This window comes from Phaethon aethereus, assembly GCF_964289735.1.
Source record: "Phaethon aethereus genome assembly, chromosome: 14".
In the NCBI taxonomy this organism is placed as follows: domain Eukaryota; kingdom Metazoa; phylum Chordata; class Aves; order Phaethontiformes; family Phaethontidae; genus Phaethon; species Phaethon aethereus.
In genome coordinates this window covers 17922170-18065906 of record NC_138590.1, presented here as the reverse complement: position 1 = coordinate 18065906, position 143737 = coordinate 17922170, and the positions used below count along the sequence as shown (strand labels likewise).

Sequence of the window (143737 nt, the reverse complement as noted above, 5' to 3'; positions counted from 1 at the left end):
GTTGGCTTCAGAAAGAAAAAACCAGGACTTATCTCCCCCCTCCCTGAGTTACACGCAACTCTCCAAGCAGTTCGTGTCGGGTCTGAGGCGGTGGACAGGGGCTTTGCTCCGAGAGAGCTTCCCCTCGCTGCTGCACGCGCGCTCCGCAGGGACGGGGACACGGACGGGGACCCCCCCGGGATGCTCAGCATTGCTGCAGCCCGAGGACCACCAGCTTCCCCCCGCTCTGTGCGTGCAGTGCTCTTCGCTTAACGATGAAAGCAGCGTGAAGACGTTACCGCAATAATTTTACGACTTCTCAAGTTTAATTTGATGGCGCGGTGGCACTCCAGCCCCGCAGGCAGGCGATCACACCGCAGAGCGTGCCGGAGCCATGGCCGCTCCTCCACATGCCACCGGCTTGTCCCCAGGTGTCCGTCCTGGTGGCTCACCACCCGGCAAGCCACCGGGTGGGAGCTAGGCTGGACCCGGCAAAGTAAATCCATGAGTAAATAAAACCCTCAGAACAAGCAGCGCTCAGCCTGCCGCGGGTAGCGTTTGCCCCGGCGCGCTCCAGCTCGCCCAGCCGCCGCCGGGACGGACGGGAGCAGGAGCGAGCCAGAGGGGTGCAGGGCTCTGTGGGGAGGAGCGCCTGCCGTGGGAGCAGCACGTGGGAATTGCTCTTTTCCGCAGGAATACGAGGCCCCAGCGAGGTCCTGGCAAAGGTCCCGAGGGACACCCCGCCGGCGCGTGCTCCAGCCTGGCACTGCCGCCGCCGGGCAGACATCCCAGCGCCCGGGAAAGCATTTCTGGGAAGTGTGGTGCCACCGGGCTGGTTTGAGGCTGCCACGGGGATCACACCGAGTGCCTGCAGAGCGGCTTCGTTCCCTTGGGATAGTCTGGGAGCAGCTGAAGAAACCGTCCCGCCGGCCGCTGCGCACGCGGAGGGGCAGCTCCGCCGCGGCTCCCGGCTTCGGCGCTTCTATCGAGCGCCACGTGAACCATTATTTCGGCAAACGATGCAGCAAACCGCAGGGGAAGGGTGGGCAGAGGCTGAAATTCGCAGGCTCTTGTTAGGTACAGGCTGCTTAGCTGCACGGCAGTTACTTACCCATGTGGTTTATGCAGAGAAATCATGCGAATAAATATAAAGCAGCACTTGCTGTAGAGGTATAACCCACCCGACGGGGAAGGAGCACCCCGTTTCGGCCGCCCGCAGCTGGGCCCCCCCGGGAGCTGCCGCATCCCCCGGCTCGGAGTCACGCAGCTCGAGACGCGCTTTGAGATCTTTTTCGGATGAAAGGCGCGGACAGCTCGAGCCAGAGGGACGTGGGTGCTTTCAGAAAGAGGTTGAACTTCTGGAGGTAATTGCAGGCGCTCAGCGTGTTGGAGCAGCAGGCACAGATGGAGGCTGGGAATAATGCAGTAATCGCCCAAGCCTGAGCAGAAGGGGTTTCTATTTAGCGCAATGCTTAAACGGTAAATTCCCCAGAATAACCTGCGGTACCTCTCTCTCTCTGGCTTTCCTAACGCAGACGTGAACCGCGATGTGAAATGCCTTTAAAACACAAACACGGCCTAACACATGCGCTAACGGTTCCTACGCCGCTCCTGCCGAGAGAAAAACAATAAAACGTGGCCGGATGGCATCAACAACCATCAAAAAGCAAAACTGTGGCAAAGCTGCGGGATTAAAGAGCATCTCCTTATGCAGCTCCCACCTGCGGGCGCAGAAGACTTGCAGCTGAGCATCCTACCAGTGCCAGCATCCGCCTTTACCTGAAATTAAAAGGGGTTTTAGCCTTATAAGAGTATCCTACGGGCACAACTATACTGAATATCTTATAGGAAAAATTATATTTGTAGAACTTAAGGTTGAAAAATCCAATTTTACATGGGAAGAGAGGCCTTGACTCATGTCCTTTACAGTCCCAACGTGTGGCATCAGCCGTCGCCCAGGCTCAGCTTTGGGGCACGCACGGCATGGTGGGGTCCCTGCACCCCTGTGGCAGGAGCTCATCCTGGACAGGGATCCTCTGAACTCTACTTCCGAAGAAATATGGTTTTGGAGGGCTACCAAGAAGCTGGGGTATGCGTTGGTGGTTTGAATAGCGGCTTTTTGCAAACAGTTTTGCTTTTTGCTGGTATTCCTGCATACTGGGAGACCTGCTGGGCACTCGGGACCAGGGAGGATGATGGAGGCTGAGGGTTTCCCCACCTTCCCCCCTCGGGCCAGGCACCGCCTGCACAGCGATACCCCTGCGTCCTGCACAAATCGGTGTTTTATTCTACAGCGGATGAAGAACCACTGTTCTCACAGCTGTCTGACGTGAAAATTCTTCCTTGGGAGTTTCCTTGGAGTGGGGAAGGGAAAAAGCCACCCAAATCCCGGCAGAACACCCAGTCTCCCGCGTAGCCTCCACCATCCAGGCAGGACCCCTCTCCCCAAACTCCCTTTTCTCCCCGGGGTGCCAGCACCCACTCGCACGCTGCACGCTGGTGGTTTTTAACCAAAGGCCGCTGCAAACTAGACTGAGATCAGCAGCTCGTTTTATGTTAGACGCTAAACCGACATCAGATGATCACTTCAACTTAATTATATAATTATATATATATAATTAAGCCCTCATATTCCTGTCATCTGCAACTGTCAACGGCAGTCTGAGTGGAGCTGCTGCTCCTCTGGAAGAGCCGTCACTCATCGCTGCTAGCTTCCGAGAGGTGTCAAAATAGGGGTAATTTTGCCTGCAATGCCGGCTAACGGCTGTAAGCAAGCGATGGTGCTTCCCTTCAGAGCTCTGCGGCGGAGCAGGGGCCGCGGGGACGGAGAGGTCCCGCACGCCGGCAGCGTGGGACGCCGCCGCGGCGCAGCGCAGGGAGCACGGCAGCCTCGGTTCCCATCACGGTGTCCCCGCGTCCCAGCGGTGGCAGCGGCATTGCACCCCCGGCGAGCGAAATCACCTCCTCGCCTCGTGCGAGCAAGCTGATTAAAACATATGTATTTAAGTGTGGTGTTAGGAAAAGTTACATACAAATCGGCACGTGCTTTTCCCTACTGGATCAGAAAACGAAGGGTGAGGACAGACATGCAGCTTCATTCACTGTTCACCCAGCAGATGCAATTCCCTGAGCACGGCGTCCGCTCCGGCACGCGCGGAGAGCTGGACAGGCTCCCTCTCTGTCGGAGGAGACAGCGAGGGGACCACGTCCCCTCCCAGCTCCTCCGCTCACCAGGCCTGATCCTGCTCCCTCGCTGCATCTTCCATGGCTGAACCGAACATGCGGCATGGTCCCCCCTCTCCTGGGAGAGCCGACAGCCCTGGGCAGTCTCTGCATAAACCCCGGCTTTCTCCTTCCACTTCGGCGGCCTCCCCTCCCGGCCGAGCATTTAATACTCCTACTGCTGTAACTACCCTTTTATCATTAGCTGATTTTCACAAGCACCGTGTACAGCTTGCAAGGTTTCATTTAGGATTACTCTGCTGCCTGTCAGAAATCCTGCCATCTTTGTGGTTTCCAAGCAAGTCATTACCATTGCGCCAACAACGACCCACCAGATGATGGGCAGGTGGAAAAGAATACCTGTTCAATTAAAGCAATGATTAATTTTTGCAGAGGTATAATGACTTATACGGAGGGTTTCCCTCGCCCTTGGCCAGTGCTGCTCGCGTGCACCCACCACCCGAGCTTTTCTTTCTCATCCAGCCATGCTTTAACAAATTCCGGATTACTCACCCTGGGAGGCAGCCGTGACTCATTGCGTCCTCCAAACCCGCGCCCTCCTCACCCCGCCTCGCCAGGAGCCCACTGACCTCTCAGTCCTGCCTGCAGCCGACGCACCTTTTGGCTGGCCCTTATCAACACGGTTTGATTCGTTTGGGTGAGCCTGGCACGGCACGCAGGAAAATAAAAGGCAAACTGGAGAGAAAGAGTCACCACGGCGCACTCGGCAAGTGGCACCGCGCTCCCCGGGACGCGCCAAGCGGTGCTAGCGGGGACCAGTAAGGGAGGCAACCTAAAACTGCTCTGAGTAGAGACAGCTTGATGCTGACCTTCATCCTTTATCTGCTCCATCCTCAGAAGGGGATTTGGGATGGGGAGGCTGGAGGAGGGCAGGCTCACAGCACCGCTGAGCCTGGGACGGCCGCGGCGTGACACTGCTGAAGGTGAAGGCACCGGGACAGAGATCCCGAGTGCCGGAGGTTCTGAGCATCCCTGGCAGCTCGGGTTATCGCCGCCCCGGAGCAGGTCGCACTCTGCGTGCTGCTAGAGCATGAGCAGCCAGCCCTGCCCCAAGCCACCCTGTGTCCCCGGCGTGCTGAGCCGCTCGCTCGGCCGGGCCACCTGAGGCTGGCCCAGACGACAGCCAGGCATCACCACGGGGAGAGAAGAGATACCCCCAAATTTGGGCAGAAAATGCAGAAGCCAGTTGGAGCATAGCGGCTCAGATCTGCATCACGAACACAGCTTTTTGCATCCGTGTGCTTTAGCAAGGGAAAGCTGGTGACCACGTTAACTTTCCTGGGTAACTAAAGGGCAAAATCGCTGCTCTCTGTGTTGGCCCGAAATAGATGCTCATCTGCCCTTTCTTACCCCCGAGTTTGACTTTCGGCTGTTTTGTCTTCACAGAGCGATCCAGGGAACAGCTGCAAAGGACGGTCTGTTCCTCGAAAAGAATCCACTGCGCTCACACCAACTCCATTCACCAAAGTTCTGGAGATCGTTGCACAACCCCCTCCGCTCCTACAAACCGGCGGTTAAAGATTTTAAAGCCTGCTGCCACCTATGGATGGAAAGCAGCGAGAGCAGGACACCGCCGGGGGGCACGGCCGGCTGGAAGGCAGGCTTGGCCTCTGAATAAAAGCCGTTGGTAACGGGGACATGCCAGCAGCCCCGGGCAAGGCAAACTCAGCCAGGTGCAGGACGCAGAGGGCTGGCGGAGGGTCTTGGGAAGTCGCTTCCCGTCATGTCAATACCTGTAGGACAAGAAAGGAAATAAACCATTTTGGGGGCTTGCTGGATTAATCGGATTACAGTATTTTTGTTGACGGACGGTAGCTTGGCCTCCCCTTTACCTAATTGTTCTGATTTAATTAAAACCTTTAAAAACAATTGTACGTGTTTGCATTCAGATTGCTAAGGTGATAATTTCTGCAATAAAACCCTACCAGAATACCTAAAAGAGACATTTGTGGGGCCACAGAAACGACAGGGTGGCATGTTGCACCCTCAGTGGAGGAAACAAGGTTATCTATAACAAAGAGGACATGTGTTTTGTATAGCATCATACCTAGCAGACCTTCTCGTTCATGGGGGAGGCTGCTTGGTCCATGGCAGGGTAAGGGGAGAGGTCAGGCAGTATTTGCTGCAGGCGTGGGACAGGAACTCTGGCCACGTGCAGCCACACGTGGACCGAGACAGCTCCCACCCCGCGAGCATCCCGCCTGCGAGCCGGACCGTGCGGGGAGCCGTGCTGGCCTCCCCAGCGGGACCCACCTTAAATCGGGCAAAGAGAAGAGGAGAGGGAGGCTGATGCAGGCAAATGACTGCGGTTCAGTCTTCTGTGAGACGCTGTTGTACAGACCGTATTTAATGCTTATACACATTGTCTTCATCCTTTTTTTGCTCTGGTTGTCTGCATGGATGCTCTGAAAGAGGAAAGCTGACTGAAAACAGTCACGGTCTAATCCGCTGGTCTCAAGCATCCACCACAACCTCTACATTACACTTTAGAAAAAGATTTAATACTTTCAACATGGGGTTAAAGATGTCCTAGTATTTTATTCCTTTTTGTAATTTCATCAGCTTCAGCTTCTTGAAAAACCTGTTTTCCTTTTATCCTGAGTCATTTCACATGAAGAAACTATTGTTCTAAACCGTGACTCATCAGTTTGCATCACCACTTTCCAAACCCCTGGGGGGCACGCGGGCTTGGAAGCAGGCAAGGGCAGCCAGCCTTTATTTATCAATAAATAGGCACTTCATCGCTGCATTGACTCATCACTATTTAAGCCTCATTTTGTTCCTACTTCCCAACTGTGAACCCAGAGCGATTGTTCTGTTTGCTTTTGTAATTGTCTTTTATGAAGAGTGTTCACACGAACCATCTCTCACTGACTGTCTGCTGTTTAAATACAAATACAAAAACTTGTAAGGAAAGACAAGTATCTAAATGCTAGTGCTGAAATACTTGGAAATATCAAATTTCCAGATACCAGCCTGCCATAAGGTAGAAAATAGAATTGCTTGTTCCTGAGACATACCTCATATACCAGAATTCATGGGGGAAAGCAGGCCACCATCCGAATTACCCACTTCATTGAAGCTCTTACACACATGGTAACTGTATCTCATTACTTTTGAAATCCAAGTCGAAGTATTTTATACCTTGGAAGCTGTCCAGGCTGAAGTCCCTTTCGGAGCTAGACTCCCCCCCCACACCACCCAGAGGTACAGCACCTCTGCCCAGCAAACGCAGCGCCGGCAGCACGCAAGGCGTGAGCGAATTCTGCAGGAGCAAAACCGAGCCTTTAGGGTTTAAAGGCGCAAAATGGAAGGCTTGATCCTTCTTTTCTTATGCACCTAGACCTCGGTAATTTCCCTTGTGTACTTCTGCTACTGACTACGCATCGATAAAAAGAAGAAACTAAGGAGTTTGGATGGAGTATTTCCTCTAAATCCCACAGCTGTCGAGACGGAACGATACTCGGCATCTTACCCTAAATATATGACGCAGCATTTTCTTGTGGGACATAAATCACGGCTCGACTCTCGCACAGCCGGAGTGCCGACTGGAGTCGGAGGGAGAGGTGTTTGCGGAGAGCCTGCTGCCAGCTCGGGCAGCGCGCGCCAGCACGCTCTTGCCATGGCTCGGTTGGGTTGAGATCCATCTCAAGGGCAGGAGGTTTACACAAGGCACAGAGCAGCCTTAATGCTAACGGTCATGTCTGAGGCAGAGAAAACAGCAAGAACATCGCTTTAAAACCAGTGGGAAGGATAAAAACAATGTCCAGATCTATGACTGTGATGATTTCTGTTCAGCACCCCGAAAGCGGGCTGCACACCATGGTGAGCTTAACATGGGGCATAAATTCCTGGTTTTCTCTAACAGCATTGATCAAATACATAATTTAATTTTTCTCACCTTCCTACTCTTCTGTGGCAATCCTTTCTTTGTTTACCTTCAGACAGATGACAGGAAAACCACCCGAAAGTCTTCTCTAGCCAAAATTTCTGCAGCAGTCACCAACACTTCACTGCTGACAGAGCTGCCCAGCATAGCTGTATACGGGGCACGACTGTACCTTCATGGGGGAAATGAGCTGAATTTGGGGCTTGGGGGGTTTCTTTGCCTCTTGAGCAGCAGTAACACGCCAGCCTGGGCTCCTGATTGAAACCTCCTCGTCAAGCACAGGTTGACTCCTCAGCTTCTCACTGAGGACCTTTCCTGTACTGTAGAAGGCTTATGGGGTGATGCTGCTCCTTCCACTTCACCCAGTTTTTTAGTCTTCGCACAAAAACGAACAACCTTCACAAAGACCAGGACTAGGAACAGATTATTCCCTAGGGAGATACAGACAGGGAGCAGGCACAGGCTTGCAACCCATGCCCTGTAGGCTACGTTACACAGGAGGGATGAAGGCACATGCTGTTCCAGGAGGTTTGGGGACGGTGTGTGTGAACGGAGGGCCACCGCCTGTTTTTGAAAGGACTGTCTGCTCAGGCACTTGCTGCAATGAGGCGGGATTGCCTCTTCTGAGAGATGAGAAAACCAGGAATGAAGCAAATCCGGGATCCCACTGGTCTTTTTTTCCCCCTCCGCGTTTTTGCTCTCCTCTCTCCTTGCATGACTTTTCCACCCCATCCCCAGGACAGGCTCCGGTTTTCCTCCCTCCTGCCTGCACAGGCAGGCAGGCAGCCGCGCGTCCCAACGCGCCGCACCCCAGCGCAGGGCCCGCTCCCCGCCTCTGGCAACGGGTGCTGGGTGCCAAGGAGGCTGCCTGAGCCTCCCCACGGCCGCGAGCCACACGGGATACGGCCGCCGGACGTGGAGCCGCTGCCCGAGGGCCGCCCCCCAGTCCGGGGGCAGGAATTGAGCATCGAGGGTGAGGAGCGTCGCCGGCCGTCGCACCTGGGGTGCGGGCTCGGCGCCGGAGCTGCTGCAGAGCAGAGGTGCAGGGACGGCGCCAGCGGGTGCGGGCGGGCCACAGCTCCCGCAGAGGGGCGGCCGCGGGGAGGCACGGCCGGCTCCGTCCCCGCCCCAGCCTGGTACCTTGCGGGTCACCATCGGCACCACCTAACGCGTGCAAGAGCAAAGTATACATGACCCACTTCTCCCACATCCTTTGGTCCCTTCTCTTGCAGTCTTGAGATACACTTTTTTTTTTTTTTTTAATTTTACAGAAAGGATCCGAGTCTCAGCCTCACATCTGTTTTTAAGGATAATTTATTCCAAATCTGGACTGTACAAAAGAGAACATGCTGCTTTTTTTGGTGTTGCTTTTTTCTAGATGCTGTCTTTGTGAAGTGCACTTATGTCCACAAGGTGTGTAAGATATTATTACAGAAACTCACAGCACCTTCCCTCTTACCTGGTAACACACTGGGTGGTTTCTCTGCTTTATTGCTTGACCTACTTCCCTTTCAACAAACACCTTCCAGCAGCGCGGTGTTCTGCAGTAAGTTCAAATTCACTTTGTATTCCCAGAGAGGTGCAAGTCCAGTGATAGCTGACCAGGTCAGCCAAGGACTCCACCAGCACCACGGCCGTGGCGCAGATTTCATAATTTCATGTTTACGGAGACATAAATAGACTCCATCCCACAGTCACATGCGTGAGGATCTGTTACACATTCTTTGCTGCAAACAGACTTGCAGCAGCTCTGTGAACTTCAACTAACCACGGTGACTGTAACTTTTTTGGGTTTTCCTTGTTTCTCCCAAAATAACAGCAGCACAGCAAATAACAGGCGTAAATCTTTTACTGACTCTCTTGCCTTCTGCCTGACAATGGCTCTGAAAATACAAGCAGAATTTCTTCTTTGGTAGAAGGGCCCCTTACAGCTTTCTTCCCTGGGAATTTAAATATCAAACTCTTGACGAAGAAAAGGTCTCCCCAAAAGAGCCTGGGAAGGAGAAAAAAAAAAAGTCATATTGTTTTTTAAACTTCGGAGGCAATTCAAATTACAGATTAGGAAACAAAAGGGTATTACACAAGTGGTAATAGCAGATTGCAGGACTAGAGGGGGGAGTGGAAGAAAAAAAAAGGACTAAAAATCAGAAGAAGTTATCTTCACAGACAAATTTTCAGGTACAAACATCAAATCAACGTGTCGTCTTTGGAGGATGTTCATCTGAGCTCTTCAGAGCCAGCTGGCACAGAGCAGCGAGCAGGAGCAAGCGGATGGGACACGCTTTCTGAAAAACACCCGAGTAAACATCTCATTTTGTAGGAACACCCAAACTTCTTTACACCAATGCTAAAAGTGTCTCAGATGCCAGTAACAAAGCATAAGCTCTAAAAAAAGGCAAACTACATTATTAGCTCTGCCTCCTGTTCTGCCTCAACGTTGTTTCTCCAGGCAGCGCCCAGAACTCCAGCTGCTTTCCCTACTGTAGCTCCACATCTGCATTTCCTCCACACTATCCCCTGTAGTTATTTATTCACCAGTAAAGCAAAAGTTTTTAATTTTCACCGCTGCAAACTCCACCTGAATTGTTTAGCCTTTAAAACCTACTATGAGCAGACTTGCACTAAATGTCCCCTGCAATTTCATGCTAATGCATCTCAGTAACAGTATTTTGAACAGGATTTATTTTAAGCCTCTTGAGTCTATATAAGCATACATATATATTTAGCCTTTAAAACCTACTATGAGCAGACTTGCACTAAATGTCCCCTGCAATTTCATGCTAATGCATCTCAGTAACAGTATTTTGAACAGGATTTATTTTAAGCCTCTTGAGTCTATATAAGCATACATATATATTTATATACTGTATATATTCCAGACATATACACACACAGAGAGCAAGGAAAAGAAGAGTTAAGTGGCACATACAGGAATCTTCCTTTTACTGTTCCAATTTATTTGAACCTAAATCAAAATCCCGGTCTAAGCAAGCAGGAGAGAAAACTGCATTTGGCACTGGGGCTGGAACCAGCAGTCTATGCTGAACTCAAAACCCAGCTCCAAGTGCCAACAGGCACGAGAGAGCTTAAAATATGGTTTTAAGTTTTGCAGTTCGTGCTTATCTCTGGTCAGAAGTCAAGTGCGTTGAACAAGTGACCTCACCTTCGTCCTTGGGGAACAGTCGACCAAGGATCAGCCGTTTTCAGCGACTTAGCAAAACCGAGCTTAATTGTAGGATTTCAAAACAACCTGATGAACGCTGGCGTTACCATAGCGTGCACAGACTGAAATCCAGCTCCTATCACCAGCTAATTTCTCTCTCCCTGCTTTGCTTTCACAAGCGCCAGCGTTTCCAAATACCAGCCCCAGGGTCAGCCCACAAACAAGCCGTGGCAGAGCAGCAGTAGGGAACCCTGCTCGTAAGCGTTCTCCCTCGCCTCGCTGGCAAGAGGACATTTTTCAACCCATTTAATTTTTCCCTTCCTCCATTGCAGAGCTGGGAACTCGGTCAAGTATTTCCTAGAGATGTTCGCCCAAGCCGCAGGGCAGCCCCTGCGCCACGGTCCCCAGCGTGACCCCCTCCTCCAGCCTGCTCGCCCCCCGCTTTCCTGCCGCTAGCGAAGCTTTTAGGTTTCGACAAACCTTTAACAAAGATCTTAAACTCCAACTTAAAACAAATTCCAGCCTTCCCCTCAAGAGCCATGCTCTCACTGAAAAGCAGCCTCCTTCGCTCAGAAACCCCATGTGCTACAGAAGCTGAACCACTTCAGATGCTCTCGGCAGGGCAAGATCAGGTTCCCCTCGTCCGCTCGGCTTCCCCATCTCCCCGCGCTATTGCGAGCGCCAGCCCGATCCCTCCCCAGCCCAGCAGCTGGGCGCAGTACAGCCCTTGTCAACAAACTCGCTGTAGCCACTCCTGGGTTTGGGTACTCGAGTATCAGGAAATTGCCAAGATCGGGTCTCCAACAGCTCATCTCCGCCCGCAGCCACTGCTGGGGGTTTGCTCCAGCTCGTGCTGCTCCTGGGAGTTGATCAAACCACTGGTGAAGCACCACCGTTGTGGGGGCAAAAATCTAACCAAACAATATACACTTAGTAGTCTGTGCTAAAACCAGGCATTTGGACCCAATACTGAAAGTGTGCCTTTAAATTCTCCTTTTACAAGGAGAGCGTTTATTGTCATTGCACATTTAGGAAAGAGAATCAGAAATTACAAGTAGATCCAAGCTTTGCACCCACTCTACACATTGCAAGTTTTTGTGCTGTTCTTTTAACTTGTCATCTACTAAGTATTGTCATAGTTGGGTGCGACACAGTTGACAGCGAATGGTACACGCTTACAGCAGCTTCTTTTGCTACGAATGCAGAGGAGGTGACACTAAATGCCCTTGATTTACACGTGGCTTGTGCAGCATCTTCAGTAGCTTGCAAGCGATGAAGGCTTCTGTCATCACTCTAGGACATGTGCAAACAGTGCCCAGGCTAAGGGAGGCATCGCTCCATTCCATGTTGCTGGGGGCTGCTTCTTATTCAGGCAGCGACCAAGTACAACCTCACCCCTCTGGACCTCACCTTCACCACAGGTTAAGCAAGGACAAGAGCCCTCTGCCTCACAAGGATGTTGAGGCAGCATTAGCAAGTAGAAAGCTTTGAGGTCCTGGGATGAAAGGCAGCAAAGGCTCTAAACTATTACTATCAATTTCCTGCTGTGATGGGACACATGCCATAAGAAATGGGTTCACAACTAAAACAAGGGATAAGAATTTTTTTTCATGATTATTTTACCATAACTGCTCACCACTGAACATATTTCTAATTCTAGGTCAAAAACAGTCAAGTAAGAAATAATTTGAAAAATGTAAACCAAGACCACCCTGTACTTAGGATTGGAAAATAGTTCTCTATCACAGTAGGTTAATGCGCTTTCCCATGGGCTGTGACAAACAGGGCTGAGTGGCCTGGGTTTGATAAGCACCTAAACTCAGCAGCAATCCCTACTCAATCCCTACTCAGTCCCTCCACAAATCCCAGCGGGCAGCTGGGTTCTAAGGCAGTGTCATTTGCCTGCAAGATCAAATCCTTCCACCTCATTTTAAAATTGCAACAGAGGAAATGTTTGGGGTTTTTTTCCATGCTCAGTTTTCCACGTAGAGGATTTGCTTCCATGCATACATGAATAGAATCCCTAGCAAAGACAAAGGCTGAATTATGATTATATTCAGCTAAAAAAAAAATTCACTACTAGACCACATACTACACACACTTTTTTCCTGGTTTTGATAATTTGACAAGAATTACCTGTTTCAAACTCCTTTTCCTCAAATTCCAAGTCAGAATTTTATTTTCTATTCCTGTTACTTGAATTTCAACCATGGGATGGGATAACATAACAACAAATACCACACTAAGAACATGTTTAAGAACACTTTCATCTTTAGCTTTTCTTCTGCAGTTTATTATATAAATTATGCTTTTAAACATTTAGAGCACTCACATTTCAAAACATAAAACATTTAGTTCCACACTGACAAACTAATGCAAAAAGTGGTTTATCTAAGTGCAAGTTACATATCCCCACTGACAGCCAGTGGATGAGGCTGCTTTTAATGTAACTCCTAAATTCATAACTAACAATTATGTCTGAGCATGTTCTAGTCGACAGAAATACTGGACTTTGGCTGGTAACAACCAAATACTCTGACAGCACAAACAAGAGAAGAACAAGTCAACTTCAAGCAGACCTGTGAATTCACTGGGATTGGAGACCACCACTAATTTTTCTGACCTGACTTTAGTTATAAATAAATGGATGCTGAATGTTCTAGTTGACATTCAATTCCAATTATTAAAGTAGAGTAAATCTCACATGCATGCAGGTATTTATTCCAGTGAATGCCATAGGTCATCTTTGGCACATCACAGACAGTACCTGAACATGGAATACAGAAATATTAATGAATCTTGATCTGGCAAGAGGATAAATAAGAAAACTCAAAGATCCTTCCCATCTCCAACGCCAGTAATTCTTGCTGAAAAATTTATTAAACTAGGACTGGAATAGAGCAACGCCTGTCAATTACACAATACTAAAACCCAAGTTTAATTAAATCCAAGCAAAATAAAATCTTGTTCAAGTCATAGATGCTAGCGCATGGGGTCACTGCAGAGAAATACAGGCCACTTCGTCAGAAGTAGTTACTGGTATTTTAGAAATCTGCACTCATTTCTCTTAAAGAACAGTTGTGATGTAAAAAACAAAGTGAGCCACTTAATAAATAACATCTTTATTAACGCATTTTCTTTTTCACATTCTTTGAAGTGATGTTTAATTGAAATCTGCATAGTCAAGAGTGGAAAAAAAAAATATGTAAGTCAGACCCAACTGTGAACACTGCTCTTTTTTTTTTTTTTTTTTTTTTGAAGTGAAGCAAGACTGGTCACAATCATAGAAACAAGCAACCTCCAGAAATAAGTGATCAGGGAGATGTGGAGGGGGTGCAGATGAAAACCACCAGAAAACAAACTCTGATCAGTCTATTTGTCTATTAATGAAGTCTTCACACAAAGACACACAACAGCCATTCACATTCATGTGCACAACAGAACATAAACTACAGAAGAAAGGTTCCTCCCCTACTGAATGAAAGGAAACAGAGCGAGATTATTAACTGAGTGTTGATCAGGTATTCCCACAACAGAGCCATTACAATACCCAGGTGGATAAACACAAGGTCCAGACATCTTCATGCCCTTATTACAACCACATTTAAACTAGCATCCTACAGCAGGAAACAGGAAATCTGAGTATGTCCATAATACTAAGAATTACTCTTAACACACACTTTTAACACAGTATCACCTCCCTTCTTTTTTAATTCTTAATGCTATCATCCCTTTACTTACTGCTAATGTTATTCACAGTTGGTTGGAAGAGCAGGTGAAGAGGACCTCTCTGTGCCCACGTCATGGCTCAGCCTGTGGAAGTGGTCTGCAGCAGAACACCTCCACCTCCAGCTTCATTTCCATAAGTGCAGGCAACACAATCCCAAACCTCCCATATCAACACCACAATGTGACTGCAAGTAGTGTTTTTAGTATTTACACCATCTACTGATTTAGCCGTTGTTCTCTTCATTATAGCCATCATCAGAAAAATCTAGAGAAAAAAAAAGAGGTATGTCCCCTACATAACAGCTGTAGGTAGTAAAGACTCACATACTGTCCACAACCTTGTGAGAGGCCATTTCTTACCCTCTAGTTTTGATTTATGCAACACAGAAACACTACTCTACAGCTCAGTGCTAGTTTAAATGCAGAATTCTTTTATGTTGGTCATTTGGAAAAGCTATCCGATACCATCACTCAACTTCACCATGCATAAACTAGGCTTAACACTTTGCATATGATTGTGCAGTAACAAACTTCAATTACAATTTACATTAGTTAGGTTCTGAATTATTCATCTTACTCAGATGCACAATCTAGGACTGCAGGGAACTGATCATCAGTATTCAATCATACAAGTTCAGATCTGGGCAAGGAGTAAGTCCATTTATTCGCTATGAGCCTACAGGCTTTAAATATGAGATTCAAGCCCAGCAGGTCAATTATGAAATCAAACCCGTCAGAAACACATTTGCTGCCATGGATATTGAAAACATAAGGCCTAAAGTATCTTGGAGAATATCTACAACAGTGAGTAAAAGGGATTCAGTGAAAACACTTGCAGCAGTTCATATTCTTACAAGGGGGAAAACAAACTACACAGCGAAACTCAAAAAGCCACCACAGTGAAACGGTGACCCCAAGGCTGAAACCCTACCTGCATTTGACAGATTAGAGTAAACCATCCCCAGCACATGGAAACACCGACACAGCTCCATGGCAGTGTCAGCCAGCATCACCAAGACGTTGACAGACACATCTGCTGCAACACCCTTTCTTCGAAAAATAACCTTTCTCCTCGGGGAACTAATGCACTCAAAGATGGGAAAAAACAGTCAGAAGTCTGGAAACAAGGACTGCAGATCACCACATTTTTACCCCAGAAATAAGCCATCTGGGCAGCCAGCAGCTGCCACACTGGCTAGGTTTCAGGGCAAAAAACACAGAAAACAATCCATCCGGTCCTAGTTCAAAACACCAAAAATAAAATCGGCCGATTGGGTGTGTGTTGATAAATTTTCCACAAGCAGCAACATTTCTTTTCCTGGCAATTTCACAGGCAAAAATCTTCTGGGAGACCCCAAATCTAATTAAATTAGGAACAGAATATTTAGTGCAATGGTATTCTTAAATTCTTCAGAAAGTATTTCTTGTGTCACTTCAGGGGTTTAATTCAAGAGACCAGTAGAGTAAGACCACTTTTGACATTAGTTCAAGATTGACATTGGCACAGCTGATTTACATTATCTGTACTTTTTAAAGGTGGTGGTTATAAGGGCATCAGATTAAATTTTTCTTTTACTAATGCAAAATCCTGAAATAAATGCAATTTGGTAGTCTGAAAAAAGCACCTTACTCTAAGATACAATGAAACTACTTTGTGGCCTTCTGTGTTTCAGGAAAATATCACACATATTCAGATCACCAGGCAGCCTCACTACTTAAGACACATTAAAATGAAACATTTTCTATTAAAGTTGCCAAAAACTGGATTTAAATTTATTGCATGACGTTGCATAAGAAAGTCTGTTATTGAAAACCGTAAGGCATCATGCAATTATCCATCAGCTAATTATTTATTATTCCTTGAAAGACGGTTATATACTCTAAAGTTATAAAACCAGTTTCAAAAAAGTACATAAAAAAATTTAACATAAGCATTAAATATTTTTCACACGTTCATTGTTTTTAGCTGTTAAAAAGTGCATTCAAACATACTGTGCTGGAAAGTTGCTCTGACCAAAAACGGTGCCGGAGACTTGTTAAATTAAAGGCTGCAAAAGAATGTTGCACGGGATTAGAAAGCTCACAGGTTGTGGTACTTAAACTTACAAACTTGCTTGAAGTAATAGTTCAATCTTCACACTTACAATTTAGCACACATGATGTAATTAGCTAAAAATGTGTATTTTTATAACTAAACAGTCAAATGAATTCAAGTTACGTACACCGAGTGATCAAATAAGGAGCAGACTTAATATTCAGACATGGGACAGAATGTACAGATGCGATTTTGGCATTAATCAATGTACTGTGCCATCCAGCGGAAGCCTTCTCCATAGCCTTGTCTCTTTAGCACGCTGCACATAAACACTTCTAAAGGCCTTGCGTTCAATTCTTTCAATGGTATACTGCCCTGCAGAGAGACACAAGTATTGCAAGTTACAGTACTGTTATAAAAAGACAGCCACTGTACATGGGCATTTGTTTCTATGGAATGCCATTATTTGTGTCAGATACTGGAATTTTAGAAAATAAATTAATCTAAAAGATGTACGTGTTACTAAGATTAGGCTCACTTAAGAAATACAGGAAGCATTTTCATGTGCATCCACGTTTGAGGAGGGTGAAGTACATGAAAGCAGAATGCAACAGCAAGTACTTGCACAGAGAATTTGAGAGTTTGTGTGGTTTTCAGGTGCAGTTCCCTGCTCTGTTTCCAACAACTTTACAACCAGGTAAGAAAAGCATTTGCTACCAATTGTAGGACTGACCATCGCAAGAGTGCAAGTTGCTTGCTTGGCAAATCAACACAGTGCAATAAAGCTGTTGCTCAGCTGGAGATTCGCAATGGTATTCATACTTCATAGACTACATGCAGTGTTGTAAAAACCATGGCAAGATAAAAAAGTCAGTAGTAACTGTTGATAGCCCATTACACCGATTCTAAAACTAACCTGTGCAATTCTCTTTCATGTGGAAAAGAAGGTGGTCAAGATTTGTTCCTGCTCAGCCTAAACCCTGACTGGCACTGAACTTTAAGGGAAGCATCTAAGAGTAAATACTCTTGGAGGAAAAGAGGAATTACAAGACCAGGTGCCCTCCTCAGCAGAGCACACTGCTGGTCATCTAATGGGAGCTGGGACAGAAGCCACACTGGAATGGCTTTGTCAGCTGCACAGAGGTGTCTTTCCAAGGGCAAAGGACAACAGTGCAACTGCATTCTAGCGCCCTGTTTCCAAATGTCTCCTACAAGTAGTACACTGTATTTACTTTAGTAAGAGTGGAAGTATCACAAAGATCCATAATCTAAATCTTCCTTGTTGTTACCAATGCCAGCAGGAACTTTTTTCTTCCTCACAACCTACAAACTCAGACTTCCACAATGGTATAGATCTATTGCTAAGCTTTAGGTAAACATGTTAAGTAACAAATTGTACTATGTTTGCACTTTAAATGAGAAAAGTCACTTACTGAAAGACGTCAAGTTTTCTCTTATAGTTCTCACTAGAACTAAAGCCTCTGAAAACTTGCTCATTCTTCTAAAGTACTGCATTGGAAAGTTGAAGTACTAAAAATTAGCCCAATTACAGTTTAGTCTTCTCTGAAAAAATGTGGCATTAAATATGATGTAAAAAAGTTGTAGTAGAGATGCATCTAATGCACACCCACAGACACCAGAATTCGTTTCATATGTAGTTATGTCGTAAGTACTTTCATAAATTAAAACCCATTTATTTTGTGTAGCTGGAGTGAACTGCACTCAACACGTAAATATAAGGCAAACAAACTCTCGAACAAACAAAAAAACCCCCACATACACAAAAAAGGAAGTATTACCTTTCCTGTTGTCTGGCCATACAGACCAAACATCTCTCGTAACCTCTCTTCACTAATGGCTTCAGGTCTGTCAATCTTGTTACCAAGAATTAGGATAGGCACATTAGCAATAGTTTCATCTGTCATTAGTGACTACAAAGGAAAAGAGAAAGGAGGGGAGATTAATTTAGAATACAGAAGGTCAAATCGCCACTACTCATGTCCAGGTGGCAGCAGAGATCTGTTGGACACCGAGAATTTGAGCTTATTTCTTAGAAGTTAAAGTTAAAACTTCCAAAAACCTATTTGAACTTACATCAAGTTCTTCTTTTGATTCAAGCAATCTTTCATGATCTGCACAGTCCACCAAGAACACAATGCCATTAATGGCAGGCAGATAGTTTTTCCACACTCTGCGAGCTACAAGGAAGATGTGAATTAAAAACAAAAGAAAATTATCCCAAAATTCAGAGATGCACATTACTAATTAAGAAGCAACAGGTTTTAGTGTCTGTTTTGGTTTTTTGATTTTTTTTTTTTTTTTTTTAAGTCTTAGCTTATGCTGCCAGTCTTCAGGATGCAATTTCATGTTTTACAGAGCTTGAAATAATGGAGAAGTATCATTCCCTTTACCTCACCACTTTATCTACCCCACATGCACACTGATGTACTGAAACTTTTTGTGTTTCCCCAATAATTATGTCAACAAAGGTAAGTATGAATCATAAAGGCCTTAAAGGTAAATGTAAGCAATTCAAAGTACAGAATCCTCTTCAAAATACACATATCTGTCAAAAATTTCTGTTCCACTGCAGCTCTTGCCAAACTGTATTTGGGATTTGTGATAGAGAGTGAGACGAACCACAGAGCAGTGAATGTTTTATATACTGTCAAAGAGAGCATGGGAAGTCAATCCCTGCAGCATGGTCATATTTCTGATCAAAAACAAATGGACTGTAGACAAGTCTAACTCAATTCAGCGAAGTGAGTCAACGTATTCTCTTACCTTGAGCATGTCCACCCAGATCAAAGGTAGTGAAAGTCATGCCAGCAATTGTCAGCTCTTCTGAAGCTAGAAATACACAGAATTATGTTCTCTGTGAAGATTATGCAGTGCACTGGAACAGTCTAACCTTCTATCACGTAGATTTTACTTTCTCTTGGGTCTTTTCAGTATTTTGTTATTCAAGAAACAAATCAGAGCAAATATTTTCTCTCAAAGTCAATGACACATTTGTTTAACAATAAAATTCTATTAACCATTAAAACACATGCAAAACATCTACAATACTAAGGACAGCAGAGAATATTCGTACATTATTTATCCCTACACATTACACAAACAACAGTTGGCTCTGGCATCAGGTTTGCCAAAGATGGCATTTCATGTACAATACTGTTCAAGGTTTCTCCTCTTCAAATCCTTTCCCAATTTATCACTTCCTTACTGCACTTCACCAATCCACTTTTTTAACCCACACTGAACTTTTTCTCGTGAGGCTACCACGATAACAATTACACAGCAACCTCTGAGCAAAAAAAAATCAAGAGGGTCTACATAAATGCTAATTTTCCAGCTGCACAGAGAAGCTGCTCTCAAACACTGCAAGCCCCAGTTTCCCCACAGCTTCCGTAATCCAAATTCTCAGGTCCATCATTCTGCCCGTTACTCAGCTCTTAATTTCAGATATAACACACTGAACTATCCTACACATTTATTTTTTTTAATATTACTTGAACTATCTACAGATTGCAATCCCAGAAATTCCTTATACTGTTGGTCTTATGATGTATAAGCAGATGCTGCTTTTCCTGCAACACTTTAAATACTCTCTAGCTATGGAACCAGCAATATTAACTTACTGGGGTGTAATGTGGGGACATGTTGTCCCAGTCTATCATCTTTGAGCATGTGCAGCAGCGTAGTTTTTCCAGCATTGTCCAGTCCAAGAAACACTAGTTTGCCCGATTTCTTGTACAGTCCTAGAACAAAGAAGGACCTAGTGAATAGTCAGTTAAATTAGTGGGAGTTAATTTCTAGCACTAGAGATGATTGTGCTCCCAGGAACAAAGTGTTACAGTCATGGTACAAAATACAGACCAGCCAAGCTCCATGCACATTTTATCAATGTCCTTTATCCATGCTCTCCTACTCACACAAACTACATTCACACTTGCTCATGTGCCTGTTGCACTACTATGTGCAGCTTACAGGATATTTAGCAGGACAGGGAGAGGAACACAACTGATATAAACATGTCATTCGTAAGTGCATTTACATTATCTTAGGAAAACCACACAAAACAGGCCTAAATTTTGCTTATTCTGCCCCAGCAAAAGGACAGTTTTGCTCACAGGTAGTGGAGAAGGGTGTGTGTGCAGGTAACAGCAGGCTCCAAAATATGGACCATCCCAGACCTGAACAGAGGGTGTTTTTTTCAGCTACCTCCAATTATGATAAAAAACGAGGCAAAAGGAAGTTCAGACCTCAACGGATCTATTACAGAAAAATTAGTTTCAATGTCAATAGTCATAATTAGCCTATGTATGAATTCTTTTATGTTGATTCATATGTTATTTTGGCAAAAGGTAACATTCACCCATACCCCTAGCTAAATTGTATGGATATATCCTGAATGGCGCCGTCAGGGCAATTCTGACACACTTGCTGTCATGTGATAATGCTTTCAGTAACAGGAATAAGAAATTTTATTTTCACTGATTGTCATCTGTATAAAAATGCCTTTTCCCCTTTTTTCCTCTACTTGTAACCCCAGTAAATGCAACAGTTGCTATGAAGGAGAGGAAGGATGTGCAAAAACATGAACACCATATTTTCTGAAGTTTGAGGTTATCAGAGGGGGTTTCTCTTAGACTTGCCAACACTACATCCTATGCCAGGATTATTTTTCACTGCTTCAAACTGATCAGCATTCAGAGTAAAACATTTTCAAGACAAATCACATTCTGTAGTAGAAAAACTACTGAAGCAAGAGACTCTTAGCTCTGTCTTTTTTAAGGAGAAAATCTTCCCTTATTCCCTCTTCAAAGAGCTGTGTCTGGACACGACACACTGCACATCTCCTTAGGAACCACTACTGACCGCACAGCCTTCATCAGTGCTGAAAAGGGCAGAACACCTACAACATGGGGTGAGGGGAACAAAAAGAAGTATAAGCTGAAATTACATTTGTTTAAAAGCCAAACTGGGCTACGTTCCTAACAGAATTCTCTCTTCCTTCTGCAAAAGGACTGCAAAACACAGCCAAATATTTTAATGTGGGAGTCTAAGTCACCAGGACCTTTTACTATATAACATCACAGTATTACAGTACTTTACAATATGCTGAAGAAAAGTTTATCTTACCACCACTGTGATGATACAGAAACATTTTGTCAAATACGCAATCAGATTTTATTGTTAAAGCTCAACATCACTGCAGTCCCTACACTTAACTGCACCTTCTCCCGCAAGCACAACTGAAACTCCCGGTCTGCAAACTACGCACCTACGTCCTGTGCTGCAGCTCGGGGCCACAGGCAGGTGGCTGGTAGCCGTCCAAAGGGTGCACTGACAGCTGCCCTGGGTGTCTCTACATGAGGCGGCTAGCAGGCAGAGTGAGACACCAACATCAGTTTCATCAGGAGCCCCCATTTTTTCTTCTTATCTAATGTGTTATCCTCATACGTGTTTTAGCCAGTGGGATTTTAATTGATGCTGTTGCACAGGTGGCTGCTCAAACAGCCTTGTTGATGCCACAGCATTACAGAGGCATATGTGCCTCTGCCTGGCTGACCTTTACACTGCCGCTGTTTGCTCACCTCTCCCTCAGCCTTTAAGTTAATCTCTGGGATTGCATTCTTGCAGGACATGTTTTGTAACTTGCAGGAATGAACATTCTCTCATATTCCCTGTCCTATTTCATTAGTGATCTTTATTACTACAGGAACTGTAGAGTATCTTCACTACTCTTCCAAATACAACTCTTACTTCCCAAACTCACCTTCTCACATGCCCAAATATACATTAACTATTAAACTACAGAATGGAGGAGAAAGTATTAATGTTTACAGAGAAAGAAGGAGTGAGCAAACATTTTCATATATTAACTTATGTCTCAGGAGAAACTCCAGTCCACACTTACCTTACGAATTAAACAAAACTCTACTAAACCACAGTAAATAATATTTTTGCCACACTCAGCCTGGACATCCAAGAGCCTTTGCTCCCAGATTAGGTGCTGCTGCTTCCTCTGAAAGATTTCACGCTTCCAAAGTGTCTTTCATAGAAACACAAGACAAACAAGCAGCAATACTTCAGCTATTAGCTACACTGAGACCAGAAGGGGTTTTTTTTTGTACATACATATATATATAAAAAAAGATTCTTTGTGCATTCTGAAAAGGTAAGTGTGCAAAGACATACTTCATAAAGTGATCGTATCAGCCTGCTAACAGGCCAGCACAGGGAACTGCAGTGAGCTTCCCAAATGTTATAATCAGCCTTCTTTGACTGTAAATGTAAATGAGAATGAAAAGAGAAAGTGTTTCTTCTGGAATAAGAGGGACATATTAAAAGTAATTCTTCCTACTTCAAGCTCCAATATCTTTCACCAGAATTAGACTTTGCATGCACAGGAATGGGAAAGCGGGCTAGCATGCAGTAATCACTGCTCAGCTAAGTAAGAGGAGATAAGAAAGATTAGTCAACTTAGTTAAAATTTCACTGGCTAGTATTTTGATAGTAGGCCAAGGGTCCGACACTCAGCAAAAAAGTTTAAACTTTCAACTGATAAAAGGCAGGTGCCACAGCTTGCCATGATTCCTTAGTCTCAAAACGCTTTTTATCCACTTAAGAAAATCCTTCAAATTTGTAAATTGTGCCTTTTACCTGTGATCTGCAACTTCTGTTCCTTTTTTTAGTATCCTAACATTCCTTTTCCTCTTGTCCCCCCCCCCCCTTCTTTTAATTCCTGTTTTGCATAAGCTAGTATTTCACCTTGGATTGGTATGGATTGCGGATTCCTTTGGCCAAGAAATACTTTTGTGAGGCTCTTGCAACAGATACCAATGAGCTTTCACACTGATTTCAGTGACACCAGTCACAGAATAGTGCACTGCTGAACATGAGCAAAGGGTTCAATATCCAGCACTAATTTTTTGTAGTCAGTCCCTCATATTTGGATTCTCAAGTGATATCTTCATGTGTAAAAGAACTGAACTGAAATAATTGAGTTCAGTTCTTTACAGCAGAGAAGAATCAGGAGAAACTCCATGAAAGTCAGCTGAATTACACCAACTTAAATGTAGTATGACTGGAAAAATCAAACCTATTATGTTCATGAAAGAAAATCTAATTTTTTCAAGAGGTTAAAGGATTAATGTAAGATTGAATGGAGAGCACGTTCTGGAAATACTCAGTATTGATAAGTGAAACTTTTGTTTGAGTGTTACTGAATATACACCAACATAAAAATTATTATTTAACCAGTGGCTATGTTTGAAGATAACAGAGGTGAACAGACATTTTATAGGAGACTAGCAAAAAGGAAGAACTTCAAGCAATAAAAACTTACCTAAAAACTGTAAAACGCTACTGAAACCACTGTAAATCCAATCAAATATGAAGGACATATCTGAATCTTATAGTCTGAAATAAACAGAAAATGTAATGCATTTAAGACCTGTCAGAACAGCACATTAAACATTAAGCTATTTATAGGTTACAAAAATAATTAAAAGTCCTGGGTGAAAAATAAAACAATTTATTTTTGGTAAACTGTATCATGGACCAATTAAGTGACACACACAACATGTTAAAAAATTCATGTAGAAATGAAAAACAAAATCCAGACCTTGTGATTCAACAGCAGAGACCTTTTCCTCCCCTTGGCAAATACCAGGTGGACAGAAGTCTTTGCAACAAGTAAAAATAATTTTATCTTAAGTACAGTTTGTTAGAGGTGTGTGATGTTCCCGTGAAGATTTCAAATGGATCTTCACATAAACTTTTAAACTGGGAAAAAGTGGCACTTTTTAAGAGGGCAATAAAGGGATGTCAGTGCAGAACCAGTGCTGCAGCTGCCCTTGGGAGCTGTTGGGGTTTGAAGCAGAGACAATAAGAGGTGAAGAAGTTCTGTGAAGTTGAATCCAGAGAAGTTTGATACCAAGTAAATCCCTATTGTCTGCACAGAACCTGTCTGGCTTGTAATGGGAAACAACTACTTAGCACAAAGCATTGGAATTGCCATTCAAAGACCATCACTTCCTGTACAAAGATCATGAACTCCAGCCTTCGAAGGCTGCCGCAATTTAAACCTTAAATGCAAACCTTATGTTTAAAAAAGGACTCTAGAACACAATGTTTCCTACTGAGTTCCTTCTGCTTAGATTCAAGAACAGCAGGTAGAGCTGAGAGCAGCCAGGATAACTACAATCAACACTCTAGTTGTGCCATACAAATGTCAGCTGACTTCAGATGACCATCACAGGCAGGACACCCCTTGCTACCAGGATGAAGCTCTGCGACTCCACAAATACCCCTTCTTTGTGGTATGGTTAAAAAAATACAAGGTTGCTATGCTCAACCCTGGGAAAGAAGCAAGTGGCCAGGATGGATTGCACAGACTGATGAATTCAGTTGTTTCTGCCCCAGGAAAAAAACCCCTCTGCCACTGTAGGCAGGGCTGCTTCCGAAGAAGTGGCCACGGCAGAGGTGTTGGGGGAGCTTTGCACACCTTGAGTGCCCAGGAGCACAGGTAGCACAGAGGAAGAACTGCCGCTACTGCCAAAGCAACGATTTGGGGCACAAGAATAAAGCCATCACTAGGCTCACTGCACAGCCATGAGCAATTCATTTCCTAGCTTTCATCTTAATTTCCTCATTAACTAAAGTGAGGATAATCACACTGAAAGCACTAGTTTGACATAGTGAATTAGTATCTAGTGTGAAAACCTCTTGAAAGACTAAAGGGCAACATCCTTAGAAGCGTTTAACCAGCTAATTCCTACTGGAGTGCATAACCCCTGCCCACATCAGGGGATCTTGGAGCATGACCATCCTCGGGAAACTGGACTGTGCTGCTAAGTGCAGCTGGCAGAGGCACCCACACTGCTGGAGGCTGTCTTGCCACACTCCTTTCAATGCTGCAGTGGCACCTTGGGTGGTCACAAAATGACTTTAGGGCAGCTCTCACCCTGGAGCACAGGACACAGTAGTCAAAACACAAGTCAGAACCAAATCAAAATCCAGGCATCTGTCATAGCAATTACACTCACAGCAATGAACACAACAACAGGTATATCACAGAAAGATGATATAGCAAGAGGAGGAAAAAAATATTCTAATTACATTTGCTTACACTGGAACAAATATCTTTTTAGCCCGTATTTGCCTCCCTGGTTGAAGACAACAAAGTGCTAGGAGTCCTTGGTTTCTCCACGGCTAATCCTGAAACCCTTACCCATGTCCTATGTTACTCTGATCTGCTGCAACAGGCACAAATTTTAAGAATACAAATCAAATATGCTTGTCAATGCATAAACACCCAGTTACACAACGTCATGACTGAAACTGTCCCTTGCATGGCTAAAAAGCAAAGGTCAAGAATAAGCAAACATGGCAGAACAGACACGTCAGCAGATTTATTTATTGCTTGAGCAAAATACCAATCGAGAAAAGCCTCTATGGGGCTTAGAAAAACGATCGACTCAAATAACCTGCAAATCAGGGCAAACGGTGTGATGTAAGAGAAGTGCTCAGATTACTGAGGTGAGAATAACTTCACAGCGCTTAGTTGTGTTAACCTTTTCCATCTATTAAACTTATGGATAAAACAACAAAATATCTTCATGCATTACAGAAGAGACTTTAAGGGGCAAGATTCAAATTATTAAAGTGAGAACAGGGTTACTGTGCAAACACAGCTGAAGCGGCATTAATATAGGTTAAACTTCCATCACCACAAAAAAAGTGGTTTTAGAAACAGAGCTATGCAAACACACCCAGAACAACCTCCGTATCAGCTGGCAGCGCTTAAAGGGAAACACTTAAAATGGGGAAAAAATGGACAGCTAATTGTAAAGGCAAACTGGTAATATTTGAATAGAGATAGTAAATCTATTCTTATCACACAGGATAAGTAACTGCATAATTCACAAGAGTGTCAAATCAAAGCATTAAAAAGCCATAGTGGCTCTGCATTGGCAGCAAGAGTTGTTAATGCTGCTGAGACATCCAAGTTGTGGAGGTATATTAAATTAAGGGGAGAACTGAGGCTGTTCCATATACACAGACTCAAACTCTCAGGCCCATGTTAAAAAAAGTAAGGCAGAACAATGAAAACTCTGGCAATGACTGTTCACAAGCCACAAGGAAGACAAAAATAGTATTTTAAGGTTATTTTAAGAGTTCCCTTTAAAATAATCAGCTACAAGCAAACATAAGCTTTTAATGAAAAATTGTACTGGACACAAGACAACCTTTTGAGACCAACTATTTTTACAGACATTACCAACTTGTGTCTCCTTAACAAAAACATGAAAGTTAATTTTCTAGCATCACGAAAGACGGCTATCACTTCAAAATGTCTCCACAACCCTGGCTAACCTTATTTCACCAGCAAAGTATCATTTGGTAACTCCCATAAGCCACTCTATAGACCAAGGAGATGGGTTTGCTTACTGGAAACCACTTCTGACCATGGGGATGTGGAATTCCCACCCAGCGGTTTTGGCAACACCTTGAGCCAGTCTCCTGAAGGCAATGTCGCTGACAGTATGGGCCAACAAGCAAATTCACTCACGCTTATTCCTGTTTTTCAGAATATAAAAGAAAATTTTTTTCCCCTACTCTCAACCTGCATTTTTCTAGCTAAAAATTCATCATTTCACTTCTGAACTACTTAAGATAGAATAGCACTTACTTCCAAAGTCTGTGAAACTTAAGAGAGGATATCAGGCTTTTAAAGACAGTTTTAAATCCCTTTATGGAATAATTAGGAAACAGAAACCAGCAACACCCAAGCAGAACAGCTCTTGCAGTAACTGGAAACACACTGTACCATGCCTGGGTGGGTACGTCAGCAGGAGCTAGGAGAGAAACCTCTGTCCAATCTAACGACACCAACCCTGCACCCCAGCCGCAGTTAAGTCCGAAAACACAACTTTCAGGCGAGACCTTAAAGTCTATTGTTAAGGGTATATTTGCAGTTTTTCAAGTAGGACCAAAACATGATCACTTAAGTTATAATTTCACATATGATCATTTCAACATCGTGAAATGTTACCACCGACAACAAATATGAAAATCCCTAAGAAACTTAGTGAACAAACTGGTATCTGCCTTCTACAGTCCAGTATACTCTATGATATGAAACTGTACTTTGATGTAGAATTTTAAAGGTTGAGGAAAGAGTTTGAAAATGAGATAGTGACATAGATTTTCTTTGGGTATTTTAATCATTTTTTTGATAGCAAGTCATCTTTGAGATTTCAGAGGGAGTAATCATCATACTAATTGGGTTGAAAACTGGAAAGATTATATATTGTACAGCAGATTACTTGAATTTAGTTATATCACAACTTTTACTCTAAGACAGCCTGTTTGAATTTAGCAAAGGCCTTAAGCACATCTGAAACAGCAAAGCGAACAGTTTATCTGCGAAGAGGGCACCGCAACATGCACACTAGTTCCGCAGGGCACCTGATGCAGCAGTTCAGCTGCAGCCTGGCCGACGGAAACCGGTTCTTGGATTCCATTATCAAAGTAGGCCCTATTGCAGCAATGTCCTTATTGATAAACAAAAAAAAAAAGGCATGCCTTTAACAACATTACACTGGAGCACGAGTATAACATTATTCTTGATCTTAAAAGCTATCCTTTCTGAAGAAATAATAATACTCAGTCTAAGTCTCGTCCGATCAGTACAGGTGACAGCAGCACAGGGAGGCTGCAGAGCACCTGTAGGTTATGGGGCAATACTTACAACGCGCTCCTCAGCGTCACAGCGAGGCAGAGACAGGAGTACAAGGGCACTGCCGAACCCCCATGAAAGGCTCACGTACCGGGCAGTGGCACACGGGCCGGCGCCCCCTGCCCCGGAGGCCGCCGAGCCCCGAGGCCTCTCCCCGGGGCAAGCGGGAGGGAGCGTCCACCCCTTGGCCCCACCTCACAGGGGCGCTGCCCACGGACCCACGCAGGCCGCGGCCTCGCCGAGCACGCAGGGACCCCCGGCCAGGCCCAGCCGCGGCCCAGAGGCCGCTCCCGGCGGGAGACAATGGCGACCCGGCGCCCTGCGGGGCTCGCCCAGCCCCGCCGAGGGCGAGGCCGCGGCCCCAGGCAGGCCAATGCGGACAGCACCCCTCACCACCCGCCCCCCGCACTCACCCGCCGCCGCCGAGCCTGAGGTGCGGGCACTCCGCCGGCAACAACACGGAACCCCGCGGCTGCGCCCCGCTCCGCCCCCCGAGCGGCTCCTTCCGGGCTGGCTGCGCCGCACACACCGTAGCTAGGCTGGGCTCAGAGCTAAACTGAGCGCTGAGCCCGTCCTGCGGGGCCTTCCCGGCGCCGCCTCTCCCCCGGGGGCCCACCCGCAGCCCGACCTGCCCCTGCCCCTGCCCCTGCCCCCTTAAGGCGCCAGGCTCCGCCCACTGCCGCAGCGCGCCGCTCCCGGAAGTGCCACGTGTACGCAATGCGCCTGCGCACGCCGCCGGGTAGTTCCGGTGCGGGGCCATCCCACCCCTCCTCCCCCGAGCTGGGCCGAGCGCCGCCAGACGGGCGGCACTGCCGAGTCGAGCCCAGCTGAGCCGAGGTCAGCCCAGCCCGCCGCCATGGCCCAGCCCGCCAGGTCCCCCACCGGCTACCCCAGCCAGAACGGCGCTGGCCAGCTGCCCTACAGCAACGGTGAGCACGGCGTCGGGCCGCCTCGGTAGCGGTGGAGAACCGCGGGGAGGGGGCCTTGGGGGATGGAACCCTGGGGGACGGGATGGCTCCCGCCCCGCGGCGCTTCCCTCGGCCCAGGGCCGCCCTGTGCCCGTCCTCCCTGGTGCCGTGGGGGCAGCGGGGCAGGCCGCAGCCCGTGGGCAGAGCGGTGCGGAGGAGGTGTTCCGGGTGACGGGAGCGGCGAGCCGGCGGCCGCGGGCGCTCCCGGTGCCTTAGCTGCTAGGCTCGCTGAGTTACAGGGACCAGTCGGTGTCCGGCTCCAGTGGTGCCCTCGCCGCATCCTGGACACCCCGTGTCCCGAGACAGCCGAATTAGGGTGAAAAAAACCCCAAAACCCCAAAACTAAGCGTGTAGGCGTGACGGACTCCTGCTCCGTGCGAGGGCAGGGGTGCCGGACGGGGGCGGCTGGCTCCCCGGTTGGGAAACCGAGGCTGTCGGGAATTGCCGATCGTGGGGAGCGCGCCCTGCCGAAGGTGTTCCTGAGGAAAACGCAGAGCTGTTTACCAGGCAAAAGAAACCTTCACTCTTCCCCGCCCCCCCCCCCCCCGACGAATATCCCCCAGTATGTTTCTTTTGTGCGTCTCGGCTTATAAATTCACAAAAGTGCCTTTCAGAAAAGCTGTGTTCGCGCTGCCTGGCTACAGCGCACGGCGTGAGCCGTCCCGGAGGTTACTTCATCCCGTGTCCCCGAGGGGAGGCAGCGGCCTGAGCCTCGGGCCCTTTGGAACCGAGCTGTCCATGTGGCACCCCGGTTATCGCTGCGGGGGGGCCGGGCCGGGCGCCGCCGCCGGCTTGGGGTTTTTTTTAATCTCGTAATTCACGTAGAACCGATATCATCTTCTGTGTACTATGATCTGCGAAAGTCTTGATGACTTCCTTCCCCTCAAAATATATATATTTTTTTTTCAAACGAGATATTGGAGGTCAAACTGAGTAACTTCTTTGACAGCCTTTTAAGCTAGGAAGAAAGAAATACAAGGTGAGCCTTGTCTCCCTATCTGTTTTCTTTGCACATGAGGAAATCTGTGCCGTTGGAAGTATTTCCTGATTTCGCGTATACAGTCTGTCTATATAGCATCCTCTGTACTTGGTTCCTTAATTATACACTTCTGTGTTTCGGTAGTTGTGCTGCATCATAAGCAATTCGGTTATAATGAGATCTTTTGATTTTTCTGCTTTATGTATGAGTAAATGGTTTGACTTGTCTTCCCCCTCCTCCTTCACAGCATCCTCATTACTTTTCCTCAAAGTCATCTGCCAAATGACATTTTACAAACAACTGTATAGTTACTTATAGGGTCAAGAAAGTGGGAAGCATATGAATACAGTCTGAAGAGAGAGCCTTTATTCTGGAGAGCTTACAGTCTAAGCAGCAAATGTGCAAAGAGATCGTTAGCTAATGGAATAATTGAGTGGGATGATTTACAGACTGGCATCACTTTATGTTTGCTGATTTCCCTGTAGTTGGATTAAGTACATAATGGAAGTTCTGGGGAGGCAGTTGGAGGAGGAGGAATTTCAGACTACCCGGCTGTCAGGTATATGAAAAATAAAGAACTGAAATTTAGAGTTACACCAATACAGGGTAATAAAATTAAACAGTTGTTATGGTATGTTAGAGATAAGGTTTGGGTTGCTTGTATCAAAATAATCTAATTTTGACTAAATCAGTTTATTCAAGCGTGGACTGTTCTTAGCATTGTTTAAAATATACTCTGAGAAGGTGCTGTGATCCTTGACCTTTACAGTAAAAACAAAGGTTTTTAAAACAGTCCAGAGGGTACTGAGAGTACTATTGTGGTACTTACAGTGGTCTATGAGGAAAGCAAGCTGTCAACAGAATGATAAATTGTTATATAGCTCTCAGCTCTTCCTTTCAACGTGTTGCTTGCTTTACTGTTTGCAGGTAACTCCCCGAGCTCGTGTGTCCGTGAAGGCAGTAAATTTTCACAGCAGCACCATGTGCTGACCGGGAAACTGTTTAGCACGGAGCATCGGGTTGCTTAGCAACAATCTTCCTCTACTTCATTTGTGCTTTTCTTTTAATAGGGCAAATATTCTGTATTTGTTTAACTGCAGCTTACTAGTTTGCTTTCCACTTAATAGATCTGAAGTGCAAACAAGAAGGAGAAACAATTCTTTTAGAACTGTTTTGGTCTCTTCATGTGATATCTTAGCATGGCATTTTGAGGTCATGAGATGCTTCAGAAGCTGCTGGGTTTGGAAACCAGTGGGTCAAAGTCAGGTGAAATGGGCACTGGTGGTGACCGATCCCATGGCAGTTTGGTTGGGATGTAGCTTTTCAGGGTGTTTATCCTTGCATCTGGAGGTTGGAGAGGTTGTGGCTGGTGAAAGTGATGTACTAAATAACTGTCTTGGAGTAGGTGACAGTGAAATTCTGTACAGCAGAAAACATGACCTGAATCCTAGCCAGCCGCACTAATATTTTGGTCCCTCATTTTATAAAACCATCAGGCATTCCTGATCTCTTAGAAATGTTAAATGACCTTGTGTTCCTGTAGAGGTGTCTTTTGCTGTTAAGTAGGTAGCCTTTCTTGTATTACTAACTCATCTCTGTGGTCTCTGAGTGTTGGTGGTTTGGCTGCCATGCAGGTGATCTAGCTCTTCAGTCTACACAGAATTCCTTGTTGGTTCTTGTCTTCGCAGACCAGTGCAGTGGTTGGGGAAAGCTGGAGAGCCTATATGCTCTCTGACAGGCCTCAGTAGAGAGGTCAGGTTAAAATAGGTGCCTGATGGCAGCACAGCAGGAAGTCCTGAGAAGTTTTTGTGCACCGTGAAGCCCTTTGGAAAGGGTTTGTGCCCCTCAGTGCTGTTGCTTTAGTTTTGATGGCAGCTTTATGCAGGCTTGTCCTGGAAACATGAACTGCACGTAGGCTATCGAGACTTTTCGTTGTGCTTCTGACTTCAAAAATAAAAATGGAAATATGGAACACTGTGCTGTGGTGAATTAGATTTTTATCTTTTTTAAAGCAAAGTGCCATAGACAATATCAGGTTGGTCAGTTTTGGATTTCACCTCACTTCCATTGCTCTGTCCTCAAACTTATCCCTCAAGCAGGGAAAACAGTGCATAAGGGAGCAATACAAGTACTCTGATTCCTGAGCTAGAGAGTCGTGCTCAAAGGTGAACAATCAAGTTATAAAATTAATTTGTATTTGTTCTGTAATTATCGTACAGCTTACAGTAATGTTGTTATATCAGTGTACTTTCTGATGCAGTCAGGAGGCTTGGCATCACATAAGAATTCTTCATCATTCTTAGAGTTAGCAAGTTTAATTTACGATGGATTTTGTAAATTGATTGTTGAAAGCCCATCTGATACACTGCAGGGTAATGAAGGTGAGTCATAACTGTTAGCATTTTCATGTTTGCAAGCTTTTCGTTTAGACACCATTGATTTTGGAGAATTATTACTAAGATTTATGCGCAGCGTTGTAAGGACAGTGGGGTATAACTGAATTTCCTAACTGAAAGATAAGAAGCATATTGAGATTCATGAGTGGAGAATAATATGGTACATACCTTTTATGCACAAATAACAGGGGCAGTGAGGATGAGATCACTGGCACTGTAGTACTGCCTCGGCTATGTAGTTAGTGTGGATATGTATGATACTTGGTGAAGTAACAGCTGTCTGTGAACCGTAGCCTAAGGCTTTCTAGGGAATGAGGAGCTGAATGACCAGTGCAGTATTTATCCTAACTAAGGATTTCGATGTATTCTGCGTTTAGCTTGATTGTCAAAAAGGCCTGAGTTCAAAATTAATTTTAACTTGGAAATGCAAACTTCTTAACCTTTTAAAATTTAACTGGACTGTTTCAATAGGAAACCAGCCGTCTTTGTTTTAATGTTAAATGAAATTTTGTGATTTCATTCTGATAGCAGCTGTTTCCAGTACTTGTATGGTAAATATATATCCACTCTCCAAGCTCATTTCTCTGGCATATTTTTGAGAATGAAATGTTGAATCCCACAGGGGTTTTTGGTCTGGAAAAGTAAGTGCTTTTGTTTATCTAGATTCAAAAAAATTGTCCAAATCTTAACTAAATCTGGAAGTACAGGGTCATAAAGAAAAGAATCTTAACGCTGAACCATGAAGAGGATCTTTTCTGCTTTTAGATGCTTAACTGTGTATGTGGCATGTCTCCAGTGTTCAAACTATGTGCTTAGAGGGATGGGGGGAGCCACAAAGTGACTGGGTAAAATGAATGATACAACATTGGAAATAATTTTAGTGAATTTTTTTTTTTTAAAGGAGTCATGGCTGGTTATGGCATGCAATATCTAGTATATTCTGCTCAGAAGGATTTAACTGTCCCTTCAGAATGTCTATTCTGTGGCAACAACCTGTAGTAGTAGCTTTCTTGACGGAGCTCTTCTCTCACTGGAAATCTCATGGTATTCTGTCTCCGTGTAAAGCAGAAATCTGGTGATGCTCTTGCCAGCGTTGTTTACTCTTCGGAGAGTTATTAACCTTTTTTCAATTTTTTTTTTCTTCAAATGAGTAAAACTTAGTTCAACTATACCAACCAACAAATACATGAAAAGAACGATTAATCTTATCAAGTTTTATTTTCCTGATGGGTGAATTATTTTACGATAAAATTACCCTTCATTCCATCTTCCTGACCAGTTGGCCGCTCACATGAGTGGTATGTGTATGAATAGTTCTCCTACTAAAATTAACTGCAGAAACTTTAATAGATTAACTCTGTCACTTGAGAAATAGCACGGCGACCTATGCTGAAACCTGCTGTCCGTCTCTTTGCCATAAGCTGAAGTTTAAGTTGGTGTCAGTCGTCAAGTGAAACGGAGTTATTACGTAAGGGATGCTTCCGCTTTCGGTCTGCTTACTTGTACTACTGCCAGCTGTGTGGGAGAGCACTCCTCTTTGGTTGGCTTGCTTTTGGGTGTTTCTGAAGGTAGAAATAGTATCGTGTGTGAATTTCGGTCCAGGAGGATGGATTGCGCTCAGGCACCGCAATGCTTGGTGGTTGTGAGGCTACTGTAAAACAAAACAAAGATCTAAATGTTGATAGCAAGATACTACAAAATTCGTGTCTCCTGCAGCAGTACTTCTGTCATTTACACCTGATTGTTTAAAACAAATAAACATGGTTTGGAAACTAATAAAATCCTAAGGAAAGAGACTCCCAGGAGCATCTCTTATTTTCAGAAGTGATACACAACACTGACTTTCTAAAGGGTTTGTAGTTTTTTTTCTTCCAGGTCCTGTTCAAAATCAGCTGATGCATTCATCAGATGGCCAGGGATATAGCCCTTTGGTTCCAGGATCGTATTCGCATCAGACGCCAGCAAAGGTTCCTCCACATCAGTCTTCTGGACAGTATAACTATAGTGGCTCTCAGAATGTTTCTCAATTAAACAATTATCAAGGACCTGGGCAGACTCTCAATAGACCACCAGTGGCACCTTACTCCGGGTCACCAGTACAACAGACAGGTCCTGTTCCACAAGTGCTGCTGCCCGCATTGCAAAACTCAGCTGCTGTATCATCTGCTGGTAGCTTTCCTCCTGGAGCTAGCTCGCCAGCGCTTTCAAACTGGCAGTACAGCCAGACTCCTGTGAGTCAGCCACTTGGGTCTCAAACAAGCCATTTGGCTCACGTGTCGGGGACGGGGTCAGCTCAGCCACCGTCGTCATTATCAGGAAATACAAATCCTCCAGGAAGTTACCAATATGCTGCTTCTCCAGGAGGTCCTCCGCTTCAGAACAGCTATATGAAGCCAGGTAACCATAACTTTTTGATATTTTGCCAATGCCCTTTTCTCAGCATCCTTTTTAAAATAAAGAATATAGAATTTACTCTGCAGAGGCATTTTGCTTGTGGAATGAGGTTGTCAAAGCAGATACTTAGAGAAAATGCACATCACAAATACTGGAGTGGTTTATTTGGATTAGAAATGGAAGTTCTGTGTGCAGGTCAGATGCTTCAGGATTTGTGAACGGTGTCTCGTGGTTTTGGGAAGCTGTTTGTGGGTAATGCTGCTTCTGTGACCTTCACCTTGGGGTGGCTGTTGGAGCGTTGGCATGCTTCAGTCAAGTGGGGACTTTGGGACTTGGTTGAAAACTGTAGTCCTGTTTAGCGAGTGTGGTCTTTTGCAGTTTAAAACCTGTTAGCCTTTCTGTTCATCACTTGATACAGGTAGTTCTCAGAACGGCCTCTGTCAGGTTGGTGCAAATAACTTGGGCACAGCCTGGAAAGAAAACTGGAAAGCATTCTGTGCCATCGAAATAGAGGCCAGTTGGATGGAAAGCTGCCTTCCCCCAGACTTGTAATTTTCACTCTCTAATAATAATTGTCAATCTTTAGAAAGTAGTTTGAAAGCATGAGATGCAAAGAATTACCACTTCTGTTTCTGCTGCTTGCTTGCTGGTATATGCAGTGGTGAAAAGCTTTTCTAATAGTAAATAGCTCTCTTATGTAACTTATGATTGTTATGGAAACAAAGTTAATACTCGAGTTTCTCTTGGCCAAACTGCTGTTTGTTGTTATAGAGGTTTTTCTAACCATCTTTCTGAGCATGCTAATAGGAGTTACATAAAGAAATATTTTAAACGTTAAAGCAAATACTTTTTTCTTGTGAAATGCTTTTAGACTCATTAGAGATTTTTCCTGATGATAATTTTTTGTTATATGCTTGACTGATTTTGTTATGATATTCAAACTGTCTTAAGCTCACAGAATTTATGAAACTATTTCTGGCAGTTTATTGGAATAAACAATTAGTACTTTGGAATTAGTGAGGAAAATGATGAGAAATTTTGGAAAGTGGCACGTGAAGTAAGAGTGAGTGTCTGCAATAGGAGAATTCTTATATCCATTCAGCAGTGAATCCTCCTGAGCGACTTCCCTGGTAGGTTTTTTGTAGAACAATGATCACTTTTTAAATTAATTTAGCTCGTTTTGCTGATCATGCTCATTCTTAGAACAGAGGTCTGCCAGCTCCCTGCCTGCATGGCCAACTTTGGGCAACTTCTCAGACACCGAATCTCTTCTAGGTTCTGTGATAGTGTTGCCTGCAGAGAGCAGATATTAAGCAGCTTTGCAGTGTCAAACACTAAGTGAGCAAACAGATAACTTCACTGGATATGGTTTGTTTTTTTTTTTTTTCTTTCCCCTACCCATTCCTTTGTTATTTTCCTCCTCCCATAAAAGTGGCCATACTGTGCAAGCTGATGAAGTTGCATATTTTGTGTGGTGGGGCATTCATCAGTATACTTTCATGTATGGCATACAGGCTTCTGTACCGTGTGGAGACCTGGTGATACCGGACAATTTGGCCTTATCTTTTGAAAAGCTAACTTTAATATTAAAGCACATTGGTGTCATTTTGTAGTTAAAGGGCAGTTATACTGGCCTCTGGAATAATAGGGAACAAAGAGGTGGAATTGCTCTTAGGATTTGACATTATTTGAAGTGAAGAAAAGCAATTGGGTTTCTAAATGTCGTGGCTTGAGAAAGTCCTAGAATTTTAAAATAGAACCAATTAAATGTTTCCTGTGACTTCCAACGAGGAGGGTTAGACATTTCAGAGCAAAACACCTCACACTCACATAGCAAGTTTTTTCAAACTGCACATTGCTTCCCAATGCCTTCCCAAGTGAAATCTTTTTCCTGAGTAATTTTAGTAGCTCTAGAATCTGTACACTGCTGTTTTGTATCGGATTATTGAAGTGGAAGACAAGCACCCTGTCAGAAGGAATCTGGTTAGATTCTTACTAGCTCATTATTCTCTGTTTAATATGGGGCTGTACTATAACTATATAAAGTTCAGACTTGGTAACTGAAGTTGGGATGCTTTCTGTACCTCTTCAAATGCATGCCAACAATAGCATCAAAAAGCTGAAAGAGATCGTGGATAATAGCTACAGGAACTCAGTATGAGAAGAGCATGACAGAAACAGTCTGAAGTTTTGAAACCGTCTATATGCATGTTAGGATTTATGTATCTCATGCTGTTTATCATTTGAACAAGAAAAATATTTAGAGTTCAATCTGTGTGTTTTTGTAACAAAACTTTTGTGACTTTTCCAGCTGGGTTAAACTCCTCCTAAAAATTAATATATTTACAGGATCTGCACCTCCACCAGTGACTCAGCCTTTAACTCCACTCCACCCTCCTACAAGGCCACCTTTAGGACCTCCACCAGTTGGCGGTCCACCTTTAATTAGGCCATCAACACTGATAGCAGGACCACCTAATACACAGTCTCTGCTAAATTCAGCTGCAAATCGAGAAGGTAAGAAATAATTTGCTCTTTTTTGTTGAATTTGAACATTACAACTTGCTCTAATATGCAGCCTTTAAAGTCAACTGCATTGTTCTATTAGACACTCAAATAGTAAAATTGATACTAATACAGCATAATTTTAGCTGACAGGAGCAGGTAAGAACCTGGGAGGAAGTAAAATATTTGTTCTTGACAGCTGTTAATAAAGTAAAAATAATTAATCTTTCAAAATAGATTTCTAAGTGCTGTTTAACATGTCCATGTCTCCTATAGCTGCCATCTCTTTTTTTTTTTTTTTTTTCTTCCCTCCCTCCCCCGATGTTCTAAAATGATACCGGAATTCTAATTTCTCTGCATCCTTGACTGCTGTGGAGGACTGTGTATAGAGTAGTCTGCGTAAAACTTCCTGTATTGTTTTATTCCTCCGGGAAAGCTGAAATGTGAACCCTGCAATTCCTTGCCTGTTTATGTAGCTGTACCTTAGTCTTCCTTTCTGTGTAAAATCACTGAAACGCCTATGTCGGGTTTGTTAATTTTCGGAACGTTGTTAGTAGAGGCAGTTAAGTGTCAGCTGTTGAAGACAGATACCTGACTTTCTCAGTCTCCTGTGGGCCCTGCACAAATATGCCATTGTGTAAGAACTCATCAGGGCTCTGTGTCAAACGGACCTGCAGTTGTATTGCATTTAGTGCCCATGCTAGATGGGGCCATGTGGTAGCTGGCAGTTTTATTTTTACATGCATAGTTGGTTCTTTTAAAACTGTTGGTTCCTTGCACGTTCGGATTGACAGCTGCTTGTATGTGGTAGCTGTGTGAGTACAAGAATAGTATATTCAGATTTAGTTTAGTTTTGAACATATGAAATGCATTAGAAAGTCTCTTCTTCATAATGAAGAGAAACGTTTCCAGGGCCCTGGAGAGAGAGAAATGTTTAGTCTGTGAAGTAGGTTGACTGCTGTGTACTAGCAAGATTCAGTGTATAATGTAAGCTCCTTTCATTGGGTCATCTTTGAAGATTTTGATGATAATAAAAAGCAAATTGAGTACCTACTTCTCCTTAGCAATAGGTAATTTGTTTTGTATATTTAGACACGGTTAGCTTACAAGAAGCTGTACTTTGGCAGCACTCCCTCAATTTAAAGTTTTTTCTTATCTCAGCCAGCATTCGTATATGACCATGTCAGAACTGTTGGTGTTTGGTGAACGGTACTGGACTAAGTATGTAAAGTGAAGGGAATTTGGTATTTCTTTGAATTACCAGTGGAAGAAGTTCTTCAAGGAACTCAATACCTAAATTCCAAGGAACTTTGAAAACTGCAGCTAGCCTACAGACACCTCCTCTGATGAGGAGGAAGTGTCCCCTGACACTTTACTGCATATTAGCTTGGAAGTTATGGTGAATATCTGATCTAAAGTAATCTTAAAAGATCATTTAACCCAAAGTGTAGGGACTTTTGGTTTTCTTGGAAAAAGATTGTGGGGTTTTATGAATGTCCTTTGAGGTCATGTCAGCAGAGGAAGTATGTGTGAGAAAGGGGCTAAGATGTATATTTGATTCAGTTTCGTCCTGGGACGGGGACAAAGTAGATACAAACTATGCAAACCTTAACGTTCATCCAGCAAGTAGGGCTTCTTTGCAGTTACCTCATTGCAACTTCTTAGTAACTTGTGAAAATTTTTACTGGGACTGTCTTTCTTCATAGGTGATGCTACATCTGCTGCCAGTGATGGGTCTGTGGTCCAAAACAGCTATGATGCAATAGAAGGTGGTGGCCTTATGGGTAAGGTTTTGGAATTAAAAATGTTTACTATTACATAACTCTTTTTAAGAGCCTGGGAAAGGTAGAAGTTTAAGCATTAATGTACAAACATACATAGTTGGTTCGATGTCTGTCTTGAAACTAAATATGAAATTTGAAGCATTGACAATTAGCGTATTAGCCTCTTAAGTACGGTAAAGCAGTTAAGAGCACTCTGCAAAATTGACAGCAGTTTTCAGTTGTTCACACTTAGACACTAAAGCAACAATAAAAAGCCCTCCTAGTGTATTCATGCACTGAGCAAGCTGCAGTTCTTCAGCAATTAATTTTAAGTGTTTGTCTGCTCTGCCTCTAGCAACTCCACATCCTTCTCCTGCACCCCCAAATCTTAAGATGAATAGAAGTGTTGGGTATTCTTACCCTACCTTACCTCCAGGCTACCAAAATACTTCTCCACCTGGAGCACCAGGAATGCAAGCACCTGCTTTGCAGTATCCAGATGGATCAAAACATTTCCACCAGGTAAAGATTGTCTGTTTTTTCTCTCATTACTACCCATGGGGCATGTGGGTAAAGAAAAGTGACGACTGGTGTGTGTTGTGCATCTATGGGCTGCTGCTTCTATGGTTCACTGTTTGGTGCGCCATTTGTTCATGATGGTAGACACAGTCTGAAACTAATGCTTTTGCTAATGCTTTGGTAGTGGTTTGGAAAAGCTGTGTGCCAGCACTTTCTGAAGTGTTCTATCCTCAAATCTGTTCAGAATATTTATCTTAAAACTTTCAGCTGTTTTTGGCATGTTTTTCTTCCCTTGGGTTGCTATCGTTAGCTGAAGTATTTGGGGTTTTTCGCCTAAACTTTCAAAGCAAACTGACCAACACTCTTGCCAGCTGAACCTCTGTATTTCAAGAGCTTTGTAGCAACTGTATGCTAATTTTTACCTCTATTATGTTACATGCTTAAGTCCAAGTTTGTGTAATGAGTAGTATTTCTAAATATATAATTGTAATACAACAGCAATTAATACACAAACATAAAAAAATTGAATGGCAAATATATTTGCTTTTTAAATGAACTCTGGGTTTCATGCAAATAATTGGCATTAATTTCTGAAATTTTATTTGACTCTAGCCTGCCCTGGGCACTAATCACTTAACTGCATCTATGGGTAGCCTGAGTCTACAGCAAGAAGGATTAAGACCTGTGAATCTTCTTCAAGAAAGAAATATTCTTCCTATGACTCTCTTGAAGGCTCCTGTCCCAAACTTGCATGAAGACATCCAGAAGCTCAACTGTAATCCTGAGTAAGATTATCGATTTGCTATAATTCATCAAAATAAACAGAAGTATACATTCCTACTTGTAAATGTAACTCTTCACAAAATATCTCTTTAATTCTGTGAGTAGAAAACATTGAAAACAGGCTTCACTGTGTTACGATAAAGGCAGTAAGTGGTTTAAACTTTGAAGTGAGGAAAATTATCTGTGTAGAAAGTATGAGGAAAAATATGTTGCTTGCAAGGCAACTGTAGATAGGTACAATACAAAAACTTTACGATATAGCTGGCAATGAATATGATTGAGAAAAGATCTAAAAAAGGAGTTAACTCACTTGAATGAGGTACACCAAAGATTGTGAATGCAGAAACGTGAGTGACCTTTGTATTGAAGTAACCATTTAAAACAAATGGGTAAATTGAGTGTCAAACAAGAGGCTGGCAAGTTGAGTTATTAAGGTAATTCTCATCCTCTCTCTGAGAAGACCAACCAAACTGTGCATAACCAGGTACTCTTGCTTTGCAAGTCTTTTATGATAGATAAAGGAAATAACAGCATCTTTGTGAAGTTTGTCATACAAACAAGCTAGACTGGATTTGTGAAAGTACTGTGCACCTCTGCACCTTGTGGAAACCGCTGAGTTCTGAAGTCCCTGAAATGACTGTGGCGTTGTTTATAGTTATTTGTGTGTAGTTTTAAGACAACTTTTCAAACTTCGCTGGTTCAGGTTTGTATATAAGGCCACCTCAAAATGGTATTCCAAAATAACACTTAGTTTATAAAGGCTTGGTGCAACTTTGAACATTATTAGGCCTAACTTTGACTTGAGTGACTAAAATGACACTCAGCTCTTTGTCAAGAGCATGTGTATAAAAGAACATAAGAACTCAAAATATGTACTGTGGGTCAAGCTCAGACTAAAACAGAATGATCTGATGGAGTTGGAGAAGATCCTTTATCTGAAAATGGAAATTCACCATCACCAGCTCTAGAAAAATATAAAGGATGCTCAGTACTACTGAAATCATCTTTCTTTTTTTTTTATCTGAAAACCTCTGAAAATAATCCTTTGTCCTCCATGTAGGTTGTTCCGCTGTACCCTGACTAACATTCCTCAAACTCAGGCCTTATTGAATAAAGCCAAACTTCCTTTGGGGCTCCTGCTTCATCCTTTCAAAGACTTATCGGTATGACAAATATTCAAAACTTTAAATGCTGAAATATCAACTATGCCTGCATTAAAGTCCAGAGGTGGACCATGAATTATAAAAGAAGGGCAAGTATGTTGGCTAATCTTGGCCCAGAAAAATTATCATGGTAACTGACATTTCCCTGTTCCATACAGATCATTGTAATTTTTCTGAATTTTTTTCCCCTGCCATTTTTAAACTTTCAAGCCTCCCTTCTTAATAATAACAAAACAACTCCAAACCTCAAAAAAACAGAAGCTTAGAGGCAGTACAGTACTCAGACTGCGACAGAAGGCAACATACCTAAATTCCAGTATTGCTTAGATGGCTTTATCTTGTCACATATCATTTGTAGTTATTGATTGCCTATACCAAACCTAGTACTAATTCTTAAATAAGTGAAGAATTAACAGAGATAAAGGGGTTTGGATGTCCTCAGGTAGCCAGGAGACTTTGTGAATTTAACAGCGCCTCTTTTAAACATTGTTATTTTTCATAATTTAAGTAATTTTTTCAAAGATGGGCGTTTTTTTCCTGATTTTTTTTTTTATCTGTATTGGGTGTAGGACTTGGTCTTAAACTATCAGTGTAAAACTCAAGACTTGAGAGGCCAAGTTTGGCTCTAACCAAATAGGTTAGAGCTCAGTTCTGACCAGTCTTATTTTAAGCAATTGTAGGGGTGCTGTGAGGATGGAGAAATACATCTTCCTTCTACAAGTATGCTTTGACTAGCTAACGAGGAAGCAGAGTGTAGAAAATGTTATCGTAGCTGAATAGCTGTAGTGTGATGATGCTTTAAAACAGGAAGCTTTTCTTTTCCAGCAATTGCCAGTGGTCACTTCAAGTACTATTGTGAGATGCCGTTCCTGCCGGACATACATTAACCCTTTCGTCAGCTTTCTAGACCAAAGGAGATGGAAATGCAATCTGTGCTATAGAGTGAATGATGGTAGGTTTTAAATGTGCTTATTGCTTCAAACTGTTAAGGTTAACCTGTCCCACCTTTGCCTTTGAAACTGTAATATTGTTGGCCATATCAGTACTAGGGATCGCTGTCAGTCATGCTGGGGCCGTGAGACATGAGAAATGTATCTCATGGGCAAAGACCGTGGTGTCGGTAATGAAGCACAGTCAGTCTGACGTGGTCTCCCAACATACCTTAGCAGGTGACAAAGTAGCTGCCCTACCTAGTGTCGTTCTCCAAGAAGCGTTACCCAACAGGCACAAAAGAGTTGATATATTTGTTTTAAAATGCACCACAGCTATTACTAATGTGAAGTAATAATATATAAACTTATCTGCATAGTTCCTGAAGAATTCATGTATAATCCTGTGACAAGGGTTTATGGAGAACCTCATAAAAGACCTGAAGTCCAGAATGCTACTATTGAGTTTATGGCTCCATCTGAATACATGGTAAGGCTTTATTTATTCTTAGTTATTCTCTACCTTTGTTTTATCTCCAGAGGGAAGTCAGAAAAAGCCTTGTTATAGGGGATGCTTTCGAGCTTAGCAGGACAGTTGCTGCCTCAAGGAGTATATCTGAGAACTCTTGGGAAGAACTTCAGATAGTTCTCCATTACTAAACATTTATGACAAAGTTCTTCTGTAGAACTGTTAGGATATGTAGGTGTTTGTAGGTCTTCTGGGAGAAAACTATAATTCTAAAATTGCCCAATAAGAGACAAATGCATTTAGAAGTTTTAGCTATCACCTGTGTGCTGTTTATTAATAGAGTTTAAACGTGCAGTGAAATGATTTAACTCAATCTAATAAACGTAATTTTGAAAATTAAAGGTAATCTTTTCTTTGTTCAGCTACGTCCACCTCAACCACCTGTGTACCTCTTTGTGTTTGATGTCTCTCATAATGCAATAGAGACAGGATACTTGAATACAGTCTGCCAGACCTTGTTAGACAATCTTGACTTGTAAGTACCTTTGTCTTAAAATCTCCCATTTTTGTTACTCTCATGAAACTTGTGATAGACATCAACACACCAGTACTTCCTGTCAAGAAGAGAAATTTCCTAGTGTTGGCTAGCAATGGCCAATGTTGTATTAAAATATAGTGTAAAGCTGCAGTCTTTTTTTTCCATTACGGCTGCACCAGTGTATAAGGTAGTTTTGAGGCTTCTCAGTTTGGCTCTTTCCTATCTGCTTCACTAGTCCCCAAAAGGAATAAACATCATGTTTATGATGTCTTTTAAACTGTTTTTTTTTAAAAGCTGAAATGTAGGTATTTGCTGAAAGGAATGCATACATCTAATAAACTTTTCATAAAGTACATGCTATTTGAACTTATATAAATGCTACTTGGAATTTTGCAGCTTGTTTCTTCCTTTTCTTCCATTTCTTACTACACTCTTAAATTTCTTGAGTGTCTGCTAGGTTACTCTATTAGGGGCTCTTTTTTTGGTTTTGTGTTTTTCCTCCAAAATGAATTAGTCAAGCTGTTGCAGTGTAGCTGTTAAGCTACTTGGTAACAACCTTGGACACATGCAGTGGATGGTTAAAAAAAAAAAAAAGAAAGAAAAGAAAAAAAGCTGCAGAAATGAAATTTCATCTTGCTGAACACCGTATGTCTCATTTCTAGGCTTCCTGGGAACACTAGAACAAAAATAGGCTTCATAACATTTGACAGCACAATCCATTTCTACAGTCTTCAGGAAGGTCTCTCTCAGCCTCAGATGCTTATAGTTTCAGATATTGAAGGTATGCAGAAATAACTTCTGTGATTAGTATCTACTAATGACTGCTGGTTTTGACAGCCTTTAAAAAAATATATCTGGTGGGAGTTTCTAGATCAGATCATGAGTCTCTCTAGCAGTGGCTTTAGAAGTAGCATATGTCTGCATTTGTTTATGAAGCCCCTGATGTCTGAGCAATGCTGTGGCTGTTCATGACTTAAAACATGAAGACAGCCTTCCTAGCTTCTAGTTTAATTTGTACAATTATCTAGATTTCTCTTATGATCCCAGATATTGATGCTGGATAAATTGCTGTAGATTCTGTGGTGACTAATGCTTAGTGCTTGTTCTTCTACCTTCAGTTTCAAATCGCCTTTCACTGTATGTTATAGGGTAAGGCAGAATTAACACTAGAATACCTTTGCCATGTATTGTTACTTATAGTCTTCATTATCCTTCAACCCTGATTGCTATTCTGACATGGCATTGTAGCCACAGCTTATGAGAAGAAAAGAAATCCACATAATTATGTTTAAATGGGTTTACACACTGATACTGTATTCTTTTTTCAGTAGGTATAATAGTTGGTAAATACAATTGGGGGAAGCTTGATGTAGGTTTAAAAAATAATTTAAACACTTTTTTTTTTTTCTTCCAGATGTATTTATACCAATGCCAGAAAACTTGTTAGTAAATTTAAATGAAAATAAAGAGGTAAGAACTACCTTAAATAACTAGTGACATTCATACAGTTCGAGATATGCTTGGTAATTTCTGGATCACTTAATGCTCTTTAACACCTACAGTTTAAATGCCAAGTTTGAGGTGCAACAAAAGAGTTCTTTAAATTTATCAGTGTGACTGTAAACATTTGCCAACCTGAAAGAAGACTATACTTGACTTTTGCTAGGGCTTTTTCTTTACTACCTTAATAGTAGAAGTGTTAATACACATTTATGTATGTTCAGCAGTCAGCTCTATAAAGAAGAAAATTCCTAGGTGATGGTATTTTTGTTTTCTCAATTGTAGCTAATTCAGGATCTGTTGAGGACCTTGCCACAGATGTTTACCAAGTCTCTGGAAACTCAGAGTGCTCTGGGTCCTGCATTACAGGCTGCCTTTAAACTGATGTCCCCCACTGGAGGTAGAATCTCTGTCTTCCAGACACAGCTTCCATCTGTGGGAATGGGAGCACTAAAGTCACGAGAAGAGCCAAACCAAAGAGCAACTGCAAAGGTTAGAAAAGCAAAAAGGTTGAGAGAACTGACTACCCTCTTCTCTACATGTAGGTGGTTCTGGAATTGCCTGTTCTAGGTTAATTTTGGGGTTCTCTTGTTGAGCTAACTCTTCCTTTGTTAAAGTAGTTAAAAGAACAAAAAAAAAAAAAGTCAAGCACTATAAACACAGATTAAAGAGCTTATTTCCGCCCCTCCCTCCCCCACAGATATTACTGTAATCAGTGATGGAGAATTAAGTATTAGTATCCCTGAAAACAGGCAATAAATGTGTTAATACCTTTGAATTTCCTTTGTATTTTGTAATACTCCATTATATTAACAGGATATACATCTGACACCATCGACTGATTTTTACAAGAAGTTAGCCTTGGACTGCTCAGGGCAACAGGTTGCAGTGGATTTATTTCTTCTTAGTGGACAATATTCTGACTTGGCTTCTCTAGGTAAGTCATATTAAGCTGTTTTGGGGCATGTAGCTCTTGTGCTTCTGGCAAATACATAGAATCTACATTAACATTTAATATATGAACCTGATTTGAATGAATCTAGTGTGTCAAGATGCAAGCTAATCCTTGATGAACAGTGACAGTCAATAGAAGGTAATCTTTCAGTTTCTCCTGATTTAACCTAGCTGTTTTCCTATTCTTTCTTAGCGAGTCAGGATTCTTGTGATCCTGGTATAAGTGGCTGAAATACTTGCCTTCTTTTATGCCTTTTAACCATCAGTGTAAACATCTTTAGAGTAAGCTTCCTTAGCATTTTAATTTTTTTTTTTCTCCATTTAACCAAACTTTCAAGTGACAAAGTACCTCTAATTTCAGGCCAATGGAAAATTATTTCACACCTGAAACTACATACGTACTTGAACATATAGTTGTGTTACATCTATGTCTCTGTATGCAGGTCTAAAACTGTGTAACAGAGCTATTTGCAGGTGTGAACAGTTTAATAATTAAAGTGAATATTGCATTCAACTGGTGTATTTAAAGACCACAGCAGCAACTGTGTACACTCTGCCAATGTATGTTGTTTTTGTTTCAGGCTGTATATCAAGGTATTCTGCAGGTAGTGTCTATTACTACCAGTCTTACCATCATAAACACAACCCTGTCCAGGTGGAGAAATTGCAAAAAGAACTGAAACGATATTTAACTAGAAAGATTGGGTTTGAGGCTGTCATGAGGATAAGATGCACCAAAGGTTTGAACACCAGTTTTTGGTTTTGTTTTTTTATTTTTTATTTGGGGGGGGGAGCAGCGGGGAAGCAGGTGTTTGCTATTATTTGGGAATATTTTGATTGGTATTTTGGCATAAATGGTTAAAAGACAAAGATTAGAAAAGTAAAACTCAGTACCATGAATCAGACCATTTATTAAAGACTATATTTGCGGTATCTTTACCGGCATCCAAGCTCCATTTTCCAATGGTTAAAACTGGACTGCTTTTTCAACAAGGGACTGTTTTTATAGTCCAGAGACTTACTACGATTCTGCATTGATTTGACTTCCCAATTCCTGCTTTCTGCTAGGCTTTGTGGATTCTATGGATTAGTTGTCTCTCTGGGATATTTACCTTTCCAGAAGATACTTTCTTTCATTGAGAAGGATTTTAACGTTCTAATACAGAGCCATCTAACAGTGATGGCAGATGTGTAAATGGTGTCTGTACTTCACAATTATAAAAATAAAACTGATTGCATCCAATGCTGATCTTGTAGGTCTTTCCATTCATACCTTCCATGGCAACTTCTTCGTACGATCTACAGACTTGTTGTCGTTACCCAATGTAAACCCAGATGCGGGATATGCTGTGCAAATGTCAGTAGAGGAGAGTCTTACTGATATGCAAGTTGTTTCTTTTCAGTCAGCCCTCTTGTACACATCCAGCAAAGGTAAGATATACAGGTAGTGAGGTAGTGTTAGCTGCATTAACAGTACACTATTCCAGTGAGTCTCTTTGTGTCCATTTACCAGCTGCAATTCAGTTGCAGTTACTTACGCACACTATTTTATCTAATACCAAGATCACAGCTGTGATGTGTTACTGCATGTTGTTGATGTAATTGCTTCTTCCAGACCAAGAAGTTTCTTGGGAAACTTAGTTCTGGTCTGAAAATAGGTAGACCTAACCCAGAAACTGAGAACTAACTGTTTTTAAAAGCTACTGGAAATGGCCTGATTCACCACTGGTATGATAAATTAGATAAAATCTTTTTTATCTTTTTCTCCCCCCCCCCCCCCCCCATTAAGTAAACAGTGGCATTTCTTGTATTGTTTCATAAAACAAAAGTTATGTTCGGAGACTACAGTTGTCTCTTCTTACAGGTGAAAGACGAATTCGTGTCCACACTATGTGCTTACCTGTTGTAACAACACTGAGTGATGTCTACCTAGGGGCAGATGTACAAGCCATCACTGGGCTGCTGGCCAATATGGGTAAGCATGATCAGAGCTTGTTTGGATATGTATGGATGATATCCCTAAAGCTCTGAGCAGTAATCCTCTGGTGAAGTAACATTGGAAGGAAAGATTCTGTCTTTCTAAGAGTGCTTTCTAAGTTGCAAACTGAGGAAGTGGTGGTTGGTTGTTGTTTTCTTTTTTTTAAATGCTTGGCTTATGTAAAGTATCAGTATAGTTGTGTGTAGTCACCTGCACACAGTGCAGGTGTCTTAGTCTGGTGCATCACATGGGCTCCTGGCTTTTTTGCTGAACCATTTGTCTTGACTTCCTCTATAGTGTAGTAAAAGCTTAGTAAGATGCATGGAAGTGTATCTTAAAATGAGAAAAGATAATGTATGTGACTATTTCTGCCAAGGGAGGAAAAGCCTCTTATTTGAGCTTTGTACTCTCCTTTTAGCTGTAGACCGATCAGTTTCTGCTACCTTGAGTGATGCTCGGGATGCCTTGGTCAACGCAGTGATAGATTCTTTATCTGCTTACCGTTCATCAGTCTTAAGCATTCAACAACCTGGTCTCATGGCCCCCTACTCACTACGGCTCTTTCCTCTTTATGTACTGGCACTCTTAAAACAGGTAAGAGTTAAAAGGAAGCCATGCAAGAGGATGATTGTCTGTTTGGCATGTCAACCTGAAGTAAAAGGACATTTCTTTGATGTACAAAATAGCATCTATCTTCTTTCAGTATTTTTGTGGGACTCAAAATTGAGAAGTTGCTTGATTTAGACTGCTTAATAAAACCAGCCTTCCTACAATTTGCCATTAGAATACTGACATATTTTACAGATTTCAGAATGTTCCTTCTTAAACAGATAAAGTCTCTCAAGATAACAATTCCACTTCTCTGCACCTCAGAATTTGATGGCTTGAAACGTCAATGTAGAACAAAGCCTATTTCATTGTTTCTCAGGCCTGAGTAGATAACATACAATTTTACAGGTGGTGAATGTGTGTTTTTTATCTTGGAGTCTGTTATGTTAGAAAAAAATGGAGGATTTGGAGCATTGTATGGAGCAAATGTATCAGGGTAATAATGGATGGGCTTTCTGCTCTTGCCTGCAGAGGAGAGCAACAGGGGATAGACGAAGTATTCAAAGAATGTCACTAAGGAGAATGATCTAGTTGAGAACTGGGAGTTTAGAAGTGTGTATGAAAACAAAAGTATAAGTGATAAGCAAGGGAATAAGAAAATACGAAAGACACTGATGACTCTAGAGAATGTGGAAGGTACTGGTAGAGTGTTTTTTTCAAGAATCTAATTTTTGTGCATTTCTGGAAATGTAGATCCATGCAGCAGTTCAGTGTGGCTTAAGAGAGCTAGCTGGCTGGCAAAGAGGTAGTTGGCTGGCTGTTCTTGCAAAAGATATAAAGCATTTCACAATACTTGCTCAATGTAAGTATTTTTTGATTGGATTTCCCTGAACTAATACTAGAAGTCATTTTAAGTGTTGGGACAAGCTGCCTTTCTGTTCTAGAGAGAATTTTCTAATTCATACCTCTTTATAAGGAATTAATCAGGATGTTGCTACTAGCATGTTCATACTGACATTGGAGCTTTTTCATGTAGAAGACTTTGTAAGCATTTCACCCAGTCAAGTGGGAAGAGAGTGCACTTGTTTCAGTTATAGCTGGGTGGTTGGTTTTTTTCCCAACAAGCCAGTACTATATCTTTATTGTAAATCCAGAATTACCTAAGATTCTCTACATTGAAGCCAATCATAAACTGCTCCAATATTTAGTCTTCTAAATTCCATCAAGTAGCGTTTTTGAGGTGTATGTTAGAAGAAAGCACCTTGAAATACCTTTCATCTCAGCTGTAGTTGTCACTAGAAAGGACTGATGGTGCAAGGTCACAGTTAATTCTAGCACTCAGAAATAGGAATAAGGAGATGTGCTCGTCAGTGTTTCACATAAAAATCATACACTATGGAGAAGTACAATAGCAGTAGTGAAGTACCATATTTTGAGAAAATATTTATGGTTCAACTCTAAGACTTTTCAGTAAGTTAGAAATAAACAATAGCTGCTGTGCTAAATTCGACTTATCTCACTTTGCTTTCATGGTCAAATTAAATGCCTGATTGTTTGCAGAAAGCATTTCAAACTGGGACAAACGCACGTTTAGATGAACGCATTTTTACCATGTGTCAAGTGAAAAACCAGCCCCTTGTTTACCTCATGCTTATGACACATCCCAGTCTGTACAGAGTTGATAACCTCACAGATGAGGTGAGTATTTGCATTGCTACAGGGTATGCTTGTCTGATCTCAAAAACTTGTATGATGTGAAAATAAATTTGTGAGTTTCATATTTCCCCATTTGCTGTATTAATGTATTTGTTATTTGGGATTGGATTGATGAATTCTGGGGGGAAGCTATGCCCTGGTTGTGGATGGATGTGGAATTTTTTTTCTAACTTATTTCTCTTTTTGCCTTGTATCATTATCTTGCACTATAAATCACACGTACGTAAAGACGGTATAACATATGTGTTAACTTTTTGTCCTTCTGTAGCTGCCTTTTATTTTAAAATGTCAAAGTAGTTCTGTGAACAGTGAGAGAATGTTTATGTAAGACCCTGAATAATTTTAGAACACAAGTCTGATATTCCATTTCTAGAATTTATTAACTAAGATTAAGTTGATGAAGTACGCCCTCTCTAAATAAAACATTAAGAGATTTAACAGTAAATTATGCAGATTATTAGGACAAGGGTCCAGCTTCAGCACTGAGTATAATACATCCTATTCTTACTTAACCTTCTGTTCTTGTGCCTGTTTCAATGCCTCAAGATGTGAACCGCTGCTCTTCTTTTTGCTTTTTCTTTTAGGGAGCTCTTAACATAAATGATAGAACTATACCTCAGCCACCCATTCTCCAGCTGTCAGTGGAGAAGTTGAGTAGGGATGGTGCTTACCTTATGGATGCTGGCTCTGTAAGTTCTGTGGTGGTGGTAATTTTAAAAAGTATCCAAATTTACTTGTTGGGTTCTTTTTAAGAACTCAAAATTTGTAGGAGACTGATGGGGTGGTGTTTTGCCTTGAATTAATATTGTTGTTGCTGGGTGTCTTTCAGGTAATGTTTCTGTGGATTGGGAAGAACTGCGGGCAGAGCTTTCTTAGCCAAGTCCTTGGAGTTCCAAATTACGGCTCAATACCACAGAATATGGTACGTGCTGGCTTTGCTGTACACCAGTCATACAGTGCCGCCAGAATATTATTTTCACGAGAACTAAAATACCACTATTCAAATATTAGCCCTCTAGTTGTTATTCACTATAAATCCAGATTCAGGGAAAGAAATAATTTCTGTTACCTTCTCTTGGAATTTCTCCAGGCTAAAGACCAGGTATAGACCTTCCCATGAAAGCACAGTAAGAAGAGGCTGGCAATGATTAAGTTTCTCAGAATTTTGGGAGCAGACTGAGAATACTTGGGAATAGTAAGGACAGTGGGTTAGTGGGAAATCCATTGGTTTCTGCAATAAAACAGGTATTGATCACAGCTCAGTCATTGCCATTGTGATAGCCAATTGCTTATACCAATTTAGTGCATTTGACTGTTTCAAGCCCTTTCAGAGGAGACGAGACTAAAACTATATATCACAAAATGTACCTGTCTGGGTTTCCTTCATACCTGGTTAGGATAGAGTTGGGCTATTTTAAGTGTTCCTTCTACTGTTTGTTTTCTCTGAAAAATATCACGTATGTATTAATGATACCCTTTGTCTCTTAGACGCATCTCCCAGAACTTGAAACTGCAGAATCCATCAGAACAATAGCTTTTGTTTCTTGGCTGAGAGAACAGAGACCTTTCTTTCCTATACTATATATAGTAAAGTAAGTGTTTTATAACAGTCTTTATGCTTCTTTAGGGACGTCTTACCAATACCTATCCGGATATCATATACTGAACTTTCTAAATGGAAGTTTTAACAATGGTGCATGCTGAGCCTAACGGATTTGACAACAGATATGACTTGTTATGAGTCGTCTCCAATTAGAATTCCACAGACTAAAAAAGACTAAATGTCACAGTACAATCTTAGGTTAATGGCAGATAAATTAAGTAAATGCTGATAAGTACACTTGTTGGGATTAATCACAAGGGCTATTTGAGATCCGCTTTTCATATGTCCCTATGCTCTTGAAATATCTTGCCACTTGACCTGTAACTGTATTAATGCATTGCACTGTAGATCTTGGAGAATATTTATTTCACTCAAACACTTATATTTTCATTTTTAAGGGACGACAGTCCATTGAAATCAAGTTTTCTGCAAAATATGATTGAAGACAGAACAGAATCAGCCTTATCATACTATGAATTCCTCCTTCATATACAGCAGCAAGTGAATAAATGAAACACTAGTCTTTGGCTCACTTCTTTAAGGAAAGATTTTTGCAGTAAAGAACGATTGTGCTTGTAATATCTTCATTAAATCTGTGGCCTGAGGCAGTTGATGAGAAGTTCTCACTGTGATTTCAACAAACTAAAGCAAATAAAGGACCACGTCTGAGAATCGAATGTGCAACTACATAATATTGTACCTTTAAAAAAAAAAAAATCAAACTATTGGAACTGGTTGAGCACCTTTAATTTGCTGCAAATCATGTTTTTACTGTGTAAGTAGTTGCAGCATGAAGTACATTTACAAAGGCAATACTGAAAAGGTGAAATACATTTTGTAAAATAAAGAGTTCTTTGTTGTTCAAAATGTATATTTCTGTAACTCGATTTTTTTTTTTTTTTTTTTTTTTTTTTTTGCTGCTAGATATAAAACCTCACAATACTGATCATGATTTGCAGGGAAATTCTTTTTAAGTGCATCCAGTGATTACAGACAGAGCATCTCAGTGTTCAACTTAATGCTTAAAGTAGCAATGAAACAACTGTTCATTGTGAAACGAACAAATACTTTATGAAGTGTAGAATCCAGTGCTTGGATTGGATTATGGCTAATAGGACTAAAGGTAAGCTTAACCCAGACAAGATGGCTGAATTTGTTAAAGCTTTTAATAAGTCAGTATTCTAGTTAAAAAAAATAGAGTGGGAAGGAGCTGGCCCTATATGAGGCACATTTTAAAAAGTCAGTGGCTGAGTCAGCAGCAAAAGTAGACTTAGGTAGATGGCAAGCTTTGCTTTTCTTCAGTAAAAGGAATAGTTCTAATTTCAGTTTGTGAATGGTGTGGGAGCAGAAGGGCAAGGAAGGTTATCTCAGATTTTTTGGTTTACGTTTAGTAGACTTTTGGCTCTTGTTTACATTAACTGAATGCTAGGCCCCTAAAACTTTGTGTGTTTCTGAAGGGAGTTTGTATGATGACACTTCAAACCTAATGTTTTGAGACAACATTGGATATTCTGACGTTAAAATTGGAAAAGAAATTACTTTTCCAAAGACAAAAATATAATACTGTGTTTGAAAATTTGTTTATGGTTTGAGACATGCTTGAAGTTTTAAAAAAATTTTTTTACTGCAGCTGTGTAATGAGCCTAGGTCCAAAGCTACTGTGCACCAAATAAAAGCTTTAAATATACTCTCAGAACCCTGCCAGAGCTACAGATGGAAGTTGACATTGAACTTGACGTTAAAATTTATATACAAAAATAATTTTATAAAACTGTATTGGTAATTGTTCCAGTTTGAAGATTAAGCTGTCATTGACGCTAGCAACTTAAAGAGTATTTCAGTTACTGTATCCCTATGCCTGTGGAAGAGTTTCACATGGAAAAATCTTGGTTTGCTTTTTTTGTTTAATAAGCGATAAACTTAAAGGTCTTGCAAAACATACTTCCTGGGACAAGTAACTTGGAACAGGTAAAACACTTCTAAGCGGTCAAACATGTACTGTGATTAGGCTAGTTAACTTACATCTTGTGGTATAAATGTCAAAGGACATCATAGGGTAATAATTTGCTACCATTTCAGGCTGTAGCTGCATGTGATTGTCAGGAGTTGCCTTACTTCAGGGGAGGAGTTACTTTGGGGAAATAATTCTTGTCACTTGAGCACAAGAAGCTAAAATTCAGAAGAATGTTTAAAATAGCATGAAAAGACTATTATGGAACCAATTTAAGTTTCCCTGTCTGCTGTCTCTGTAGCAAACAGGAGTGTATTTACTTGAACAGCTTTTCAGAGAATTGCACAGTTTCTAGTCATAGTGAAAAGGGTTTTTTTAAAGTTTTGACAGTCTGATTTTTTTCCAGGGGGAAAGTGGTCTCTTTATTTAAATCATAAATGGAAGCTATGCAGTTGCATAGATTATGACTTTAAAACTTGTGGTTTGGGTATATTATCACCCAGATGTTGAAAATCATCCTTGCATCTAACAGCCCACCCAAAGTCTGTTTCTTACTATGACTGTATTTTGCTACTATATCCCTTATTTTTTTAAAAAACATAAATGTTGGAGATGGCTTCACTGCTTTACATACACCAGACTAATGGCTGAAGATGTCAGTCTTTGTGGCAATTAACAACTTTGAATTAGGGTCCCTGAGTTTTACCGAATGAACCATTATAAACAAGAATCAAATGAACCCTCTTGGAGTTCTGTTCACCTTGGAAGAAATTTTGTATTGAACTTCGTTAGTTTATTCCCTTGCAGTGGGAAAGGCCTGCTGGTTCACCTTGTATTGCTGTAAGGGCAATACAGGACAGATGAACACACAAACTACCTATGATGTGTCATTTCTACCTACAATTGAAAAATGAGGATGTTGACGATGAACTGCAGAAATAGGCAGGAGTGGCTCTGGTACTTATATGTCAGCATGACAACTCTACCACTGCAAATGTACTCTTACTGTTTAGTTGAAGACTTTTTTTTTTAAACTATTTCTGTATTTGACACATTAGTGTTCAGCCAACATTGTTACCATCCATTTTACTTTGCTCTCATTATCATTTTTAATTTAATATATTTGAGTCTAAGTCCACATAGACTGTGTTGCAATAACTAGAATGATTCACTTTTTTAAAAATTTAGAATTAATTTCTTAACTGAATTTAATCAAAGATCCAGAGTGGCTGTTAAATAGGGGACCATTAAATGTGATTTTAAGGTTCTGTTTACTATTATGGATGTAATCCTTATAGTAAATTTAATTTTGTAAAGTAGTGTATAATATTGTAATATTAAATCTTTGTTTTCTGAACTCAAACATTTGATCTTCAGTATGAAGTTATAAATCTTCCCCCTTCTGAATTTGAGACAGGATTTACTTGTCCTCCTTTTTACAGTTTGTAATTTTCACTGTTTTATCCCTGTAAAAAGTCATTTGTAACACATGCAAATGCTTATTTTATCTGTGCTAATTTATCAGATTTGGCTACTCAATAAAATTAACTGAAAGAACTCATGCAAGTCCATCGGTCCTTTCTTAAATGTAGAATAAAGTATTTGATCAATCGAGATAAATATCATGTACCAACAAGTGATAAATTCTACTTTTAGCTAAAATGTAGTATTTAGGTGATACAACCTGAGAGGGAAATTGAGAAAACGAGTTCCAGCTGACTCAAACTTTTCTTCTGTCACTGGCATTTTTTATCCCTCCAGAGCATCACTGTCAGCTAGCATTGTTATTCAGTTCTACCTTGGGGTTTGTTCTTCCACTAAGCCTGCAGCAGTGCCGTACCCCACTGTGTGGTACCCTGCTGCCCGGCTGGAAGGTGGTCTCAAGAGCCAGCTGACATTGATGGTTGAAATTTAGCCTTCAGCAGTGTTCCCAAGATGGTGATCAATTTTATTGTAGGTAATCCTGTATCTTCATTTAACATCCTATTCTTTCAGTGCCTTTTTGTAAAAGTTGTTCCATCTTACGCTTGCCAATTTTTTTATGAGCTGTCATCATCACTGCTGCTTCTGGTTCATCATATGTAAGTTAATGCATGAGCTTGGTACTTTGACCTCTGCATGTAACAGTTTCTGAATACAGAATTCTGTCATTCTCTAAATCACTTAGTATTGTAGAAATATTAATTGGACTTGTCAGCACAAAGTTTTTTCCCCAGTACATAGAACAATCTGTCCTGCTGCTGCTGAATATCACGACTCCAGCTGTGGCTTGGCGTGTTGCAAAGGCGGCCATCCTAGCAGCACTAGTCTTTGGAACTCCAAGTACAGGATCTTGAAACAAAGTCCTGCTTCAAATTGAAGTGTCTGTGAGTTAGGGAGTGCAAGTCATTCAGTGTCAAGGATGTTGAAGGTAATTAGTTTGAAGTATTGATGGAATGTATCCACGCCACTGTCTTCACGTGGTTTGGCTTTCAGATATTTTTGCTGTATGTGTTAGCTATCTGAATGTTCAGCTAAGGGAAGACGACTGTGGCCCAGTTTTATCACTTTTTGTCACATAAGCAGAGGTGTGATGGACTTTTTATTATACATAAATAAGAATGTTATGCCAATTGTATCTTGCTAGAAAGAACCGAAGACGCTTCCTGTTTTACAACGTTACTGTAATTCTGGAATTCTCGAGAGGCCCTTGTTCCCTTGGGTTTACTTTTTGGGTTCCCATACATTCAGTTACACTGCACTGGGACTACGATTGGGGAAGCTGACCTGTGCTGCCCAACAGGCCCCTAGAAGGCATTTCCCTACGCTGTGCATTCCTTTCACATACTTGTAAAAATGTCCCTTTGCTGGCGCTCCAATAAGCAGCATATTTCTTCCCTCGCTTTGAGCATGCCCAGAGCTGACAAATTAACTTCCTAAACTCAGCTGCACAGCAGCACTCAAAGCTTTTCCAACAGAAAATCTCAAAACCTGGCCCGGCGCCGACCTGTTCTGCCTGCGGAGCACCATGGGGGCTTGCGCTTCATGTGCTGGAAGTAACAGCCTGGCGAATAGCTCTGATGTTCTGCTGCTCTTGCAGGGTCACGATTTCGGCCGTTGTTTTTCTAGTTACGGACCGTTAGGTAAATACTACTTTGGTTAGAGACATGCACGTTCACTTTACGTTTATGCTTTACGTTTCTATACAGAACGCTCCTTCCGTCTCTCTGGATGATAAGGAAAATGTTACCATCCTGTAGGAGGTTTTATATTGCGTTGTTAAGCTGATTTTCCTCACCGAACGCAAGGTGGATTAGCCAGGTTCACTGAAACCCGAATCTTAAGCAAGCTACGGAAAGAGCTGGCCGCCGCTAGCCCTCAGGGCGCGAAGTCACGTCACTGCTGGTTTGCTTTTCCTACAGGCATGCAAAGCCCCTTACCCGGGCTGAAGCTGTCGGCCAGGTTCCCCTCAGCGCAGCGTCTCCCTCGCCGCCCTCTCAGCCATCGCACCCTCACTGCGCTGACGCCCCCGCCGCTCGCGCCGTGCTGTCACTTCCGAGGCCGGAGCGGCCATCTTCAGTGCGGGCGCCGTGTGGTCAGAGAGCACGGCGCGCGAAGGGCTCTTCCCACGCGTCCCCCAGTTCCCCTGCCCTTACGCGACATGGCGGCGCTTGCTTCAGCGGCTGGAGGCGGGCGGTGCTGGCGCCTGCGCGCTGAGGCGGGGCGGCCCCATTGTGCGGCGCTGAGGTAGCGCCGCGGCCTTTTCTGCCGGGGATGGAGGACGCCGGCGGGGCCGGAGCGGCTTCCGCGCCCCCGGGAGCCCCCGCCGGCCTCTCGGCCTCCCAGCGCCGAGCCGAGCTGCGGCGGCGGAAGCTGCTGATGAACTCGGAGGAGCGGATCAACCGCATCATGGGCTTCCACCGGCCCGCGGCGGGCAAGGGTGAGCCGTGCGGCGGGTGGCGGCGGGGCTGCGGCGGCGGTGGTGTGAGGGGTCCTGCCCGCGGGGCTGGCGGGAGCGTCCGGCTGCGGCTTCCTCCTGCCGTAACCGCTTCCCGCGGTCTCCTCTTGGGACGGGAGTGGCCGGCTCCCAGCGGCTGCTCTTTGGCCCCTCAGTGCGATCTTTCGTTTCGGTGACGCTTTAAGTGAAGAACGACCTTCTCTGGCCCTCGAGACCTGCGGATAAAATACGTGTGTCATCAGAAATGTGCCCAGATTGGGGTTTGGGCCTGTTACTGTTCTGACATAGCAAGCAGACAAGCTGCCATTACACTTCAAGTAGTTTTTCTTAGTTGAAGAAACGATAAGTCTCCCCCACGTTTTCATTCAGTAGCTGCTTGTTTTCATAGCTGTGTTTTTATATCAACGTTTTCTCGCATTTGGGTAGTAACCAGTCATTGGATGTTTGTGGTTGGCATGCCGAATTTTCTTGCAGACTCATAGGTAGGTCATTTTTATTTCTGTACATACTTCAAGGAGACTGACTGTGTTGGCAGGAAATAATTTTCAGATTTGAGTTTGTAAGGATGCCCATAAGCCATGAATCGGTTTGCTTTAATACTGAAAAATACTCTTCAAGCGTTGGTCCTGCCTCTCTGGTAGGACCAGACGTGTTCTGCGTGCCACTCGGTTTGGTTTTTGTTCTCTGGCATCACCTCTTTCGCTGCAACATGGGGTTTTCAGGTTTAGTACAGAGCAGGTTAACGCTGCTTTGACTCTGACTATAGAAGAGAACAAGCTGAAGTACAGTGCTTCTATTGCCTGCTCGTTTGTCAGCCTTCAGTGCCCCTCCTGTGTGACTCCCTTTCTGTAAATTTTTGTCTTTTTTTATGTTGCTCCATGTATTTGGAACAACATCTTTCATCTTGCGCGTGCAGCGTTGTTGCTTAACGAAGTCCAGTGCTTTAATTTCTCCATTGCTGACTGACAGCTTCAACTTCTGACCTGCGTTGCGCAGCTTTCTCTCTCGTGTTTGTGCCGTTTCTGAAGAGCACCCTGCAATGCAAAGCACGTGGTACATGTAGGGTTCTTTGTAGGCTGGTGGAGGGGAGCCAGGAGTGTGCTGAGGTCATTTGTGCAAAAATATAATTTTGGTGAAGCTGATGAGCATTTTCAGTCTGGTCCATGCTGTGCTCTTCCCTGTTTGTTATCATCATCTGTGGTGTAACCTAAGTCTGAGTGTAAACCTTTCCTTTGCTACACAAGCAGGTTGTGTATCAGCTGAGCCCATTTCTTTTTAAAACAGGATAGCTTGTATTCGGGTGTGTCAAATGGCTTTTTGATTAATAATTAGAACATTTATTAATCATAAATCTGTCTCTTCGCTTTGGAAGCAGAGACATCAACCCAGGACCCCAATCCAGTAGGGCTAAAGCATTGTTCCATGTATCCGGTGTGCATAACTCTGTGTTTTTGTTTCTCTTTAGATGATGAAAGTCAGACAGAATCAAAGCTTCATCATGAACAAGATAAATCAAACTCCCTTCCCATTCCTTCAGTTTCCAAGCGAATTGTGCTTGGTGATTCTGTCTGTAATATGGCAGGCACGGCTGACCATGCAGGTAGCATGGTAGACCTCAAGGGGGATAAGGACTTGTTCAGTAAAACTCCAGAGCTTGTCAATGAAGGTACAAGTGAGCTCCGTCACCGTAATAGAGGGGAACAGCCATCTGAAGCTGCACCACGGCCACCTAGACATGGATTAGACCAGTACTTATCCAGATTTGATGAAGCTCTGAAGCTGAGGAACCAGCTGATGAATGAGAAGCCAAGCCAAGAGAATGGGAATGCAGTGGAGGAGTTTGACTCTTTCCGCATTTTTAGATGGGTGGGATGTGCTCTGCTTGCTATCGCAGTCAGGGCTTTTGTGTGCAAGTACTTGGTGAGTTTGGGAAACAAACAATCCTATTGTTTTGCTAGTTTATTGCAAACTTAGTGTGAAATACTCTTTATCTAAGACTGAAGTCTATCAGTAGTGACTGAGTTGGGAACTTCAGGTGCTCTTTATGTTTCCAACAACTGTATAAAACAGTGCTTGAGGAGCGGTAGCACTGGAATAGTTCTTGCAGCTTAAGTCCCCTGCAAGTTTATACCCATCTTTGAGCAAGAATCAACTGCTCTTCTTGTTTGGACACTACAAAAGAATAACAGAGTAAGAACAACAACAGTTGTCCCAAGAGAAGCAGATCCTACTCATTTATCACTCTTCTAAGAAAAGTAGTTCCTCAGTATTCCGGATGTCTGCCAGTACATCGTACAGAGGTGCATGGCTGGTACAGCCTGCCACCTCCTGGATCACTGGGCTCATTTTTACGCATTTCTGTACGCTTCTGTGATTTCAGGTTTTTAAAAGAAGATAAGGCAGAACCTTATTTTTGACATGTAACTTGTTCATTTGGGTTTGTAGTATTCAAGAATACTATTGCTATTGCCCACAAATTACTATTTTACCTACCTAGTTTTCTTTTATGACTTAGGAAGCATTAAATTTCTGTGGTTTTAGCTACTACTTCTGACCAAATTAATTTTTGTATATTCTTTTCTGTTCTTTCAGTCAATATTTGCACCATTTCTTACTCTACAACTTGCTTACATGGGACTGTCCAAGTACTTTCCAAAGGTAAAATATTTTTTTCATAATTAATATGAAATTTTTAAATTTAAACTTGTGGTTAGATTGTATTGTTTTAGGACCAATGCATATGAAGTATTCTCGTGTTTTAAACTATAAAATTGAGAGTTACCAATCTTTTTTTTAAAAATCTTCCCAGATTTAGTCCAAATCTTTTTTTAAAGTTGATGTGAAAATGTAGATCAGCAACTTGTTTAGCTGTAGTCTAGTTAAAAGCATCTGACCAGGAAAGCCAGGTAGTTCTTTCATGTTTTAGGCAACTTTTGCTTTTCTCCTAGACCATGCTCTTCTGTGGTTACTGTTTCTCTGTCAGCAGCTGTTTTGCATGTGATACCTGGACGAAATTTGGGAGGATGTTAGTTACAAAATGGGAGTCCGTGGCTTTTAAGGGCTCTGCATTCCATTGCTACTGTCAGTTTGAATGGCAATTTGAAACGAGACATTTATTTGTGTGTGAAACTTGCTGCTTATTGGAAAGATTTGCTATATCACTTGCGGTGTAGCTATTTTTGCTATATCACTTGCTTTATATATTTACACCAGTTAATTATGCTGAAGTTATTTGTTTGGTTGATGATTTTGTGAGGTCTACAGTGCAAGGCAGGATTGAATGATGCTCAATTCATAGCTGAAAGGGAAAATTTAAAAAGGAATAATAGAGTAACTGTAGAAAATCAGAAATAAATCAGCAGGTTTTTTGTAGTTAAGTATATAATTGAAAACTATACTTCGGAGTAGTCATTCTAAGCTGACGTGTCTCAACATAAAACAGTAGAATTAGCCTTAGACTTGCACTAGCTCATCTGCTAGGTCTTTTTGATCTCGTTTCTGCTGTCTTTAAAACCAGCTCTCCAGTTTCAGAATTTAAAGAGGTGGTTCCTTTCCACAACTTGCTTTTACTATACTTATAGCCAGATGAAGTGAATCAGCTTGTTATGCTTCATTTTTCTCGCATGAAACCTAGAAAGATTCTTGAAAGCTTAATTTAGATTGGATTAAATTAAGATATCCTGCAAGTATCATCAAATTACCACAATTTTCAGCCACTGTTACCTTTTCCTGCCTGTCAGACTTCGCATCCTCGGGATTCATCATCTTAAGGACAGAACAGCTTTCAAAGGATTTTTTTTCATTTCTGAGTTCGGAGGATAAAACTGCCAAATGGAGTCATACTAAGATATAGAAAGAAACAGTTGGGTTTCAATTCTAAATAATTTTTCTGTGTTAGAAAATTAACAGTATTTTTTGCCAAGTAGCGTGATGAGATTAATCCTGTTCTGCCAGTGGAGATGCGTGGCTGGGCTTCTTAGACCCAGACTGCCCTTGTCTGGGACTCTTCCCACTCATGCAGAAAGTTGCTGTACAGCCCCACTTACAGCCTCCTTGGAGTGCCAGCATGAAGTAGGCATAATATCTGTGATGAATTTTATCTGCTGTTAACTAGCCTCTCACTCTGCTCCAGTGGATCCATCACAGCATAAATCTGTAGCTAGGATAAGTGTTGTGAATACTGCTGTGTGTCTGGAGAGAATCAATACAAACCTGCTACTCTTACCGATGAATTTAGAATGTGCCTGGCTGTGTGTGAAATTAGCACAACATTCGTGACATGTAAAGCAGAACTGGATTATAAAAGAACTACTAACGTAATACTGTGTTGTTTTTTTCTTTTAGTGTGAGAAGAAGGTGAAAACGACAGTATTAACTGCAGCTCTTTTACTGTCTGGAATCCCTGCAGAAGTGATCAGTCGTTCCATGGACACCTACAGCAAAATGGGAGATGTTTTCACAGATCTTTGTGTCTATTTCTTTACTTTTATCTTTTGCCATGAACTTACTCTGTTTTTCGGTTCTGAAGTACCATGATGGCTGTAGAATACAACGCAGTAGTTACACTAAAGCTTTCTGGACTGTATTCCTTTAACGTTTGACTGTGCAGACAGGTTTAAACCTTCATTAAAATTCGTACCTGTTTGAATGCTTAAAAGGAGCCTTAAATCCAGTCATTTTGCAAAAGGAAGAGCAGGGCCCCAGACTGCCGGTTGTATTGGTTCAGTTTATTTAAATACTGTGTCTGCCTATTACAAATGTGAAGAGTAGGATGCAAGTGTCAGTGGATTATTTATTTGGTTCAGTTAGATGATGCCCTTCTCAGCCTCCTTCATAAACCTTTACAAAGCTGCCTTTGTTCTTTTCAGTGAGAACAAAGAGAAAGAGAATTCCTTTCAACGGAACCATACATATATATCTCTCTCCAGTATGACTATAGCTACCAAGAACTGCTCATTTTGTGGTGTTCCCATTTTTTTTAAGAAAGCGCTAAACAAAAGAAATCCCTGTATTCTGTTGTTCAAGTTCAGAATGTTGAACCAAGTAGCTGCTTCTGGAGAATGTTGGTGAAACATGCCACTTTGTTGTCCTAATCGTTGCCTTGCTATACATTATTTGTTGTGATTGTGAATAATTTCATTTGATGGTTATAGTGCAAAACAGCTAAGCAAAACCAACAGCAAAAAAGTCATGTTGCTTACAAATGTTAATCAAAAAGCAGGAAGAAATAGTATAGTTCATCTCACCTGTTTGTGAGTTTCCAACAACCCAATCCTAGTGTAGCTCATACCTGTGCTTTCATTCAGATGCCTTTTCTTTATTTTAACAGCTCATCTCATGAGGGGAAAAATTGTGTTTATTGGCAACGAACATGCAGTATCAAATGTTTGCTCTAGTATATGTAAAATGTACAAGGGAACTATTTTTTTTTCTAGCTTGTTACAGGAATGCTTAAGACAACTTCTAATGAGACATTAATTTCTGCAGTTTGTTTATTACCAGACATTTGCATGTAAACCGGATCTTAATTGCGGAGAAGTTCTGCTCCTGCTACGTAATACTACACCCCAACAGTATACAGTCTTTGATTCAGCAGAGCTATTTAATATTTAAGTTATGTTTTTGGTGTGCTCTTGAAATTGCCCCAGTGAAATCTCAGCAGCCATTCCTGTTTAAATCCCGTATACTGCAAGTGACAGTGAAATAAAAAATATTGCTTTGAGTTGACTCCCACATGCAGATCTATATATGAAGGGATAATAGCATTTTGTATTTTTTTCTGTGGATGTCCAGCCACGTAGGTGAAAAGATGACAAATACAGATGAATCCTGTCACCGGATAAAGTAGCAAGCTAGCAAATGCTCTTGTTTTCAATCTCGTGAAATTTTGCACAGTGAGAGGAAGGAAGTGTCATTCCAAATAATCAGTTTAAGCACTGATAATCTGTGAAAATTTCTGTTGAAGCTAAATTTGGTATTCTTTTCAACTTGTAGTTTTCTGTTTAGGATCTGGGCTTTCAGGTAATCTAGACCAATGCCTTTTTTTGGCATAGAGAAACACCTGTTTATCTCAGTATTTGTCTGCAGAAATTTTTTTAGGGAGCAAAAGTGTTTGATTATGCCTCCTTAAAGTAAATAGCCCTGCTTTCTGCTTAATCTTCTCTGTTAAAACTTCCTGGTATAATTTTAGCACTGCATTTCTGACTCCTAAATTAGATACATGTTTGTTTGTGGCATGAAAACAAGAAGCTTATGTTTTGATTTGACAATTTTCGTGGTTTTACTGATTATTTTGCAGTGAGTATCATGTTATAGGTGTCCAGGGCTGGGCTGGAAAAGATTCTGACTTAGGTCTACTAGCAGCAGTATTTACTCAGAAGCTTGAAATTTTTTTATATTAGACAGGAATTACAGCAAATTGAAATAGCTGTCATTTAAATTAAGGTTGAGAGATGTAAATAATGAGTTTGCTCAAAAGTTACATGTGTTCTAACTCTCCAGTTATATGCCCAAATGTAATACAAATAAATTGCAAAAATACTGTGTACTAACATCTGTAAAAAGCAATGAATTTTTAATCCTCAGCATAAAAATTTTAATCCTCATCAGCTAAATACGAAGAAAAGAGCTGACCCACCTGCTGTACCTTCACTCAGTGCTATGTGAGGAAAGATGAAGTGGGTGAAAGCAGTGAAAGAAATCTTGCTGCAAGACCTAATCTTGAACTTTTCAGCCGGTAAACACTTCTTTTTTTGTCTGACGGCTTTGTGGTGGGCTGGAGGAAGCCTCCCTGTGCCTGGTGAACGGGCATGGCACCAGGAGGGGCTTCTGCTAAATGACGCTTCTTCGCCTTTGGTCAAGAAATGAATCCCTTTTAGTCCGTTTTTAACTTATCTCCGTTCATGTACATAATTATATTTAATGTTTATTGCCAAACTGATCATTTTCTATTAAAAGTATATTTGTTACCCCCTTCCTTGGCAGTTTGTCCTGGCTTGGGAGGAGGGTTGTGGTGCGCGGCGGACACTTTGTACCGGGAATCCCGCCTGGGCTCGGCAGCAGGGGCAGGGCTGAGGCCTTTTCCGGGGCAGCTGCCCGTTTTGGGGCGCTGCCCGTTTTGGGGCCCCGCTCTGGCGTTGCGCCCTCCGACCGCCAGGGGGTGCCGCAGGCGGGCGGCAGGCAGGAAGCGGGGGGCAGCAGCTTCCCGCCGCGCCTCTCGTCGTCCCGGGCGCAGGGGCGCGGAATGGCCGCCGCCGCCTAAGCGCAGAGACCGCGCCGCCGCCGCCGCCATGGGCCGGGAGTCCAGGTGAAGGCAGCGGGGACGCCTCCGCCACGGCCGGGCTGGCGCGCTCCGGGGCTCGCAGTTCTCTCGAGTGGCGGCGCGGTGCGGGTGGCTGCATGGGGGGAACAAAGGCGGCGGCGGGCCTTCCTGGGCGGCGGGCACGCTGAGGGCCGCGGCCGACCGCTACGGCAGGCCCCGGGGCCGGGCTCGGCGCGGGAGCGAGGATCGCGCTCTGCGGGCAGGGCTGGGCCGCTCGGGTTATGGGCCGGGCTTTAGGGCCCCGTCGGGCCGCGCGGCCGAGGTGCTCCCCCGGGAGCGCTGAGGCGCCGGCGTGGGTCATGGCCGCGCGCCTGGGCCCGGAGCGCGTTAGCACTCTGCGCCGGGCCGTGGGGTACCGGTGACGGGTTGCGGTGCGTGGCGTTGGGTCCGGAGTGCGCGGGATAATGAGCAGAACCTCCCCGAGCCTCTCTGAGCCCACTTGGCCTTTGCTAGCTTGTTCTAAAATAATAGTAATAGCATAATTAGCTGCGTAAGTTTTTTACCTGGATTAGACGTTTTCACTTGTTAAATTTATGCAGGATTACATCCCTTTTGTCCTCCTGTAGCTTGTGTAAATACCCGACTGCTTGCTGTAACCAACTCGGCGGTGGTGTGGTCGTGTACTTGGTGTGCTTCTGGCAGCCTGTGCTGCCAGGTGATTTGGAGCTGCTCACACCTATCGGGCTTTAAACCAGCTCCATAATTTGCAAGTGCTGTTGTGGCATATGTCTCTGTCTCCTAGTTTAATCTAACTGTTAGATTTTAACACTAAAACTGTGACACAATAGTCCCCACATGCACTTGTCCCTATGCTGTAATAGCTTCATAGAGCCATAACTGAGATTAATGCTGAGAGAGGCAGATGAGTTGAAGTTTTAACAGCTGCCTGGGGTTCAAAGTAGTGATTCAGTGAAGAGCTGGGTACTCCCATAGATACGTCTAAATTAGTTTCAAACTAGTTAGCACGGTACTTGTTGCCAACAGGACACCGTTAGAGAGTCAGGCTGCAAAATCTCCTGAGAACTGAACACCAAACTGCGACACTCAAGCTAGCAGGACTCCCTTTACCACAGTTCAGCTTCTCTTCTGATAATGACAAGGGTTTTTTGTGTTTGGGCTAAAACGAATGTAAAAAGTGGGTTTAAACTTGTATTAATTTTCGATTTTAATACCTGCAGAAAGTTGTAAAAGTGAAAAAATGGTAAGAGGGTGAGAGTGAATGGTGGGTGGAGATGAGTAGGGTGGGCTGCATGTGCTGGAGTTGATGTAAAGAAATGTTTATCAGACTAGGGCTTTTGAAACCTGAAATCGTATATTCAGCTTTATTGCACACTGTAGAGGAAAACTATGAAAAAAAATTTAGTTTTCTAAAATGAAAATATTGGAAAGGAGGGAAGTGTGGATCAGATCCCATGGCATTTTGTGACAGACATGGGAAAGAAATTAGAGTTATCTAATGCTGATGGATGTTCTTTGCATTCAGTTATACTGCTGCTAGGCAGAATATGAATATCATGCTGCTACTGTACTGTACTGATTCCAAATGATACCTAAATATACTAACATGCTGAAATAAACTATATTATTTTTAGTGCTGATACTGTTGTAATACAACCCTGTGTGGCAATGATGGAAGGGAAAGAAGGAGGAGGGGGGCTTGAGGTCTTGCCTTTTCTGCTTCTTCCTGCTTCCCAAGCCTGGCTACTAGACTGTCGGGAGAAAAGATCTGTGGGTCCTGGACCACAGGAAGGTGAACAAGGGAATTATTCTGGCAGAGTGACTGAAAATCAGGAATTGGAGGAAGAGGAGATGCTCACAGTCAAGGCCCCTCTGTGACCTGTACGCTCAGCTGAAGAGTTTCCTAGAGAATTCTAGACCTGCTCTCTTTCATAGTATGGATGGGATAAGAGAGTGTTAATAAGGGGAGAAGAAGAGACTCCTGTCTCTGTCACACACCCCTCAAACCTTGCTAACTTCTTAAAGCTTCTATTGCGCTGTTTGATGATGTTACGGAATTTCTTTTGATGTCAGCATTGTAAAGGCATTGACTGTTGCTGTGTCACATACGCTCAGGGTTTTATGCTTCTTTAATTGCAGTTTGACAGCTTTTCCATTGAGCAGAAATATCATTTACCTAGCTTACCTGGATAAAAACTACATATTGTATGAAAAGCAACAAAGAACAGTTTTATTTGTTCGACAAATTTTGAGATAGGAAAAGACGAAGACTCTTTGAAGCTATCTGTAATGCAAATCAGTGGGTTTCTAAACCAGAAATTGTTCTTGATGTTCTAGTGTTCTAATGATGTATTTATAGTAGTACTCTAAAAACAAAAATATGACCAAGTAATCCCTCTAATTCCAGCATTGTTAGGAGTATACATCTATTAATCAGTTTGGCAAAATGATTACAAATATTTAGAAGTTTTAAAGGTCCAAGAAATTAAGATAAAGAATTCTTTTGGGCCTGTCCACCTAAATATAACAAATACCCTTTAACTGCAAATTGTCGTTATGCTCATCATCTTTTTTCATGAATTTACGATGCAGGCATTATCGGAAGCGCTCTGCATCACGTGGACGGTCTGGTAGCCGTTCTAGAAGTCGTTCTCCATCTGACAAAAGGGGAAAACGTGGAGAAGACAGGCGCTCTAGAAGTAGAGATCGAGAACGTAGACGTGAAAGGTCACGCAGTAGGGACAAGAGAAGGTCTCGATCGCGTGACAGAAAGCGTCAAAGGTATGACTTATCAATTCCAATCCAAGTAGATAAAAATGCTTGTCATCTGAATATTGACATTCTTCCACTGTCGTTAGTAACTGTTGTTCATGATAGATCTTACTGTGCTTAACATTTTTGCTTATTAAATGGTTTCTAGCTGCTGGTGCTGGAGTTTGTAAGCTCTTAGTTGTTTTGATGATTGTTGGATTCCTTTTACAACCTGTTCCTCAGTAGCAGGCTAAAATTATACTATGATCATGTGCTAAATAAATACAAATTTGTTCTGTGGCAGACGTTCAAGAAGTAGAGAAAGGGAACGGAGCCGAGAGAGAAGAAGATCCCGGAGCCGAGAGAGGAGGCGCTCTAGAAGCAGAAGTAGAGGTAGACGGTCTCGATCCTCCAGTCCAAGCAAGAACAGGAAAACGGAAAACAGGTATTTGTGTTCTCTAATTACAGTCAATGTCATGGCAACAAAACATCGTGAAACGATCGGTAGCATGGAGGGAATCGTCAGGCAAACCTATGCAAAACTTTGGTTTGTAGAACACAGAGAATATTATGTGAGTGTATTGTTACCATCTTTTCCCATTGCTTAATATGTCTAACACAGTTTGTTGTGAGAACATTTCTATAAAAGAAAAAGATCCAAGTTGTGGCAGCTAGAAAAAGCAGTTAACTTTAAAGTCAAGACTGAATTTGATTCTGAAAGTTTTTTAGTGCTTCGTTGTTAACTCAGGTTCCGGCATCAGTTAGTAATGTTTTGTGTCCCAGCATGTATGCCCAAATTAATAAAGTACCGGTGCTTTCTAGAACAGGCATTACATTGAAGTATAACTTTCTTTAGACCTGTAGATCACTGGAGAGTTAAGTAAGTTTTGGTTACCAGATTTGCTCCAGTGCAGTGTTCTCAGTAATGCACTGTATCATTTTCTTTCTCGGATAAAGCACTTTATTTCTTTGGAAACGTACAGGGCTTTTAAAAAATGCGAGGAGGGTGGCAGCGCAGGCATCGTGGTGACATCTGTAACAGGAACTTGTGAACTGTTATAAGTGCCACTGATTGTACCTGAGCTAAATGTTTCATGCATTCTTCACACAAAAGGTGTTCTTTAGAACGTAAGCCAATAAAGTTTGGAGCCTGCTTTTTAAATTATATTTGTGCAGAAAAATAAAGTATGTAGTGTAACACTTCAGAGAAGCTCAAGAAGTCTGCTTTGGTAAAGCCACCACCTGTTCATCTGCTGTTTGTTGAGTTCTGTGGGTGTGTTTAGTGCTGCAGTCAGTATAGATTTGACAAATACTAGTCTTAGGGGTTTACAATTAAACAAACTGTCTAGTAAAGAGACTTAGTAAAAGAGTTCAAGCTTCACCTCTTTAGATGTTGACTTTAGAAATATGTAAAAAATTACAACAGGTCATGTTCTTTCAAATACATTTAAATGGAATTTTCAGATATAATTACAAACAGCATATAATCCTGTATAATCTATACTGTAAAATGAGCGGGAAATCTGTAAGTTGTAACAGCAGTTTGTATAAAGAATTAGCAGGTTGATGACAACTGTGAGAAGCTGGAATGACAGTCTTTTGGAATAAGTGTATGGTTTGTATTAGAATAGCCCAATGAAAAAGGTTTAATGAGATTTAATTGGCTAAAGTGAATTTTACATTTATTATCATGAGTTAGCACATGTTTGGTTTAGATGCATCTTTTTTTTTTTAATTGGAAGGAGTAAGGATAATAAAATCTGTGATAAAAGGGTTTTGCATTAAATGCAAGTCTGCACATTATGTTTGAGTTACATAAGTAGCTTTTCCGAGGGAGAGATGTTTTTATGTCTTTCAGCCAGTACGGTATGCTCAGGGGGAAGTTCAAACTTCCATGGCAAGATGCTAGATCACTTTACCTTTCTGTAGAAATTCAGCAAACAGGCAATTTTTAGTATCTCTTTTCTAACTGCTGCCTTCAAGGAGGTGGAAAATAAACTGCAGAACCACTAGAGTATCAATTGTAAGTGTTCTGGAAATGAAGCCTGCAACTTCCCCCTGTAAAGAAATGAAAAGAACAGAATCAAAGCATACAAATCGGTGGATTGCAATAGATTCTACATTTCTGGTAGTTAAAGGGAATATGTCCATGAAATGGAGAGATTCTCTGGGAGACAGTGTGCTTTGTAAGGTATTTGAAGACATAAACCTGTACAGGATGTTCATAATTTTGTTTTATCCAGCACATGTGTATCCTCCCCCTGAGAAAAGCTGTAATGTTCTAAGAAACCTTTGATCTTATCTTTCAGATCACGATCTAAAGAAAGGACAGAAGGTGTGGAAGTTTCCAAAGAAAAGAAAAAAGACAAAGACGACAAAGAAGAAGAGAAGGATAAAGATGCTACCACAAATACCGTGGCCACTGAGGTAGAAGCTTTTAACACTTATAAATTAAAAAAGATAGAATTTAAACCAAGAATTAAGTTAGCCATAGATTACTACATTAACAAAAGAAAAAGCCTGTTCTTAGAGCTGGACAAAATCCTCACTGAATGTGGGAGTATTCTCTTCAGTAACACAGACTCCTGTCATGGTATATGCTTCCAGTTCTTGGCATGAGAAACGTTCTTCTCAGTTCAAGATTTCAAACTGCTTAGACTGCAAACCACAGACAAGTGTGAAGGATCTCTCATTTTTCACATATTTGGTGTCAGCAGAGGAGCTGAAATTTTTTTTTGGCCTCGGGGCCCAAGCAGGAATCAAAGAACAAAGGGAGAGGGAGGCTCACTTTGCCTTGTTCCATGATATGAAAAGATACACCTAGGTGAATTATTCCCAAACTAGTGGTTTTAGCTAACTCTTGTAAACTAGCCCATTGTTACTAACCCTCCTTTGTTAATAGCAGCTGCACTGTCAGGGAGGGCTCCCCCAGGCATAAACCAATCACATTTTTTTGTACTAGAAGGACTTTTGGAAGTGGAGGATAGCATGATAATTCTTTAGTCTTTTATGGATCAATGGCTAAAATGAGTTGAAACTCACTGGTATGAATTACAATATTTTTTTTCTTGTAAATAATCAAAAGCTGAGTTCATCAAGGGATATTGTTTAATTCAGTATTATCTTAAAAATTATATAGCAGCTACTATAATGAAAAATAGTTAACTGCATTTTTTACTTAGAAAATATTATAGTTTATGTTAGCATTTACTTCTGTTGTGATAAGTATGTGGATGTCCAGTCCTATACTGCATGCTCGCACAAAAGTTACATTTGTTTCACAATTGATTTTGCCTGAAAAAGCATAGGCTGAAGTCACTGGCCATTCATTTTCATTATTTGGTTGTTTTTATCATAGAATTTTGATCAGAACAAACTAGAAGAAGAAATGAGAAAACGAAAAGAAAGAGTGGAGAAATGGAGGGAAGAACAACGCAAGAAGGCTATGGAAAACATAGGAGAACTGAAGAAAGAAATTGAAGAGATGAAACAGGGGAAAAAATGGAGTTTAGAAGATGATGATGGTATTTAACTTTTTATTTATAACAGTTAAAATACTTTTGGTTTTAGTAATATATATTATCTTTAAAGCATTTAATTACTTTTCAGAATGTGAACTATAAAATAACAAAGCCTAAATATGGTCATGGCTTCAAAGGGTTTAAGATACAATTGAGATTAACAAACTGGAGAGATTTGAATAAGGAAGAATGATAACTGGACTATAATTATTTGGGTAGACTAATTTAATACACATGAACACTTTTCTCTTTCCCTGCCTGTTTTATGCCCATCTTTCTTGCTTATATTAGATGATGAAGAGGAGACTGCAGAAGGAGAAAAAGAGGGCAGCGAGGTCGAAGATGAAGAGTTAGATCCTTTGGATGCTTATATGGAAGAAGTAAAGGAAGAGGTCAAGAAGTTCAATATGAGAAGTGTGAAAGGTGGAGGTGGGGGTGAAAAGGTAAAATCACTTACTAAGATTTATCTTTGTCTTTTGAGATAGCTTTGTGTTTTAATATCAGAACGGCTTTGGCCAAAAAAAGGGAGGAAAGTGCAAGAAAGCAAGAAGTAAGTTAGATGCACTTAATGCCTCTTTGCCTTAGCATTATTCTGATAAAATTTCACTGAAGGAAGTTGAAAAACCCCAGCATAATGCATTCAGAAGTACAAATATGCTATATATTTTATACAGTATGTTTATTGTTTTATATGATAGCGCAATAATTTTTCTTAACTGTTTTTGTAGAAATCTGGACCAACTGTTACCAAAGTAGTAACTGTGGTGACAACCAAAAAGGCAGCTGCAGAGTCAGAAAAGAAGAAAGGGGAGCTCATGGAGAATGACCAAGATGCAATGGAGGTAACGGAAGTGTCTTGTATTTCTACTATGAAAAGGCAACACGCCTCTTATAAGAGACATGAGAATGAGGATAGTCTCGGGATTTTTGGATTTTTCCGTTTCCTACGAAATAAACATTTAGTTATTTTATTTGCAGAACTATGGTCACAAGATTTTTTGATCTTACATATTTTCTTATTACTTGTACTATTTTTTTCAGAAATCTCCATCGCAGCTTTATTGTTCAGACGCAGTGTTAGACAGATGAGAACTGAATGAGTGCATCAGGTCGTTTGGCTTTGTAATTGTTCTGTAATGTGACTGGGCTGGTATATGTCACTTGTAGCATGTGTTCAGTTCATGTGTTCACGTTACTGCAATTGGGCAGGCAATCCTGGTGATCCTGTGTGCGAAGGACCCATGAGCTAGTATAGAGTGTTTATGCATGCAGCTGCTCAGTCTGCAGTCAGTCACAGGTATCTAATGTGAAAAAAATGGGGTTTGTGTGTTAACATGTCTGCTGAATTTCTTTATAAGTATAAATATATTAATTTCCAAAACATCTGTAAGTTACAGATTTCAAAACACTTCATAAGTCATTATGGGACAGCTCTTTCAGCACAAATGAGAGGTAGATGTTCTCATTTTACAGTTTAGGAAACAGTAGAAAGGAGTTTGGTTCTGGCTAGGGCTACAAAATGCTATGCCAAGTCATGTTTAGCAGACAGCTAAACAAAATTTATAAACATTTTCTTTTACACTGGCTGTAAACAACAAATGTGTTTTAGTAGAAGGAGGTGGTACAAGCAGATAAATGTCAGCTGCCCTGTCTGGATGTGGGTTCAATGAACTGGTAGATCTCCCTGTAGTCTTTACAGTATGCAGTTTTTTGCATGTTGAGCAGTGGCAGGTCAGGACAAGTATTGAATTTGAACAGAACAGTGCTCTGGGATTGTCGTAGAGCCATCTTGCTCAGTGGTTGGACCTGGACTTCTCAGAATTACTCCTCTGTGTCTAAACTGCTTTCGTAAAACGCTTTCAGGAGAATAGGAATATTGAATACTTAATGTGGTTGTGTGTGGTGGCGTAGGCCAGAATAGTTTTTAAGGGTATGGGTGTGTTGCTGTCGGAGAGGTCTTGGAGAGACAGCCTTGCCCAAGTCGTAGTCTAGATACCCTGCTAGCGCTGTAGCTCATCTAAGCTCTGTATCACTGCAGTTCCAGTGTTAGTAGTACTCAACTAGTTTAAAGCTGACTTGGGTGCATCTCTCGGAATTGTGACTGCAGTGGGACACAAATCAGTGGTGTGCTGTCTGGGTTTTTTTTCTTAGTATTTTCCTCTTACTATTTCTATTATATGGCAGTGATTCTGAAAGACAAGTCTGGTAGTTAGTGTTCATAAAGCCATGGAAGTGATATGGGACACAGTGAAAGTTAAGGTTTGGGAGAAACATTGAAAGAAATAGGTGAAAGAACAATTAGGACTCTTAAACTGAGAGCAGATTTTCAGTATCTGGTCTAATGGGGTAAAGAGTAACTGTTGCTTCTGAGTAAAGTTCCTTAATAAATGAAAAACCAGAGCCTCTCAGAAGGCCTAGTTCATACTAATTAGTGATGAATTAAATAATGAAAAATGAAAAATAATGAACTAATTAATTACTTTGTACTAATTTACACACAAATTATGATCTCTACAGTATTCATCAGAAGAGGAGGAAGTTGATCTTCAGACTGCTCTGACTGGCTATCAGACCAAGCAGAGAAAGCTGCTAGAACCAGTGGATCACGGAAAGATAGAATATGAACCTTTCAGGAAAAACTTCTATGTTGAAGTACCAGAACTAGCAAAAATGACTCAAGAAGGTAAGGACAAATACAACCAGAATACCTTGGGTACTATTAAAGAAAAGAGTGATGGATTTTGATGTGCAAAGAAACCACAAATTCTTTTGGAAAAAGAGCATTTGGAGCAATGTGGTATAGAAAAACACTGAATCAGTTAGATCACTGTTATTGATAACTTCATATAATTATCTATGAGGCTTTGATTGAAAAATTAACCTGAGTTCTTTCCACCTACCTCCTGTATTTATTTGTAACAAGCTAAAAGCTGTTTTTCTGATGGTGATAAAAAACAGTATTTCATGTTCAAGGACAGATCAAAAATATTTTGATCAAGGTAGTAGGGAAACATCAAGTTTGACTCTGTTGTAATGCAAACTCTGTTTCAGAGGTGAATGTGTACAGGCTGGAGTTGGAGGGAATTACAGTCAAGGGAAAAGGCTGCCCCAAACCAATAAAAACCTGGGTACAGTGTGGTATTTCCATGAAGATCCTCACTGCCCTCAAAAAGTAAGAAGGCGCTTTATGAACTATATCATGCTTGATTTTGTTCACTGTGTTCTATCATATGTTTATGAAAAAAACTTTTTCTTTGTTGCAGAATGCAACATGCCCGTGTTTGTAGATGTTACATATACAGTTATCAGAGCATTTATCGCTCAGTATTGAACTATTGCTATGAACTGTTCCTTCTGCCATTTGTATCACATTTTTGCTGCTCATTTTTATGCTGCAGTTTTTGAATGGCACTGATATGTATATGTAAACGTGAATATGAAAATTTTTTTCAGCATGATTCTGTGATTCCCATCTGCCAAACCCTATTTTGTTCTTAAAATATCTTTTTTTCCCTTTCTTTAAGACATGGCTATGAAAAGCCCACTCCCATTCAAACCCAGGCTATCCCAGCAATTATGAATGGACGTGACTTGATTGGCATCGCTAAAACAGGAAGCGGAAAAACTATTGCATTTCTGTTGCCCATGTTCAGACACATTATGGATCAGCGAGCGTTAGAAGAAGGAGAAGGTCCCATAGGTAAAAAGCTGCTATTTTCAGAATTGCTATTTAAATAAATAAAAACTGAAGCATACGGTTTAGAAGGTCTTCAGTTCCTCTCTTGGTTATAGGGAGCAATGCTTACTTACTAATGTCCATTAATGAATGGCTTTTTTTAAATTTAGTTAATGATCACCATGCTGTTTAACGTTGTTTGTGATCACTGTGCTATCTAATGTTGTTTCAAGAGCACTTGCATGTCCATGTATCTGGAAGGGAGACCTTACCCTTTGATTTTGAAACTTTGACTAGAGTTCTACCTACACTCATGCTGTCTTAACTCTTTTTCTTGAAATTACATTTTTAAAAATACCTATAAGTGAATTACCTTAAACATAATTACAAGTGATTTTTATTGTATAAATAATGACATCTCTTATACTACAATATATGATGAAAATGCTTTGCTTTTCAGCTGTCATTATGACACCTACTCGTGAGTTGGCTTTGCAGATTACCAAGGAGTGTAAGAAATTCTCAAAGACACTTGGGCTTCGAGTTGTCTGTGTTTATGGAGGAACAGGAATCAGTGAACAGGTAGGCAAAAGACATACCTTGTCAAATAGTTCTTGAACTTTATTAGTTAATGTTACTTTTGCAGTGAATTTAGTTTCTTTCTCTTTCCCATAAATCCAGGACGTTTGCAGCCTTCATTATGGATTTTCTCTGTACGAACAGTAGTGATGCGCAAGCTTAAACTTTTGCACATAACTTAGCCTTAAACATACTGATCTTCTTGGAAGTTCTCCAGTATGGTCCTTAAAATTATCAGACTGTTTCTTTTTTGTATGTACTGGGCATGGTAGTAATTAAACTGTTAGTGGGATGTGATAGTTTGAAAGTTATTGAGAAGCTGTATTTTTATGAGAGTTCCCCTCAAGGTAACAAAAGCCAGAAAATGTTGACTTTTGGTGTAAACATGCATTATCAAATATTACATGTTAGAGTAATTTAGAGATTAATTTCAAGGTTCTCCCTGCCCCCCCGCAGTTTGTGGAAACAATAGGACTTTGAATTTCTGTGACCGTCTGTGATAGAACGTGGTTTATTTAGTATCAGTTGTCCCTGATACAGCATGTGGCATTTCTTATAGACCCTTAACTGTATAGAAGTCATATCCCCATTATAACTATTTAAAGTGGTAATAACTTAGGTTGTCAGAGGTTACTCTTTTGGAAAGTAAAGTTTTCCAAAGACTTAAAGAAATTGCTAAGTAAAATCTTTACATAAACAATTCGTATGAGTAGAACAGCTGTATTACAGTGTGTGTTGTTTTCTTTTTTGCAAGGTGATATGTTTTAAAAAACAAAACCAAACCAAACAAAAAAAAACCCCACTCTAATAGTTTGTTTACTATGTTTAAAAATCAGATAGCTGAACTCAAAAGAGGTGCTGAAATTATTGTTTGTACACCTGGACGTATGATTGACATGTTAGCAGCTAACAATGGTGAGTAGAAAACCTTTTCCTATGGAGAATTTTTTATATTTGTTGTGTAATTCTAACAAATTCAAAAGATCATGTATTTTGATAAATGGTCTTATGGAATTTTCTTATATCTCTTCAGGCTGCACTATCTAACTATTGAGAATATATAGCACTAATAATAGGTTTAATCATATATTCGTTTGACTTTTTTGGGAGGACAGGAAATACTACATTCTTGAAGAGTTTCTGAGAATGTTTATCTTTGTTAAACGTAAAATGTGCTGGTCCAAATTTTTTAACTTCAAGTCATTTAGATAAAGGTTATATAACAGTTGCTTATTTTCTCTGCCCATTAATCCTTTATTGTTAGTGTAGCTCAGCAGTTCTCCACTTTCACTTAAGAGCGTCTGACTCTGCCTTTATCTGTCGTTTTAAAAAACGAACAGGCAAAGAAGCCCTCCCTAAATAACTGTTCAAAAGTAAAAGAACTGACCTTACATCAAATATTCAGATTGATTAAATTGAGCCACTGCAGCTTTAAGAGGTTTTGTCCTAGTGTAACCATTGCATGCTTATTAGATAAAGTTTTATTATTAAATTATTCCACATCAAAACCTCTACTAAACTGTTGACATTATTTAACTTCTGTGGAAAAAGTACCTTCAAGACATATAGAACTGGGCTTCCAAGACTTAAATCGTCAAAGGTAGGTACATTAATGCTGTTCCCAAGTAATTTTACAAAGTTATTATTTGGGGATGAAAGTGTTAAGTTGTTAAATAGATCTGTAGATTTTAAGAAATACTTATTTTGTTCCTTAAGTATGAATTCTATATCTTAAAAAAATGCAGCGCTAAATCACTCAAAAAATAATTTGAGGATTCAGCTACAATTTGTTGAAGCTGAAAGGACCAGATTCTACTGTAATTTGATAGGCACAAGTCTGAGTGATAGTTGTAGAAAATATGAAAAATCTGTTCCATTCTGAGAGCATTTGACAGTGTCACTCCACAGTTGTTTGGAACTGAATGTGTTCACATGTTTATATCGTTTGAGAATATGATTCTTAAATGCCCGAGTTAAATCCTTCTCATGAAAGGGAGTCTCTTAGCTATTTGTTTGGGAAGGGAGCTAATTATCCTGTCCATCATAATTTCAAAGTGTTCACAGATATACAACTTGCTTATTTTGTTTCCAGCTGTCCCAGAGTTTGGGGTGGTTCTTAATTTTAAATTTAGTAGTGTTACTGGGTAGGTTTTAATCTTTATATATTCATTTTTAAAAGACTGCCTGCTCTGTTTTGTGCATATTATTAGCAGTTAACTAGAATGAGTATGGTTATCCTCAAATAGTTATTTCTAGCTCCAAGGAAGCATTACAGACTATATGTATAAAAGGAATTTTTCTGAGGCTGCAGCAGTTAGCACTGGACTTTGCCTTCCACACATGCGCTGTAATCTCTAATATGTTTTTTTCTAGGTGGCGCTGTCAGATAATGGCTGATGTGGCTCCTTGCTTCATCTCAGTCTTAGTTTTATGATGTGTTTTGGCGAGGGCAGTTTTCTGAATTTTACAGGTTCTTCTGGCCCTATGATGGTATGCAAGAGAAGAGTTTGACAAAATAAAGGGCCTTGTACATACTTACACTTTTCCCAGAATGTATATGTGATTAAAACAAGAACATTAAAATTCACATTTAGTGAATTTTTTAAAAAAAATAATTAATGTCTTTGTTAGAAGATAGTGAGACTATATAACATTTTTAAAAAATATTTCCTGAGGGAAATTAGATTTCCATTTGATTTTGTTTCCCATGTGTTTTTTCCTCTCCTTTCACAGGTCGGGTGACAAATCTCCGTAGAGTCACATACGTTGTGCTTGATGAAGCAGACAGAATGTTTGACATGGGTTTTGAGCCTCAGGTAATTAATGACATGAGTGATATTGCCACAAGATGTTAGTTTCCACTTTTAAAGGATTTTGCAATGCTATGGTATTACGCTGCTAATGAGTGTTCAAAAAGATGTGCTACATGTGGACAACAGTTTAAACTGACTCTAATTTTTCTATTACCTTCACATGCTTGGTTTTCAATAAATTCTTACATAGCTTAGATTTTTCTCTATTTTTTTTGTTTTTTTTTTTTTTACACACTTGTTTTGGATACTTGTGGCCATGTTGTTGCCCTATGTAATCCCTTGATGCAGGTGTCATATTACTTACAAAGTCTTTGATGTTTTGTGGCAGTGTCATGCAGGAGACAGGAACAAGATGTTGGAAATGTTGGTGACAAATTACTTGCTGGCAACTTTGTACATCCAGGACTCTTTCAGTTGTCATCAGTCTGTATTGTCCTCCAAAACTAGGAAAATTCCCTTATTTCATCTCTTGACCTGCATGGGTTTCTGCTGCATGTCTTAAGACATCTGCTGGGCTGTTGTTGGGTTGCATATTGCCACTGAACTCCCTTTTGAATCCAGCAAGTTTTGGATCCAGCTGGATCCAATGCCAACACCTAGGTCCCAAGAGGAAATCTGTAAAGAAGTGTTCTGAGTCTGTGTAGTGCAGACACCACCTAACTTTAAAGACAACAGCTCTATGTGTGTATGAATTTCAATTACAGCACTTGAGTATTAACAAGGAACTTTCTCTTGAACCAGGTTATGCGCATTGTAGACAACGTCAGGCCTGATCGTCAGACTGTCATGTTCTCTGCTACTTTTCCCAGAGCTATGGAGGCATTAGCTCGGAGAATCCTAAGTAAACCTATAGAAGTGCAGGTTGGAGGCAGAAGTGTTGTCTGTTCTGATGTGGAGCAACATGTTGTGAGTATCCCCCTTCTGCCTCGTTTATCTTCTCATTTGCTTGCAAAAGATTATTTCCAGGAATATTGAATATAAACCAGTATACCCACAGAGCTTTTGTTTTTAGAAGTTTATTGACCTTACTAAACATGAACTTGGAATAAACTAACACCATAATCTGCAAATGCAATGTGATTGCTTTTTTTTTTTTTTTTTCAAATTTGGTTTTATATACCACTAAGCTGAACAGCAGTTTGCCACTAGCTGTGGAAACAGCCTGAAAAAGTCATCTCCTGCTACTGATTTTTATTTTTATGCACCCTCAATGGCTTAAGAGACAACTTGCACTCTTTCCATTTTGCTTTTATATGTCTTGTTCCAGATCGTCATAGAAGAGGAGAACAAGTTTTTGAAGTTACTGGAGCTACTGGGACACTATCAGGAGAAAGGATCGGTTATCATATTTGTAGATAAACAAGAACACGCTGATGGATTGTTGAAAGATTTAATGAGAGCTTCTTATCCTTGCTTGTCTCTTCATGGAGGTAATCTGCTATCTTAAGGATTTATATTAACAACTCTAAACTAGAATGTTGGTATTCAGTAGTTATAAAGAGAACTTAGTTCCTGTATAGTGCCATTTATTATTTCTTCCTAGGCAGGTCTTGCTTTATAATTGGGACAGATATTTGTCTCTTAATTTGAGAGAGACATGATAGTTCTCCATAATGACTCTTTATTTTTCCCTGTGAGATGTCATCAGATGCCAAATATTCTCTCTGTGCAACAGGCTTGTTACTGAGAGTTAACACCTCTCAGGGAATATTACTAACTACTTGCTATTGTAGAGTAGTAAATGCCATTGGAGGAGTATTGTATGATATTTTTATTTGAGATTCCACAATAATGGCAGCTGTTGTTTCACTTTTCTGCCATCAAGTAGTAATATAATGGAAGTAGTTTAGTAGCAAGAGGAGGAAATCTCTTTAGAATATTGTCTATCCCAGAGTATTTTAAAACTTTCTATATATAGTGCTCTTAAAAATACAGTAACCAATAAGTACAAAACCACTGTTCATTTAGTGCAACAATGAGAGAGGGAAAAATATTCTCGTTCTTCTGAGATTTCTATTGTCTTTAGAGAACAGACAAAGCCTCCAGATGAGGTCTGAAGTGAATATAAGAAGTCAAATAGAAAATCATATTAAAGAAACTTTTGAGGATCTTGGTATGGGAAAAGATCTTTTTGTAGTGGAAAAACGAAAAGTTTTGTTATTCTGGAGAACAGACTAAGATCTATTGTTCTGGCTGATGTATTTTGCCTGTAGAAGTGTGAATGTATTGAAATTTTATTTGCTTAGGCTTTTGGTTGTTCCAAGTTGGAGGGTGTTTTGACCTGTGTACAAATTCTTTTGGCTCAAAGCAGAGCTTTATAATTAACTGTTTTGATTGGTTTCTTGCAGGTATTGATCAGTACGACAGGGACAGCATAATTAATGATTTCAAGAATGGAATTTGTAAACTTCTAGTGGCCACATCTGTAGCAGCAAGGGGCTTGGATGTAAAACAGTTGATGCTGGTGGTCAATTATAGCTGTCCTAACCATTATGAAGATTATGTTCACCGAGCAGGCCGAACTGGACGAGCTGGCAATAAAGTATGTATAATCAGTTGCCTGGTTTGGTTATTACTAAAAGTTCTTCCTTATTTACTGCTTGATCAAGCTGTTCCCAAGGAATAGCTACAGAAGGAGTAGTTTACTTTATTGATGGGAAGAAGGTTTTCCTCTAGAGTGCATCTAAAGTTTTTGAGTGGTTGTGTGTAAAATATATTCTGAATTTTAGCACTCTGAAAGTTGGAACTTACATGTTCTTCTGATTGTATGAATGTTCTTTTAAATCTCATTTGTGGCTGAAAGTTTGGGTGTTTTTCACTGTTGGAAATGTGCCCTGCTAAATTTATAAGGTTTTATTTTCCAAACTTTTAACCATGACAGGATTGAAGGACTTCAGTTCTGCTGTCTGTGGCCTCTGTATCAGCTTCCTGGGAAATCATATTATTCATTGTATATTCCTGCTAAAACAAGTTTATGCATGAATATTGTGGTTACTCTTATTGACCAGAACAACAGCATATGTGCAAGGGTGCTTCAGTAAATTTAGAGATAAAGTGTCTTTAAAGTTTTTTCTTTATTATCTTTTAAATTAATTTTGACCAGGGGTATGCATATACATTCATTACTGAAGATCAGGCACGGTATGCTGGTGATATCATTAAGGCTTTGGAATTGTCCGGGAATCCAATTCCTACTGATTTGGAGAAGCTCTGGGCTGAATTCAAAGACCAACAGAAGGCTGTAAGTAATTCTTTCTTCTGTAGTGGGCTTTCGTCTGGGTTTAACGCATATGCACGTGGGTCCACTTGTACAGTATACACACATGAGTCATCTCGCTGACTTCATTGAGAACACATATGTACGCTTAGGTAAGCGTATAAGTGTTTTAAAGATTGGATGTTGAATGTTATTTACAGGACTGTTCTTGAGAATTTAAATACTGTCATCTGGTATGTGATAGAGAAATGCCTAGGGGCACTTTGGCTTTTGTCAAAATTCACATAAAAGATAATGAAGTTCTTTCACAGAATTTGTGTTGTTATTTCTAGAGCTCTCGCCGTCAGAGGATCTTGCTCATGCTGAGAAGAGTGACTTTGGAGCTTTTCCGATATAAAAACTGGAGGGGTTTTTTTTACTGCTTTTGAAAAGCATTTAACAGAAATTTTCAATAGTGTATTGTTTCTGTCTGCTGAATTAACATAGCTTTTTTATTATACTTCATTGTAAAATACAGTTTGTAAATTTGAAGAGCTTTCTAAATATGCTAGGATTTGCTTTTTAAAATAACTAACTTCAAAATTATTTATATGATTTTATTTTTTTTATGACTATCAAAGTTGGGACTTTTAAACTTCTAAGTATGAAAAATACACGTTTTTGTCTTCAGGAGGGAAAGCTGATTAAAAAAAGCAGTGGATTCTCTGGCAAAGGTTTTAAATTTGATGAAACGGAACAGGCTTTGGCTAATGAAAGAAAGAAGCTACAAAAAGCAGCTCTTGGCTTGCAAGATTCAGATGATGAGGATACAGCTGTTGATGTAAGCACCTGAAAATAAGATTTAATCCAATATATTTGTTTTTTCCCCCCAGTAGGTTACATAACACATTGCAGAACACATGGATTTTTGTTACTCCATGTCCTATGCTACTGACTTAATTAGTTAAATTCTATGAGTAGATCCGTACATATTCTTTGATATAAGAGATATACAGCTATGAAGGTCAAGATCTCTGAAGATTTTTAAAGTCTCTTTCTGTCTTACTGGTATTTTATACTTAATATATGTAGTTATGTACATGTCCCAGAAATTCTTTTCTTTGTAATAGTAATCTTTCCTAAGTGAAATAGAACGATTGCCCTCAATTAGAAACATTCTTTTACTTGCAGTGTTTTAAAGAAATTCATCAGTAGGCTTTTCTATTTCTGAATCCTTATTAGATTCCTTTCTCAATATTTGTTAGACTCCTTTTTGTGACCTTGGAAGTGAACACTCTGTTGAAAGTTTTTCCTAATGATGGGTCATCTGTTCCTTTTGTTGAGTTGTAGTTCTGGGCAAGCTTCTAATGTTTATATGAGATTTACTTCTTTAAAAGTATGTAAACTCAATACACCTTAGTGTTTTCTTTAGGATGATAAGATTATCTAACGGTAAATGCAGTGATCTAATAATTGTTGTTTTCTTTAGATTGATGAACAAATTGAAAGCATGTTCAATTCAAAGAAAAGAGTAAAAGACATGGCAGCACCAGGAACATCAAATGCTCCTACACCGTCAGCTGGGAATGCAGAAAAATTGGAAATTGCTAAAAGATTGGCTTTGAGAATCAATGCCCAGAAGAATCTTGGAGCAGAGGCACAAGTATTGGTCCCTTTCCACTTTAAGGTCAGGCTCTTTACTGAGCAATTTTTTTTCTTCTTCTTTTTTTAATAAAGGTTGTTCAATTCTTTGTGCTGTGACTGCTATTTATTTAATGTTTCTGCACACTAATAACATACTGCATTATTTAGCTCGTTTGTGCTGGGCTCACTCAGGTATAAGTTGCAGAATTTGTAATTGAGCTAATATGATAATAAGATCTAATACAGAACTGGAAATGCTTTGTCTGCCCTGGCAAAGAGTTAATTCATTACTGATAAAATTACACAATTAGGTTTTGTCAGCTCTAGCAGAGTTGCAGAACATCTTTCTCTGCTGAAGCATGTGATACATGATCCCTTTGGATTTAGGTTAATGTGGTCGGGAATGTCCAAAGGTATTTTGAGCTGAAGATACAAAAGACCAGTAAGATCTTTTCTATACAGGTGTTAGGGGAGTTACTGAGAGGAAGGAAAGAAGAGAAACAGAAGTTTGGAGAATGTATTTGTTATGTGGACAACTACATTACATAGAAAGCTTTAATGAAACCCTTGTTGGTTTATATAGGACTTCTTTCGGCTACCTTGTTCTCAACATGGACCTATTTTTTTTACAGGATGTGATGCAGCAGGCTACAAATGCTATCCTGAGAGGAGGCACAATTCAAGCTCCTACTGTATCTGCCAAGACCATTGCAGAGCAACTGGCTGAAAAAATCAATGCTAAGCTCAATTATGTACCCATAGAGAAGCAGGAGGAAGAGAAACAGGATGGAGGACAAAATGAATCCTTTAAGAGATATGAAGAAGAATTAGAGATCAATGACTTCCCACAGGCAAGTAACCATTTTGCTATAACCACGTGTAAATGATCATTATTTAACAAAGGCTATCTTCAAATGTTCAGACTATGATTATACCAATAAAATATTTTGTCTATATTTCTTATCATACCTAATTGAAATTACGATATTATCTGTGATTACTTCTCAGCTTATAGATACACAGTGCTTTGGACACATTCCAGAGAATATCAGAAAAACAAGTATTCCTTACCATACAAAAATGTTTTCAGTCTCTGCCACTGACTTCACTCATATCCAAATCTTTGACACTGTCCAGCATTTTATTTCAAAGGCCATACTACTAAGACTTACACTGCTCTCTGCTTTTTTTATTGAGTATTTTTGCCATTCAGAATATTGCTGCTCTAGTGTACCTCATTTTAAAGATTTCTGTTCCACAGTATCAAGCACAAATTCCTTGTATTTATCTTTGAGGTTCTGCGCAGGTTTGCCTTATTTTATCAAGTTGTTGTGTTATTAGTTTGTTTCCCTTCCTTCTCAGAAATCCTCTTACTTCTTATCCTAAGCAGTTTCTCACTCATAGAACATGTTCTAGATTTTATAATTTTGCTAAGGCTCCTTCTAACCCTTTAAGGATACACTTGCTAGGTGCAAAGCATTGCCTGGTCATAATGGCTAGAAAAGTAACTGTTCTGTTGTCTGCGTGCGTGTGTCTGCAAATAAATAAATTGTAGATCTTTAGATTTTTTTTGTAGAGCTGCACTAGAAAAAATAGCTCTCTTCTGATCTTCTTTTTGTTCTTCAATATTTTGTAATATCTTCTCTGAAACACTGATGCATATATAGCAGTTCTTCAGTGAGAATCATCACTGCTCATTATGTCCCTAGAAAATCTCTATAAGGGAGAGGGACTCATCTTGTACTGTACACATGTATAATACTGAACACAGTGCAGATCTGAGATGGCAGAGATAAAGTAAGATAAAATGATCACCTAAAGCAAGAATGACAGGTGACTCTGTAAGTACTACACAACCACACAACACCACCACATGTAATGGTTGGACTTGATGATCTTAAAGGTCTTTTCCAACCTTAACTATTCTGTGATTCTGTGATATGCATAGGGTAGCCTTCCTGATTATGGGTGCAGTCATATCTGAGAGTCAGATTAATGCCGATACTGTACCTCTTGTAGAAAGAATATGTAACAGGCAAAGTTTTGATCCAGAGACATACAACTTGCTGTTCGAAGCTGTCTTCCAAAGTTAGCTTCTGGAAAAGCAGTGGTTTAAGGTAGGATACATGGCGTCTTTGCTCAGCGTACCAGAACTGAGAAACCCAACAGGGACTGGAGGGGATCATTCTTCCTGTAAGAAATAAGTTTGCCTTCAAGCCACAGCAGTGAGAGCTTCTCGAGTCTTGTCCTAAGTCCTCTAACTTTGAATGCCAGAGCTCACCATGACAAAAAAATTGTCTCAATCTACAAGTAACACAACAATCTACCAGATACTTTCTAGTAATTTCGTTGTCTAAATTAATGGGATGTGTTTATCATAATGAAGTCTTTTTGAGGTTATTGTAGAGATTTGGGACAATTGTTACAGGGTTCTGGAAAACAACGGGCAATGTTTATTCGTTTGGCTTTATTTATGGAGATTTTAAGGTTTACTTATTTTTGTCTTTAATCAATGAACTGTGTAGAAATAAATAGCATTTATTTTGTTAAAGGGAAGTGCTTGCAGCCATTAACGGTATATGTTTGCCCTGGAAGTCTATTCTGCTAAATAATATACTTGAGTGCTGCTTCAGGAAATCACAAGAAAAGATTACAAGTTTTAAACTTTCGGTGTAGCAAAATGGAAGGTCTTTAGAGTTCTTTCTTCAGTAGTACTATGCATCCATTCTCTTTTCTCCTCCTTTTGTAACTTTATCTTGCTGACACAACAGGCAGATTATTTTTTAAATATACTAGCGTAAAAATAACTGGCTAAAATTTCAATCTACATCTTTGAAGTAGAATGCCATGACTGATTTTTGCAGTGCAGTGTTCTTTTTGTCTAAAATGTCAACTAACCTTTGGAGTGCCATTTTGTGTGATGCCTTTGTCCTTATTTCTCCTTATCCTTTACCTTGCAGACTGCCAGATGGAAAGTTACCTCCAAAGAAGCGCTACAGAGAATCAGTGAATATTCTGAAGCTGCTATTACAATCAGAGGAACTTATTTCCCTCCAGGCAAAGAACCCAAGGAAGGAGAACGAAAGATTTATTTGGCTATAGAAAGTACGTGTTCTTCTTACAAATGTTCCAGTGAAACTTTCGACTCTAGTTTTTTAATTAGACATGGAATCTCTATAGTCATAGTGTCTGGACGCTCAGTTAGACACCCTGTAGTTACTTTGCAAATTAAGATAATTACTAAAGAAACACTTGTTTGTCTTAATACACTTTGTCAAATGATCCATGAGGATTACAGAGATGCTTCTCCTGAAAAGACCGACCTGCCACAGAACAACAGCAAACATGTATGGAATCAGTTTGGTGGAGAGGGAAAGAAAAGAGGGAAAAAAAAATCAGAATGAGCACAAAGATGTCTGTGCTAGTGAGAAATACGGAAGAAAATGGAATTATGTGGGTTTGGGCTGTTAAAGGTATAAGAAATTACAGCAACTACTACAACAATAACTTTGCAAACCTCATGATGGTTGAGTAGAGTTTTTTGCAAAGAAACCTCTAACCCTAGGTATTTCTTAATAGTGTAATTTATCTTCCTTAAAACGGAACACAGTCTAGCTGTGGTAATCTGTACAATGCTGGAGTGTTCTTCAGCAAATAGTTGAGGATATTCAGCAAGTTCTACAGTGTTTCTGAAAATAGCCAGCAGTGTCTATTATGCAGGCGTCACATACAGAAGGTGTTTAAGATGGTAATGTTTTTCTATCTTCAGGTGCCAATGAACTGGCTGTACAGAAAGCAAAGGCAGAAATCACACGACTTATAAAAGAGGAGCTCATCAGATTGGTGAGTGAAATATCCAGAATGCAGAGAGAAAGTGCCTTAATTTATGCTTTATGAGATTGATTTCTTCAGCTGTTGACACTGCATACATTTTTATTAATATCAGGGAGTGGAGCCTATAGATCTCAAAAACAGTTTCATTGAACAGCCTAGAAAATATATTACTGTGTTTAATCAGCCAGACATACGACTATTATCCAGCCAGCAGATGGAGATAACACGTTAACAGAGCTTTTTGACTGAAGTCCCCTTGAAGACTTAGGTCCAAATAAATTTCCAAATTTCAGCACCATCAGGAAGCGGGGAGGAGAATTACTCCCCTCATTTTAATACTTTATGTCTGTTGAGAGATTTGTTTTGCCATAGCTTTACAGCGTAGCCAGCTAATAATCAGCTCTGCTCAACATACTCAGTTTTCAAATAAGATATTGTCTTAAGAAATCATAATTTGAGTTCTCTGGTTGAAGAAACCTCGGCTTTCTCTAGAATAGCCTTCAGTGATACTACATGAGACTTGACAGTGTCTTTGGCTTTTTCTCTTAAGCAGCCTTTCAAATCAGCAGTCAATTCCAGTGGTCTGGCTGAGCCATTATTGATAGTTTTGTTTCTTTTTTAAAATTGTTGACCTCCCCATAAAAATGTTTTCCAAAGGAAGGAGATTGCTAAAGAACTGCTTATTCACATGTAATATGGATTTATTGTTAGTGGGGTTTCATTGCAATTCATTTATCCGTTTTCACTTTTAACTGTGATTATTCTCTCCTTTATTTGCAGCAAAATTCATACCAGCCAACCAACAAAGGAAGATACAAAGTTCTATGAGTATTTGGGGTTATCTGTCTGCCAGTGGCTGGTGCGTGAAACTTTGTGGCTTCTGTTGTTTTTGCTGTTTACACTGCTTATTGTAAATTAAGATTTTTTTTTTTTTTTTTTTTGTCTTGCGGACATTTTTTTAACAGAAAATTGATACTTGCTGAAACATCTTAATTCTCTCCACTAAAGTTATCAGTCTTAAAGCAGACCAGTTTTGGCGGAGCATGATGTAATTTAAAAGTGCAGTTTATATACTTTTCATCATAAAGAATATAAAATAAAATAGACTTTAATTTTCCTGACAGACTATACTGTTAAGTAAATTAAACAATGTTGGGATTTGTGTTGGAAGTTGTTAGAATGTACCTGCTTCATATTGTGGGGATGTTTCACACCATATCAGTTTCCACTGGAAAAATGATAAAACACCAAAATAAAGGCAGGATTTTCTCCTGATCCATAGCATCTCTCTGGCTGGTTCCACATACATTTCATTCCCTGTACAAATGCCCCCGCCTAAGGTCAGAGAGTCTTGCAGTGATCAGAGTAGAGAATTTTATCCAGAAATACCTGAGGTCTAGTTTTAAGATCTTCTTATCCTTTTCGCATCCCATTTTGTCTTTGTCATCCAGGTAATAGAATAATGTTTGAGGGTTTTTGTAAAGTGAAATGTTTTGTAGTATGAAAACAGTTTTCCTGGGTTTTTTCTAAACATCAGATTTTTAGGAGTTGATTTTTTTTCCTCATTCTCTGACATAAGAATGAAAGCCTGTTTAGTTTAAAAAGAAATTCTCAGAAAAAGAGAGAAACCTCTTTTATAATGAAGTATGACTTTGTCACTTTTTTATAGTGTTCTTATGTATACATTTAATGTGATTTTTTTTCCCCCCAGGATTGTCATCTTTATTATTGTTAGGACATGGCTTTAATTAAAAATGAATAATGATATTTATGAGTGAATTCCACAAATACTATCATTGCAGTCAATAAGCTGCTGGGACAGGCAAGACCTTTCTTTTTGAGGTCTCATCCCCATAACCATTAGTATTCATGGTGGACACGTACTACTCTTCAGCATTTAACTTTCCTTTCTACTTACCTGGAGCCTAAGTGGTAGCAATTTGAATCGTCTCATTCTAGCAGCTGCAAGACTTTGAAGATGATGACTTTCAAAAGAACTTTTGTAGAAAGCTTTTCTTACCTGACACATTGAGGAGAAATGTGCCATTTTAAAACAGCTGTGTATATATTCCTTTAACCCTCGTGAAGACAAATCATACAACCTGCATCATGGCTGTATAAATTCACAACTTCTATTTCCCAGCTTCAGGTAATTTAAATGACTCTTTCTGTTTGCATACAACTGTCTGTTACTCTAATGTCAGTGTTCCTTATTTGCAATACAGGAAAGGAACATAACAGCATACATTTAGGTAAGAACACCCAATACTTGCCAATATTAATACTTTGACTAGAACAAAGAGAAGCAGCACACACAATAATACTTCTCAAAATTTAAAGCAGAAATGTCAAAACTAAAGCCCTATGGCTCCCTTTAAACATCATCAGGTTTCCTTCTGTTAAGAACTGGGTTTTGATATGTTTCATACAGCTTATTTGTTGAATTGTCTGACTTTTGACAGTGTGTGTCGTGTGTGTGTCCCCCTCCCGAAAAGGAACAGATTTTGATGTATTTAATGCAGAGCACTTTCAAGTTTGGACAGTCTGACACTTCTTTAAAGATCTTGTTTCAAAATGTTCATATATATGTTGGTATCTCCTAAAAAAGGCATGTTGGATGCATTTTTGTGATTTCCAGCTTTGCACTGTTGGATTTCGGAGATGCAACACTGTATAATCTTTAACTTCCTGGGGTTTTTAAATGCAATGTCAATATTCCTATGTTTTTTAAATTCCAGCAAAAATAAAAATAATTTCGATGTATATTTTTCAGAAACTGTCTTTCTAAATAGCTCATCTGTTTTCTGCATTTATATTGCTTCTGGGTTTTTTTCCTATGACAGTTAACCTGGTACTTTTTGGAGTAGGGTGATGTGTACAGTTAACTAGTGCTTATGAAATGCATATAAGGGAGAGGAGAAGAAATCCTCAAATTAACAAATACACAAGGAAAAAAAGTAGAAACAAGGTGAGAATAAAAGTTGGGAGAAGACACAATTAAGTAATGAGAAATGTTTTATTTAGTTCTTGCCAAGTGTGACCATGGATACAGACAAGTTCTTTATAAACACCACAGTTTGGCTGCATTCCAGGGAATCTTCCCTGCACAGATTCCTGTCAGCAGTTGTTGGCAAAGCACAGGGATGCTGTATTTATTTTTAATTTTTTTTTTAATACACATAAGCAGAGCTTGTTCTGTTATCTGCCCTAGGTGATACGCCGCCAGCTTTCTAGGTTGCCTTATGCTTTCAGTTCTTGAGTAAACAGTGGCATTTTGGGTCGGTAAGTGATACAGGTATTTGATAACTGGATCATGAATGAGTTTTTGCTGGTGTTCCCCAGAGAATCACGCCTTACTGTGAGTGTTGCTGTTCTCAAGGAACAGGACACCGGCACTTTTTAGGTGGCAGTGAAGTAGAAGAGAACTGCTGTGTAGGTGAAGGTCTGTGAATCTGGAAGAGATGGTGAACACGGGGAGTGGCTGGAGGCAGAGAAGGGGAGCCCTATGCCACTGTTTTCTGTGGCAGCCTCCACCACAGCCTGAGGTCCTGGCCCCAGTAGGTCTGCGTCAGAGGTTAGGGGAAGGAGCGAGCAAGATTCTTGGATCACAGTCCTGCTGGCTCCCTTGTTCTCGGTGCAGGCACACACCAATGATTCAAGCAGCAATATTTGTCACCATGTTGTGAAGGGTTAATAAGGACATCCCGTCTGTCGCTGTGGTGGCCGTTTGCGTGCAAGAGTTGATGCAGCATGTCAAGCTACTGTCTTGCACATGACTGGGCAAATGGGCAGAGGTTTGGCTCTGTGCCCTAGCCAGGAAAACAGGAGATGAAGACTAAATCCAATGTTCGGAATGTGAAAAAAAAAAAGTTCTGTTAAATAGGCAGGTTAAGGCCTACTTTAGATGTTAGTCATTATGCTGTAAAAGTTGTAACCAAAATAAAAGTGTAGATCACAGCCTGGCAGGTTCTGTAGCTCTTCCCTGTCGTGGCTGCTTGAGATTTTACATGCACAATTAAAGCAGGGCAGTCTATTTAATGTGCCTTTGGCTGATAATTGAATAAAAGATTCTGAAGCTCAAAGTACCATCTGTAGGAGCTTTTCTCACTCAAGTCTTCCAAGTGGGAGACAAAAAAAAAAAAAAATTTTTAAGCAAAGCTTTGCTAAAATTCTGCCATTGTAATAGTCAAATCTAAAATGAGCACCAAAGGCTGGATTTGGGATCTTCCTAAAATAATAAGTAAAAGAATGCCAGAGTCTCAGGGAGAGAGTACACTTTGGTATTTCAGTCCTTCAAACATGTTTACATTTGTGAGAAACGGCTGTTACCTTCTGTGCAGCTAGTGACAGGGTTAGAGAGACAGGTATGTGTATCTGCAAGAATGGAGCCTGTGCAGCTTGCCAGAATTAGTTTTTAATTCTCTGCCATGGGCACCTCTATTAAGAAAGCCTTTACTAAATTTGCCTGAATGCCCTTAACTAGGCTGGCGAGTTTCTTCTCGGTGTGAACATTGGTGCAAAACCAGCCCTTGCCACACGCCTACTCACAGCAAGTAACTCGTGAGGGTCGTGCGCAGCCCCTGCACTGTATCCCGAGTGTAAGCGCTGGGCCCTGCGTGCACGTTCTGGCCTCCTCACGTGACGCTCGAGGAATGCACTTTCCTTTGATTATTTTTCTTGACCCAGATCTCTTCCAAATATGGTCTCAGCTTAAACAAGTTTGTATTCTTAGAGCTCGGGGGTTTGCAGAAGAAATTCTGGCTTCCAACTAACTGTAGCTGTATGGGGGGAGTGGAGGCGGAGAACAACCTAAAAATGTAAAGATAAAAGGCACACAGCTGGACTCAAATTTGTCCCAAAATGTACATTTTGTAAAATGTTTGTACAATGCTAGGCAGGAAGATTTGTTTTCATAATTTTAGCTACAGTGGAAACAATTGTTTTTAAATAAATGACCATTAGTCTGAGTGATTGCCACCCAAACATTGCTTCTCTGAGACTTCTCATCTGAAACAGATTTAAATGTTTTTCTTTAGTCAAACAGAGATACAAAATTGTGAAGCTGACCAGCATAAGCAGAGATAAATTAATTAGTATCTCAGAACTAAGTAGTTCTAGTGAGCTAAGAAATTATTAATAACCTACTGTGGAGTGAGCATATGATTCTTAAGTTATTTCATACTTTGGCCATTCTAAGTACGAAGTTTATCATCACAAACATCTTTCTCAGAACAATAAATACCACGGGGTGGCTATTCTGAAACTAACTGCCAAGCCAGGAAAATGTTACCCTTAACGAAAATCCTTAGTCTTAACTAAAACCTGCATTTCCTCTGCCTGTGCATGGCAGCAAGCAAGTGAATTTGTAGAAATTATCAGCTACAATAATTCATAGTTAAATAGACAGGAGGTCATGGCAGTTACGGTACTGAATTCTCCCGGCTTGCTCAGCATGCTGTATAGCTGAAGACCAGCAAGAAGCTCCTGTGTTGGCAGAAGGAGGAACTTGTGCTTTTAGGCCCTTCCTCTCCTTGAAAATTTGGATCCACCAGTGAGATCTCCAGTGAGGGAGGAGGAGAATGGGACTTGCAGTCTGGATGTAGGGAGGGGTAGCATTTCATTGCATCTTTTACCTTATGGATAATTAATTGTAATCATTTGTTACTGCTAGTGAGAGCAGTCTATTTAGAGAAAGAAAACGGGGAAGCAGATTCACAACCTGACTAACGGCTGTGCTTCAGGCCCTGGGGAACTTTTACACAGGCCAATTTATCTTTTGTTTGGTTCCTGTTTTTATTAGCGCAGTGTGCAGACGAGGAAACTAGACCCTGTTGCTACCAGATTAATATTTGAGCACTGTAGGCACCGGAGCTGGCTCATCTGGCGCAGGTTTCCCTGCAGCACAATACAGAGCAGTCGCACAGACCCAGCACCCTCACGGAGGCACGTCCAGGTCCAAGGTCAAACGTTTAGATCTCGCTCTGCCAGTCTGCCGGCAATAGCCCCACAACAGCGCGATTCAGGTTTCACAGCTTCTTGGGATGGAACCTTTCACTGCTTCACATTACAAGTTCACTCCTCTTTATTATCTGACCGCTTCTGCATTCTGCTGGGATCACAGTTTCTTCTAGATAAATCAGGAGCCTGAGCCCAGCCTGACTTCTACCACCTTTCGGACTAAGATACTAAAAGGAAAATAGCAGGATACCGAAGAGGTATCAAACTCTCCTGCTTTTGATTGGCGGCAGCACTTCCAACAAGAGTTAAAAACAGCAGAAAGATGAGGTTCGTAAATAAACTGAATCACTTCCTAAATTAAGCTAAATAAATACTGCTTTTCCCTGCTGCTTTCTTATATTGCAAACGAGGATTCCTGCATGTGTTTAGAAGCACTGGCAAAAAAATGAACCATCATCTTGCCAGGATGTTTCACAGCAATTTTTGGCCTGAAGAGTTCCAAGTATTGTAGAAATGGAATATCACAGGGTCGGAGTACAGCAGTCAGATCCCCAAACAACAGCAGGAGAGAAAAACATTTAGAAAAAAAACATAATTAGCCATTTTTAAAAGCTGCAGGTTCTTTTTTGCCTGATCTTTCTTGTTTTTATTTTCTAAGACCTCATCTGAATAATGCAGAACGTCTTTCAGACTCTTTCGGATGTCATCATTTAAGGACTTACATGCTCATTTAGACCCTGTGATTTGAAGGTATAGATGCTACTGTCTGTCAAGGGCCCAAGGGTGCTAACAGCGGGCAGGAAGGTGTGGATGAGTACAGCGTGACACTGATGCTGTTACAGTCATTAACAAATGTGGATAAAAGAATTTGTTGGTCATAGCCTTCCACAAAGTGGGCTGTCACAGTGTTTCACTAAACTGACCTTGATGACAAAAGGTCAGATTGTGAAAAGCGCTGGGCACTTAAAATTCCTGTTTCTATGGGATCTCCTTGGAAATAGTTGCTGCTCCCACTCAAAGCCTTTTTTATAGTAAAGTGCCATTGCAATACCTGCCCTTTTACTAAACTCTTTGGAATGTAGACAGCTGAAATAGGGCAAAACCTTTAATAATCAACAGCACTTCACTGGAGCTGCTGCTGTAAGACACAAGTGGCTAATGGTACATGGACTCAACCCCGTATGAGTTACACTGGAAATGGCTGCCATCTTCACTGCAGTCAGGAGTGAAAGAGAACTAACCTAATACATGATTTTATTACAGTTCTAAAGCTTGATTCTTCTGTAATAGATTGCACCATGTGTACTATTGGGGCAGAAAGTATCATGCTCCTCCATCCAATGTACACGATGGTAACACCAAGAATAGTTTTCATGAATGTGCTTAACCCTGTAGAATATTTCAAATACAGGGTTTTTTTTTTCACTGTACAGTCAGTGATTTATCCTTCAGTGCCAGATGCAAAGACAAATGTGAATAATGCTATTCATGACGTGGAGAGGAACAGCAATGATGGCCCAGCGCTGGCCCTGCCACTCAGCAAACCCTCCTCTGCTCCCCTGCCCTGTCACTGAGGCCCGGGGTGACGGCCATTGCCCGTGCTCAAGGCTGCCACGAACTGTCCTGGCTAGCCTCCACGCCTGCCTGGTGGCCCTGCCTCATCCTGCGTGGGAAAGCACGGCGCCGGCAGGCCGGCCGGCCTCGCCCTCACGTTTCCGAGCGTGCCTCGCACCTCGGCCTCCTGCCCGCCCGCCACCTTCCCGCTCGCAGGACAAAATGGCGGCGGATCCCCGAGGCTGAGCGCCTCAGAGGCGGGAGGAGCTCCCCGCTGGCCCCGCCCCGCGCACGCTCGCCGCGCGCCCCCGCGGCGTGGCCCCGCTCGGGAGCGCGCCCCGCCCTCCCGCCCGCGCCCGCCGCAGCGCCGCTCCCTGCAGCTGCCCGGCGGGGTGTGGGGGAGGCGGCCGCTCGCTCCCGCCTGCCTGTCCGCCCGTCCGCGCCCTGCCAGGCCGCCCCGATCCCTTCAGGTAGGTGCGGGACGGACCGGTGCCCCCCGGCCCCTTCTCCGCGCAGTGGGAGGCGGCGGGCGGGCAAGATGGAGACGCGGGCGGCGGGGGAAGGGAGCGGAGCGGAGCACCCCTCCCCCGCCGCCCGCGTCCAGCCCGCCGCTGAGGGGGATCCCCCGGTCTCCCCATGGGGGACCCCGCCTGCAGGCCGCTCCGGGGTGCGGGAGCCCGGCCCTGCAGGGCCGCGGTAGAGGAGCTGCGCCATCGCCTCCCCGACCCGCTGTCCCCCCGCCCGGGCGGCAGGGAGCCGGGCCAGACCCTGGGCCGGGGGGAGGAGGCCGCACCCTGTGCCGAGAAGGGGTTTGGGCCTGGCCCTGTTTCTTGCCACTCACGCAAGACGGGTGACACGGGAGGCGAGCCCCTCCACCGCTGCTGTGACCCCAGGCGCGATGCCCGCCGGCTGTGGGGGCAGCTGAGGCGGCGGGCTGGGGTAGGAGGGAGCTGCGCCGCCCCTTTGTCCCCTCAGCTGGCCCAGGGCCTCTTCAGGTGGAGCTGGGGCCTCCTCCTGCTCCCCATCCTGGCCTCCGCTGTGCTCAGAAGATAATCGTTCCCTTCAGCACCCACGGCTTTCGTGCGTGGGGACAGCATATATGCAGTGGTTTTTACTTAGAACATATTTCCATTAGCCTGTGGGATCTTAATGCACGCATACAGTCCATGGATGTGTTTCCTTGACGTACCAAAGTAGTGCATGTCTTCATTCACCTGCCTGTCAGGGTATCTGGGTAGCCTCTGATGTGTTCCTGCTGTGCCTCTTTGCATAACACATGTGAATAGTGTATATTCTGGTGAATAGTTACATATAGTTTAGTACATCCTTATTTGGGCATAGCCCTTCTGGGGTAATTAGTGAATAGTTGCACCTTTAATTTGCATGCATTTCTTTCTGGATATCTCTCTAAAGAAGGTAACGGTTATTTTGGTCCATGTGGTTTTTATTTTTGTAAAATGAAGGTGTAGGAGGAACACTTGGTTAAGATATTTCTTAAATTATGGTTTATTTCTATTTCAGTCTTCAGATGCTACAGCTTCTCTTACAACTTTTTTTTTGGTCTGTGTTCATATCCTTCAGGTTTTAGATGCAACCCTAAACAAAAAAAAATCCTGTGTGTTTGTCCATTGACCATTGTTGAACAGATTCAACAAGTGGACTTTGTCTTTCTGCAGTCTAGCATAAGTACGCTGCAGTGGCCGTGTGTGGTTGTGCTGACAAGTGTCCAGAGCCTTCCGTGCTAGTTCTGTCGCAGAGAAACACTGTGGAAACATCAGGAAGGAGATGTTTGATCCATCTCTTCACCTTCCAAATCCTTTCATGGGAGGAGGCTAGGGGAAGAGGAGAGGGTAGGTGAGAACACCCACTGAGATGAATGAGCACCTCTTACCTCTTCGAGCTATTGTTCTAGACTGCAGTGAGGTCTGTTCCCTGGGGAGAAGAGCGGGTGGGCGAGAACACCCAGGGAGATGAATAAGCACCTCCAGCTCCTCAAAGCTGTTGTTCTAGGCTATGGCAAGGTCTGCTCCTGTTTACCTGGGAATAGCTCCTTGAGGTGAATGGACAATTCACAAACACTAATAATCCTTTCTTTATAAAGATCTACCTCTACCTGCTCCGTCATTCATATGCATATTTAGATTGCCTTGAAGTTTGGTAATTACAGAACCACAGAATAATCAGGGTGCAGTTTGACAACCTTACTCTTCAAAGCCAGTCTGTCTGGCCTGATGGCTGCCTTGATTCTGTGCTGCCCCATCCCCAGCTGTGGGGTTTTTTCCCAACTTTCATTCCCTGTGCTATATTTGGGACTTGTCATACCCTTCATTCAGGTCTTCTAAGTCCATTAAGTTGTCAAAAAGTAATTTTTTTGAGGTTTTTAAAGTTTTTTTGAGTTTTTTAAGTAACTGGGTCAGTGGCAGCCGGTAGGCAATGCCGCTTAGGCTGACCTGGGACCTCAGTCTGTCTCTGTGCTTCTAATGGAAATGTGTGTTTCTGTTCCTCTCTTGCCTCAATGCAAGCCAAGTGTTGCTTTTTCTTTCTTGTTGGATTCGTTTTCACCTGGGTCAGATCCCTGGTCTTGGTTACTGCTCTTGCACAATAGTTAGTGTTGGCACAAGGAATGGGAATGTGGGAGAAGAGGAAAGGACAAGGATGTCCTGTTCAGAAAAAATGCAGATTCAGAGTGGTTTCTATTGATTATGAAACTAAACTGTCAATTGTGTTAGTGCAACTGGAAGTGCACAGTTAATTAGCTCACTGACATGATCTTCCTTAATTTTTGTGAAGCGGTCTTACCCTTTCAAGTGTCCTGTTTCTCATCATCACATGATTATATGATCTTAATTTTGGGGTGGGAAGAAGTCGTCTGACAGTCTTGTTGATGTTGGCATCTAGTGAAACTCTGCCCTTAGATATGACTTATTTGTTTTTTAAGGTTAAAGAGCCTAACAATTACTTCTTTGCCTGGTTTTGCAATCAAATCATGAATGATCCCTAAAAGTTCACAGTTTACTTGACACTTAGCTAGTGCTGACAATATTTAATCTTTGTGAGAGCGGCGCTGATCTCTTTAATGCAAAGTTGGTGCTTAGGCTTTGGAGAGTGCCGTTTCTCCAGGGGTGTCTGAGTCAAAAGACTTGAACTCCCAGGTGCACAGAGGTCCAGGTTGCAGCTCTCTGGTAAGGAGCAGGAGTCGCAGTCCCCTTGCAAGGGAAGGCTCCTTCTCTGCTTGGCACATCTGGGGAGAGGAATTTGAAGAGGGTGGGTATATCTGCTCCAAATAACTCTTCCCTTAACTTCTGTCATGTAGGAAAATGACCCTGGGTCACCAGGGGAAGAACTGTACTTATAAGTTCTTGTATTGCTTGGGGAACTCTTAATTTCTTAGTCTTTTTGCACTAAGAATAATGGAGAAAGAACCTGTTTTCAAAATTATGTTGTCTCTTCAATTTGCAGTCTCATGTTGTTGTGTAGTAGCTTGAGCGAGTCACTGCTGTAAAGAAATTGTTTCTTATATTTTGGCTGTTTTTAATATATTTTACCTAGTGTCAAATGGTGAGAAAAATTGTATTATGCAATCAACTGTGGAAAGTGCTTCATAAGCGCAGTTTGGAGAAACTGGTTATCCAGCTTCAGAAGTAGATTAGATTTCAAATGTGGGTTCAGGTGTTGCAGTGTATGTTGTGCCACTGATAGGATTTCATACTTAGTATTTTTTAAATATTTACATTTATGGGAATACTCAAGGTGCCACATTGTGAAAACAAGCAGTTACACGTTTTTAAAAATTGGGTAAGGCCCTACTTTAGCAAGAGTTAACGTGTAGAAAAGGAGCTGACAATAAAAGGGACACTTGAAAAACATTTAAATTTATATATTTTATTCTTTTAACTGAGCGATGAAAGTATTTCTCACACCCGCTGTCCTAAGGGGGCAGAGCAGAACCATATCTCTGTTGCAGTCTTGAAAAGGAAAATACTGCCGCCGCCGCCGCTGCTGCTGCTGCTGAAGAAATTCCCTCCTGCAAAGAAATTGAGCCCTTTGGTATTCCCCAGGGCCTGCAGCCACTGCGCTGTCCTGTGTGGCATAGAGCGTCCTTTATTCAGCGATCTGGAACAGAGCTGGTCCTGTGCTCCACTCCAACTGTTTTAATTGGTAGAAGTGACATTCAGAGAACTAGTGCAGAAATAATACTTGTAGCTGCTTGTGTTTTTAAGTACTACGTCTTATACTTTGTGTGTATTGGCTGTAAGCAAGGTTAGATGGTGATGAAAATGTACTGCTGCAGCCTCCTACAGCTCCATCAATACTCTTGAAATCATTGCAGGCTTGGCGGTGGAAAGCTTCAGAGGAATGAGTGGGTTTTATATACTAACTCTCATTAAAAGCAAAATTGTCCCTGTTGGCAATAGGAGTTTACCTTTCCTGGTATTCGTCATTTGAAAAGCTGTAATATAGATGTGCTTCCAGTTCTGCTCAGTTTTGCTCTGATTGAGGCGTGTTTTACCAGAAGTCGAAAGCACTCACTGAGTCAAATCTGTTCCGGTGCTAACCAGGCTGTAGTTACAGAAAGCAGGCTGGTGGGGGTGAGACCAGAGCAGTTACCTGCTTCTTATGTTGGAATTGATTATTCAGCTTAATGCAGATAATGGGCCACAGTTCCAGTACTCAGTATAAAATACTGAATAAGCAAGTACCTGTTCAAGGGCGCTTGTGTACTTCTCTGCTTGTAAGAGTTTTCGTCTTGTGTATGCTGGCAGCTAAATTCTTGCCCATGAAGAAGGCAAAGGGCATGATGTTTGAAAGCTAAAGACAGCACCATGTCACAACCCAAGAGGATGTCTTTACGTAATGTGAGTAGCTTTGATCTTAAAATTTTGTGTAGTGACCAAGACATGAACAGGGATTTTATGCATAGTTTCAAGCCTGGAGAGAGATGGACCATATCAGTAACAGAAGCCTGAGCAGTTGTAGGCTAGACTGTGTGGTACTGGTTAACGTGTATTTAGGGGTACAGGGGTGCACTCTCTCTGTCCAAAACCTGTAATATCATTGGAATTAGGTGAAATTTCATCCATTTCTTGCAGCATCTGTATTGCCTGTAATATGGTTTCTGTTTCATCTCCCAGCAGAAGAAAGCAAACAATACCAAGCTTGACTGTGAAATATAAAAAAATCTTCACAGCAGCCTCATACATTGTGTAGTGACTGATCAGTAGCCTGGCTGTCACCGGAGCAAAACAAAACTTCAAACTCACCTCGCTAGTGCTAAAGCAGGTTAACTTTGCAGCTACTCAGGAGAGTGGTAGTGCAGCTGCACTTCAAAAGGAGGGGTCATTTCCACGTCCAGAAATCGCCCCCCCGCAGCAAAGCTTTGCGGGTCCTGGATGGCTGGTCCTGTTTATTTCTAGCAGCAGTGGAGCTTCTGTGCTTTGTTGCACAGGAAGCTCTAATGCTACCTCTCTTTTCCCAAAACTAGCTTAGCCAGTTGTCTCCTCCCTTCCCCAGCATTTGTATAGAAATAAATTACCAGATAGAAAAGGATCCATACAGAAAATCCTCTACAGCCACTTTCCAGTAAAAATCTTTTTGAAATATGACTAAATTTCGTTACTACAGTGCCTCATCTTAACTATATGTTTACACAGAGCCATTCAACCAGTCAGTCGAATCAGTAAAAAAAATACTTTAAGTAAACTGTGGCAAATATCTTTTACATGTCTATTTACAGGTTTAAAACAAGTAAGTTCTATTTTGCTGGAGACTTTTCTGGCTGCTTTTATTTAAGAATGCTTGCACACAAAGTTGTATGTGTTTGGCTATACAGTTTAGCTAGAGTGTGATTTTTAAATTGGCATAGCTTTGCATTTTATATCAATTCTCATTTATACTGTATGTCTCCCTGCCAAGAAACCTGCTTGCACTCTACAGATAGACTCACTACATTCTTTTATTCCCTGCTGTAATGTGAACGAAGTAAAATTATGCTGGAGATGTCCATGTTAGGGTAATTAAGCTTGATTACATATTTCCTTTTTAAAACTTTTCCAAAAAAGTCTTAAATCAAAAAAAACACAAAATATAAATCCTGGCTAGTACTTGAAATTTTTATGGTTTGATGAAGAAAGGTGCAGGGGGGAAGCATTAAAAAAAAATCCCATTGGCAGTCTTCCACCAAGATTGTGGGTTGTTTTTTAAGCAGAGAGTAAGAATGTAACATAGACAGGAACGAGTCTGAGCTGTGGTCCCTTTCCTGAGAAATACCAGGGGCCCTCACTTTATTCAGTGCCTTCTGCCTGCTCTGGTGTGTTCCTCGGATACTGGGCAGCTGAACTGATCCTTCTTTGTGGCAGTCGAGCTTGGAGTGGCTTTTTGGAGCTGAAGCCAGTATTCCTGAGTTTAAAGTGAGCACTGAGACAAGAATGCTGCTAACCGCTCCAAGTGTCCTCTAGTGTGTCAACAAACAGATGAATAGCCCTTCAGAGCCACTGGGCTTACTCTCTCTGCAGAAAAAGTCATTATCAGAACCCTTATGTTTGCAATTACTTATCATGAAAAATCTCAGGTATTTTTTGTGATATTGTGGGCCCTATTCTAGTGGGGTTAAAGGAAGGTAACATTTTTTTGACTGCTGATTGTAGAAAACCTTAAGCTTCCTTTTCATTGCTTGCACAGAAAAGTCTGTCTGGTCTCTTGACCTGTAGTTTACTTCCTTTGTTCTTTGCAAAGCACAATTATTCTTGCTGATTATTCTTAGTTGTTTTGTTTGCTAGTCAGCACTTGCAGTAACAGTGATTTCATGTTTGTTCCACTGTACCCCATTCAACATACCAGAACTGTAGCACTCAGATAATCTCTGCTAGAACCATCTAATATTTAAACTATATTACTATCATAATTTCACTGTTTGACATAAACTCATATTCATATATTTGCACAAGAGTAATGCATACACTGTAATGCACATTTGACAAGCCAAGGTAAATTGGGTGTTACAGCAGGGAATGTATCCGCTGTAATCAGAAGAAAAGGGCATGGGGATTTACTCCTGGGTAAATAAACCATCTCTGCTGTATGCTTTCTTTCTGGCTGGGAGGAGACATTCATAACTGCCAAATAAATTCAGTAATCAATGGTAGAGTTTAAATTGGGTTGCTGTAGGTGATACTCCAGAGCTACTGCAGGGAAAATACAATAAATCTTCCAGACCTTATCTACTAGAGAAATTTACTGCAGGAAGAAATATTTGGTGTCCTAAAGCATGACTAGGGCACAGAGTACTCTGATGTGACAGATATTGATTGGCTTAATCTTGTCTTCAGCATGGCTAAATATTATTATCTTAAACTGAGTATTTGCAGGTTATATAAGTTGTAGACTGAATATAGTTGAATGGGTGAAAATTGCTATTGCTCCTTGAGTAGCTTGCTGGCGTCTTACGGTATTGCCACTATTAAGAAATCTGAGACACTGTCTGTGCAGTTGGTGTCCAGAAGCATTAATACTAAAAAAAGTTTCAGAATAGTAGTAATATTGTGAATTGTTGTGATTCTGCCCCAGTACATATGCTGCAGAGATTTGATACAATGGATATAAGCTTAACTAATTTATTGAGAAATTATTGCTTGTAATTATGACGATGACCATATGTGGTTTCTAGCAGCTGGGTGTTTGTCCATTGGAACCTGGGTTAGCCTGCAGTAACATGCTGATGAGAGTCACCCTTATGCCATCCTGAAGACAGGGCTTTGATTCTTTATTAAAGAAGTAAACCTCTGTAAATGGAGCACAGCGCAAGTTGTTTTTGTCTAACAAAAAGAGCAGGCTATATAAAACAGTTGTTGACCTTGATGGGCCACGTTTGTTTTCCAGAATATTTGTAGATGTGTGACAAAGTTGTGTGTCTGTAACAGGAGGCGTGTTGTTTTTCCCAGTGTTGTTATCTTAGAGTTGGCATTACCAGCAATTTGTCCCTGCTCTTCTAACTAGGACAGCAGTGGCGTTTCTGCAATGTAGCATCTTTTACTTTGTAATAGGCTCATTTTGTACTTCTGGTTTCCCAACTATGGCACCATTGTCTTCATTGAATGCCTTACCTGATTCTTTCAGATTAATTGTGACAAGAAACGACAAAACTGATTAGTGTTTTATTAATTTGGTGCAGTTAAACAAAAAAAAATCTTTACGAACCTGTATCTACTAAATTAAGAGAGTGATACCATATTTTTCCTTGCCTTACAGGTGATAGGTTAATCTTGCAACTACAGGGACTAGAATTTAGGTGAGATTCAGTTAGAAAGGTTTTGAAATCATGGTGGGTGAGCAGGTGTTGTATATCTTGGTTGCCAAAATGCTCTTGTTCAGTTCATTAACATACTTCTTCCCTAATTATACCTATCTGAATAACACATAGTTTAAATTGTCATTGTTAACTATGTGTAAAGGTTACCATGCAAAAGCTCAAGTGAAAGACTGATAAAACTTTTAGTTTAAAAAAGTAATTTACTGACATCAATACTGTTTACTAAACGTAGACAAAGTAGTTTGGACTAATTTTGAGAAATAGAGGTAGCTTTTGAAAGATTCTCACTTGTGGAATGCTGTGGTATTATTACATATTGATACATATTTGTCTTTCTTATTTTTGGTAGAAAATGATGCACCCTGTTGCCAGCAGCAATACAGCTTTCTGTGGGACCGGCAAGAGTTCTTGCCTTAACGAAGACAATGTGAGATCTGCGGATCAGTTTGACTTGTACGCCACGCAGCAAAGTAAATACAGCCACGCAGTCAGCCACAAACCAATTGCGTGCCAGAGACAAGATGCGTTGAACGAATCGCACTTGCAGACTACGAGTGGCAGGAATATAGAGACAAAAGACGAACTAAAGAAAAAGAAAAACCTCAACCGATCTGGTAAACGTGGAAGGCCATCAGGGACCACAAAATCAGCAGGGTACCGAACCAGCACAGGTCGACCCCTGGGGACCACCAAAGCGGCTGGATTTAAGACAAGTCCAGGCAGACCTTTGGGTACAACTAAAGCAGCAGGATACAAAGTCAGCCCAGGCAGACCTCCAGGTAGCATTAAAGCTCTATCACGGCTTGCAAATCTAAGTTATACGTGTGGCAGTGCAGCTTTTCCCTATCCTATGGTGCATAACAGAGGAGTACATGCTGCTGGTGAAACTAGTAGCAAAATGAAACAGCCTAATGAATGAAAGGAGGGAATTAGTAACTCCTTAACTAATGTGCTTTACTCTGAATTTTGGCATGTTTCTTGCATTTTGTTGTAGTGTTTGCCTAAGTCTGAATTTCTAGATTTTATTTTTATTCAAATAATGCCATAGCCTACGGGTGCAATTCAGTAACTTCTAAAGCAATGTTGAGAAGGCACTGGTTTAAAGGGAGTTTTCTTGGTTTTAAATCATAATTTATAAGAAAGTCTGAAGTGATGCATATGCCTTGGTGTTGATACTTAGTAATGTCCATGTCCCTAGTTTTATATTCAGTTTCTGGTATATCTAGTTGTGTGGTTATGGATTATATAATTGAAATAAGGAGAACCGAATGAGCTGGCTGTTGGTTCGTGATGTGGCCTACCCCACAATAAGGAACTTAGCCAGATGAGTTCTTACTTGATAAGAAAAACTGATAAAAAAAGCAGCAAGCTACATTTTCCACTTCTGCAGGAGCTTCTACAGACCTCAAATAGATACTTAAAAAAGCAAACAAAAAAACTCAGCCTTTTTTAAAGTGCTGATTTCAGGTGGCTTTTGTTTCTGGAGTTGTAGCAGTAAGACAATTTCAACAAATGCTCCAAAAATATTTTTGAAACTATTAAAGAAAACTGAGCATTTGTACAGTGCGTTACAGCTTCACAGCGCCTTATTAACAAGCTAATTTGCCTTTAGGTGATAGCTGTTCTTTTAGTTATGCTGTTACAGGATTCTGCTGTGTGATTTTGAAATGCCTAATAGTACATATACCAAACCACAAATAAGTCTTTGAAATTTGACGTATTTTATAAGAAATTAAGTACTGTTCATTCTAGTTACGCACTTGGTTAATATTAAACAATATGTTCTTAAATCTGTAAATAGCTATTTACACTGGTTTTTGCCTTTAAAATCTGTGCTTAGGTGGCAACAGTTTAATAGCTTTTAAAGTATTAATCTATAATGTTTACAAATTAAACTTTTTTAATAGACACTGTTGCCAAGTTTTCAGACTTAGTTTTGACAGATATTCCTGGAAATACAGTTATTTCGGTGTTTGACACTTATACTATATTTAAGTTATGGAAGCTTATATATCTACCAAAGGACACCATTTTCATGATTTATAAAAGCAAACTGTATAGCTGATGCAAACAGGATGCAGTTTACTGCACTGCTAGAACCCAGATATAAAGTAATTCATCTATGCATGCAAGCTGAAAAAAAAATGTTGTTGGTTAACTATAAATACCTTTCTTGACTCAAAACTAAAACCTTCTCTCCTTCCAAAAGAAATGTTCCATTTTTCAACTGGGTGTGTTTAATTTTTTTTTTCAGTGTGAGTGTGTGAATGTGTGTGTAAAATACTTTTAATCTAGACTTAAAAAAATCAGTCCTCAATGTTGCATATTGTTTGTTCTAAGTTTATTTTACTGGAATTAAAGTTGTTTTGTTTTTTCCATCTGGAAGAAAGTTTAAGTTGTTTCACATATAATACGACATTATGATAAATTTGTAGCTTCAAATATCTAGTGGGGGGAATATATAGAGTTTGCAGGTTTGGGGGAGCAGAAAAATTTGGGTTAATTGAGCTTGTGCTGAATGAGTAAAGTTGCTGATAATTTTTGTTAACATAAATGCTATTCTGGCCTGCTGTCATTTTGATGAGAACTCTTGATTTCAGTGATGACAACTTAAGAAACAGATGTCATGTTTCATACCTTTTTTATCAGGAAAAAAGCAGCAAGCCTTCAGGTGTTCCAGTGATGCCTAACACATATTGAGCTGGACTTTATGCTGTACTTTACAATAGGTGTGTTGAATTGTTTTGGGGGAACTGTGTATGCACTGGCAACTAAGACAATGAACCTCAACTATACTGGATGGCTCCTTAGTCGATAGATGAACTAACGGCAGCTAAACTGCTACTAAAAAATAGTTTCTTCATGCTGAAGCTATGAAATCCAGTTATACGTTCTGTTCCTCAGCAAACTCGCAAGTCTGAAATTTAGCAGTCTTTCTCAGAACGATGTAACTTCTGGCACATGCAAAATGCTAACGTGAGTTAATTCACCCTCAGGATCTGTGTTGTATTGGCTGTTTTTAATCAGATGATTTTTCAACAAAGGACTGCTTTAAGTTCTTTCTGAACTCAGCTGGGAAAGCAGTCCTCTTCAGCTGAATGTAATAACTGCAGGAGTGTCACACCTCGCTGGCAAGGACCGTGTTGCATGTCACCACTGTACCTTGGAGAAACTCCAGTTCTTACCTCCTCCTGTTTATCCTTTTTGCTCCTGTTTCATTTCTCACTTGTGCATCTACTCAATGGTGCTGTGCTGTGTGTCAGGAGATAATGCAGATGTATCGCTGTTCTGCTAGTATAATGAATTTTGTATTCAAATATGCTGATGAAATAATTAAGTCGTCTAAGCAATTTCTGCTCATTACAGTGTTTATTAATGATATCAGATGGAATATAATCCCAGTAAAAAACAATTAACGTTGTCAATTGTGAAATGATGAGCATAAAGTAGGAAAGTGTTCGGAGAGTTTAATGGGCTACTTGGCACTCTAGATTTAGCAAGGAGACCAGAAGTGCACTGCTGGGCATTTCCTAGTTCTGGTTTATTTTACATCTGACTTTAGTTTACTGGTGCCGTGCAGTGAGGGGATGAAAACAGAAGTTAAGAGATTCAAAGTGAACTAGAAATGGAATTTTCAAATACTTCTGCTTTTCCTATGTATAATCTGCAGAATACATTGTGCTTTTTTTCAACACTTTTCTTTCCATGACAAACACTGAAACAGCATGTTAATGCCTAAACTTTATTAGTACCGATGGGAAAACTGGCCTTTTCCCCCTATAGTATGGAAACATTACTTGTAAGGTAAATTGCTTATTTTATATATCATAATTCAGCTATTCATAAGCTAGGATCACTGTTGTGTGTTAGCACTGTTCAGAAGAGCTACATGTCAAGTTTGTTTTTTAATAATTTCTTTTAATTATCAAATTTCTAACTTCTTATTTATACATAAATGAAATGTATTAGCTTGCTATTATTCCTTAATTATACTATACGAGTTCACTGTTTAATATACATATAGTAACTACTATTCAGTTTCTGATTAAATTTACTTAAACTTTAAAACCAAATAATTTTGCTACTATAAAGTCTTGCACTGGACATATTAAAGATGCTGGCACCATATTTTCGCAGAAAAAAAATGAGATTACCATCAGAAGTGGCTGACTTTGATATCAAAGATAGTGTTTTTAAAATCAGTAGTTAGCTTTGTCATTAAAGCAATGTTCTTTATATCTTGGATTTAGTTTAAACTAATCAAAATGACAGTGTATCAGGAGCCATTGAAGATCTCTGTTCTGAATGAATATATTTTCATTTTGTCTGAAAGATCTTAAGACGTCAGTCAGGACAAACCCAAGCCTTGTCAGTGAAAAGTGATGTGTCTGTGAAAAGAATTACTTGGAACTACAGTACACAGAGTAATTCAGATGAGAATTTAACTCCCTCCCCCATTCTTGAAGAGCTTTAAAAGGCAGAGCAATGTGAAGTCATTTGTCCGATGGTTTCATTAGCTGTGACTCTGCTATTCTTTGTTATATGTACAATAATGTTTCGTGCTATCCTTAGAGTTGACAGTTAAAACAGTTGATAACAATCATAAATAGTTTGAACTGCAGACTTCATTTCTGACCACAAAAGAAGTTTATTCTTCTCTATTTTAATGCATATATTTTAACACTGCTTAAATATATTTATGACTTTAGTAGAGACTAGACCTTTCTCCTTGTGATTTTTTTTTTTCCAGATAGGTAAATCTGTATTCTGAAATTTGAACCACTTTCTGATACTTTAATCTTTCATCATTTGCTTTTCCACAGGTTTACTTTGGGGGAAACAGTAATCTGTTAAATAACTAGTATCAGCACCCCATCCTCTGCTGTAAAAAGCCTGATTAGATACTGTGTATGTTTTTATGTCCATGAACTTGAGCTACTCGTGTGCAATTACGTGTATGGGAATGGAGTAGTGTTCATGATCTGTATTTACATCATCATATGGATGTATATTTATTAATAAAGTTAATACTTTAAAATCTAACAATTTTTTCTCTGGGCTTTTTTTAGTATCTCTTAAATCCTGGCTGAAGATGCCTGTTGACAGTTGTCAGACAAATGGCCTGAACCATTCTCTCTTCTAAGTGGAAATGCTGCTTGTTCTCCTGATGTCTCAGTCATAGTTAAGTAACTCAAACTGTCACTGAAATCTTTTGGTACACCTTGTACAGATTTCAGTTAAAATCAGGTGACTTGTTCTGTTTGTCCCTTGCCTCTCTGAAGTGTAATTGAATCCGACTGCCATAGACTGCGTTTCATGCCCGTGTGGACTTCAAAATGCACAGAGAGTTTGTGAGAGTTGGGAGGCTGCTGTGTTGTGTGATTTTTAAATTGAATAAATGAGCGCACCCTTTCAGTATACATTGCTTTCTGAATTTCAATGTGAGATGTGTATCGCTTGTTACAGGCAAGTCCCATATATTTGCATTAAGTCAGAAAGCCTGTATGAATTGCAAGGTATCAGAAAATAGAGGAATGTTGCTTATTTTTTAATGAATTGAAAATGCTGCTACGGTAACTTAATTGTTCTTATCCTTTCACTTAAATATGAGAAGAGGGGAGGAAAGGAATTATAGCGATGTACTTATAAATAGTAAGCTGCTAACTTTTTTCTTACTCTGCACATGGAAATCAAATTGAGAGTACTCGTAAACTAAACTTTTCATGGAATGGTGGTCATTATTCATTATTTTGTGACGAATAAGATGTGTTTATCCCTGTATTCTAGCAATATTCCAATTTGTCTTTGTTGGCAAGATGTGCTCTGCATACCACCACCAAACCCCTCTTTTTTCCTTTTTTTTTTTTTCTTCTACTGAAGTTTTTCAGTAACTTTGGGGGAAAATGGGCAGTCCTACCTACCAGAAGCTGGAATCTAGGCTCCTAGGTCTGCATCTTCCCCTTGCTTTCCAGCAGCCTCTGTTTTCTCTTTCATGTACTTTGAAAGCCCATCTAGGGTTGAAAGGTTGTAAGGTACAGTTATTTTGCAGACATCTAAGTTGCTTTTACCTGAAAAAGACATATGATGCTTTTTTTGTTTGGTTTTTTTTTTTGTTGGCCATTCTGGTAATGCTAAATATGTAGCTTTCAAGGTGACTGGATATGTTCAGAATAGAGTTTGACTACAGTTTGCTACATCCTGGTCTAAAAATCAATTCCTGGATGTGATTCCTTGAGCAAAATGGATTATTTTCTTGGTTGTAATGAAACCTTAAGTATTAGATATTAAGTCAGTCACAAGAGTACAGACTTTTCAGCGGTGTTGGAAGTTGCTCAGCTGCTTCCATGGCTGCTGCGTTCTCTGCCATGTGATGAACTGAACGATAAAAGTTGCAATGCAACCTGTCCCCTTGATGCATAGCTGGTGTGCAAGGCCAGGTGCAGCTTCTGATGATGGGACCACTGTATGATTTGTTCATGCTGACAGACTAGCAGTGTTGCGGTGTCAGCTATGCAAGCTGGACATCTTGAAGAAGTCTTTAAGATGGTCATATCTTTTAATCAAATCTAATTTATGTATGTCATGAGACTTCAAGGCTTGCTTTGGGGCTGGACTGGCATTTTTATGCTTTTGTACCTCCTCGATGTGAAGTCTTAAAGCAACGCAAATAGCACAATGTGAATTAAATATGTACCTATTAAATATGCCAGCTCAGTAGTGTGTTTTTTGGACCAAGACAAATAAAGATTGTTCTTGACAGTTAATCATTTAAAGCTGTAATGCCTGAAAGTAAAGGACTGACTTGCTGCCTTGCATTGCATGCTATTTTTATCAGGGTTCTGCCTGTGGCTCTGCATTTATTGTTTAACAGTTGAGAGAGGTGTGGCCTGACCATACAGAATTGGCAGCACAAAAGCTACCGCGTTCTGGAGCTGGCTCTCACCCAGGCTCCCTGCATGGCCTAGGGATGGCGATGTCTCTGTTTCCCCGTTGGTAAAAACATGGCAAAAATATGTGCTTATCTTGCAGGGTTGCTGGAAGGAATCATTAGTTAACAACTTTTAGCTACTTTGAAGCTGAAAAATGTTGTGGAATTCTTAAGTGTTGTTTAAATCATCTGAGGCAGATAAATTTTGCCTTTTATGTTGTTTTTTTCATACCACAAAAGCTTGTTCTAATTAGTGAAAAAAAATCACAGTAACAATTAGTGCAAGTTTTATTACTTACAGTAGGTCATTGAGATATGCATAATACTAAAATGTGTATTTGCTCCTTCAAGTGCTCATATGTTTAAATAAAAATACTCAACTGCAGCCACATTGAGAAAACAAAGATTACAAAGTCACACATCCCAAATATAGGCCGTGGTTAAAGTTGCCCGTGTGACCTCAGCCTGTGCTCCTGATTTGAATGCTTGTCATGTTTTCTTCTACCTCATCTTTGTGCTATTGAATACACAGAATGTTGTAGCTGTGAGGACATGTCAGGATTACATACGAGTGGACACCTTGGTCTTGGTGAAGGTCCTGGCATTGCCTCTTCATCCCAGTCTGTGTCTTCTTCCGCTCCTTCTCTTGCTCTTGCCATGTTGCCCGTGAAGACACTTGTGCGGTGTGACTGGAATCTGGGGAGAAGTCCAGCTGCTGAAATCCAAGATGCACAAATGACCACCAAGTTTTGGTGTTTTTTCATGGGTGCAACAAAAGACAAATGTTTTGCAAATCCTCTTCTCTGCTAAATTTCAGCTCCTTCCCGAACAAAGAGGGCTTTTCTAATGTGTCCAAGATTTTTGAATAGATGCAAAACAATGTATTTTTTTACTAGACTTTTTCCTGAAGACAGACATTTGGCATTAAAAATCAGAAAAAATGTAAGCCACTGAAAAGAGTTTTGAAACAGAACTGGCAGGCATCATAAGAAATGTGCCTCCTCTGTAATGCATAAGCACTGGGATAGTACATTTGTTGTGAGTTAGGCATGATAAAGCCTGACTATCTGTAATTCTTGGGAGTTGATTTGTTTTCCATTAATAGATTGCTTATAGTCACCATAAAAAAAATACAAAGGTTTTTGCACAAACCTTTTGAATTGTGTTATGACATTTTTTTAGGATTAAATCTACAGAAGTGTCTCGGAGGTATGCTGCCAGAAAGCTCTTATTTTAAAGGTTTGGAATATCATCACTTGCATTTGAGCTCTGACACCATCCAGGGCTGCAGCAGGGGCACGTGCTAGCTCCTGATGGCGCAGAGCCGAGAGCTGGGAATCGTGTGCAGTCCTTGGCCAGAAGGGAAATTGTTTTCAAGTTGAAAAAGCCACTTTGTCCAAACTCCAAGGTAAGGACAGCTGGGAATGGGGCAGCTTTTTGCAGGCTCATCCACACCAGCTTGGATTCCTCATACGCTTTTGCTTTCAAGCTTGCTTGCTTGGTCTGTATCAGCTGGTCTAATTAAATATTTTCTCTTTAAGTGCAAACCTCATGTTTTATGTCTTTAGACTCTTATGTCCTCAATGTTAATGCTTGTGCAAATTGGACTTTGAAAGAAAAAAATTTCCAAGCAAGAAAATGTGTGCTGTAAGAAAGAACCGAGTTGGAGAAGTGTCCCTTAGTAGAAGCAAAGACAAACATCCCATTTCTGTAACAAAGCTGACACCCATCTTCATTTATATGCATGTACAGTGTTTTTCTTGCCTTTTTCCCAGTGTGTGTGTATGGTTCATACGTTTGTAGTTCATAATTCTCACTTGCTTTTTGACAGATGCAGTTTTGGCAAAATCTCATTGTGTGGTGCTGTCAGTTTGAAGAAACATGGTAAAAAAAGGGGTACTGGCACTTCAGGTACTACGTTCATTTTCAAAGTGCCCCAAGTAGTCCTGAAGCTTCACTATTAAAAAAGAACTAACTCAGAAAGAGTTAGTTCCTGAGTTACTCTCCTCACAGGAGGAATATTTTATTTCCTAAGAAGAAATACCAGAATATTTATATCACCTTTCAGCTTTGATCAATATGCTGATGGCCAAGAGCTCCATCTTTTCTTTTTAGCTTTAAAAAAATATGCCTTTAGTTTACAGGGTTTCACCCTTTTCCCAGCCTGGCTGTAGGTTAAAGTTTAGTTTTCATGTGAAAACATCCCTGATGGCATCAGTGCTGCTCTATAGTGGGTGGAGGAAAATCCTTCGGCAGGCAGATGTGGCTGTTGGGCAGTCCTGGTCACAGCAGGCCCTTAGGGCTGCAATACCCAGTTACAACAAAACACGCTTTTGGAAGGAATTACAGGGTGCGTTTGTGTGCCCTCTCAATTACCCTTCAATCATAACATCCTGTCAAGTCTTCGGGATGACATTTCCCTTGTTGCGAGAATTTTCAACCTGAACTAATTTAAATCAACAGTGAAATGCCTGCTGACCTCCAGCACTGTCAGCAGACCCAAACTTTGCCCAGGCGGAGTGTCCTGTTACACTGCACAGTACAGTCAGCAGTGGACTTGGCCCGGCGCCCTCATGAACGTGTGTTGCTGCTATACATGGGAGTTTGCAAGGTCTGAGATGAGAAAACTCGGTTAAAAACCCGTACTGTTTGTATTTAATACTGGCAGGGACTAGAACCTGAGCTGAACTCCGTCTGTTGTGTTGCACTGCTCTCGGAGCTCTAGCAGATCTCTGTCCCTTCACTGAGGATCATCTCGCTGGGCTGTTTTGGAGCCCCGCAGACGAACGCGGCTGTGGCGATCGCGTCCCCCCGCTGCGGCCTGCGCTGCCCCCGCCCCGAGGCCTCCCGCCACAGAAGTACGAACAGGGCGAGCGGTCGGAGGAGGAGGAGCGCAGGCTGGGCGCAGCGCGCCCCCGCCACAGCAAACGCACTGAGCCGGTCCCTAGGCGGAACCGCCGTCCCCAGCGCCGCTGCGGCCTCTACCGGCCGCTCGGCCGCCACCGCCACCCGCCAAGACAAGATGGCGGCATGCCGCTCTGGCAGCGCTACGCACGCATGCACGCACCCACGCACGGTGGTGGCGCGACGGAAGCGGAAGTGGGTCGTGGCTCCGGCGGAAGTCGCCGTTGTCCGGGGAGACGCAGCGCTGCGGAGGCGGCCGGGCCGCGGCCGTGCCGAGGATGTGGCGGCTACTGCTGGCGCTGGCCTGGTTCGCTAGGGTCCTCCCCGCAGGTGAGGCCGGCAGTCTTCGGCGCTGGCAGCCGTGGTGGGCTCTAGGGACCGGGCGGCGTGTGCGGGGCCTCCCCGCGGCGGGCGGTGCGTGGGGAGGCCAGGGCTCGGCCGCAGCGCGGAGCTGACATCTCCCTCCCGGTGCAGGGGCGGTGACGGAGCAGAGCGCCGGCGGGCAGCCCCACTCCCCCGGGGGCGGCTCCGTGCAGGGCGGCGGCGAGCCGGTGCGGTACCGGACTGCGGAGATGGCAGACGCGATGCTGGGCAGCGGGCTCCCCACGCAGCAGGCCGTGGTGCTCTCGGTGGTGCCGGGGGAAACGAGTGACGGCCAGGTGTCTGCCGTCGCTAAGGGGGCTTGTGCTGCGGCGGCCGGAGGCGATGCGTGCGGCGCGGGGAGCAGCCCCGCGGGCAGCCAGGGCCGGGAGCAGGCCGCGCTGGAGACGGTGCTGCCCGCACCCGCTGAGGAGCCGAACAGCACCGACAGCGCCAAAGGCCCCAAAGTGAACTGCGAAGAAAGAAACATCACCGGCATCGACCACTTCACGTTGCAGATCCTGAACGTCTCTCAGGTACGCAGATCGCCCGCTTCGCTGCTTGGTGTTACTCTGAACGTGTGAGGATGCTGGAAGATGCTCTGCCAGCACCATGTACATGTTTCTTTCAGTGTTTGACTTGGCGAATTTCCTTGGGTAACATCCTCTGTGCTATCGAAAAGAGGAACTGTCTGGGCAAGGAGGCTTTTCATGTCATTCTGCGCAGAAAAAAAAATGGAGATATAGCTCAGTCTGCATGCCTCTGCTTCTCATCTGTGTGCCTGCAGTGAACTGTCAGCTTTCCTGCTGCGTGGATTAGTGTGTCTCTCTGAAATGGTTAATGGCACTTATTGCCAGTGCCTGTTTCTAGCTTCTTTCTTGTAATAGTTATGCGTATATGTATTTTTTAAGTAATAAGCTTTTAAACCAACCTTTAAAAAAGGTTAAATGCAATTACCTGTTTTAAAAAGGTTAAAAATCTAAAAATGTGCAGCTACTTGATAAATGTTGTCAGGTATTGCAACTGATCACTGAATGATGCCTTCCTATTTAGAATTAGAATTCCTATCAGTAGAATTAGTAAATTCTAGAATTTAACTAATACCATTATATATTAACTAATATTGTTGTTTTATTGTCTATATCTCTTCTTATTCTGCTTTCTCCAAGGACCTCATGGAGTTCTTAAATCCAAACAGCAGTGACTGTACGTTAGTCTTGTTCTATACACCGTGGTGCCGCTTTTCTGCCAGTCTAGCACCTCATTTTAATTCTTTACCTCGAGCATTTCCAACTCTTCACTTCCTGGCGCTGGATGCATCTCAGCACAGCAGGTAATTTACAATTCCTGTGCTCTACCATCAGTTTATTTCTGTTAGCAAATTGTGTTTTAAAAACAGGAGTGATTTTTATTTTTTTTCTTGTTAAGGGGCATTTAATTTAGTAAAACTGATACCTTCGGTATTGTAACCATGTTTATTTCTTCCTCTGGCGGATTTCTTTTCCTTGATGCTTTGTATTTGTTTTATGTCCACCAGTTTATCAACTAGATTTGGAACTGTGGCTGTACCAAATATCCTCCTTTTCCAAGGTGCTAAACCTATGGCTAGATTTAATCATACAGACAGAACGCTGGAAACACTCAAAGACTTCATTTTTAATCAAACAGGTATGCAAATCAGCCCTGATATGTCAGTAGGATGAACAGGTTGGCTTTTAGCTCCAAACTGGGCTTTCCTCTCCCTGGTGTTTGTTCTTTAAAACAAATTTCATGAAGACCCTGAGAGGACCCAGCAGGTTGCTGTGGTGAGCTGGATTTCAGGGTGTGCTGAACACAGAAACTCAACTTATTGGGCTGCTGTCACAGAGTAGGGGGAAACAGCAGGATGTAGCTAGAGAGAGTGCTGGAAGGATTGAAGGATCTTCCAGCCCAAATATTTGATTTGGGAATAAAGGCAGATGAACCTTGGGATCATTGCCAGAGCCATGCAAGGCTGACAGCAGCTGTGGCATAAGATGGTGTTGGTTCTTGTCCTGGAGGAGACAAAAGGATTCTGGTTTCCATCATGTGGCTGTCCACGTTATGAGCCAGCTCTCTGGCTCTTTGGCGGTGTGTTCTTCTGGACAGAGGCAAAAAAGCCCCCTGCATAGGCCTACGAGGGCCTTCATTAGAGGCCAGAAACTGTTATATTTGCTAATACAGCAGAAATACTCAAAAAAACCCCCTCCACTAAAAACAAACAGACAAATTTACACAAGGCTGTGCTGTGGAAGGACAGAACAAGCCTCCTCCTATTATGAAAATACACATAAAAATGAGTATGTTTTTATGTAACTAAATGGTATGATAGATACACATTAACATACAAGGACCGTCTCACCAAAATTTTAAGTCTAGCTGTACACATGCCTTAGTCTGAGAACAGGAAAAAAGCTCCAAATAGAACCAGCTTCTCTGTATTTACCAATGATTACTGGTGTTGATCAGGTGCTTTCTTTTTTAGGTATAGAAGCTAAAAGTGACGTGGCTGTGACCGAGGAAGACTGGGCAGGCCCCCTGCCTAGCGTTCTGACAAAAGGCATAGACTGGCTGCTTCTCTTTTCTTTGCTCTTTCTGGCTAGCTTTGTCATGTACGCCACCATTCGAACTGAGAGCATTCGGTGGCTGATCCCGGGACAGGAGCACGAACATCAGGAATAATCTTGAGATGCTGAAACAGGAACAGAATTTCCCGCTTATTGGTAACGTGGGAGTTTGTATGGACTAGAAGTATGTAAGAATGAACTGTTGAATGTGTTGGTTGTAAATTACAGTATTGTCTAAAAATCTGCTTTATTTATCAACTGCTGAATCTGTAAAAAGCAAATTCATGGCGATTAAAGTGGTAAGTAAAGAAATATGAAAAAACATGAACTAAAAATACTTATTAAGCTGCTTTGATCGGCTTATTTTTCACGGACTTTAAGTAGGCGATACAGTTCTACTTTGCCCTTCTGAAGAGGTCCTTGCGCTTTGTAGATCGAGTAAGATTTTTACAGCACGGTGGCCTGTACGCGTGGCGCTGCTTGGCACAGGAGCAGAGTTGCTTCTGCTCTGGAGATCTTCTTTTACAGATCCTACAGAGGTATGAACTAAAGTTTCTATGTGGACTATGTGGTAAACAGTATACAATTAGGATGTGTTAGCCCACACAGATCAAACTCAGATTTTTGGCTTGTGTATTCCCAAAATACATAATTTTAAAGAAGACAATGGTGGATGGTGATGTTGCTGAATTAGTTGGACTGTCAGTAAAATTAACTATGAAGAAAAAGATGTTTTAAAAAAAGTGTACTTCAAATGAGTTATTCCATTGTATCCCAGCAATAACAAATTCAAAAAATTCAATTATACAGCTCTTGACAGGGTGACTATTTCCCACCTTTGGTGCCAGGGTTAGGTGCTGGTTTTCTTCCTCACTGCATTCTCTGAGTTTTGACTTAGTGGCAGTTCTTTACAAGATTTAACATAACTTCCAAAACTCACCTCATTTTTTGTGTGCGTGTGTACACACACAACTTATTTACTACATTCCTATAGAATTAAATTGCATTCATTGTTTATACTATTTTTTAAATAAATCAAGTTTTTATTGTAACCTTTTAAGCCACTTTCTTGCAGGACTAAAAATATGTAACTTCTGAAGTACGGATCACCTGCCTAAATTATCAAGACCAGTCTTGAATTGTATTTAAATTTCTACTGACTGGCTGTTTGCTGGCTGGAAAGTCTGCAGCTGAGGCTACATAAAGAATTGATACGGATTTTTGTTATAATTAGTATAGAAGACTTTGAATAAGGTATGGACTGATATGTTGGGGTTTTTTTTATTATTTGATTGCATAGCATTTGTACATGGTGGAGGTTTGCCTGATAGGAAGCCTTAGACTATGAATTAAACTAAGAAGAAACAAAGTCAGTCCTAAGATTTCTTGTTTGACAAAGAGTTCATGTCCCTGAGACATAATTTGTCAGGTATTTTTCAGGTGCCCATGTCTTTCCCCTCTGGAAAGCTGAGGGCTTGTATTTCTGTGTTAAAAGGAAACTGCACTGATTAAACTTTTGGTGTGACTGAAGCTAAAGCTAGGAAGTGTTTTATTAATAAAGAATCAAGATTTTGAGCAATAAATGGGAGCGTTCTTGCCTCTACCATCTGGTTAGTTTGGGCGGCCCGGGGCTGGAGTCTCCTCGGTAATTATCTCAGCACCTCAGAAGTGCGGTCTTTAACCGCCGTGCCTCCCCCGCTCCGAGGGCCTGCGAGCGCAGCCCTGGCCTGGAAGTGAAACCTGCTCGCTCAATTCGAACCGAAGCCGCCCACGGCCTAAAGGCGCGCCGGGCAGGGCTCTCCGCCAGGCTCGGTGGCCCTCGGGCCCGGTGGCTGCTGCGGCGGTCGGGGCAGCTCCCTCCCGCTATTTCTCCCCGCCCCGGGCCCGCTCGGTTCCGCCTGGCAGCCGCGCACCGGGCCGGGGGAAGCCGGACGGCGGCTCCTCCCGCTGCCCCGGAGGCGGGGCCGGCGCGGAGCCATGCCGGGCGGCGGGGCCGGCCTGCGGCTGGCGCTGCTGGGAGCGCGGCGGGCGGCGGGCCCGGCGCCGCGGGGAGCGGCCGGCGGGAGCCGCGCTGCCATGGTGAGGGGCACGGCGGGGCGCGGCGGGAGGGCGGTGGGAGCCCGGGACCGCGCTGCTCCCCTCGGCGTGCGGGGCCGGACCCGCCGGGCTGGGGCAGCCCCGGGCCTGCGGGGGGGGCGCCCACGGACCCGCGTTCTCGGGGCGCAGCCGCCCGTCCTCCGTCCCACGGCCTTCCCTCCCCATGGCTGATTATTTTTTTACACGAAGCAGGTTTAGACCCGCACCCCTCAAGCATATTTTATATTCTATAAATATAAATAAATTCTATAAATATTTTATATTCTTTTTTTTTTAATTAATGACTTTTTTCCCCTCTGAGAACGTTACGGGTGGGTTACCCCGGCCGTATGACAGCAGCGTGTTGCCCGTGTGGCGCGGGTCCGGTGCGGTTATCTCCGTGCGCCAAGTCAGTGTTTGCGCGTCGGTGCCCGCGCTGTGCTGGCCAGGCAGCACCGTTCTGCCTCGGTGGGGGGTCCGTGCTGCGCCCCGTGGCGTGGTGCTGCGGGTGCATGGCTGTGCAAACCCGAATGGAGGCCCCTGCCTTTTTCCTTTTACAAGTAGCTTTGTGCCGCTTCCTGCTATGTTTCGGAATACAACGGCGATGTGTTGGAGGGGATGACTCGGGGACGTGGCCTTCGCAACCTATTCCCGATGGAAATCCGGCGATCGGTGTGCCCCGGGGCCTGCATCAAACTCGGTCTCCGTATTTCTGTTAAAGCCTGTATGATGTAATTGCAGGTCGCAGCATTGTCTCGCCAACGCCTGTGTGTCTAGGCGAGGCCTCGGGAAGGTAACTGCAATGCCCCTAAAACTGGCCGAGAACACCCCTGCTGCCAGCCAGGGGAATGAACTTGGTGCCGCCTCCTGGTCGCAGTCCTGGACTTGGCTATCCGAAAAAACCCCAACAACCCATCCCCATGATTTTTTTGTAAAATTTGCCTACTGGTTTCATCTCTTGCCAGATAAAATAATAAATTTCAAGACAACCGTTAACTTTAGCAATTTTTGTACATGCTTGGAAAAAGAGGAATGTAAGAAATTCCTGCCCGCAACTGCGGTTATAGCAACAACAAATCCGAGATTGGTATTCTGCAAGTCCAAGGTCATATTTGAAGTGTGAAGAGCCTCAATGAGTTCATTTTGGGACCTGTAAAACCCATCTGTTGGACTGGATGTATCCAACTGAACACAAGCGGTGGCAGTGATGCTCTTAGATTGATTTACGATGTTTGGGGTTTTTTGTCTCTTCTTATTGGTGAAAATGTTGCTCCTTGGCCCTCCTGCATCTTGAAGCCTTGCTGGGGTGGCGTTAATTGCGTTAATTCCTGCTCTGCTCGGGCTCGCAGCCCCATCTGGTGGCACCGGGGCTCCTGCCGGTCTCTGCAGCAGAGCTGCCAGCGCCCACTCTCAAATCAAAGCAAAAAATACCCTGAGTGGGCGGTGGGTACTTGCAGACCTCTGATGTCTTAGTGAAGCTCTGGGGCAAAATTGCTCAGCCCCTTTCTGGAAGTTCTCACAAAGCTGTGCTAGCTGCTAATGTAAAGACTAAAGCGATCAGAATTTTGCTTTTCTGGGCAGAAGAGTTCTTCCCATTAAAGTGTTGTGTTTATACTGTAAGTTTGAGACCCAGCTGTTAGAATGTATCAGTTAAGTCATCACTCGTGCCCTTAGTCTCTGCTTTTAGGAAAAATATCGGACCTTTTCCAAACGCCCTGTAGAACTTTCCTCTGGCTCCAACCTCATAGTTCAGGTGCTGATTCAGATTTTTAAGCAAAGAGTGTAATCTGTTATGTCTGTGCTCCTGGTGGCTTCAGACAAACTCCTCCTGCTTAAAGTAAGACACATTTAAACATATGTGCTTTGAGAATCTAGTGCATATACCAGTAATTTGTAATGTCTCATAATTGTGTCTAATGTCAATTTTTTTTTCCTGTCAATGTTAGTTAAAAAGCCCTTGTTGCTTGCTATCTTTAAATCTATTCCTGCTTTTTTAGAAATAGCAACGTACAAGTTAGGTAGAATACAATTTTCTATTTTGCTTCTGTCTTTCAAATTACAGATATTAACCTGATATCCCTTTTAGCCTTGTAATTGTACATTTAGCATAGAATGTAAATAATCTCTTACTTATACGGCAGAATGGAATGTTTGAAAATTCATTCAATTGTTACAGCATCTGGGTAATTCAGGTGAACAAGGGATGGGTACGGGTATGCTGGTGACCACGTTCATTCCCATGAAAGAGCCTGTCAGCTCTTTGCTGGTTTTGTACAAAAGCATTTAGCTGAACTTCATTGACCAAACAGAAATAGTGTTTCTTGGCTGTTATGCTGGTCTGTGAAATTACAAAGAGTAAGAAGCTGTACAGTGAATTTTCCACCTCTTTACCTTTCTACAATACGTAAACACAGTTTCATTGTCTGGTTTTTTTATTGTTCTACAAAAAAGGTTCAGCCTCACTCGTGTCACATTTGTATTTCTTTTTCCTCAATAGTCTTTGCAGTCTCACTGGTTGACGACAGAGGAGAGGAACCAAGTTTTACTTGATCTCAAAGCTTCAGGCTGGTCGGAGTTAGGCGAAAGAGATGCCATCTACAAAGAGTTCAATTTCAAAAATTTTAATCAGGTAATTATTGTTATATACCACTTTTAATACAAAGGAAGTATAATTGCTTTAATTTTCATACGATACTGATGGGAAAATATTTTATATTCAGAAATTTGGGAGTATCCTTGTGGGGCCAAACCCTCTCGGGTTTGCCTCAACGGATTGCTGTCTGATTCTGATCTCATTAGGCGGAGTAAATGGATTCTGTTTTGTAGTTGTGAAGTAGATTTGTTCTAACATTACAATTTCTTGATTATAACATTAGGGTCAAGGTCAGGGTCAGTACTATGGGATTAGACAAATAATACTTTATCCTAATTTTTTTTTTTTCATTACTAGCACTCGTAAATGAATGCTGGAAATATGTAACTGATGGACAGTGGGGTTCATTTTTGTCAGGAAAAAATTGAGAACAATGGGTAAATAAAAGAACAGAAACTTACGGCAAATAAGATGGGGAAAATATGATACATCTCACCTAAGCAGGAAGACAGAGTTCTAGTATATTCTTGACTAAATCATAGTAGCAGACATCACAGTGTCTTCAGCATAGCAGAGTGCTGGTTAGACCTCGTTGGGTTCTTATTTGGAGTGAGGATCCCGAGCCACATTTCAAACTCCTAAGAATGTATCTTGCACACCAGTTACAAACTTGCTTCAGAAATACTGAATTTATCTTGAGATTTGCAGTCGGCTACGCTCCCCAAAAATTGCTTACTGAGGAATCATGACATTGCTTAAAAAAAAGCCCTGTTCCAAGAGCATTTCCCTTCTGTTTTATTTCTGAAGGAGAAGTGAGCGCTTTCTTGGGTGGAAGAGGAAACCCCAGGGTTTTGTGGAGACGATGGCTCTCACTGAGCTGGTGCCTTTCCCTGCTACGGGAGGGACGCAGCGAGCTCCAGGCTTTGTTGGTGTGCATAGGGACTGGTATCAGAGCTGTGAGATGCTTATTTATGTGGCTGTGCCTAAACCCAGAGCAAGATTTTTTTATTTTTTTTTTTAGGAAATCACAGTGAGCTAGATAAACAACAGTTTGCAATGCTCGCTCTTTTTTTGCCGTTTCAAGCAGTAGTTGTCACGATAAGGAAAGCCTGGGCAGTAGGGAGAAGGTGGGTGAGGTGCTCCCTGGGCTCTCTGAGCAGGGCAAAAGGAAAAGAGAAAACCACTGCAGAAAAACCCAGCTCATAAGCAGGGTGGTGCTGGTCCAGGGAGCACGTCTGGAGCCCCAAGTACATATTTTCCCTGGATTGCACTTCAGACCTGAATGTTAATACAGAACAAACAGAACCATATCCGATAATTCAGAGGGCGATGAAGGAGGGAAGTCCGTGAGAGGGAGCTCGCTTGAAACCTTGGTGAGATGAGCAGGCAGCTCCTTGGAGAGCTGGAGCGACCGGGAGAGAACAGCATCAATGAATTGGACACCAGTGAGATAGAAGTAACCCTTGCAATAGTTGAGATTTTCAGCCTTTGTGCTTTGAATATTCGTGAAATGACTTCTCTGCTGGGACTTGCTCAAAGTCTTTGTTGGTTCAGCACAGCTAGAAATTACTTTTTTCCCAAAGTTAATAAAAAGAGCGGTTTTGCACACTGTAAATAAGTCAGCATGATCAGATGGACTTAGGCTGTCTGACAACAGACAGGTCCAGAGACAAATCGGTGTGCCCCATCAGCAGATAATCTAGAAAACCCATTGTTTTGGCAAAAAATTACAAAGTTGCCTTTTTTTGACTGTGTGGATTTAATTTACAACATAGGTAGATATCTGTATGTCTTCCTAATTTGAAGACTGATGAAGCACGTACCATTATAGGAAGTTGAGTATATTTAAATATGCTCATTGGTAAATTATGAAGTATACATTTATACTTCTAGTACATGTCATCTCAGAAAGGGTACTCAAAAAAAATTGCCACTTGAATTGTTCGGGAGATGTTTACAGTCTCTTCCATTCTTGGTTGCCCTTCATGGATATCATGGAAGGCAGAAACGAGAGCAAAGGCTGGGAATTGGCTTCAAGACTGGACTTTCTGCGCCCAGCCGGCAGCACACGCTGGGCGGGTGGGTCCTCTGTGCAGCTCTGCTTGGATCAAGGTTATATGTGAGTCTCTGAAGGCAGAATTTCACCTGATGATTTTTATGAACTAGCTGCAGTGTCCTCATTTGCAGTTGTGGAGGGCAGAAGCTGTTCCTGTTATTGCAGTCCAGGAAAGGGCTCAACTTGCAGATCCTGAGGGTATTAAATCCCCAGCTGGTATTAGAGAGCAAGTATTTGCCTTTTGATAAGTTGAAGCTGAAAGTAAATTAAAATTACGCATGCATTCTTATTGATGGTTATGTTGGTAATTACTATTAGTAAATACTGTGTTTATTACAACTCGGGGAACAAAGGACCAAAGCAGAGGTATAGCTGTGTGTACTTTGGGAGAATTTAGACCCGCAATGAAAAAAAATGAACTTGTAGGTAACACTTATTTCATGTGTAATAAATACTCTGTTTACAGCATTTAAAGTGTGAGTATTTAGTAAAAGTCAAAGGACTGAGAAGTATCATTTCCTCGGTGATCTTCCTGCTGCCCTTTTACAGATGACGTAAAATCAGGTGTGTAAAAAAAAAAAAAAAATAGTAGTTGAGCTGACATGAAAGGTATTTCAGATTTATGTTTTGCAGATGATATTGGTATGATTAATGTATTCATTGCTTTTCTTTATTGCTTCTCGCAGATAATGTTCATGATGCATGGAAAATTCTGTGGCTTTAAAATCTATGCCAGGTTTACAAAGTCTGTGTATGTCAACAGATGTTAAGAATATAAACACAACTTTTATTATAAAGTCGTGCAAATGTGTAGACATGAGCTTGGTTTATGTATATTATTTTCAGCATGAGAATGAAATGAAACTTCTGTGAAACAAGAGTTTAGATTCCTGAAGCTTTCAGGCTGAGATTAGCTCAGTTAAAAGCGATCAGCAATGGGCTGCCTTCGTAAGGCTGACAAGCTAATGACACTGCTGGCTTAGGGCATTAGTTTGTAACCCAGAACTTGAAAGTGCCGGTGCTGTTTGTTACTCTGAAGATATGTTTTCATGCAAATGGGCTTTGGAGCTACAGTTCTCTGAAACAAGCTAGAAACCAGCCTGGGATCACAGCTGGAAGCCCTTTGTTGGTTAGGTTGCTGTGGGTGCCCACCACGCACCGATCCTGGCGTCCTGGACTGGGCAGCGTTGGTGCTGGCTGGTGGGTGCTGCTCTGTGTTCCCATTGCCTTTAGCGTGAGACAGGCTCTTGGTGGGTGGGTGCTCTGAATCTTGTATAAAATAGACCAATAGTGGGGGAAAAAATGTGAATGCAACTCAACTGTAGAGGAGAGCACCTTGTCTAGAAGCTGTGGTGGTGGCACCAATGCATCCATTCCTCCTCAGCCTTGCAGTTGCAAGTCATTATTACTGCTGCTGAACAGGCAGGCAGCGATGAGTTAAAATCGGAGTCTTTTACCTCCAGGACCCTCACTCAGCTCAAGAGTCCCGTGGGTGAGTGGCTTGTCCTGGGGAACGTGCGCTCGGCAGAAACCTCTGGCTGGGTCTTGGAGCGCGGCTGGGCTTGGACCACTCTGTGGTGAGTGTCGAGCCCTGCCACGCGTCTGGGTGCCGGCAAGCCTCCATAAACCTCACAGCCACATGAAGGAGCTTATTCAGGGCCTCTTTCCCTGTCTGCAGGGAAGAGAAAAGCAGCTAGCAAGGCTTTCGGGCCACTGTGGCATCAAGGCGGCACGCTCTTGTCCGTTCATGTCTTTGTGCTGCTGAAACAAAACATTTCTCTTCCAGCTGTGGAGCAAGCCCTCTGTTTCCAGTCTGCCCAAGCAAAATTTGGAATTGGGGTAGAAACCTAAACACGTCCAGACCATGCTGGTAACTTCTCCCAGTTATCGTTCTGCAAACTCGGAAAAGAAGCTGCAGAAACGTTGGGACTAATGTTAAAAGTTTGTCATCAAGGGAGGGAAGGGTTGCTGAGGACCTCGATGTCCTGGCCTGTATCTCAGGAATTTCCTGGTATTTTCTCAGCATTTCAGGTCAGTACACCTCAGGAGGGGTGATCCTGCAGAGGGGACAGACCTGGCTTAAAAATCTGAATTTCTTCCAGGTTTGTCTCAAGCCCGGTCCCGGGCTGGGCAGGCGGTGGGTGGCTCAGAGGGCTCCGGCTGCAGGGTGCTGAGCGCTCCATTTGGGTCCCTTACCCAGCTGCTCATTTTCACCAAATTTGCGGGAACATCTTAACTCTGAGACTTCCATGTCTCTTGTCAAAGTTGGTTGGATTTGACCAGAGGGTTTAAGGGGCAACTGCCTGTGTGATTGCATTTCCTTCGGTAATCACGCAAAGGCAGAAAATGCAGTTAGGAAATTACAAAGGTGGGCATGTTTGCTGATGGTCAGGTTCAGCATTTACAGCTGCTTTCTTTTATAGGGTAAGTTTTTAATTAAGGTTGTTTTTTTTTAAAAAAAAAAAAAAGTAGGAAGTCTCCGTAAGAGCTCTAACGTCATTTTATAAAATGACAGGAAATCAAATGCTCTAAGAGTTTTAAAAGCTATTGTAAATACGTTTTGTGTTTTGGGGCTGCAGGACACAGACGAAAGATGAGCCTGAGTGGAGGGGACAGTAAGGAAACACTTAGGAGGACGGTGTGCAGCGAGACTGGAAGCACATGTGTTTCATTGCAGTTGTGGAGTCTTGGGTTTTGAGAACTTATTTAAAGATGTGCAAAAAATCGAGAACTATTAAATAAATTATTATTCTCACATTGCATTTCCTTTCCAAATTTGCTAGCTCTCTTGCTTGAAATCCAGGAGAAAAAAAAATCAGAGCATGTTACAGTAGATGCTTTTTTTCCCCCCTCATTGAAATGCCAATTATTTTCCTTTAGCTGCGGGAGGGATGCTCAGATTTGCCCCTTTAAATTGATCATCCTTGTTGTAATATCACAATTACACATCTGAACTAATTTGGTAGGATATGCAATGAATACTCTTTATTTGTTTTGATGGTGGTGCTTGGTGCCAGTCCCTGTAACGTAATCTGTGTCGATACTTCCTTTTTCTATTCCTGGCATGTTGCTTTGTCTTCTGCGTTGATCAAAGATTGGAAAATTTGTTTTTATATGTGTAGGTAGTGTATTTCATTGCCCCTTTATGTTCTTAATCTTTTGCCTGCTTGGCTGAATTACGTCCACGTCTTTTACGTATTGAAAACATAATATCCTTTAACCTACAATCTGCAGAGTTAAAATGAATTATATGTTAGATACTGGGTTGTGGACCACATCTCCAGCTTTTTATATGCCACAGCGGTCTTGTGTTGGGTTGGTTTTTTTTTTTCTTCTCCATTGTCTGATAGTGAGGTCATTTTCAGTCCTCTGAGAAGTTTTATTCCCAGCCAGATGCGGGCCATATATTAAAAGTAGCACCTGTGGCTAATATCACAGCAGCTTACCATAAATTTACATGGTAACTAGGATTATATCTGTCAAGACTGTTAAAAAATGTCTAGATTTAATTTGATTTCCAGTATTGAAGGAGCTCTCCAACATTTTGCTTCATAACTATATTTTAAAAGTTAAAATCACTCCATTGTTAAGTTTTATAGCACTCCCAGTGCCCATTAAGTTGATTTGTTAAATGGGGGTCAGAATAAAGCAAGTTGGCTACAGGAGGATCGGAAAGCAACCCATTTGTGACAAATTTAGTCCTCGCGTGTGAATCTTCTCAGAGCTCGGGGACTGATTGGATTCAGGTGCAGCTTATGTCAGTTGTGTTTAACCTCAAAGCCTGAGCAACCTCAGCCCCTGACTGTCACTTGTGCTAATCAAAAGACAAACCTGTTTTCATTCGTTTGGGCGGGGAATTGCTCTTTTTAATGTAATATTGGTCTGCTTGCTCCCTCTGCTAGTCTTGCGTTAGATTGCCTGTCAAATGAAAATAAATGATTTTTCTTTTTTATTCACCTAGGTAGGTGCTGGTTTTCATATAGTCTTTCCTAAACTGCTTCGTTTTCCATTACGCTTTGAGTCCTCTCCCATATGCTGTGATTTGTGCACCTGCAAAGTTATGAACGTATTTCTTTTAGTGGTTACGTTGTTCACTAAGTTCCCTGCATTTATGAATACAATAACCGATTTACAATAAATCAGAATTATTTATGAGTGGATTTACAGAGTTGAGAAAATCTTTCTATCTTGAAAATAATGAATTTCTGGCCTATCTGCCTGTTGATGTTTTCCTTTATTAGAAACTGATAGTGAAATTTTTGGACTGGCAGAGGTTAATCTGCAGGCTGAAACGGAGTGAATGAACCAGCTGAAGTGTCTCGGAGCGGAGCATAGTGAAAATATGATTCCTCGATGATTCCTCCCTTGAGTTTATTCTTGTGATTGACTGAGTAAATAACGCTCTCATCTCTGAGTCAGCAGGTTGGAGGGTCGAGGTCCAGCTGCGGGACCTGGGCATGGTCCAGCTGCCTGCACCGCTGCCTGGCACTGCCCACGGGAGGCAGGGAGCTGCGCGTCTGGGTGAAATGAAGGGAGAAGTTCTGGGGAGATGGCTCGCTTGGAAGCTTACGAGTCTCCTTCCCTGGTCTCGGAGGAGGAGATGACACTGGTGCCCTGGTCAGCGTGTCCGGTTTCTGGTGGTGCTTCCAGTTACCTGGCAGCCAGCGGTGGGAAATCCTGCAGAGCTGGGAAGTCCATAATGGTGGAAATATGTAATTGGCTTGTGTCTAGGCAGAAAATTAAATCCTTGGTGCTGGGAGTTGGGAAATACAGGCTATTTTCTTCTCAAGGTCAGTGTGGGTGGCGGGGTACAGAACCATGTGCAAAGTCAGACAGCGCTCCAGAATATTTCCAGGTCAGAGTTTTGCACTTGGCAACATTTTTCTGTTTTAGAATTGCCTTAGTGCATCAGCAGCCTCTTACGTCTTTTAAAGTCCTCCACAATTTAGCCTTGTACGTCTGGGGACCGTCATTTTGTCCTTCAGTCCCTTCGTTACAACTTAATGCATATGACGCCCCCGCGTCCCATCTGCTTGTGGCAAGTTACAGTACCGGTATCATCGTGGCGGTACCACCAGTGTCGAGCTGCCAGAATTATTTAAAACGTCACAACATTAATCATATTTAGATACAATTAATCTTGATTAAATTGAAGACTCAGAGAGGACGTGTGTCCTCCATCTCTAGCGGAGGTGAAATGCAAGATGTCCCATGCCAGGTGTCGCAGAAGTTGCATCAGTTTAATTTTTCTTGTGACTTAACTGTAATTAGGAATGCTTATTTTCTTGATGAGCTAAGTCATACTTCTCCTTAGAATAAACCATTATTTTATTGCTTGTAATTATTGGGGGTGGTTGCCTTTCTAACTGCTGAGTTTGCCCCACTGAGTAGACTTGTTGTACCTCCATTTAAGCAGGCCAGTGCTTAAATCTGCCCAGCTGACCTTTAGGCTGCTCTCCAGTTGGCTCAAATACAAATGCTTTCCTTAAAAGATGGATTTATTATCACTCAAGTAAAAATTATTACACCATTTGCCTTACGCTTGTTGCATGCATAGATCTGAAAGTGCAAAAGAAATTATTTGTCAAAATGCCTTTTGGATTTCACAAGCTATCTTGTAGATTTGGAGTAGAAGAAATGTTTCTCTTTTTTTTTTTTCAGCTGCACAAATTGATTGTTCACTCTGTTTGAATTAAATAGAACAAAAGTTGTATCAGCCATGTGGGCAGGGCTGCCGTACATTCCTACCAAAAGAGAGCAAATGTGAGCAGGTCAGCTTGATTTTAACTACAGTTTGGGCTCTTCCCGTGTTAAAACTCCTTTGGAAAATTAATGGGAAATTCAATGGTTTTGAATTCAGTTGGACATCTTTGTTTGGGAAAACGCAAGTAAGGCTGATGCTGCTTTTTCTGAAGAAGAATCTTTTTTTTTACCTTTTCAGTTAAGGAAACCTGGCATCTTACAACTCTTTATGCATTAAGATTTATTTTTATGGGGGTGCTGGAAAGATGCTGATTAAATGCAAAGAGCATATCTTTCTGTCTTGGTTGTTTAACCTTTTGTATCCCCTTGCTTTGGGAGTAACGTCTGACTACGTTTTCAAACCATAAATTACCTCTTACACCAGCAGCTCTCACTTTCTCATACTTCCATGAAGGAAAGACATACTTTGGGATATCCTTCTCTGCAGTTGTAATTAAAAATGGACTCTGGCTGGCAGAATAAACTAAAATAAAACTACAACACCCCTATTTAGAAATTAACCATTACTCACCGAAGGCACATCAAACCCACTTAGCGGACATCCGTTAATCCCGCGGTGAGCCGTTTCAGGCTTTCATGCACACTGTTTTACACGTTAAGGGTTTTGAAGTCGCGGGCCAGCGCTGACCTTTCGCATCTGCTCCTCTCGCAGTAGGAATCTCCGCTCGCCGCTCCCCGTCAGGGCGGATTAACGTGACGAAGTGCAGCGCTTCTGCTGGCTGCAATTTCGGGTTTTGATCAGAATTATTTCTTTCACAAACAATCACGTTTGGCTAAAACGTTACATCTGCTCTGAAAAACCACTGGCAGGGCCGCAGTTTATCGGGGTGAGGTGAGTGTAATTTTTTCATTCCCCTCTTACAAAGCTGCAAATCTGCTTCACGTAGGTTTTTTTGGGGGAGAGCTTCCCTTCTTCCTCCTCCCCTTGCCCTTTTCTTCCTTTAATTTTGTTGGGCTGAGATGAAAAGTTGCTTTGGACAAACATAAAGCTGGCTGTGATGTCTTAGAGGGGTTTGATGAGGAACACGCTGATGAGTGGGGAGCCCCGTGCTGCGTCGGCACCGCACCACTGGGCTTATTTATTGCTAAGGGTGCTTTGTAGGGAAACATTTTTTATTTCTAGGATCAGAAGGGAAAGTCCTGATTTCATGATCTAGTGTGATTTTCCTCATGCTGTGATGGGAATAACAGTAGGCAGTTAAATATATGTCTGTGTAGATTGGATATTAGGAAAAATTTCTTCACCAAGAGAGTGGACAAGCATTGGCACAGGCTGCCCAGGGAGGTGGTGGAGTCGCCATCTCTGGAAGTGTTCAAAAAACGTGTGGATGTGGCACTTCAGGACATGGTTTAGGGGACATGGTGGTGTTGGGTTAACGGTTGGACTTGATGATCTTGAAGGTCCTTTCCAACCTTAGTGATTCTGTGATTCCATATGACCAAGGTGTCCCTGGCTGGGGGAATTTTTATTCCGTGATACAGTGGGTGGGTGCTTGTAGCAAGCAAAAATACTGTTAGCTGTACAAGCCCAGGACGTTGTGTTTATGCACACATCTTGTAATGCCCAATCTAATGAAAAAACAGACGTCTACAGGGGGTTTCCCTTTGTGGTGTGCTCATATGAATTTCCAAAAGAAATTTGATGTTCACTGAAGGACTTAAAATCAGTATTTGTCCTCCTCTTGTGAGCCCATCTCTCTGTTCCCAGGTGTACCAGTGAACAAGTGGTCTGGGCTGCCCAAGGAAACCCTTGTGTCTGAGTAAAAGACCAACCAACAAAAAAACCCGTGGAACATCTCAAAATATCGGACATTGGATGTACTCTGCCACTTCCAGGCATGTGCACACAGAGGGGTCTGAAGGCAGCTGAAAATACTAAGTGTAGGTTGTCTATCTAAATTGTTGGCAGTTAAATGAGTCTGGTTCTTAATAACATAACTTAAGGTAGCTGCCTTTGTCCGTTTCTCCATGACCTGCTCCAGCCATTCTTCCACATACCAAAGACAGGAGATGAAGCACACGTCTAGGTCACCTGCAGATCATGTAGGGAACAGTGGGCATGGCAAACCAGGCAAGGTACCCAGCTGCTCGGATGTTGAAGGGTGCCCTGAAGAGTAACATGTTTTCTGGGAAGATGCTTGCTCTCTCCTACTCTTCCCCCCCACCCCCCAAAAGGATCTGTCAATTCTAGATTTGAAATGTCTGTCGGCAAAGTAATATTTGAATTTTATAGTGCAATATAAACTAAAAGCCTGCCAGTGCTGGCCCAGGTAAGCCTCCTGCTGAATTCACAGCCCCCATGTATCATCTGCCCTCTTCTACTGTAAGAGGTGTCCAAACATGAAGACCCACTCTGACAATGCAGTAGGATGTTTTCAGCAGCTCAGTTGAGTGAAGTGATTCACTGACTGGATCTGCAGCAAACGTTCCTCAGTTTGCTTTATTTCACAGCTTTAGGTTTTTTTAGATTCTGGCTTGGCCAAGAGGGTGATTGGAAGACCTCTCCAAATTCCTCGCACCTCCATCGTGGGTTCTCTGTCACATGTTTGAATTAGTGACCTTGTCTTTAAAAAAAAAAAAAAACGAAACAAAAAAGCTGACAGTGTAGTGGGTAGGAGGATAGTGGAAAATGAAATGGCCATGAGACCAACCGCTTCTTCTCTTAATCCATCATAAAGCAATGCCTTTCTTATCGCTCTTTGATGTTTTCTTAGGATCATAAATGGCAGAGATTTAGAGGATTATCAGAGGCAAGATATGATTGCTCTTGGATACTCAGCAGAGAAAATTTTGGGTATTAAATTGGTAGGATGGGTAATCTTGGCCAAAAGACCAAGGGGAATGTCGTCTGAGCGCTCCCTGTGTTATCGGCAGCATGTATGGCACGTGAACTTCATTTTCATGTCTACAGAATGAAATCATTCCCTCACATACGAGTAAAAAGAAACATTGGAGGAAATAGTAGTATTTTGTTCTGCTGTAGCTAGATCTGTTGCATCTAAAACGTGGTGCAATGGGATAATGAACTTCTCTGTTCTACACCATACCTGAGCTCTGTGAAAGTCAGAGGATTTGAGCACCATTTGGAAGTGGAGCATTCATGTAAATTAATTCTCGTTTGGTCTGTTTTACAATAGCGTCATGTCATGGGCTGGCACCGTGCGACCGAGGATGGTTCACTGCCCGAGCGACAGCGTCCTCGTACGGCGTGTGGGTGAGCAGAGTGCCTTAGCAGAGGGTTCAGGTGCCTGAATTCAGAAAGTTGGAACTGGGAACTAACTGACCTTGTTACTAGTTTATTTTTATAGTGGTTTCTGTGATGGCTTTATTACAGTACAGCCAGGGGTTTGATTTGCTGGGCCAAACATTTGCTTTAACAACTAAAATTATCATTGTTCTTTCAGTTGCGCAGCCAAGAGAGTTTATTAGTTTAAGTGACTGATTGCTTTAGCAGGTGCTCGGTTAATGGGGGCTTTGCTATATTATTTAATGTTTTTAGGTAGGGTGCAAAAAGCTCATTTTAAGAAGTCATGTTTCTTGAAATAGCTATTTTATTTGGTGTAAACCTCCTAAGTGCAACCCTTATATTCCATTTTTGAGCGCAAAGCACACAAAAAAGGCTTGGGAGGTGGAGAGCCACATTTAACTGGCTACGTGGCTGGAGGGTTTCTTCCGTGTTCTAGTCCAGTCCTGAAAACTGGGACTATTTTCCTTCTTTTTCTCAAAAATCTAATTGAGAGATCTACAGTTTTTAATAAATAAAATAATATATATGAGTCTATGTTTACCTAGAGTGCCAAGGAACTGGAACTGGGGAAAAAATTTAAAAAAAAGTACGTTTATTTTTAATTTTTCTATATGAAGTGATTTATCACAAATACCATGCGACCTTGTTCCAGGTTTGGTTGGGATTTAGGATGTCTACTTATTTTGCCTTATTTTGCAGTAGTCCTTACGGGCAACTATAATTATTTTTATCTACCTATAAGCAAATGAATGCATTTTGTAATATGATTGTATTGACCCAGTGGAGTTTAGGCTTGAAACTTTTATCACTCACAGAACGAAGTTTTTTTATCCTGCTTAAAGGCATCTCTGTGTTCTCTCACTTCTACTCCATCAAGTCTATAAATCTTTTTCGTGAAATAGGTGATTAATTTTGGCGTGAAGTCTGTTCATTGAATCACTGAGAATATTATCTGCTTTCTGTTCATGAAATCCAGGTGCAATCACTTACTGTAATAAAAATGAGAGTAGGAAAAATCCTCAGTTCCGAGGCTGCTGGAAAAGTCAAGATGTGATGAGGAAGGAGGTGTAATAGATGTAACATTTTGTCTCATATTATCACCAATAAGAAGAAAATAGGTCTAAATTCAGCAGTTACAAAAATCCTGATGTAAACAGGCTTAGGGAAGATAAAAGTTGTGGTTTCTCCTGCAGATTTCACACACTTAGCGAGCTCAAGGGGAAGAGGAAAGCAAAGCAAGGAGAAGGCTTTAAGAGCAGGTCAATGCTCTCTACCTTCCTCTTAGTCCCTTTATTTGCATTGATCCCTGTGTCCCTCAGCCTTAGCAGAAAATTTCTATTTGTTTTTCAGGCCAGTTGAATCTCAGATGGGGCAAATTGTTCTTGCACCTGCTTTATGACAAAGTGATGTCATAGCTGAGGTCACTGTTGAGCTTGGAAGATGAAGCCTTGACTCGGACCTCTTTTGGAGAGTTGCATCTCAAGCATCGTCAGGACCATGTCGCGTCTAGTGCCGCACCTGGTCTAGATTGTTCTGAGCGGGTGTAAACTTCCGAGCGGCTTGGGCTTTGCCTGGGACAGCATTCCTGAAATTGCCTTCTGTCATCTCCTGCGGCTCTTGACATTGTACCGGTACCTGTGTGAGAAACGTCCCCGTTGAGCAAAGGCCATGCCTCTGAGCTCCGCTTCTCTTTGCCTCCATTTATTCTTCGTGTTCTTCAAATTGGTAAATCGTATGACAATAAACAGAAATACCCTCAGTGAAGAGAGAAGGGGAAACTGTTGTTTATCTGGTCAGGTGGTTTAGATTAGCAGTGATGCTGGTCTGTATTATGTTACTTTAAATCATAGTGTCCCAACAGGACATAAATTATGAAGATTGTTACAGTATGTTTCATCCAATGTAAGATCAACAAATTGGAATAATTTTTTTATAGGAAAATCAGTGCTTTGGCAAGGTTATTGTTGAAGAATTTAATTTAACTTGAGCTTTGCTTGCATTATTTCTTAATATGTAAAAACTATTTGCATAATGTATGAAGTATAAACATTTTTAGAATCAAAGGCAAGAATGCCTTTTCCAAGATTACATAGAGTGGCAAACTACTTAGAATAGATCAGTGTTTGTGCTTTTGCTGTCAAAAATGTTTGATATAGAGCTGGCGAGCTAGTTTCTTCACCGACATAATTGTAAACAAGTGTTGGAAGACAGAAACGGCGTTCTTTGTAGAACATGGTGCAAAGGTTTTCACATACGCCACTGCAGATCTAACGTGGAGAGCCGTGTTTACAGCTATAATATGAATAGAAATAGGTAACTTTTGAGAGTGCAAAGCAGCATTTCACTTTCATAATGATGTGTGCAGATAAGTACGGGGATGCGAGCAGTCAGCTCTGGATGTTAAAAGGATATTGTAAATGCAGAAGAGCATAGACAGTAAAGTTGGAAATTGTAGTTGGGTTTGGTTTTTTTAGTTTCACATGTTGTTATGAAGACAGAAATGGCATCTCAGTACATGCCAGTATGTCTTAGGATTCCTCTTCTATCCTTTCCCTTTATTAGTGTCCTTCAGAGATAGGAGTACTGCTTCCCCCAATCCCAAGCGATGCTTGGGGAGTGGGAAGGTTGGCTGCATTCATGGTATTTTGCTGCTCAAGCTATTAAAGAGGAGAAAAAACAAATGATCTACCTGTGGTTTGTTAGGTGGTGTTCACCTTCAGACCCTGCTGGCCACCCATGCCTGGATGGGGTGGGATGGAGGGAGCAGGGAAATGCCTGAGCTGGCTTGTCCATTGCTTGCACTCTCACCGGAGAGGTGGGGATGTGAATAACCTGAATTTAGCTGTTTGGGGACATGATTTAGTTGCGTTCTTAAGGACTGTCCCACTATTCTCGGAATGGTATTAAAAAGGGGAAGAGCAATGGGAAGGTGTTCACCTGGTTTATGTCGTGGATGACTCCAGACAGGGCCCAAAAAAAAAAAAAAAAAAAAGAGGAAGAAAAGAAGAGAATTTCTAATGCTACATGGATCCGGTGTCCCTGGGGGTGGTTCAGACAAACTGATGATGCCAACAGGGAAGAATCCCAAAGTGGGCACAAGGTTTTGAGAATGAATACCTGTTCTCCTGTGCTGCCATCACCTTCCTAAGTACTAGCTGTATCCCTCTTTTTTGTGTTTTAACCATATTGTCACTTTCAGATGAAGAGTGTGGCCTTCTGAGGTGGTTTTTGCATATTTATAGGGTAAAAGTCTTTCTTGATGGAGTAAGTAGAATTAAAACAAACTCCACATTTTTCCTGAGAGCACAGCAGAAAATGTCAAGAGATTAAGTCAAACCCTCGTGACTAGCTAAACGTAACGTAAAATAGCTCGCCATTAAAGAGCTTTTTCCTTTTATCCGTAGCTCACTGTTAGGTAGTCATGTCAGCTGGATGTGTGAAAGCTTCTGCAGTTTGGAAGTGAACCTTAGTGATTTGAGTTGATTGTTGCTAGAAGTGTCAAACTGCTAAGGAGAACACGTGCTATATACTGGATATTTTGTACTCGGGTGAATGAAGAGCAAATGTGTGAGGCGTAGTCATCCTCCCTTGTATGGCAATGTCACTATAACTTGTTTTATTTCTTCATTTCCCACTGATAAATGACACAGATGCAGCCCGGGTGGGTGGGGAGGAGAAGACAGGTAGCCCTCACAGTGCAGAAGGTCAAGGTTAATGCTACCTCCAGCGTTATAATGACAGATGGGAGGCAGAAACCTTAATGTACTTGTGATTAGCATATGGTTTCCTTGGCTGAGTGTCCGAAGGATTTAAGAAGCCCGGGTATGCTCTTCATAGCGTACGCATTTTAAAACAAATAAATAAAAAGTGTGGATGGTTATATTGTTGAGCCTTTCAGCTGTTTTTCTTGAGTATCTCCACTTTTGAGTCAAGTACTGTCAGCTGCTTTGTTCTGGAGATGCGCTGGGGTAATCCATCACTGGGGACTCGCGGGTGGGTGATGTATTAGCACGACATAGTGACCTGTGTTGCTTTGATGTATAAGTCATCAAGATAATGTTGGCAAGCATTGTACAAAAGCAACATGTTTAAAAAGTATTAAGACGAATTGATTCCTTGCTTAAGAAGTGTGAAAGGAAGAATAATAGCAGATTAGCTCCAGGATCCTGCGGTTCTCCTGGAGCCGTGAAGCGTTGAGCGGTGCAGAGGGGCGGATGGAATTTCATCTTTCCTCCCACTTCTGACAGCAAAGTGTCTGGCCCTGGTTTTCCCATTCTCAGGCAACGAAAGTCACATTAAGTCTTATTTTGTGATAGCGTTTTTTGTCACTTTCAAAAGCAGCTTGGCCAGTCCCGAAACATTTTTCAAAGTTTGGTTTGGAGTTTTTTGACTTTATTAGGTTAACTTGCTCTTCTAAGAGTAGCCCTGATTTTTACCTCATGGAGACATACTATGACTGCTAGTATTTAAAAAACGCTTTAGAAGTGATGTTACAGCTGGGACACCATTAGTTTTTAGTGCCTTCTTTTATGACCTTAAAAGACATGAAGGGAAGAGACATACCGGCACCCAAGGCATCTCCTTGTTGGTGCAGGGTTGCTTCACTCCTTACTTTTTTGTTGCTCTTTGTGGTTCGTTACAGGGACTCTGCAGTCTGCCATCACTTGGGTGACACGATGTACATGTTCAGAGTAACCTGTATGTCTGGATGTTATTTTAGCCCAAATGTCCTAAAAGGATTAGGCTGAAAATGTCTGCCTAATATGCCTGTTACTGAAATATCAGAATACTTGATAATATTGAATGCAACAAAGCCTCTTTTAATACTTCTTTATGGCTTCTAGAAAATGCACAAATCCTTTCTTTCTACTCTCTATTTTTGAAGGAAAAATCTGAAGAAGTTCTCGTTAGTGGCCAAAAGGCTGCGGAACTCTGTTATTAATATAGTTAAAATCAAGATTGTGTTGTGTCTTACTGTCATGAGTAAAGTACTGGTCTCACTTTCATCAAGAAAAGTGTGATGGTCTGATAAACTCTGCCCACCAGTGCAGTCTTGACAATGATCTTGCACTGCAGACTGCTTAATAATTTTCATTATTTTTAATTAACGTTGAAGAAGTGCAGACTCCTGCTCAAATTAAGGTTGGTTGTGTTGCCGGAATGTGGTAATTACTTTAATTGATCACAAGATAGTTTCCTTGATCACCAATTAGACCAAATTACCGATCAAGTTTCAAGACGTGAAGAAATGTCCAAACTGATTTTATGTAATAGTGTTTTCATATCTAATCAAACCTAAATATCTTTTCCTTCCAGAGCCAATTGTATTTTCCCAAAGAAAGGTTACGGCTCTACAAATATAAAGGTGATTCATAAACAATAGGGTTCCAATTCATTTAATTAGCAAAGGAAGTATTTAGGACCTTAATGGAGATTGCGCTGGTGAAATTGCTCAGTAGAACTCATAGCTCATTTTCTTAGCGGGAGATACTTTTTGCGTATAATTAAAATAAACGAAAATGCAAGAAGTAAGTTGCTTTGGTTAATGTGCAATGAGGGAGAATGTCCCCGAGCAGCGCGGGGCATGCAGAAGGGTGGGCACGTCTGGAGGGCGTGCGGGCTTCGTCCTTCGCTGTAATGCCAGGTCGCCCTGGCTGGGACAGTCGTGGTCAGCTGGAGCAATGAGCAGCAGGACCTGTCCTGGGCAGGGTCCTCTGCACCAGAATTAATTCCTTTTCGTCACTTGGGCAGCCCCAAGTTGAGCACTTTTCGGGAGGATGACCAGTGTTAGGACCGATGACTGTTTTATCCAGCTGGAGACTTTTTACTATCTGTGGGGGAAGAGGCAGTGGGTTGTTGTGGGGGTCCACTGATCGGAGAGGAGGAGTTAATTAATTTAGTAGGCTCGTTTGCTTGCGTCGTTCGCTCTGCCCGCCGTCCGTCGGAGCGATGATGATTGTCACACAATCAACGGCTTGTGCTTGCGTAGCGTAACCTGCGTACACCCATAGGTGGGTGCGTTCCTGGGGTGGACAGACAGACGCTGGTAGAGCATACATGAACCTGGCAGGGTTGTCATAAATTTAGTGTATCTTTTCCCTTGCTGCTTGTTTGCGCAGAGGCAGTCTAGTTGCAGATGCAATTGCTGTTTTAAAATTTTGGGGACGTTTCTGTGTATATATTACTGTGTTGGAAAAAGCATTCCTATTAAGCCCATGGACATTTAAAAAAAACCATTTAAATCAAATATCTTTCAGTACTATTAATGCAGAAGTGTTCCAAATCGTTGCTAGCGTCTAATGCACAACTTGCAGCTTTCTGCTTCAAAGTATGCTGCTGAAACATTTGCAAATTTTTAAAAGTAATTGTTCACTCGAAGTAAAACTAAACCAAGTGAGAGCTTCAAGGGAAGTTAGATTTTCCCGAATTTTGGAATGCTCTTGGGTCAAAGAAAAAAGCTTTTTAATTGCTGACAGTTTGGTGATTTCCAAATGACAAACCTCATTGGAATGATTTTCTCTGATTATAACGTTTGCATTCATTTGACTGGCAAAGCGACTAACAAAGTCATACTTCATCCAGGCACCGATTCTTTTTTTTACTTAAAGGTTTTTGTAATTTGTGAGAGGGAAAAAGACTGAAACTATTATCAACCATTATATGTTATTCATTGACCATATGTTTGTTTGAAACGGCCATCGCTTGGTGGAATGCGGGCTATATACATTCTCTTCCAGAAATTAGCACTAAAAAACTACCTAAATCAGGTAGGGTTTTGTTGAGCTTGTATGATAATATGAACCAGACTACAACGTGGATGTTACTTTTGCTTTGCATGTTAATTCAGGTCCTGAACCCCGATGGATGGAGCTTGGTATGAACAAAGCCCGCTGACTTAGAGGCGTCCTGCTCACGCACCGCGGCCCTTCGGGCCCCGCTGTGTAATTGCATTCTTGATTTACGTGGACGTTCTAATTTTCTTTATAATGTAGTGATTTGCTCTTGAGTATTTTGGCAAGGGCCTGCTATTATTTTCTTCTTGAGCCTGTGATAAAACCTGCATCCTGGGGGAGCATGCCAGGGAGAATATGGGGGCAGAGGGTTGGGAAACCTATTTTAACTCATTTTAAGGGAAAATATTTTCTCATAAAGCAGAGGGGCAAACCCACCTGCCGCCTTTCTCTCCCCAGTACAATAAATAGCAAAATAGTTAGGTGAAGGGATGTGTTTCTGGAATTGGTATCTGTCTAGTACAGCAATACTGTGGCATGATGCTTAATTAGAAACAGCACATTTTTAAGATGCAGTAAGGGATGAGGGGTTTTGGATGGATGTTTGAAATTGCTGTTGGATGCCAAAGGTAAAATCATTGCTCTCATGCAATGGCTTTGAATCCTGGAGTAAGTAACATGGAGCAGAGTGATTTCCAAGGGGCTGAAGGGGATGATTTCAGCAGTCTCAGGAAATGCATCGGTGGCACGAGAAGGTGAAATGCTCCTTTAACACACATAAACCCAAGATGCAGCAATCTGGAGCATCTCTAGGAGTTCTTGAGACTTTGGAGTGAATTTTGCAGATCTGCTGCCAGTCCTGGCAGGTGGAGGACTATTTTCCTCTTTGCTCTTTCTCTCCTTAGGCTTTTGGATTTATGACACGCGTTGCTCTGCAAGCAGAGAAGATGAATCACCACCCGGAATGGTTTAATGTCTACAGCAAGGTAATGTGTTCGCCGCCCTCGTCACAGACATGGCAAGTTAAGGAGACCGCGCCACTGGCCCATTCTCTCTGCCTTTCTTTGTAGCTTATATACAAGGAGGAAGTAGGGGATTGGGAAGAGCTGGTGTTTTTATCAAGAGATTTGAGATTTTAAAGATATACCGAGATCTTTGTAGTGGTGATACAGCCCCAGAAATCGAGCTCTTTTGCAATTGTTTGCCGCCAGCTGCATGGTTTGGACCTGTCACTTCACCTCTCTGGATGAGGTCTAAACATAAAATAAAAGCCTTTAAACTCTTATGTGGCCAACCTGAATAAATGACTGTTTTGAAACTACTGAACATTCACCAACTTTCATTCCTTTCTGTGCAGCAAATTGGGACCCCAGCGGTGTAGGGCAGCAGAGCGTCGATGTATAGGTACCTAAATGGGAGCCTGGCAGTCTCAATTTAGGTTTGATTTTTTAAAAATTGTGGGCCTCTATGTCTCAACACAGCAACTTGTAAAATTTGTTTATAATATTACCTAACTGATGGTGGTCTCGTATTTACAAGGGTTACAAGATACACTGCAACCCTTGAATGAAGGGTGCTGTGTGAAGGGGGAAATTATTGCGCTGCCTTTATTTTTCTTTTCTAGTTCTTCTCATTGCATTGTATCAAGTTGTTTGTTTTAGCATTTGACGAATATATGCTAAAAGTATACTGAAAGGACATGTGAGCAAGCAGCCTGTGACTGGGAACCACCACCTCCAGAGCAGGACATCCCCACCTCTCCCCGTTAACAGAGGCATCCCAGCACATGCTCCTCCTCATCAGCCCTTGAGGTCACCCTGTTTAAGGGGATGTTAAATGATCACCGGACAAAGTCCTAATCACCTGCCCTTCATGATTTCCCTGGCTTTCCAGCATATTAAGAATTTATCTTTTTTTTTTCCTCTTCTCTCTTCCCAAAATCTCAGTCAAAGGCGAGACAAAGTAACACCCAACTTGTCATCTGGCTTAGTCTAAACAAACCTGTGGAGGCAGCTGCGTCATAGCAAAATGCACCAGTCTGTTTGTTTTTCTTTTTGAAATTAATCTGCAACAAACTCAACAATTTTTTCACCTTCAGGGTGCTGGTTTTTAACAAAACGCGTGGACCCCTGACTCTGCCGCTGGCAGCTTGGTCACTGACCCAGGTTCTTCGTGAAACCGATCCATGGAATTTAGATGTAAAGAATGAGTTATTTAATCGGACACCTCTTCTTGGATGAAACCCAAGAATGCAACGCCTGTTTTATTCTGCGAAAGGGCTCACTTTTGGTTAAGACTTCAGGCTCTGTTAAGCCTCTTCACCTACAACATCTCCTGGTTTACATGAGCAGTGAGCACCATGTAAAACCTGTTCACTACAGAGGCACGCAGTGTTCCCAATTGATTGCTGCTCAGCCTGTGTGGCAGACATATAAAAATGACATAAAAATGTCTTTGTAACTCCTTTCTTTCCCATTTTTGACAGGTTCACATAACTCTAATTTCCCACGACTGCGGTGGACTGACGAAGAGAGACGTGAAGCTGGCTCAGTTTATCGACAAAGCTGCTGCCGCAGTGTAACCAAGATGTAAAACACTTAATACAGTGTCCACCAATATTTTGCATTTAAACGGTATCCCTCATTCTTTGTAACCCTGATTTCACAAAAGCCCTGACCCAAGACATTTTGCAAAAAGAGTGACTGAGTTTTGTTAGCCTTTAAGACCTTAGGCTGAGGGACCTCTTTGGATGCTGTGCTTGTCCTTTGCCATCGCTGGCTCTGCATGAGGATGTAGCAGGTAAACCAGCAACAAAAAAGTTTAGAACAATGCTTTTCTAGAAACTAAAACAAGCTGCAATGAAAGCAGGAGCCCACCCACATGTGTCGGTGTTACCCAAGCCCTCAGGAGCTGAGGCTGGTGGCAGGTGCTGCATGAGGCTGCCCCGTGCCCGGCCGCTTCCCTCCTATAGATTTGTACATCTCTGCACTTCAAAGAGCGTAAGAGCGGCCGGGGTTGGCCAGGCCCCTCTGGCTTGGTGCCTCCATCTCTGCCAGTGACCGGTGGCAAGTGCGAGGGACGCTGCTGAGAGCAGTTCCGGCTGCTGCTGCTGTTTCCTTGGAGTCGCAGCTCAACTAGCAGTTACAGCTTTGCATTTCGGTCTTTCTTCTGTGCTTGTCCGACGGCTCTTTGAACCCCTCTGCCCTTTTGGGACCCACAACCTAGCAGCTATATCCAGCAAAAGTGATGCTGCATGCTTGAGAACCGTTCCCCATCGGAGATGCAAGACTGGATCCTGCAGTTGCTGAAAACTTTAGCTCTGGTCCAGCAAACGCAAAAAAATCCCAGTGAGTTCCCAGCACTCACATCACTAAACGAAGCATGTGCTTAAGTGCTGTGCTGGGTCGGGTCAGTGCTCAGCACCTTGCAGGATTGAGCCATTACTGGTGGTGTAACGCTCCCGTACCTGCCAGATCTGGGGGGAGTAGCTTGGCCGGGCGCCCAGAGCACCGGCCAGAGCTGCCGGCGGTGAAGGAAGCAGCATTAGCAGGATTCTTGCTAATCTGGGCTCGGCTGAAGCTATGCTCACCATTTTTTATTTTTTTTTTTTCTGTAGCTACAATTACTCATTGCGAACCTTGTTCCAAGAGCTGCAGATCCCACTGACGAGGTTTAAAATAATTTCTTCCGTGGTTTCAAAGTCTTTGTTTTTATCCTATGATCCTCGCCAAGACAGATTTCCACTGCCGGCAGGGAGTTTTCAACCTGCTTAAGGCTTGCAGAAGGGCCTCTCGCTCTGCAGCCTCGCTGCCGAGTGTCCCCAGCGTGCACCGTCATGCCCTGCAAGCAGCTCCGGGTGCGGAGCTCCTGGGAGATTGACACCTCCGAAATGCCTGAGCGCATTGCTAGAATGGCACCCGCGGCACAGCTACCAGCTACTGAGAAGTGAGATACATACCGAGCACCAAAATCTATATCGGGTCTATATGCGACGTGTGTGGTCTCTCAGATATTTGGGAAGCAAAATGCCATTAGCTGCCGTGCAAGGATTCATGTGGATAAAATAAGAAAGGTATTTTTTGTTAATCCTTAGCAAGTGCACTGTCATGTGCTAATTGGTCGCGGGCAGCAAGATGGAAGATGTTGGGGTTTATTGCCGGTAACCATACTTGGGATATCAAGTTAATACCTAAAGAGACCCAAATTCAGGCTGCGTGCTCGAATGTTCTTTGCTGTCAAGTGCCTTTCCCCAGCGAAGCGGCAGATTTCCCCGATATGGATTGAAAATGGTCACTGTTGTGAGGAATGAGTAAAACTAAAACAAGCAGTCTGTGATGTCTCCTGTTAGTGGTGGGGAAATGAAAGGAGCTTCTCCCAAAGTTTTGACAACATCTGTAATGAACTGTGAAAACTCTGTTGTTGGAAATTGATATACGATGCGTGTGCTTTGAATAAAACCAATAAAATCTAATTCCTCCTTTTTAATTTGTTTCTTTGTTAATACACATATGTGACAAAGCTGTTTAGTTTTAAGATAAATTTAAGATAAATAATATTTAGTTACTGGGAGGTCTTTGGTTTAGAATACTGATATTTATTTACATACTCCAAGGGAAAAAAAACCCCACCAACTAATGTAGCTCAGAGAGCTGCACTGTCCAGCTACGGCATAGAGCTGTGCAGCCACGGTGGTTTGAGGATCCCTGACCGGCAAAGAGGCAAAAATACTCAAAAAAGAGGAGGATGGCTTTGAAACGCTCCTGATTCCTAGGTCAGTGCTTGCTTAGCCACACTTTCTTGTTAACGTCTGGGGCATCGCACAGACCTGCAAGTCCCTTTTGTGAGCGTTGCCGTGCAATGCTAATAATAAAAAAATACAAATAGCAAATAAGCAGCTTCCGCCTTCTTTCCCAGCGAGTGCTGACAAGTGACATCCTGGGGCCGCCGATGGCAGGAAGAGGTGCCACTGCTCATGCCACGGGTTCCCGCGGGGCTCCCAGCCGGGGCTTTGCCCCCGGCCCCGCTTGGGTTTGTTCGGCTGCCGCTGACCGCTCCCTGCGCGGGTCGGCACCCGTGCCGCTCGCCTCGGGAAGCGGCGGCACTCTCCTGGGCTGTGCTTCGCCTTCCAGGCACCAGGGTTTTCTTTCATTTTAAGAATGTTTTATTTTGGGTTTGGGGTTTTTTTGGGGGCAGGATTCCCAGTGTTTCGGAACCGCATCCCCAACCTACAGTGAACCCCGTTGAACTCCGCCGCCCGCCCCGTCACATCCCCGACTCGCGGCTCTCCGCGGAGCCGGGCAGGGGAGCCCCGTGGTGCTGAGGAGCCCTGACCCCCGTTCGCGTAGCTCCCCAAATCCGTGCCAGCTGGCCCACTCCGCGCTCCTGCATCTCCCCAGCTCTCCTCCACCTGCATTACGTGCCGCTGGAGCGCGGTGGCGAGCGCAGGGTGCCGAGGGGCACGGGGAGGGGATGCGCGGTCTGCCTGACCGAGCTGGAACTTCATGGGGAATTTATACAGCGAGGATTTAATGACAGGTGCTGGATTCAGGCCGGAACACTCAGCCTAAGGTGTCCTCTCCTGTGAAGAGCATCAGTCGGCTCCGCTCTGAACAAAAGTAGCTGGAGTGCAGGGTTTGGGTCCTTTCCAGGGGATGGCATCGCCGGAGCTCTGCTGCTCCATGACGGTACAGATCGAGCAGCTGCCCAAAACATGGCTTCCTCGGCTGTGCCGGCTCCCCCTCCCCGGGGTCGGCGTGCTGCCGGCTCCCCATGCGCCTGCAGGGTCGCACCCCAATGTGGGACGGTGCCGTTCCGGCAAAGTAACCGCGTTTCCCCCTTTGCTGCAAGGCTCGGCTCGCGGCTTGCAGCAGCCAGGTTAAATATTCCCCTGGAGAGTTCGGGGTTTTTTTGTTTTAAGGCTGATTGTCGCTTGAAATATTTGGATAATCCACCATGAAACAGCCGTCTCCTGCAGGTAACTTCCCTGCGTCAAGAATGATT

The 143737-nt window shown here is 41.9% G+C and overlaps 7 protein-coding genes across 7 annotated transcripts; 6 read left to right on the top strand and 1 right to left on the bottom strand.

Annotated features, from left to right (window-relative positions):
* Positions 1 to 16296: 16296 nt before the first annotated feature.
* Positions 16297 to 23450, bottom strand: SAR1B (secretion associated Ras related GTPase 1B; the record flags this gene model as incomplete). Its single annotated transcript, XM_082006284.1, has 6 exons — positions 16297 to 16413; positions 17838 to 17969; positions 18133 to 18236; positions 18823 to 18888; positions 19680 to 19799; positions 23393 to 23450. 6 exons carry the CDS (start codon positions 23448 to 23450, stop codon positions 16297 to 16299), a joined length of 597 nt encoding a protein of 198 aa, XP_081862410.1.
* Positions 23451 to 28646: 5196 nt separating this feature from the next.
* SEC24A (SEC24 homolog A, COPII coat complex component) lies at positions 28647 to 52762 on the top strand (the record flags this gene model as incomplete). The annotated part of the gene is made up of 23 exons (XM_082006290.1): positions 28647 to 28719; positions 34009 to 34530; positions 36877 to 37044; positions 38739 to 38816; positions 39151 to 39317; positions 39927 to 40099; positions 41158 to 41260; positions 42086 to 42212; positions 42570 to 42679; positions 43081 to 43193; positions 43859 to 43977; positions 44611 to 44666; positions 44982 to 45188; positions 45513 to 45633; positions 46232 to 46390; positions 46908 to 47081; positions 47515 to 47625; positions 48047 to 48222; positions 49738 to 49875; positions 50478 to 50582; positions 50723 to 50815; positions 51382 to 51485; positions 51895 to 52762. The coding sequence occupies 23 exons, from the start codon at positions 28647 to 28649 to the stop codon at positions 52007 to 52009; spliced, it is 3312 nt and encodes a 1103-aa protein (XP_081862416.1). The 3' UTR covers positions 52010 to 52762.
* A 4438-nt stretch (positions 52763 to 57200) lies between these two features.
* On the top strand, positions 57201 to 61920 carry CAMLG (calcium modulating ligand; the record flags this gene model as incomplete). Its single annotated transcript, XM_082006090.1, has 4 exons — positions 57201 to 57366; positions 58850 to 59304; positions 59977 to 60042; positions 61729 to 61920. 4 exons carry the CDS (start codon positions 57201 to 57203, stop codon positions 61918 to 61920), a joined length of 879 nt encoding a protein of 292 aa, XP_081862216.1.
* Positions 61921 to 64673: 2753 nt separating this feature from the next.
* Positions 64674 to 88585, top strand: DDX46 (DEAD-box helicase 46; the record flags this gene model as incomplete). Its single annotated transcript, XM_082005949.1, has 23 exons — positions 64674 to 64690; positions 67256 to 67444; positions 67719 to 67859; positions 69724 to 69841; positions 70773 to 70938; positions 71227 to 71378; positions 71664 to 71777; positions 73453 to 73618; positions 73987 to 74107; positions 74460 to 74635; positions 75072 to 75193; positions 76027 to 76105; positions 77924 to 78006; positions 78745 to 78909; positions 79271 to 79433; positions 80352 to 80545; positions 81107 to 81244; positions 81891 to 82040; positions 82689 to 82886; positions 83476 to 83694; positions 85804 to 85948; positions 86613 to 86686; positions 87458 to 88585. The coding sequence occupies 23 exons, from the start codon at positions 64674 to 64676 to the stop codon at positions 87503 to 87505; spliced, it is 3138 nt and encodes a 1045-aa protein (XP_081862075.1). The 3' UTR covers positions 87506 to 88585.
* A 14261-nt stretch (positions 88586 to 102846) lies between these two features.
* On the top strand, positions 102847 to 105184 carry LOC309409905 (UPF0461 protein C5orf24 homolog; the record flags this gene model as incomplete). The annotated part of the gene is made up of 2 exons (XM_082006166.1): positions 102847 to 103273; positions 105144 to 105184. The coding sequence occupies 2 exons, from the start codon at positions 102847 to 102849 to the stop codon at positions 105182 to 105184; spliced, it is 468 nt and encodes a 155-aa protein (XP_081862292.1).
* Positions 105185 to 112444: 7260 nt separating this feature from the next.
* On the top strand, positions 112445 to 115386 carry TXNDC15 (thioredoxin domain containing 15; the record flags this gene model as incomplete). The annotated part of the gene is given in 6 exon segments (XM_082005947.1): positions 112445 to 112597; positions 112599 to 112656; positions 112801 to 113222; positions 113856 to 114019; positions 114224 to 114354; positions 115190 to 115386. Coding segments are annotated over 6 exon segments (1125 nt in total).
* Positions 115387 to 116958: 1572 nt separating this feature from the next.
* Positions 116959 to 140318, top strand: PCBD2 (pterin-4 alpha-carbinolamine dehydratase 2; the record flags this gene model as incomplete). Its single annotated transcript, XM_082006041.1, has 4 exons — positions 116959 to 117350; positions 119845 to 119976; positions 138643 to 138723; positions 140223 to 140318. Exons 1-4 carry the CDS (start codon positions 117249 to 117251, stop codon positions 140316 to 140318), a joined length of 411 nt encoding a protein of 136 aa, XP_081862167.1. The 5' UTR covers positions 116959 to 117248.
* Between the last annotated feature and the right edge of the window lie 3419 nt (positions 140319 to 143737).